The sequence below is a fragment of the Crocodylus siamensis genome, chromosome 1 (genome assembly GCF_052110815.1).
Source record: "Crocodylus siamensis isolate JL-2025a chromosome 1, ASM5211081v1, whole genome shotgun sequence".
NCBI classification, from domain to species: Eukaryota; Metazoa; Chordata; order Crocodylia; family Crocodylidae; genus Crocodylus; species Crocodylus siamensis.
The window spans coordinates 316,984,216-317,114,280 of record NC_143395.1 but is presented as its reverse complement, the minus strand read 5'-3'; the positions used below and the strand labels follow the sequence as shown (position 1 = coordinate 317,114,280).

Genomic DNA, 130,065 nt, shown 5'->3' with positions numbered 1-130,065 from the left:
CCTAGTTACTCCAAGGGGTGCTGGTAAACAGAACATCTCCTATTTCTTGCTGCTCCCTGATTAAATTTGTAAATGGCTACAAGATCCCCTCCCAGCCGTCTCTTACGGAAACTGAAGAGATCCAGGTCCCCCAGTCTCTCCTCATAGGGCCTTACCTGCAGGCCCCTAACCATACTAGTGGCCCTCCTCTGGACATTTTCAAGGTTCTCCACATCTCTTTTGAAGTGCAGCACCCAGAACTGGATGCAGTACTCCAACTGTAGCTTGACCAATGCCACATAGAGGGGAATTATCACCGCCCTGGCCCTGTCCATGATGCACTTGCTAATGGCATGATAAAGCACGGTTACTTTTACTGATTACTTCATCACATTGACAGCTCATATTCATCTTAGAGTCAACTATGACTCCAAAATCCCTTTCTGCTGCTGACCTGCTGAGAAGGTCATCCCGTAGCCTATAGGTGTGTTGGTGATTTCTTCTCCCTAGATGCAGCACTTTGCATCTTTGTTGAACTGCAGTCCTTTGTTGAACTGCAACTGTATTCTTTTCTGCCTTTTCCAACCTGTCCACGTCCACCTGGATTCAATCCCTTCCCATTAGTGTGTTTACTGTACCCCATAATTTCGTGTCACCTGTGAATTTGGACAGAGTGCTCGCTGCGCCCTCATCTAAGTTGCTGATCAAGGTATTGAATAGCACAGGTCCACAGACTGAGCCTTGGGGGACCCCACTGCCCACATCTTTCCAGGTTGATACTGACCCATCCACTCTCTGGGTGCAACCCTTAAGCCAATTTGGCATCCTCCTGACTGTGTAATCATCTATGTCACAGCTGCTCAGTTTGTTTATGAGAATAGCATGAGATCCCATACTGAAGGCCTTCTTAAAATTGAAGTAGATAAACATCTACCTTAACTCCTGCATCTAAGCGTTTTGTGACCTGGTCATAAAATGAAGCAAGGTTAGTCAGGCAGGATCTACCTGCTATGAACCTGTACTGGTTGCCTTTCAGCATTATTTTTCCTGCTGGGCTCCCACAAATGTGATCCTTGATAATTTTTTCAAAGTTTTTCCCAAGGATAGAGGTGAAACTAACTGGCCTATAGCTACCTGGATCCTCCTTCCTCTCTTTCTTGAAAATAGGGACCACTAGCCCTTTTCCAGTCCTCTGGAATCTGACCCGAGCACCAAGAATGCTCAAACAGCCATGCCAGTGGCTCTGCTATGACACTAGCGAATTCCATCAACACGCTTGGATGAAGATCATCCGGGCTTAATGACTAAAACACATTCAGCCCCTCCAAGTGTCCCTTTACTAGGTCAGTGCTGACCTTTGGTGGGCTGGTGTTTCTCCTGTGCCTATCTATAATTGGGAGATTTGTCTTGATCCATATTCAGGAATACAGAAGCAAAAAACTCACTGAAAATTTCAGCTTTGTCCCTCCTATCTGTTACTAATTGTCCTGGACTGTCCTGTAGGAGTCCTATATTACCCTGCACCTTCTTTTTACTCCGTATATAATAAAAAGACATTCTTCAGGTGTCTTTAATTTTTGTCACCAGCCTGAGTTCCATTGCTGCTTTGGCCTTCCTAACCAACTCCCTGCAAGTGCGAGCCAAGAAGCATATTCTTCCTTGGTAGCTACCCCCTCCCCCCTGCTTCCACAGCCTGTGTGCCTCTTTCTTTGCCCCTAGGCTTTCCTGGATTTCCCTGTTCAGCCAAAAGGGTTTCTTGGCCTCTTTGCCTGCTTCTGTGCATAACGGGATCGTCTCCTGTGCCCAAAACATTGCTCCCTTGACGAACCACCACCCTTCCTGGACTCCCATCTCACCAGTGCCTCACTAACTAATCTCCTGAGCACATTGAAGTTAGCCTTTCTGAAGTCTAGCACTTCTGCCCTGCTCATTACTTTTCCTACCCTACACCACATAGTGAATTCAATCAATTGATGGTCACTATCTCCTAGGTTACCTTGTACATGCAGATCCCCCACCAGGTCATCCCCTGTAGCTAGCACCAAATCCAGCAAGGTGTTTCCCCTAGTGGGACTTGTTACGTGTCATCTCTGTGTTCCTGAGGGAGCCCTGGCACCCAGCTTGCTGGACTTACAAAGGACTTTTTCTGTCCCTGCCCCACCCCACCCCCCCTAAGCAGAAAAAAAGTTTAATAGGCATCTTGGGCCATACATTCCCCAGTCCCAGTATGGGAGACCTATTTAAACTGGATTGACTAAATCTCGGTTGCCAGGTTAGGGAATGTGAGGCAAGAGACTGAGTCAGAGGGGGTACGGGCAACATTTGAACAATGGTTAAGTGTTCATCACAACGTCCAGCCCGTTGGAGTCCTGACCACAAATGCTGTAATACTTTTCCCGGGATGACTGGTGGAAGTCCTTCCCACAAAGTTTATGAACACTCCAAGTAATTCCCTTAAGTACGATCTGAAAGTCATGCTAAGCTGAGGCTTATTCACAACAGGTAAAATACAAAACACTGATGCTGACTTCACAGTGCAAGCATAGCTAGGCCATCTGAGATGGAACTGGGACTAGCTTACCAGATCAAGGACAACAAGAAGTCCTTTTTTAAATACATCAGGGGCAAAAAGAAGGTTCCGGGTAACGTGGGGACCTTGCAGGACACACTAGGAAATTTGGTCATCACACCAGATGACAAAGCTAACATATTTAACCATTTCTTTGCCTCCATTTTCCTGAGCAGGGACTGGAACAGCCACCCCTGCTCTGGGCCCTCCTTATACCCCAGGGGAGGCGCACCTAGGCTAAGGGTTAGTGAGGAACTAGTTAGGGAAACTCTGGAGGTACTGGATGTATTCAAATCAGCTGGTCCGGACAATCTCCACCCTCGAGTACTGAGGGAATTGGCTGAGGTCATTGAGGGACCCCTGGCACGGCTTTACGAGCACTCGTGGTGCTCTGGTGTGGTGCCAGAGGACTGGAAGAAGGCCAGCGTAGTTCCCATCTTCAGAAAGGGGAGGAAGGAGGACCGGGGAAACTATAGGCCAGTTAGTCTTACCTTGATCCTGGGCAAGCTTTTTGAGAGAATTATTCTGGCACATGTCCATGAGGGGCCAGCAGGGGAGATTATGCTTCGGGGCAAGCAACAAGGGTTCATTAGAAACTGAGTCCCGCAAGATAGCTCCATTGGGGGTGAGGACTTACAGAAGGGAGAGATACACAAGTAACACAAGCAGCACATTAATAGAATTACAAAGATCCCAGAAACGTACCCCTAATACATGAGTGCAGGTCCTGTTAGACCAACCTGGTGTTGACTAGATCACCAAATCATTAGATGCAGGGGTAGCAGTGGACATAGTCTTCCTGGACTTTTGGAAGGCCTTCAATGCTCTCTCACCCCATTCTCATTAAGAAACTGAGGGACTGTGGTTTCGACACCCACCCAGTCAAGTAGGTCGCCAACTGGCTGGAGGGCCGCACCCAGAGAGTGGTAGTGGATGGGTCTTATTTGACCTGGAGGGATGTGGGCAGTGGGGTCCCCCAGGGTTCAGTCCTTGGGCCCACACTGTTCAACATTTTCATCAGTGACTTGGACGAGGTGGTAAAAAGCACCCTGTTCAAATTTGCTGATGACACTAAGATGTCGGGGGATGTGGGCACACTAGAAGGGAGGAATAGGCTGCAATCAGACCTAGACAGGTCATGGGTGGACGGATGAGAATAGGATGGGTTTCAACACTGACAAGTGCAAGGTGATGCACCTGGGGAGGAGCAATCAGCACCATAGCTACAGGCTGGGGACTCCCTGGGGAACTCCCTTCTTGTCAGTACAGAGGCAGAAAAGGATCTTGGAGTCATCATTGATGACAAGATGAACATGGGCCGGCAGTGTGAGGATGCAGTCAGGAAGGCCAACCGCACCTTGGCCTTGTGATAGAATTTTCCCTGTCAATTATGGCTTCAGACCCCCTTGATTTACACAATTAAAAGACTGCTTTAAACAGGCTGGACTGAAGGTATAAGCAAGCTGTAAAACAGCAAACAGTGTGCTTCAGGAGGGAGAAATCTCCCTAACACCATCCACTGTTGTTCTCGAGAAGCTGAGAGAAACAGGTAGTCTCTTTCAGTCACCTGTTTAACCTTCAACTATCGTGCTGGAAACTTTGCCTGTCAACAAACCATCTAAGTGCCTTGGAATGGTGATCCCAGCTCTCTCTCTCTTCTTCTTTTTCTCTCTAGGCATAGCTTTCTGAACCTGAATTGTATTAGTTAAGCTTGAGCTAGGTTTCCCCAACTACTCAATTGAAACAGGGTAATATTGTAATTGTTTTTGTTTGTTTTCCCTTGCATGTCTATTACTACTAGTACCATCATAAATTTCATATACTTAACAATAAATACTTTTATAGTCAAACTGGTGGTAGTAACCAGGTGATTTTTCCTTCTCTACTTCCCCTTCCCCACTTGCTCTGCAGCAACACTTCTTTTACCTAAGCCAAAGATCCTTGTTAAGCCCAGAAATACTGTGGGGTCTGCTCATCAAGAAGCTACCAGTACTAGGACAGTAAAGGCAAAAGATTGGGACATGCTGAGTTTGAGACATATAAGGGGATCAGCTTATATAGGCTGATTGAGCCAGTTTGGCTGGTTGAACTGAATGCTGGCCCATGAGGGTGTCAGCTGGACACCCAGCCTGATTCAGAGGTATTCTGTTCACCTGTGTGCTTGTGTCTGGCTCCCTTTTATTGTTACCTTAATGAACTGATTCCTGGCATACGAGGGTGTCAGCCTGTACATGCTGAGCAACTCAGCCGGATTAGGTGCGTCATGTTAATCTGTGTGTGTGTAGGTAGATGGATATGGTGGCTGGACAAACCCAGCCCACTGAAACTGAGTCCTGCAAGATAGCTCTATTGGGGGTGAGGACTTACAGAAGGGAGAGATACACAAGTAACACAAGCAGCACATTAATAGAATTACAAAGATCCCAGAAACGTACCCCTAATACATGAGTGCACCCCAAAGTGATGGGCAAATCTGGTAACACTGTATACCTCCTGCATTAGGTGGAGGTCCTGTATGCAGGTTAAGAACCTACATGAGCAGTTAGAGCTGTCTGACTGCTCCCAGCAGATGTCAGGGTAGTTTAGGTTACCCATGACAACCATGTCCCTTGACCATAAGGCCTCTGAGAGCTGCCTTGAGAATTCCAGGCCTCACTCATCCTCCCAGTGTGGCAGTCTGTAGTAAACCCCCACTACCAAGTCCCTTTCCCCCCTGACGCCTTTGTATTCTAACCCACAGTACCTCAATTTGTCTCCCCTCTGATCCCATCTTGATTATAGATGTGTATTGTCCCCTAACATAGAGAGCAATACCCACTTCCCCTTTTTTCCACACTCTGTCACATCTGTACAACTTATAGCCCCCAAAGCTTACTGCCCAATTTCACCAGGTTTCAGTTAGCCCAGGCAGGTCGAATTTACTCCTGTTCCAAGTTTACTCCTAATCCAAGTTCCTCCTGCTTGTTCCCCATGCTCCCAGCATTAGTGTAGAGGCATTTAAGGCCCCCAGCGGGTCCCTTTGGTACCCCTCTGTCCTGATGCCTATGGGCTTCTTAGTACTTACCTGGGCTGATCCAGCACATGGCTTGTGGCTCACTGATCCTAGGTTCTCTTTGTCCTCTGCATCCCCCTCCCCCAACAAACCTAGTTTAAAGCCCTACATAGGAGATCAGCCAACATATAAGAAAACACTCTTAACCTTTTGAAGAGAGATGAAGACCGTCATGTCCCAGGATGCCCCTTTCATGGAAGTGCAGATTGTGTTCGAAGAAGCCAAAACCCGCACGATGGCACCAACTCTGGAGCCACAGGTTGACTGCTCTGATGCAGGCGTCTTGATGCTGATGGCTACCGCTGACTGGAAGGATCGATCAGAAGACCATCTGCACCCCTGACTTCCTAAGCCTGGGCCCCAAAGCCCTGTAGTCATTCGTGATACAGTCTGGACTGCTCCTGGCCACATCATTTGTGCCCACATGGATGAGGACCATGGGATAGTCGTTGGAGGGCCTCTCTTGTTCCTGACTGCTTTTATTTTTTAGGCCCTGTTTAGCTTCAGTCTGACTACTACTACTGCATACAAGAAATTTTTGTATGATCAAAGTGCCTTAGACTGTAAGAACAGGGGAGGCAGGGACTTTGTCTATTTCAGTACATCTCTGTACAGTGCCTAGATATGCAAGACATGTGGTATCGTTTACTATTTTAAACAAAGATAAATCCTACTCACATTATAGCAAAACCAAAATGATTTATTACTTGGCATTTTTACAAATGCGTTTACTTGCTTAGTTGGAGTATACTATTTGTACCCTAGATCATTCATACTTTACATTAAGGAAAACAAAGCTCAGATCTCAGCATCAAACACAAGCTACTGATATCAGTATCCCTGTGAACAGTTTTAAATACAAAAATACGTCTTAATAAGCCCTGAATCATCTATAGTATCATACATTAACACATACCCATGCCACAAAACTGCAATGCATTTTCTGAAAAGAAGTGGCCCTCAATTATGCAATGACCCATGCAGCTACTGATATCTGGTCTTTTAAGAGAAGCAGGTGCACAGCACTTAGGTTTTACACCACAGAAATTTGACTTGAGTTCTCACAGTGGTATCTAGTATTTTCAAATATGTATTAATTACTCTAATAACTTTAGAAATGCAAGCTTTGTTCAGTTGCTGATTAAGTGATTTGTTCAAGTTGGAGAATCCTGTGAATCTACAGGTGCATCTGTACTTGCTGGAAGTTTGATATGCACAAAGGAACTAACATTTAAGTAAAATATTTAGATGCTCAAATTAAAAATGCTTTGTTTTTTAGCCATCAGCTAAAGTTGAGAGCTTAGAATGCCACTAAACAATGTTTAAAATTACCAAATAGTTCATTGAAAGCTTTACAGTTTTCTGCCTAATTTTGTTTTAAAACAATCTTAAAGACAAAAGATGGGGCACAGTAAAATACATCAATCTTAGAAAATATGACCGTTTAACTGACACTACAATAGGCAAATAAATTCAGAAAATAAAACAGCCCAAATTTTGTATTTCTTTCTGCCGCCAAACCTTTGAAGTTAGGATTACTTTATATAAAAGCACCAAAAGCAAACAAAACTAGAAAAAACACAACGTTGTGGACAGACCTACAATGCCTCTAACATTTTTGACACACTAAACACAGGAACTGAGGTGATAAGGTTGCCCCTGGGATTCTGCCTGCTGCTGCTCTCAAGGAGACAGATCTTAGGAGTGAAGGGCCCCAGAGCATTCTCACTGTTTTGTTCTGGGTTTTATGCACATACAGCAGGAGTGGGCTGGGAGGGCTTGCTGTTCAGTAGCAGCTTTCAGAGCACCATGCAGCATTTAGATTCAATGTCTTCATTAGTCTGTCATTATATTATTTCCTCACTCAGTTAGTTACCATCAGACCCTCTCAAGGTGTACCTGTAGCTTCCATCATATCCTACTTGAACTCAGGTCTTTGAGAATTCTTAATAAATAGAGACACACTATTAAAAAAAAAAAACACAGTGTTTCAGGATCCCAAATTCAGGCTCAGGGTACCAGCTTAAGACAACAGAATGAACAGTTAGATCTGAAAAGGCTATAACAAGCAGAGGATTTTCCTGGAAGGACAGAGCAACTGCACATGAAAAAGGGATATGACTTCAATTAATAGATGTGGGTACCTGGGAAGGATGTTATGATATTATTTAAATACTTTCAAGTTTTATTTATTATAATGAACTGCAATAAGTATGTGCTTTCTAAGAGGAAACCTGATATTCAGCATACAAATATTTACTTGACTAGTCATTTTTTGGTATTCTTAAAATACTTACATAGTGGGTTTCATTCTTACACCTTCTATTTAAAAATGTGTCTAACATTTTTATTAATTTCCTCAACTTCTACAAATAGGTTTCCAACTTACATGTTTTAGGGTAAGCCGTGTATCCAACTTACCCTAAAATATTGTAAGCTGAAACCAAAAATTAGCAAAGCACTTCTGGATGTTCTCATAAGTAACTTGTTGAAAATTACAGTAGTTGACAGTAACAACTGAGGGCGGATCCTAGGCTGTCAAACTTGCAGACATACATCAACATTCAGCTTTAAAAACTTCACTGCAAGATCAAGAAGGAAATCACTGGTCAGAAGGAAAAGCAAAAAAAAAGAAATTCTGTATTCATTCTATGTAGAAATTATGGGATAAAATGGAATGTTAAATGGGTCTGCTCTTAGTTCTGAAATTTTCTTTACATTTTTTCTTCTTACAGGGTAACGTTTGCTACTTGACAAAGGAATTACTTTTCAGGTATGAAAAAAAGCAAACAGGTTCATTCATATATATTAAACACAGGACTAATATTTAATAAGTTGCACTCATTAAATAGATAAAGTGAAAGATATGGGATTAGCCATAACAATTTTATTCAGTGATCTTGAAAAACTAATAAAAGTTATATATACAAATTATTTATGCAAATTTAAGTCAAACCTGAATTTAAGATGACCCCAATAATTAGATTCTATACGTGGTAAATTGATAAATTTATTATAACTTGCCAGGTATAGAATCTAATTATCAGAGTGTTGTCTTAAATTTGCCCCCCTCCCACTGCTACAGCATGGAAAACAGTGGCTGGGGGGATGTAGAGGGGAAGGGTCAGGGAGTCCATTTACCCTCTGACTCACCCCCCTCTTCTTCCCCCTGCAGCTTTTCTGCCCCCACCACTGGCACCCCCACCCCTTACAGCCCACAGAATTTCCCCTTCCTCCCACTCCCCAAAAATCTCTGCCTCTTTCCCTCTCTACCCCGCCACACACACACTTGGTGTCAAAAGCCGCTTAGCTCTGTTCCCTCCCCAGAGCACAGAACATGGAAGTGCAGCCCCTAGCCCCTGATGGCCATACAGCAGTGTTGGTGGTGCTGATTCTGGCCAGGCAGAGGACAGCGTTTCCATGTGCTCCAAGCTGGGGAGGGAATCCAGCCAGAGCTGAAGCCAAGCTGTGGCTCCAAAGCTTGGCTTCAGTCAAGGGGTGGGGGGGCAGGAGGGATGAACACTAAGAGGGGAATAGAAGGGGGCCTGGGGGCAGAAGGCAGTTGTGGATCTGACTAGCTCTGACCCACCTGGGAGGGAGCCACCTGCCTCCCCTCCCCTCCAACTTTGTACATGAATGAGGAGCTTTCCCTACCATGCTGGTTGGAGGGAAAAAAAACACCTTCTCTTAGATTCAAGTAAGTAAATCCACACATTTATTTTTCCAAAGTCAGTTGTGCTTCAACATTACACTCTACTATAAGTGTGTTCCTGTTACTACTGTCATGCAAGTATTTATGTTGCATCTCTGTGCTCCTAAATAATGAATTTTAAATTAAAAAAAATAATTAAAACCAATGTTATGTGATGTTACATATCCAGAAAATTAAGTAAAGATCATGATGGTTATACCTGAACAGTAAACCTGCATTTTAAAATGCAAGAGTATAAAACAGGAAATCCAGTTTTTGGCCATACCTTTTCCATTAAAAACACTTAAGTAGGATGTGTTGATATTTGCAGAGGAATATCTGTAATGGCTTTGCTTCTTAATGAACTACAGGGATTGCATGCCTTATATGTAATATTGATCTACTGTATTAATACAAAGCTAACAGTACGTGCCACTAGGAATCATTATATAGGTAAACTGCAAGACAAAAATAATAATTTAAACTTTAACAGCATCAGATACTACAAATATACAAATAATGCTCTGTTTTGTGGATTTTTTCTCTTTTAGAAATTCCTTTCTGTAGCAAATTCAAAATCCTTTATGTTTTAGGGGCTGACACAGCAAAATGCTGTCTACAACCAATGCATCTTAGGCAGAGTATAAAAAGCTTTAAAAGCTCACTGGTTGTGTTAGTTGTGTGAGACACTTTTTCAAGCCAAAAATAAATAGAAGGTAGAGTTTTGTAAATGTATAACATTTACATGACATTCAGAATGGCAAGGTAACATAATAATATCTTGTACTATGATGGACACTTACCTGACATTTTAAACAGATTCACACACACACACACGCACACACACACACACACACACAAACACACACACGGAAGTTGCATGTTAAGGATATTTTCGAATCTCCTATACAATATTATCACACAATGTAGGAAAGCTGCAAATATTGCATGAATCAATTTCTCCATATGGAAAAAAATATAGACTACAGGAGTATGAAGAAAGAGGTAAAGCCTCTCAATTTTCACATCCAATAGACTGTTCCTCCAATGTTAAAAAAATGAGCATTTCCTGATGCAGCAGCATCTTTGCTGTGCTATAAACATCAGCACAAATACTTAACTTCCTCTGTGCTGCCAAATGAAAGTTCAAATTTCAGTATACTCAAGAGAAGTGATGCTATACAAAAATGGTTCTTAATATTGTATTAAATTTGCTCAGTTTGGAACTTAATGTCTATTTCCCTCCTCCCCACCCCACAACTGCCACATCAGCAAACTCACCTAGAGACATGAAGGTGAATCTAGGTTTCCCTTGACTCTTGCATCAATCAGTAGCAAAGGCTTCTACAGGCTAGGATCTGCAGTCACTAACACCTGTGCCCTGGCTTTGTTCCTAGTTTGTCCTTGATACCGGGACTTTAAGTTTCTATTATTTGAATCAGTGGATACTACAATGTCCATAGACAGTGGCGAACCCTTAGCAGAAAGTAAGCTGTGTATATACCACCAACCTAGCACAAAGGTGAAGAAAACCATAACTTTTTGCTAAAGATCTATGTGAATTGTCTGAACAGAGGCTGGCTGAAAGAAGGCTAAATTAAAGCATCTCTCTTGTACTGTGGTCATATTTCTTCCTTAAATCACTACCCTGTTGAGCCAGTGCATTACTTTGGTATGACTTTTCCCCCCCTAAAGCTCCTTCCATTCTATACCTTGACAGAAAGCAGTCATGTGGGACCACTATGCAGATCATTGTCAAACCACGCCCTCATTTACCTATATAAGCCCTATTACCTTCAAAGAGACACAGGTACAGATGAGGGCATAATTTAGCCCAACAATTACAACTTATTTAACAATTCTCTTGATGCATTGGATTAAAATCCAATTTTGCTCTTCTAAAAAGTGTATCACCTCCCAGGTGAAGATAGGAACAAGGAAAAGTAAAAAAAGCCAGAGTCACTGACATGAACAGGTATAACCTTACACATGCAGAGATAAAAATTTTAAATAGGAAATGCCATTTTTTCAGTTACTTTTCAGAGTAAAATTGCATTTTAAGTGTCCACAGTTACTAAAAAGTCAGATAGACTATGCAAGCTACATGTAAAAGTAAACTTTGTTATCGATGTGCTGTGAAGCACAGTTGTGAAATTCCACCCTGCATTAGTATCTTATATCAATGGTTTTAATGGACTGGAAAAACAGTTGAGATTTCAAAAAAAAAAAGAGAGATAAAAGATACCTAAATCTTCAGCTGACATTTTAAGATTCCACAGTTATTTGAAAAAATAAATTTCCAATGCAAGACCATATCAGGCATGTGCATTCAAGTGTGCATTGCTGGTGCTGTCATTATAATTTTTAAGAACAATGACTGAAACCTTCACATGGTTAAGAGTAGCCATGTAGCATGAATGGTATGGAGCATGCACTGACAACCCAGAAAGAAACATCAGACATCGCTTTTCTTTTGCAATTGTTCCAGTTTTCTTTTCAAGAGGTTGTAATTTTCCCTGGTCCCGGGTGCTGTAGGGTCAAGCTTCAGAGAGACTTCGTAGTGTTTCTTGGCTAAGTCAAGATTTCCCCAGCGATGGTAAAGCACAGCTGGAACAGCAATGACGAGTTTTCATTAGCAATATTGTTGAATAATGAGCAATCTTGCCAATCATTTGGAAAACAACATTAAAGCATTTGTTTCCAGTAAAGGTTTCTTTTGCCAGCTGGTGGCATAGTAGCTGCTTGTTCTGCTGCCAGCTGTAAGAGCAGAGCTTGGAAACAGAATTGGCCAGGGAATGAAAGAGGAATGAATTACGTTGTAGCCATTAATTGCTGTTTTTATCTGGTGAGCTCATAGTGGTTTACAAGCAGAGCACAAATGAACCAATTGGGAAGCACTGAAGTGCAACCACCTCTGGACTATGATATGCAGCCTGTTTGAACTGTCATGCTATGTGACAGCTTTTGGTAACCTGTTCTTCATGCAGGTGGTTTTCTAGAAAGTAGACAGAACAGAAAACTCCCCAGGAAGAAGTAGTTTCATTATATATGTGAAAAACAAAAGCAACACAATGAACATGGATTGAACAAATAATGCATTGGATAAAGTTTGCATTACAAGAGTTAGAAAATTCTTACCTAAATTACCGTGGTAACTGGCTGCATTTGGATTGGCTTTAATTGCCTTGAGAAACAAAGCTTCAGATTCCTGAAAATAATTGTAGTCAAAAGATGTAGTCAAACAGATGGGCTACTTTTGTAGTAAACAAAGCAAAATGGACTCACAAATTGCAATATTTTTTCATCTCTACAATACATTTTCTCTATTGTATATGCCAGTTGTTTTAGGCTTTTGCTTTCTGGTATTCACAGTCTCCAAATTATCTACAGTATTTAGGTGAATACCTACATGGTATAATAGTAGTAATATTTTCCACATAAGCCCCAGTTTCACAGGCATCTGCTACTGTAACTCAGAGCTAATAACTACTGTAGACTGTTTGCAAAGCATTTTACATGTTAATTAATTCTTCACTTACTCGTTTCCATAAATTTCAGATTGACGTTTTCTTTGATAATTCAATAGATGTACTTAAAAAAATGTTGATCAGAATTCTTTGGATATTTTTATTAATTTTTCTTTCCATTGCTAAAATAACAACTTATTTTCTTAAATAGTATTACGACAACATTCAAGGTTGATGTCTGACTATAATCCTCATTGAGGAATAGTGACTGTTTGAAAATATAAAAAACCAGGAACAACTGAAACACAATTCACTTCTCCCACAAATGGTCTTTCTAACACACCCCCAGACTATTGATTTTTGGGAAACTTTTTTTTAAAAAAAGCAGAGCTCCCTCATGGTATCAAACAATCTGAGACAAGACTACCAGACTGTTCAGTTACTTTACCACTTCAATTATTTTCCTTTTTCAGACTGAGCTGCCAGGGTAGAAACCTTTCCTCTGTCTGTAGAATTCTTGTTAAAAATTATAATCTTGTAGGTTTGGGTTTGTTTGTTTTTTAGTTCAGATGTTTTAGAAAAGATAACTTAGGTAGTTCCTATGGCACTGTAAATTTTAGATCCCAGGACATCCTCCTGCTCAATTCTGGGGCAGAAGAATCAGTGACACAGGCTGGTTTTAAGTTGTATGTTTCATGTTCTTTTGGCGAGGGACAGACATTCAAAAAGCCTGAGCCTGAATTGATTCAATCTTTGCAGGTTAGTTTAACCTACAGAGCTTGAATTGACTTGCAAGTGGATAGACATTCACTTTTGAATCAGGAAATGCAGACACATGCCTGCAGTGGCTCAGGCTAGAAGTTGGGGGGTGCTAGAGCAGCCCTCCCTTCCCTCCAACAGTGCTGATCTGAGGGGGGGGAGGGAAAGGGGAGTCATGGCCAAGCCCCACCAGGATACAATGATCAGGCAGGGGTTTAAACCCCAACCCTGGCCTGCCGCAGTGTGCCTGGAGGGGGATGGGGAAGCAGCCCTTGCCAGATTTTTACCCCACTTGCTGCTCAAGGTGTGGGAAGTGTTGCCAGATCCTGGCCACTGGCTAGCACTCTGAGGCAAGACGGCGAGAGGGGAGGGAGGACTGCTTGTGTGGACTGCATGCATCTGTTGATATCGAGCTTTTCAGTCTCCCTCTTTCTGCTTCTTCATACTGTGTGCAGCGAACTGATGGCACTCACAGGTCACATACACTGACAGATTGCAGCCAGCAGGTTGCTTATCAGAACACAAAGTTTATCAGCCCATCAAGCCCTACAAAAGAAAACTTTTCTCTCATTAATTCCAAAGTCTTCTTAGCTAGTGGCTTGCAAATGCATCCTGCAGATGTCTGTTCCAATGAAACTGGACACAGACACACACATCTCAGCATTAGCTAGTATGGGGAGGGGCATGGCCAGATGCCAGCTAGGGTCCTACTGCTGGGGTCCCTGCTGTGGGAGAGGGGCAGGAGGGGGGAATCGCTGCTTGAGCAGTGAGTGGCCAGGGTCAGGGGTGAGAAGGGGGGCAGCGGCAGGGGGAAAGTCCCCAACCTCCTTCTCAGCCAGTCAGAGCTTCAACTAGGGAAGAGAGGAGTGGGGCCAACCCTGCTCTCTGGAGCAGACAGCCCAACCCAGCTCAGGGCTGGAAAGCATGCTGGGGGACTCTGATTTAACTTAAACCAGGAAGGGGTCTGGGACAGAAGTTCCATAAACTGGTTTGACCCAAATCAGTTAAGTCTGATGCTACATTCAACCAAGGTTTATCCTAAACCAGCTTCAGTCATTTTGAAACTGGTTTATGTGCAGTGGGCTTCTGTTCTGTTACAAGTTTAAACGAGTTTCTGATCACTTAAACTGGTTCATGTGCAACTTCTGTCCCTAGCCTTTAAGTCTAACAGCTATATTGTTACTCACATATCACATGCTCCACCTCCCCCAATCAGCCCACTAGTATTGGGGTGCATATCTTAATCAGGGAAGCTGATTCTTCACTGGAATAGAATCAAGGTAGAATACTGCAAGCAGATACTATGACTTATGGCTGCTAAAATGGATGCTGCTTAGGCCCTGCTGTTTGCAGTCTTAGGGAGAAGTCTGGTGTTAATCCTCTCCCAGTTGTGGTAAAGCAGTAGCTTCTGGCAGAAGAACCCATGAACTGGCTGACAGCAAGTGAGTTGCTGCACGCAGTCTGTAATATTTTCATGAGGTTTGTGGTGTGGGAAAAACACTTTATTATTTACAGGAACTTACATAAAGAACTATTACATTCTGTACAGTAAACAGTCCTTCTACTGCCCGTGCAAGAGTATGGGGCCTAGCCCTGTTGCTGTCCTGCCACACTGGGAAGTTTCTGCTGCTTCACCCAGAATGTCTCATGAGATATCACACTTCCTAGACATTGTTTTCAGGAGGACTTGCTTTATTACACACGGTCATCCAGGAAAAAGCTTTTTTTCTGCATTCTGCCTTCCCAAAACAAGGCCTGTGTGTTCTATCTGGGGACATTTGGGATGTGAGAAAAATATGGTACTAGCTGTCAGTCATACCTGACAGCTTTTCCTAGATTATTGTTTGGTATTTCTAAAGCAACCAACCATCCTAGATTTTCCAGGACTGTCATCGCTCTCCAAAAAGTCCCTGAAATGGGACTTTTGTTCCAAATCTGAAAAACTGATTCTGGACCAGCACCAGACAGCATCCTGCTGCATCTGCTAGAGAAAAGGCAGAAAAACATTGCCAGGTACCCCCAACACACAAAGCTTCACCCAAGCTAATCAGTTCCACCTCTCAACCAAGCTAATTAGTATAGCTGCATTCACACTCAAGCAAATTAACTCTGCTTACCAGCAGAACTACATAGTCCACCAGCAGCACAGACTAAGGAAGTTACACCTTGAACCCAAAGTGGTGTAGACTACTTCCAGTTCTGGAGGCCAGTGGAGCACATCAAACTGGGTCTCTGATTTTGCTCCCTATTATTTGTCACTGTAGGTGTGGCAGTCCCTCTAACCTGAGGCCCCCAAAGCCAAAAACAGGCTTTCCTATGAGAAAAACCTTGTTATCCAGACTTTTTGGTCCCGTATCTTCTTCCCATGTAAAGGGTATGCCTCCATTATCTTTGGGCTCTCTATAGGGGAAAAAAAGTGGCTGATTTCAAGATCAGCACCTTTTATATGTTGCAAGTGGACTGTATAGACACAAAGCAAAAGCACCCAAGCAATCTTGCTCTAACCTCCGGAAAAGGTGATAGCAAAAAGCACAAACCATTATAATTCTTACAATGTTAGTATCCCCCTATAGCACTTACTGCATTTCACAATATGTTGGCTTTTCTAAGATTTACTTAAAAATGTAAACTTCTATCTTTTTTCCATTGTGAAGATGCAGCCAGAGCAAACAGATGACATGCTGCTGTTCAACTAATCCAGTCCTCTAACTGTGTCACAAGCCACATAGGAGGTAGAGTGCTCTGTCCAAGCATAACAGAATGATGTTACTAGGCATAGTGGTTTCCAGAAAAGCTTAATAAAGTATACATTAGCATTTGACTCCCATTAACATATGCCTTCTGGCACATACCTCTTGAAAAACATTTTATTGCCACTGCTTTGCTCAGCAGTTAGTAGAAGAGTACTGGATGATTATAGGCAATTTAAAACGCATCACACTCATATTATTATAGATGTGTGGACTAAATATACATTTCCGTATACTGTGTTAAATTTCAAATTGCCTGTCAAATCTTTAAATTAAATATTATCAGGAAACTTGCAACACTATTTATAACAAAGCTCTGAGAAAGTACACTGTATTCCATCTGCTACCAGAAGTACAGCAAAAGAATAGTTTGCTTTGTCTCCAATCTGAGAATCACCGAATTCATGAATAGTGCAGAGATATTGCACTTCTTGGAGGGGTAGGTGGTGGGGAGGGAAGAGAACTAGAAATAATTAGAGACCTACTAAAACTGCAGTTACACAGACATTGTAAAATCTGGCCTTGCCCACAAAAAAAGAGAGATAAAATGCTGGCTCCCCAGAGAGAGTCAGCACTCCTCACAGCACTGTGGCCTGGCCACAAATCCTGCTAGGGGAGTACGGACAAGGGAGTACTGTCAGCCCGAAGGGGAGCCCAAGATAGGTGCTGCCTCCACCCCTCACCACTGATTAGCTGAGAGGGCTACCTGTCATTTGGCCCTGCCCCTCCAACCAGCCAGTGGCAAGGAATGGGGCCACCAGGGCCCCTCAGCCAGAGACATGGAGGGACCCCACTGTCATCAGCCTGTTAAAATGGCAGCTAGCTCTGTGATCTCCCCACAAAACTGGCTGGCCACCTCCTCAAATTGTGTAGACCCCTACACATAATCCAGATATATTCCATTATATTTTCAACATGTTACAGATGGTTTTTGAGATCTGTAGACACTCAGTCCATTCCAATAAGGATGTAGTTATTTAAAAGAAGAAAAACTAACTTGATAATATATTTTTTAGTTAAGAAATTCCATTTTTCACAAGGCTGAGGAATTACACTTCTCAAACAAGTTACCCATACTTAGACAAAAATAGAACTCTTAAAGCATTTTGTTTTGCCACTTAAGAGCCTCAACTCTTGCTGGAAAAAATGTGAAGTGAATTCAATACTAAAAGGAACACTGCAGTCATGCTGAAAGAAAATACACATTTCAAGTTGGCAAGACATTTCTTAATCGGTAGAACATATAAAAAAGAAACATGCATGGAAAAACAGGTTTAATCTGTATTTTTCAAGAGCTGAAAAGCTTAGCAACCTTTGTGCAGACACTTAGATAGAAAATCTCTCAGGACAAAAGCTGGATGCCATAACAGCACTCAGTCTTCCCAACTCATTTCAAATCTAGCAGTAGGCAGTGTCCAAATCTTGCCTAATTTTCCTATGAGATCCATCCCCTTTCCTTTGTCCTTACAGCCAGAACTCTGATTAAACTCTTCATTGTCTTCTAAGTTTATTACTGCAACCCTAGGCGATCTAGCTAGTGGCCCATGAAGGGTTAGTTTGCAGCCCCCAGGGTCCCACCTGGCTGCCAGTCCCCTCGTTGCTTCAGCTGCAGCAGCAGCAGCCAGAGGTTTTGGGTTCCCTCTCCCTCTGATTTTTGCTTTCTGCCCCACACCCAGGGGCAGGGGGGAGGCAGCATGGCACAGCCTGTGGTACCAGAGAAACTCACAGCTTGGAGTATCAGTGCAGTTTGGGGCACTGCAGAAGAAGAGCCTGTGCCCAGGGAACTGAAGCTGGGGTAGAGTGCTTGTATACAACAGGGTAGAGAGTGCCCAGTGGAATGAGGGGTAGAGAATGCCTGCGTAGGGAGCAGGAGGGTAGAGTACACCTGGTGCATCCTGTGGGGCATGCAGCAGGGTTACCATATGTCCAGTTTTTCCCAGATGTGTCCTCTTTTTGGGTACTCCAATCTCTGTCCAGGAGTTTCTTTGAAATATGAACAAATGTGAGATTTTGCTCTGCTAGTTCCTTTTCAACATCAGTGCTAGTAGAACTGCATTTCCCAGCTTGCCCTAGCAGCATGTGTGTTTACTAGGGATCCAGGTTTTCTGTTTGCTGAGAAAAACATATATTTTCCTTTTTAAAGGAGGAAGCCATGGGTTTCCCATTGCTGGCTGGCAGCCTTCCAGCCTGCAAGGAGCTGCTTGGGGTGATTGGAGGCAGGGGGTGCCATGTGCACCTGCGGGCATACACTCATGTGGCTGGCATACAGCCAGGCAAGGTGCTGGAAGCAGCCTCTGCAGCTGGATGCAAGGAAGTCTATGGGGAGCAGGGGTTGTGTGTGCTGGGGCAGGGCAGAGTGAGCAAGTGGGGAGTGCCTGCCTCTCCAGCAGGAGACGGGGGTAGGGGGCCCTGCAGGGCCAGCAGGGAGGTGTGTAGTCAGGCCAGCAGCACTGGGCCTAGTGCCCTTGCTCACAGAGGTGGGGCAGCTGAGAGATGCTGGGGGATGGAGACGGGCGGAAGGGACCGTGGCCAGGCTGCCTAGCATGGTGCAGGAGCTCCAGCCCAGGGCAGAGGGTACCACAGATCTTTCCTCCAGCCCATGCTGGGATGGGACTTCCTTTGCTGTCACCCACATGAGTTAGAGCTGCCACAGCTGCTGCACTCCAGCCCAGCCAGGACGAGGGCAGCTGGGGACCTCCTCTGGGGCAGGACTGGGGAAAGCAGGGGGCTGTGGGTCAGGAGTACAGGGCACTGGCAGTACCGGGGAGCTGCAGGTCAGGAGTGAAGGGCAGCATCAGGGATGGGGGACTGTGGGTTGAGAGTGAGGGGCACCCCTGGACAGGTGTCCTCTTTTTTGGAACTGGAAATATGATAACCCTAGTATGCAGTCCCCAGCTGCTAAGAATTTAGACAGTCTTGCTGTAATATACTGCTTTCTCACCTCTGTAACAACTCCATCCCTCCTCAGCAGTACATGCAGAGTGCAGTTGGTAAAATCATTTTTCTTTTTTTACTGAACCACATCAGTCCTCCTTTGAATTATTGCTACACCATGTCAAGATCAAGTCACTTGCTAGTTACTTTGAAGACCAACATACTACCACTACCACTATGGATACTGCCTACACATTCACCTCATTCCCTTCCCACATCCCTCACTCCTTTGGGTCTACTGATGATGCTAACTTAAAAATCTGTTTTCCCCCACAACCATCTCCGATGCTGCCCTCTCCAAAAGGGATGACCTTCTCATGATGGTCAAAGCCACTACCCTATACTTTTTAAATGGTCTCTGAAAGGTCCATTTCCTCTGCAATACCTAGTGCCTACTTACCAGTTAGTCTTCAACTTATTTTCTCCCATTGATCTCAATTACCAAAGCAAAAAAATATTTCCCCCATCATGTTGTGCTTGCTAAATAACCCCACAATCCTACTAATATTTCCCTGTCTTCCTTCACCTTTATATCATGCCCAAAATTAACCTGTTAATCTTGTCTTTTATTGTTTTGGGAGACAATTAGACCCTTTTGGGGCACTGTTAAAACAACTCTTAAAAATACCTTAGGATATATCCTTTCTTATAGAAAAGTCTAAGAGTACAAAGACAAAACAATAATAATTTGCCACATGAGTTAGCAACATAAGAGAGAGCAAACAGTGCTATTATAGGTCAAGGCTTGAAAACATGGCTAGATCTCATCACCCGAGAACAAGCCAGGACTATAGAGATAAATAAAATCTTAGAAATAAATATAACTGGTGAAAAAATTCTAAAAAGTCTTGTGGCCATAACTGCTTTTCATTCTAAATGTCCTCAGGATGCTGTTTCAGTGCCTCTAATGTTATTGCTATGAATCAAAGGACCCAGCTTAGTATAATACATGTTGCCTAATATGAAGAATCCTAAAAGCTTCAGATACTATGCATCTTTCCCTGTTCCATAGGTTTTGGAGCAGATGCTTCAAAGGGCAAGCCAGACAGATGTGCATGCCCTTTGTAGTACTCCATAACTGACCCTGAAAGAAACAGCTACTATTTATGAACACTTCAAAATGAAGTGCTTCCTGTAGCATATGCTCTACAGAGTGTAACACGGAACCATATGGTCCACCAGCACACCAAATACACCATCTCCATGGGGGAGAGCAGGTCACAATGTCAATGAGTGCTCTTCTATGCACTCTGTCTCTACTCTCCAGAGCCCCGCCACCTCCCCAAAATGGGAGGCCATAACTGGAGTGGAGCCAAACAGGAGGTCGCCAGAGCCCCATATTGTGCCCGCTGAATGAAGAACATGCAGCTACATGCAGCTGAAGCAATGCTGAAGTACTCCAGCAAGCGGGTACAGCAGAGGCTGCATGTCTATTCATGGCTGAAATGCTCCAAATGTTATGTCCAACCCCGCCCCTAAACTTCAAATGAGGATGTGTACAGATGCCATGAGGACACCTGAGTGTACTCACAAATAGATAACATATTTTCTGTCAGTAATTCCACAAAATAGAACTGATGTTTGGGCAACTGGCAAGCAAAAACAAATCAAAATACCTTTGTGTGTCTGAAGTAGAGCTGTGTACCTCTGGTGTTGCATCTGCAGTACGACTGCATAGAAGCATGAGTTAACTTCAAGTCCTAGCTTCTGAGTTATCCCATGATAGAATATTAGACTAAACAGGACAGTTGACACCTTTATTTAATTGTCCTCCCATTGCATGGTCTCCATTGGTAATGTGTTTTTCTTCTATTTCATGCTCTAGCAGTGATAGTGAATGCTGATGAAAATACTTAGTCCAAGGAATAGTTCTTTTTACATAGGATCAAACAGTTCCTTTGCAGAGGATCATCTTACTCTTACCAGATAAACTGTGTTTACTGTTTTCTTACAGAGGTTTCCTTTATATCCAGTATCAAATGCTGGTTAGTTGCTTCAGGACTGTCGTGAACACACTATGCAAAGTACTTTAACACAACAAAGAGCAAAATCCAGGCTGGTTCTCCAGGCGCTTCTACCTTAACATAATAACACCTAACATTTAGGTACCTGGCTTTGGGAGGATAATTCAAAGAACCGAGTTGGGAGCCTAGGCTCCCTATCCAGAGAACAGGAGGAAACAGGCCCCCACAAAGGGTAGTTCAAAGAGTCAAGAGGGACCCAAACTGATCTTTAGGGATCCTGGTTTTCTCCAATTAAAACAAAAACAAAAACTCCCCAAGTTTTGGATTAAAAAACTAACCCCAAATCCACATTTTTCCATGATTTGAAACACTACAAATATATAAATATATGTATAGTTGCATTTCATTTTAATCACGGAAAAATGTGGATTTTGGGTTACTTTTTTTAAACTGAAAATTGGGAACTTTTTTTCAATCAGAGATAACCAGGATCCCTGCTGGTCAATAAGAAATATGAGGCAGAGGTATGTCTGAATTCCCATCCTCCAGAGCTGAGGCACCAAATTCAGGTGCATGCAAGGAACCACTGTCTACTCAGGATCCAGAATACCTAATCCTTCTTCTGAGGGGCACTCACCTTTTGCTTATTAGTCTGGTGGCTAGAGAACTTAATCAGGAAACTGTCTCCCTCAACCTGGGAGGTTCAAATCCACATCTCCCACTTCCTAGGAGAGTGAACTAACTACCAGACAATAGCACAAACTAAGTGTTCGCACCTTGCATAGGAAGTGAAAGGAATGCATAAGTCCTAGGGACAGGAGAAGCAGCCTGGGGTAGTTCTGGGTTATGGTCCCCACTCCTAAAACAGTTTATAGATTTTCTGAATTTTATGTTAGACAGTCATTAGTCAAAAAACAGAAATAATATTGCCAGTGGGGACCAGACTTCAAGTGTCCTTACCCCAGCTGAGTGCCCTAGCCACTATGCTACAGCGTCCAGCCCCTCCCTTGTTTACCCTCATCCTAGCCCCCCGACTCTTGAATTGTTGGGAGCACAGTGGTAAGACAGCTTCAATAGGAAGTATGGAGAGGGTCCTTCATCTAGAGTATTTTATAGCATGGTGGCTAAGGAACTCTCCAGGGAAAGTGGGAGATGTGGGTTTGAATTCTCTAGGTTGAAAAGGGTCAAAACCCCAGGTCTCCCACTTATTAGGTCAGGGGTTGACAACCTTGTCACCATTGGGTGCTGCTTGCAATCCAGCCCCAACTGACAGCTGCACCCTACTTGTTTCTGGAGCTCAGCAGATGCTGTGAAGGGAATAGAAAGATAAGATATAGGCACTAGGATCCTGGGGATGCCACCTCTGCTGTAGCAAAAACAATAAACTGAACACGGCAGGCAACAGGACCTGGGCGTGCCTCCTCTGCTGCTGGGACCACAGCATGTTGCCAATTTCCTGAGCTACCGTGGGCTGGATCCATTGTCTTTGTGGGCTGGAACCAACTCACAAAGACACTGGTGAATGCTCTAATCACTAGACTGTTATGTACCCCTATTCCCACCTTACTTGAGTTTGTTTCTGAGTGAAAGTAACTGTGGCATCCTGAACTCAATGCTCTCAGGGTAGAAACAGATGTTACCTTATGTTGCATGTGTGCCACCATAAAAACTTATGCCACACAAACAGCAAGCAAATAGATGTCCCTACCCTTTGTTGCACCACATCACAAAAGGGAGTGTTAAATATTGCTGCTCTAGTGCAGCAGGCATCTATTTGCCGTGGTGGGAAAGTATGGACAGTTCCTGGCTGCCCGCACTCTCTAGCCACCACAGGCAGGTGCTCCAGGGTATTGAGGGGCCCATGAATTCCCATAAGCTTTCCCTGTTTAGAGATAAGCCCTTGGTAATCTTGGGGTGCCTCTCTAAGTGAGAAAAGTCAGGGTTCCCCACTTTAGCAGACCTGCCCCAGGATCTTCAAGGCTATGTCTCTATAATGGGGGGGAAGCCTGTGAGGGTGCTGGCATGGGACCCAGGGACTCCCCAGTACCCCATACCCTCACACCAAGACCCGTGCTGACCCCATACCCTTCATGTGAAGCATGGGTTGGTTTGGGACCCAGTGCAGAGGCACAGGGGACCACGAATTCCTGGCGTGCACCATCTTGTGCCTCCATGCCACAATCTGCACTGACCCATGCCTCCGTGTGAGGCAAGGGCTGGCAAAGCAGCCAGCAATGGGCTTCAGAAAGCAGGTGTGGGCAATGAGGAATGTGGGGAAGCCTTGAGCAAGGGGAACATGTTGCCTGTTGTCCTGTGTCAGATGTTATGCAGGACAACAGGTGACATGTGTTTTGTCCAATAAAATGGTTCAGCTGTGGCAGGAGGTATCTTGCCACAGATCTGCTTTATTTGGGGACATCTCTTTTTACCCTCAGCATATTAAGCACACACAAAGCATGCCTAACAACAGGCTTCTCCAGGGAGCGCAGCAGATTATATATTTCTCCTGCTTCCATTCTAGACTGCAATGGAACTTAGATGCTTAAATCCAGCCTAACTGGTCAAACTGGATTGCTTTTGAACATGTGCAGAAACCCAAGTGTAGGTGCTTAGGGAGCTTTACAATCCAAGAAAAGAGGCACCTAATGGGCATGTCCAGATGTGTGCTGACGTTTGGTTCCCGGGGACAACTAGCAGTGGTGCACCTTGCGCCGCAGCTACTTCTCGCCAGGGAACACCCGCACCACACACGCTTTGGCGCACGGCAAGTTACCCCAGGGGCAGTAGGGGAGGCTGGGGCCAGCACTGTGTTTGCTCCAGCAGCCTTACCTGGCATCCTGGGGGCCTCCCAGGGCTGCAGCCACAGTGATCCTGCTGGGTGGAGCCTGGCCAGCAGCCGTAGTGCAGCTCCAGATGGCCCAGCTCTGCATTTCAGCAGCACATGCTGCCCAAGTGTGCACTGCTTCATTTTTTTCCCATGGTTTTTTTTGACCCCTAGATATCCAGAAACCCCCTGACAAAAAATGGATGGTGCAGACTGTGCAGTATGTGGCACTGCAGATGTGTGTGCCGTGCTACATACTATATGACTGTCCTTGTCTGAATGCACCCAACAAGTTCTGTGACAGTTGCAGTAGGATTATTCTGAATCACTCTTTGGGGACTTACACCAGTTCTACCAAAGCCTTGTTAAAAGCACCTAGCTGACCATGCTAGATCTGGCCCTAAGTAACTTGCCAGACTCTCCAAAAGGTATTAATTCTGAACTCTGCTCTTACACTCCAATGCCTTCCTCCCACTATTTCATTATTAAATGAAAAACAATTAGAAAACCTGCTTTTACATACCTTGTATTTCTGAGATTTCCCCAATACATTTGCCAAAGAAAACATAAGAGAATGATCATTAGGTATCAATTCCAGGGCCTCTCTTCCAACTGCTTCTGCTTGTGCTAAATTGCCTGGGAATACATAGTAGAGGAGGGTGGGGGTGAATGAAAGGAATGGGAGAAGGTAAACAAAGACAGAAGGCCACTTTTAATATTACTTTGGTTCCTTTTGCTACTTTTCATATTGTAAGCACATGTACAGTATAAATAATGCTGAATGTGCAACATTTCCAAAGTGAAGCAGGTGCCGCATTCAGATGTAAAGCCCCATACTATATACTTATTGCTGATAAGATAGTTTGGCATACAGCACGATTTAAAAGAAAACCATTACAGTATTTTCAGTGTGCAACACTTCCACTGAAAGCATACAGCTAATTTCTCCTGTTTAAAGGGGGAGGCTGAATGTCAGCTCTGTATCACAAACAGGTTTATGTAATGACTGTGATTCAAAGGTGGAACAACAATGCAATTTACAGGCTTGATGCTAAGTGGCACCTAATTTATTTTGCAGAAGGAGTAAAACCCCCAATTGCCATCACTATGGTATCAAACTTTAGATGTGTAGGCACCAACTAGATATCTGTGTGCTACCAGCAGATACACATGCAAATGTGTGCCTGCAGGATTAGAGGCCAGGTTGAAAAATGAATATCAAACTAGTATCACACTGTGAAATAGAAAAGTAGGACTAGAAAGGACCTTGGGAGGTCATCTAATCCAATCCCCTGCTCAGGGCAGGATCATCCCTCTCTAAACCATCCTAAACAAGCATGTCTAACCTGTTCCAGAAAACTCCAGAAACGAACCTCATATACAGCTACCAGATCTCATGCCTGAAACATCAAAAACACCATTTGAATTTGCCAAAGGTAAAGCAGGGGAACAAGGAAGTTGCCAATGTCCTGCCATATTTATTTAAATATGCTCAACAGACCCAATGATGGGAAATTTTGCCTTCCTGTGGAAGGCAAAAATCCCCATGGTCCAGGCCAATCTGACCATGGGGTAAAATTTGTTCCTGATCCTAAATGTGCTAATCAGCCTGACCCTGAAGGAAGAAAGAGGATCCTTGAAGCCAGTGATTCCTACAGGGTGTGCTGTGGCACACCAGTTTATTGCAAGAGTGGGGATGATGTGTCACAAAAAATGTTATTTTATGAGCTTTGGCCTGCAGAGCTCCTCACAGGTCTGGAATTTTGGTGGTGGAGGCTGGTGGCAATTAATGCTGCCATCGCTCCTCTGTCACCAAATTTCCAAGCTCCACAAAGCTGAATCAGGCCCCAGCTGGACCCACCTCTGAAGAAGGGATCAGGCTCTGGCTGCACCTGTCCTGCATGGAGGGATGGGCCCTGACTGGGTTAGTAGTGCGTGCAGAATTGGGCCCATGGGTCAAATCTGGCCTGTGGGCTGACCTGGCACCACTCATCTGGCCCACAGGGCCTAAAGTTCAGGCACCACTGTTTAAGTTTTATATTACATACACACACTGCTTGTAGACATTAAAAAACAAACAAACAAACCCCCCAAACTGCACTTTACTTTAAACTCGATGCATTCCCACGTGGAGACCCATGCTTTCCAGAAAGAGGCAGCACCTTAGTTATACCCAGTTCTCCCAACATCTGTATAGGTCGGGCACTTTAGTGGGGTGTTTTTGGTACTTTTATCTAATAGCTGATTGTATCACCTTTAGCTAAAAGTGCCCCAAAGCCCTGATGAAGTGCCCAATCTATACAGATGCTGCAGAGGCAGGTAAAACTAACATGCTGCTTCTTCTGGTAAAGTGTGTGGGGGGGTTGTTTGTTTTTTTTAATGTCTACAAGCAGCCACACACACACATTTTATATGCACACACACACACCCCCTTCTCAGGTATAAGAGTTTGAAGTAGGTTGCAAATTTTTATCCAAAAAAGTGTGTCCCAGGCATCAAAAGTTTGCGAAACACTGCTTTAAGCAGAAACCTCAGGGTTTTATTTTAAGTCCTGACGAAAGCATTAGCACAACCTAGTCAAAATCCCATGCTCTGGCTGCAGTTAATGCTTCTAAAAGGCTAACCCCCTCCCTGACCCAATAGTATCATGAAGAAAAAGAATTCCTACCTGGCTCCGTGACTCTCAAAGCCCAGAAGGATAAAATAACCAGACATCCTCTACTCCACACTGCAACCTAACTGGGAAGCTAGAACTCCCTTTTCTATCATCCTATACTATATGTAAACTTGTTCCAGTTTTTTAATCCATTACATGATCCTCCCCAACTTTCACCTGTTCTGAGCTGCACAGTTGATTCCAACCTGAAGTTAATTCTAAAGTAGAACTACACTTGCATTTTTTCCTTTCTATATTCATTTGTATCTTTCAAAGAGGAGGAACACATTTTTAATGGGAGGAATCCAGAGTTCAGCAGTCTTGGAAAGTAAAGAAGCAATAATATACACCTGCTTCTAAACTGTATGCCAAAGGTATAACTGTAGCCTCAAGATTTGTGCAAAGTGTTAAATGATTCTTTAAAGTTATCCATATACAGTACCTGTATTGTCAAGCAATATGATCATGTTGTTCCAGGCCAAACTGTGTTCTGGTTTCAAAACTGTAGCATTTCTCCATGCATTCAGTGCATCTATGTGGCGATTCAAATCTGCATACTAGGGAAAAAATTACAATAATTACTATCATTTTTTTTTCTATCACACAATTGATGCTAAAAGTATTCTAGAGTTACTCATTAGTCTTATTCAAGACTCCATTGCTCACCAAAAGCATCCGGGAATGTCTCCTTGCTAAAAGGGAGGCGTACACCCAATGGAAAGAAGGGGACATCACCAGTGATGACTATACTGCAGTCGCTCGGGGATGTAGGGGGGCAGTCAGGAAGGCCAAGGCAGAGATGGAATTAGGGCTAGCTTCCCAGATTAAGGATAATAAGAAGTCCTTCTTCAAATACATAGAGGGCACAAAGAAGGTTCCGGGTAATGTGGGGCCCCTGCAGGACGCGTTGGGGAATTTGGTCGTCACACTAGACGACAAAGCTAACATGTTTAACGATTTCTTTGCCTCCGTCTTCCTAAGTAGGGACCAGAACAGTCACCTCCCTGCTGGACCCCTCTCAGGCCCCACAGGAGTCACACCTGGGCCAAGGGTTACTGAGGAACTAGTTAGGGAACTTCTGGAGGGACTGGATGTATTCATGTCAGCCAGTCCGGACGATCTCCACCCTAGAGTACTAAAAGAATTGGCTGAGGTCATTGCAGGAACCCTGGCACGGCTTTACGAGCACTTGTGGTGCTCTGGTGTGGTGCCGGAAGACTGGAAGAGGGCCAACGTGGTTCCCATCTTCAAAAAGGGGAAGAAGGAGGACCCGGGAAACTATAGGCCAGTTAGTCTTACTTCGATCCTAGGCAAGCGGTTTGAGAATATTATTCTGGCACACATCCAGGAGGGGCCAGCAGGGGACTGCGTGCTTAGGGGCAACCAACACGGGTTCATCAGTGGCAGGTCCTGTCAGACCAACCTGGTGGCCTTTTACAATCAGATCACCAAATCATTAGATGTACGGGTAGCAGTGGACGTAGTCTTCCTGAACTTCCGGAAGGCTTTCAACACTGACTCTCACCCCATTCTCATTAAGAAACTGGGGGACTGTGGTGTCGACACCCACACAGTCAAATGGGTCGCCAATTGGCTGGAGGGCCGCACCCAGAGGGTGGTAGTGGATGGGTCCTACTCAACCTGGAAGGACATGGGCATTGGGGTCCCGCAGGGCTCGGTCCTTGGGCCCACACTGATCAACATCTTCATCAGTGATTTGGACGAGGGGGCAAAAAGCACCCTGTTCAAATTTGCTGATGAAACTAAGATGTGGGGGGATGTGGGCACACTAGAAGGAAGCAACAGGCTACAATCGGACCTGGACAGGTTACAAAGGTGAGCGGATGAGAATAGGATGGGATTCATCACAGACAAGTGCAAAGTGATGCACCTGGGGAGGAATAATCAGCACCATACCTACAGGTTGGGGAACTCCCCTCTTGTCAGCACAGAGGCGGAAAAGGATTTTGGAGTCATCATTGACTCCAAGATGAACATGGGCCGGCAGCGTGGGGATGCAGTCAGGAAGGCCAACCGTACCTTGTCATGCATCCACAGATGCATCTCAAGCAGGTCCAAAGGGGTGATCCTCCCCCTCTATGTGGCACTGGTCAGGCCGCAGTTGGAGTACTGTATCCAGTTCTGGGCGCCGCACTTCAAGAGGGATGTCGACAGCATGGAGAGGGTCCAGAGGAGGGCCACTCACATGATCAGGGGACAGCAGGGCAGGCCCTATGAGGAGAGGCTATGTGACCTGAACCTGTTCAGCCTCCAAGAGAGAAGGCTGAGGGGGGATCTAGTGGCCTGTTATAAACTAGTCAGGGGGGATCAGCAGGCATTGGGGGAGTCCCTGCTCCCCCGAGCACTGCCAGGAGTGACCAGGAATAACGGTCACAAGCTGGCAGAGGGTAGATTTAGGCTTGATATCAGGAGGCGCTACTTCACGGTCAGGGCGGCAAGGATCTGGAACCAACTTCCAAGAAAAGTGGTGCAGGCTCCTACCCTGGGGGTTTTTAAGAGGAGCTTAGATGAACACCTTGCTGGGGTCGTTTGACCCCAGTACTCTTTCCTGCCATGGCAGGGGGTTGGACTAGATGATCTACTCAGGTCCCTTCCGACCCTAGAAACTATGAAACTTTCCCTGTCTTCCTTCAATAAAACAAGACTAAAAAACAACCCCTTGATATGAGAATACTATATCAGAGGGTAGGTGAGGTTGCATTAAGGAAGATGATTTTAAAAAAGCAGTTAAGAAATCATTACACATACATATCAATTATACACACACACCTATATGATTTGTGTTACATATAATATGTAAGTACACACACATCATATATAATTATATATTGTATTATATTTAGAGAGATATATGTATATATAATTATGTGTAATACACAATTATATATATAATCTTTGGATGTAAAGAGTATTGGGAAGCAATCAATTTTCTGTTCAGTTTTTGTCCCATTCACGCAAATTTTTAAATATACACATGCTTTTTTCACTGATTTTAAAAGAGAAGGATAGCCACATATATTAGAAACCTAAATTGAATTATTTTCCTGATACGACTCTGTACAAGATTTTGTTGAATATATCAGTTACAACTGAAGCCAAGATTTTGACAAGAGAATAGTAATTATCTCTTCTGGAAGAAGAAAAAAAAGTAGATTTGTAAAAAATTTAGATTTTTCTCCCAATTTTTGTTTATTTTTTTGCATAAACTTAAGCAGTGTGCATTGTTTGCATTTTTTGTAGGAACAAAGTATGCTGGTATAGTGATAAAAGAGCCTTGAGAACATAAATCTTCCCTAATCCACACAGAAGCAAATTGGAATTGTTGTCAAGGTTGAGCAATGAAGCAGAATTTTAATTCAAAATTTAGCTATTACATTATAAGTACTTTTAAGTCATCTGTGCAATTTCCATTTCAATCAAGAATACTTACCAAACGTCCTAAATTGTAGTAACAGTCTGGGTATATTTTCCTGTATTTAATTGCAGTCCAGTAGCTCTGCTCTGCCTCTTCAAATCTTCTTAAACTATTCTGGACTATTCCTAAATTCATCCATGCAGCAGCAAAATCAGGCCTAGGCAAATTTTTAAAATACATTTTAGCATTTGGAATACAAGATCCTATTTTATTGTTTGTGCTTACTTGACAAGCAACAATGCCTGGCATTTTTTTTGACATACTGTATTTGCACAGCTAAGGACAGCAGCTCCTCTGCTTCCTGGAGCTCATTTCTTTCTTTCAAGATGTTTCCAAGGTTGTTCATGGCATGTACATATTTGGGATTCAACCTAGAATACAGAAGATTGTTACTTATAGGGAAATGAGATACTTTTCTGCTAGGTTGTTAGTTATTTAAATAATGCTGCAACATTTTTACACTGCAACACCCACTGTCCTAAACATGATTTCAGTCTTACTAGGCCTGAGAAAATAAAGTATACTCTGGGGCTAGTTTAGCAAAGCTAAATAATACCTTACAGCTTCCCGGTAGTATTTGATAGCAGCTGTTTGATTGCCTTTATCAGCCAAATTCTTGCCAACATTGTAGTGCACCTGGAAAAAAATACAGAATGAAATTTTACCAAATGTTCCATCCATTTAAATAAATCATTTAAATGTGTGGCAAAGTCAGAAGTTTTATTAGCTTTGCTGCACAATGCATTTGGCTGCCAAATAGACAGTGGGCACATCTGTGCACGCCGATTTAAGGCGTGTTAGCCTGATTTAAGGCGCATTAAGAGCACGCACGTGTAGCCACACAATTTTAATGAGCCTTAAAATGAGGTTTTAGGTTATTTGCACCTAAATTTGATACCTGCTTACGCATGAATACCTAAAGCGCATTAACGCACATGTAGACGCATTAACACACATTAATACTTTATGGACCGACTTGGGACTAACTTTAGTCTCATGTTAATCCACTCACATGGTGTTAATACACTTTAATGAGTGCATGTGTAGATGCGAGCCTAAATCACCTTAATGCACATTAAGCTAATAAGCATTAAATTTAGGAGTACCTAAATGCACATGTAGACATACTCTGTGAATCCAAGAGAACAAAACTTCTGGCTACAGAGTAAGTATTACTGGGATCCTTTGACCCTAGATGACTTCCTGCCCTTGGGGCAGCGTGCTGGACTTGATGATCTCCCGAGGTCCCTTCCAGCCCTAATATCTATGAAATCTATTTTTGTCTTTTACTGACAAATCGTTTCATGGCTACCTCTAACACATTTGCCTGTGTTACTGAGCTGGAAGTTGAGGTTAGCTCCTGCAATAGTTTTCTGACAGTGGACAACTTTTGATATTTAACACCAACTATGACTAGGAAGGTTTTTTTCCTTCCTGGCATTGCAAACGCATGTTATATGAAAAAGTCCCTTGTACCATGTGGACAATATGTAATAATGTTAAACCTATATTTTAATATTATTTACAACTAGATTGGACCATACAGGCACAGACTATTACAAGGGACAGACAGACCACCAAAAGGCTTCCAGATGCACACAGATGTGTGAAGTGCAGGTAACGTCTTCCAGGTAGCTGGCTAGCCAGCTTCAGTAGCTACTGAATAGAGAACCTGTGGACTATGCCCCTCCCCAACCCTGTGCATCTCCAAGAAAAGTAGGGACATGGCAATTCTCTCTCTCCACTGAGCACTGGCTTCCAATTCTTCATGACCCTATAAAACTATGTAACTATACATTTTTACATTCTCCCACATCCTGTGCACTCAGGTATGCCGCATAGAACCTGGCCTCTAACAATAAGAAATACTGTAATTTTTTTAATTTGGCCTTCATGAACATTAATGCCTTTGATAGGAATTGTGCATAGCTCCTTGAGGACAGCTGTCTCTTTTTCTGTTTAAAGATTTAAAAGCAGATGTAGTGTTTCATTATTGAGTCAGCATTCAAGGACAATACTAACTGGAAATGAGCTATTACATTGTGCCCACATGCTCCTTCATCAGCCTTAAACAGATAATTATGTTATTATAATAGCTCTAAAAGGAATACTCCTTAGGGCTGTGTAACAACACAGTATTCTTTAAGAACTAGGTGATTAAAAAAGGTAGTGTAAAATGCACTGGAGTACTTTAAAAATACTCTAAGCTGGAGCCTCAGTTAATACAGATCAGCACAGCTCTACTGAAGTTAATGGAGCTATGACAAATTGATACGAGCAAGAGAAGCAGCCCCTGTATACTTGTCTTTACATAAATATGCCAGTGGACTTAAGGAATCAATACAAACTATTTTCAGGCAGGCAGTGAAACTGAATATTGTTCTGTGGTAGGTGGATATACAGTGTTTGAACTGCATATGAGACAGAGAAAAGCAACAGTATTCACCTGGTCCCAGCCTCCCAACTGTACAAGAGCCTTGAAGGCAAGGCTCCAGTGCATTGGGGTAGAGGGGAAAGACCTATATACAGCTGTTTGTCCAGCTCCCAGCCCCCTTACTGCACTGAAGCCTTAAACTGGCCCTGGTGTGGTTCCAGGGCTGAGACCAAAAATCAGCTGATTTTGCGGTCTCAACCCTGGAGCCACACTGGAGCCAGTTCCAGACTTTGGTAGGGTATTATGATCTATATTTAGGTTGTAGCAAGCATTAACAGTGATCCAGATCAGGGACACCAGGGTTTTATAATGTACCCTGGGGCAACCAAAATGGCGCAGCAAATGTAGAAGGGTGGGGCACCTGCCAACACAGTGCCCCATCACAGTGCGCTACAGATGCAAAGGGATGGGGCACAGAGCAGCAGAGTGTCAGGAGTCCCTAAAATACATTATTTGTAAGGGAGAAGAACACTTGTAGGGCCCCAAAAACTTTTCAAGTACAGTCAGGCTCCCTGAGGAACAGCAAAACCTAGAAGAAGAGAGTGGAGGAGAGGTGGGATTGGATATTGAGATAGAAATAGCAGAAGAAACCCCACAGGAGGTTGAAACAGAGAAGGAGCGGGGCAAAATTTCTGTTTGAGGCAGTGCAAGAGGAGATAGGAGATGGAAGGGAAGGCAGGAACAGCAAACAGCTCAGACATGGAGGTGGGCGTGGGGAAGAAAGAAGATAACTTACAGACAACAAAAGTGGAGATAGAGCAAAAGAAAGAACCAGATAGACAAACCACAAAAAGAAAGAAAAAATGCAGGGGCTGAAAACCAGGAAGAAGAAACCTGATAATGAAGGAGGTGAGTCAGAGAAAGAGCTGGAGAGCAGTTTCCTGCTGCTAACACCTCTGGGGTCTTGCCTGAAGTGGAGACCAGAAGGTGGTAAGTAGCAGGGAGGTGGGAATATAGAAGCCTTCCTAAATGCAAAAGTGATCCAACAGCTTGCAAAGGCTATGGGAATGCAAGTGAGGGAAGGAGGCAAACACAGATTTCTCGTTTTACCAGAGAAACCCATGATTTTCGCCATTTTGCACCAGTTTGCAGGGAGCTGGGAGTGGGAAGAAGGTGGGAGACCGGAGTGCCAAGTGCATTAACATGCACATGGCCCCAAGCAGGGCTGGGGCTGCTGCCCAGCCAGGCAGTGCTTGGGGCCTGGGGCTGCAATGCATGATTGCAGGGCCCCAGAGGGGAGCAGGAAGGGGCCAGAAGTGGCTGGTCTGGGGCAGGGAGAGGGCCGGCTCCCCACCACCATGCGTACTCCCAGGGAGCAAATTAAAGGGCATCTAAGCTTTTAAAATCCATACAGGGGCAAGACAAGGGTGCCACCTTTCACCACTACTGCGTGTGTGCAGCACAGAACCATTAGTACAAAGACTAAGAAAAGACAAAGTCATATGTGGTGTAAAGATACCAGGAATGGAAGAGGTAAAATGCATTTATATACAGGGATGATATACATGTAATAATTAGAGATGGACTTTCGATGGAAAGGGTCCCAAAGCATACATCAGAGTATGGAGAAGTGATAGCGGCTAAGCTAAATAGACCAAAAAAGCACCATAATGCGAGTGGGGAACTGGAGAGATTTGGAAAAGTTGGGCCTTCAAGTGAGTGAGAGAGAAATCAGAGTGCTAGGGATCCTGATGGACACCACGGGGAAAAGTAATACAGCATAGGAAAAGCTGATGGCAAGGATATGGCAAGTACTTTGGTTATGGTCAAGAAGGACACTGTCCTTTGCCAGAGAAGTGGTGGTGGTGAAGGCTGCCAATTATTTTATATATGGGAATTGCATTCCTGCTGATGTAGTAGCAGATAGCAAAAGTATAGAAAGAAATATGTACATTCTTTTGGAATGCCAAAAGAGAAAGGTTGGCTAGATCTGAACTGTACAAAGCAAAAGAGTGGGAAATGGGGAGGTGGCCAGACTTGGGATCATTCATCTATGCAAAATACGTAAGTATGGTATGCAAGGTGAAAATGGGGGGAGCAGGGAAAGCAGCGCATATCACCCAATTTCATGCAAGTACAATTTTGAGGAAATGGGGAGTATATTAGACCTCTTTAAAGAATCCATGGGCGTAGTAACTGCTGATTCATCATATCAGGATGGAAGGTTTAATGGAAAGGTATAAAATAGGGAAGGTATGGCTGGAGGTCCTGAAGGATCATAAGAAATTGATGGAAGTGCTAAGGGAGAGAGACAGGATGGCAATGGTAGGAAACTTTACAGCAGGACAAATGAAGGTGGTGTGAGAAGCAATGACAGGTAAACAACTAAAAGGGGAACATGCTGCCGAGTGTGGATGGTTGCAAGAAATATCTTGCCAGTGATATAGGTACAACACAGATGGAGCTTGACAAGCTCATCAAGGTACCCAAGGGAGAGGTGCAAGTAAGAAGTAGTGGTGGGACATGTGTTTTGGAAGTGTACATATGCAAAGGGGATGTGGGAAAGGATCTGCCACTTTGAGTGACACCAAAATAAACCTGTCATTAGCGTGGGAGGTGGTACTACATGCACTCATACCAAAGGGATCAGAGGATTCTATGAAATGCTGTTAAGGACTTTATTAGCATGTGTTAAAACTAGTTTATGGGAAGTAAGGCAAGAAAGAAAGTAAGAAACTTCTGGGTTTTTAAGGGGTTGACTTTCACTGTAAAAGAGTGCCTGAAACTGGTACTACATAAATTGAAATACTACACTGATCGGGACAAGAGAGATCAAGAGGAAGAGGCAGAAAAAGGACCAGATACTAAACCAACAGAGAGCACTGATGAGAGGGATAGAAAATTTCAGGTGGTTACTGAGATAACAGTTTTTCAAGTTCTGTATGAAGAAAAAGATTTATGTAAGTATCTTTTTTTGTGGGAAGTTGACATATGTTGTATAAGGGTTTAATATATGGAGTTGTATGTTTTTGATCTGTAGTTGTTTCTGTGCTATGAATCTTGGTAAAACCAGGATGTTAAAGATGTATAGCTTTGTAAGTGTAGGGTGATATGTGTTTTTAATATAAATTTGTAAAAGGTTCCCATCAGCTTTTTTGGCACCACAGGATGGTGTCAGAGCTTGCTCCAGCTTTCCCAAGTGCTGACCTGGTATTGCAGTACCTCCATGCCTGAAGTTTGTTCTTTCCCAGGAAAGCAACTGCTCCCCCTACTTTTTTTTAAAGTATCTCACACACGGAAAGAAGAAGAAAAAAAGGTTCCCATCAGTATGTTTGCCCAGTATGGGCCACGTGTTTTATAGTCATGCGCAATGTTGGCTGCATTTAATCACCTACATAGCTGGTTTCCATTACTGAGCACATGCTAGTTTGGCAGCAGTTTAAATGACAGACAACATATTTAATGAGGTTTTCTTGTATGTGGGCGTAAGACAAGGAGCTTTTTTCCCCCATGTTGCTTGGAAAAACTCCCTCACCTTATATTTGAGTAAACATGGTAATTATAATACATTTATCATTTTAAATAGTTTTCTAAAGAAATTTCACCCTGTTACTGGATTTAAGAACTACAAATAATTATTTCGGGCATAAGTCTGATCTTTTATTCAGATGTTTTAATCCTACAAAAAGGAAAAAGGGGAAATATTTCCTACCATTTAATGGCTGTGTTATTGCATGTTTTATTTAAATAAATGATTAAAGAAAACTATTCAGAGATAAGAACTGTTTGTGTAATAGCATTGTAGCCTACTGTTTGCTGAGAAGGAAAGAAACAGCTTGTTGTTTTCTAAAGTGGTCACATAACTTCAAATTGTCAGAAATTTGAGCCTTTCCAAAAATTAACTTTTTAAAATCTAAAGAAAAGATAATCTGTTATTCAGATTAAAAAGCTCAGGTGGGGTAGGTTATTAGCCTGATAAAGTAGTGGCAATTCAAACTTTAGAAGCTAATTATCTTACATTATCTGTTACCAATTTTACCACCTCTAGGTGATTGTTACAATCACATGTAATTAATTAGATCATCTGTTACTGCAGTCAAATATTCTGGACCTGATCCAGAACACACTGAAGTCAATGGAAAGACTCTGTTTGACTTTAGAATAGGCCCTGTATGAGCTAGTAGCATCATATTGTTTTAAATCCATTATATATCAGTAGTTAGGTAGTCTTGTTCTATAGGTATGGGATATCTTTATAGAAGTTAATTACATAGATGTATGTATTTTCCAGTTACCCAGAAAAAAGCTGATTCTAGCTGTAATTAGGGCAACTCCACTGAATGCAATGGCATCTCACACCACTTTTATATAGTGCCGAGCAGAATCAGACCCAAAGCTATTAGTTCAGACTAAATATTTTCATATGTTTTTAACATTTCCCTTTTCAGTCTGACAACTGAGTTAACAAACAAAACAGTTACAGGACATAACATACTTAAAAAATAGCACATTCCCTTCTTTCAAAAATCAAATATTTTTGTCTATGTCTTGAATGTTACATAAGGCAGGGAACTGCCAGATCTTTCCCTACTACGATCCCCTTTTTTAAAAGGGCCAAGCCTTTCTAACTTACTATTGATTCTTATTTAATTTACAATTCATTTCATATCACGGGGCCAAGTTTATCAAAGCTAGTGTTGAAGTCGTCTTCTATAGCCAGTGAAATCCATGCTCCAGAGAAGAGATTCATTACTCTGCAGGACAATCTGAATTATTGCAATATCCCATGCACTCTTTTTTTTTTTTTTGTCATGCACAGGTAATCGCAAGGCCTGATCTATTCCAATACTAAGCCTCAAGAAAATCCTGTGACATAGTCCTGGGTTTTCTCTCCCTGGTGTAGCAGGCTGGACAATCCATAGCAGAGGTTCTCAACCACTGGGCCATGGCCTGGTACTGGGCTGTGAAGGGTTGGCTGCCAGGTCGTGGCATGAACCCCCTGTTTGGACCCTGGTCTGTTTGCCCAGGTGGCTTCTGCTGCTGGCAGTCACATGCAGGATTAAAGCTGGGAGGTGGGGCAGCCCCGGTTAGGGAGGCAGCCAGCTCCGTGAGCCCTGTTCCACTCCTGTGCTGGTCCACAGTATTAAAAAGGCTTTGTAGTTGCTAGGGTCGGAAGGGACCTAAGCAGGTCATCAAGTTCAACCCCCTGCCATGGGCAGGAAAGAATGCTGGGGTCAAACGACTCCGGCTAGGTGGTTATCTAGCCTCCTTTTGATGATCCCCAGGGTAGGGGTGAATACCACCTCCCTAGGAAGTTGGTTCCAGATCCTAGCTGCCCTGACAGTGAACTAGTGCCTCCTGATGTCTAGCCTGAACCTATTCTCAGTCAGCTTATGGCCGTTATTCCTTGTTACTCCTGGTAGAGCTCGGGGGAACAGGGACTCTCCCATTGCCTGCTGGTCCCCCTTGGCAAGTTTGTAGCTGGCCACTAGATGCCCTCTCAGCCTGTTGTGTAGGCTGAACAGGTTCAGGTCCCATAGTCTCTCCTCATAGGGCCTACCGTGTATCCCCCTGATCATGCGAGTGGCCCTCCTCTGGACCCTCTCAATGCTATACACATCCCTCCTGAAGTGCAGCGCTCAGAACTGGACGCAGTACTCCACCCGAAGCCTGATGAGTGTTGCATAGAGGGGGAGGATCACCTCCTTGGACCTGCTCATGATGCATCTGTAGATGCACGACAAAGTGCAGTTAGCCTTCCCGACTACACCCCCACATTGGTGGCCCATGTTCATAATGGAATCAATAGCGACTCCAAGATCCTCTTCTGCCTCTGTGCTGACAAGAAGGGAGTTCCCCAGCCTGTAGGTATGCTGCTAGTTTTTCCTCCCCAGGTGCAATACCTTGCACTTGTCTGTATTGAAACCCATCCTATTCTCATCCGCCCACCTCTGTAACCTGTCCAGATCTAGTGGTAGCCTGTCCCGCTCTTCTTGCGTGCTCACTTCTCCCCACATCCTAGTGTCATCTGTGAACTTGAACAAGGTGCTTTTCACCCCCTTGCCCAAATCAGATATTGAACAGTGCGGGCCTGAGGACCGAGCCCTGGGGAACCACACTGCTCACGTCCCTCCAACATGAAAATGACCACTCTTTGGGTGCGGCCCTCCAGGCAGTTTGCAACCCATTTGACTGTGTAGGAGTCGACACCACAGTCGCCTAATTTTTTAATGAGGATGGGGTGAGAGACAGTGTCAAAGGACTTCCTAAAGTCCAGAAAGACTACATCCACCGTGACACCTGCGTCCTGGACTTTTGTGGCCTGGGAGGTTGGGAGCCGCTAATCTATAACAGTCCCCTGAAAGTGTTTTTTATAAGATAAATTAAAAATAATATAAATTTCAGTGGATTTTGGCTTACCTGACAATACATAACACTATATTCTGCTCTCATATTTATAGTCCTTCATGTCACTCAAATTTGGGGCATGAAAACATATGGCTGCATTGTTGAAGTTGTTGTGATGGAAGAAAGTGGCTCTGGCCATTTGTTAAATGGTCAACGGGGTTTCTAGAAGCCAGCTTGGTGTAGAAAGCTGCTTGTGACTGTTATGCCTGGTTCCCATTTTCATGTTTATATTTGTAAGAATATTTGGGTTTTTTGGGAGGTGGGGATGGGGACTGGCAGATCTCAGATGCAGTCACTGTGTAAGGCTGTTTTGGTAGTTTCTTGGTTTTTGGTTTTTCTTTTGTACTTTTCTCAAAAATTGCTGTAATATGTACTTTTTAGTATTCAAAATAAGGAACATGCATCACAAAAGGTGAACATGACTGAGTGGGAGGCAGAGGTAGACTGGACTAGTAAGCATTGAAGATATCTATCTATAGCAATGTCCTTTCCTTATTTTTTACTGACAGTCAAACCGAGGGCCTGATTCTTGATCCAATTACCATACCACTGTGTTTTCAGTGAAATTACTCCCAATGACCAACTGAAATAAGAATCTCCAACACTCTTTTGTAGAGGTCACATTATCACAATCTCCATTTGCTTAAATTAGTGGTTCTCAGCTTTTATACACCCAAGGTACCCCTCATTAGATTCAAGGCATCCCTTCATAACTTTTGTGAAATGAGCAGCACCTCATTTAAAAAAACTAATTTATTTAAGTTTGCCCCTCTCCTTGCAGAGGGGCTTGGCAGTGGGAGCAATGGAGCAACCAGAGAGCCAGGGCCTGCCCTTATTTGCTTATATCCTCGTACTTGGAGCCCTGATCCCACTCTTATCTAGTTGTCTCTCGATACTTCCTGAGGTACCCTTCAACAATTTTGCCACACTCCAAAGTGCCTTGGCACCCTGGTTGAGAATCACTGTCTTACATTATACTACTCCTCATGACACTCTTTTGCAACTGCTAAAAAAAGAGATAGGCTGCACCTGCTCTATTTACAGCATATCTCTGTCATCTAGAATATGAGATATACTAAAGCCATCATTAAACTATAGTTGTTTGCCTACAACTGCCACACAACAGGATCTCATATATAGCTGATTTTTTCATATACCAAGGTAAGATAATTGATCGGGTTAGCTCACATTCTGTTGTTCTGTTTACACCATATATCTGTATTTAATTAGATGCATGGGTGGTTTATTGTTCACTTGAAGTTGAATATTTAAATTTTCTAAAAAAAAAAATTAAAAATTGAATTCTATAAAAACCTGGGGTTCTGAGCCACCTTTTTCTGAAACACTGCTTTAGAGTAGAGGGCATAAGATACCATTCCCTGAAGATGGTGCCATTTTTGCACATTCCCAATTCTGGGCTACTCTGGAGAGGCCTGCAGTACAATTTGAACAATAATAAGGGACTTCTCAGGCTGCACTGCAGCCTAACCCCCTGAAACATTTCTTGTGACCATACCCTTGGAATGCCCCCTACAGTACGCCTGAATCAACTCAGAGATAAGCTTCATCACGGTCTTCAACAACATCTCAGCCAAGGACACCTTCTCTGCATTAAGAAGCAAGCCTGCGGTAAGCATCTCACCAAAAGACTCAGCAATTCTGTTGACAATTCAGTTCCTTTACCCTATAGTCTGCTGGTTCTCCAAAAAGAAAAAAATAATAACATAATAATGACTCTGAAGTGAGCAAATGGGATCCTAATTACATCAAGTCAGTTGAATACACTTCTATAATTTCTGCCTCTGCAGACTGAGATTGTTGCAGCAAAAAGTAATTTATATATGCATCTGTTCCACCAGCTTGTACTTGCAAGTTTTTGGTCTTTTTTGATCCAATTGAACATCTTCACTGAAGTCAATTTATCTTCTTTTTTCACTTTTGAATTACTGTAATGTAATTTGCACTGACTAGTGTGTTGATTATTCTTGCCACTATAATTTGCATGTCCTTTCTGGATGGTATTGTTGTGTCCTTGTACCAGAAGGGGAAAGAACTGTAAATGAGATGCTCTACTGAAACACATTTAGCATGTTGCAATGTTACAGAAACATTGAAAAGCTAAAAAAAAGTGAATGTTCTGACTTACTTTTGCATTGAGAGGACACACGGACAGAGCACTCCTAAAAAGTTGTTCTTCAGATCTCCACTGATTACTGCGGATAATGCAGCGCATCATGTTTATCAACAAGATTCCCAGTATAGCAGCAATAAAAATTTTCTTAAAGATGACACAGGTTTAGAAAAAAAAAAAAAAAAAGAGAGAGAGAGATCTTTCAGTATTAAAGCCCTTCTCCTAGTCTTGACCATCAATTGTACTGACTGTTTTGTTGGTACCTTTTTCTTGGCTTGTTTGCTCAATAAACTAAATCCATATATAAACAGAATGCAATATCCAATACTGGGAAGGTAGATGACTCTCTCTGCAACAACAAATCCTACTCGAAAGAACAGGTTACTTGCAGGAAGGAAAGGGATAATCAGGAATCCCAGTCCCAGCGTAAGAATTCTGGAAAGAAGAAACAGATGCTCATATTAGTAACCAAATACAGAGTAAAACTATTATAAAATTATTATTACTATTTACTGAACTCTGGGGGTTCCAAAGTGCCTTAGTCTGTACATAGATGTTGGAGTATTCAAAGGAACCTCGGCGAGGCTGATGCCCAGCTACCATTGAATTTTAGCGGGGTGTTTGGGTATCTAACGTCTTCTGGTTCCTTTAAAATCCAACCCAGAATTCCCACAAAAGTAAACCAGAGACAAGTTCACATATCCAGGGTAGAGTATGACCTGAACAAACTGGTAATCATTAGTTCTGTTCCTTTCAAATATACAGGCAATAAAATGACTTCAGACATTTAGACAGTTTTCTAAAACTATTAAGTGAGAAATAAAAGGAAAAAAATATTTAAGTGTTTACTGATATTTAAAAAAACAAATCAAAAGTTGAATTTCTAATAAGCTTTGCTTGCAATAATGGTTCTGTTCAGCAGAAAACCTACCAAAGACACCACATTCACTCAAAGCTGATGCATTCTTTATAAAGGGCAAATCTGTATCAAGGTACCTACACATTTAAAAAAAAAAAACAACACAAAAACTGTTGGCTGCTTACAGATGTTAAAAAACCCCAAAATATGGTGCTCTACTTTAAACTCGGTGCACTCCTGTGCTGAGCCCAGCACATTCCCAGAAAACGCATGACATTTGTTGAACCTGGCTCACCCAACATCCATATAGATTGGGCAGTTCAGTGGCGGGGGGGGGGCTGGCACTTTTATCGAATAGCTGATCAGGTTTAAAGGTGCCAAAAAGCCCCACTGAAGTGCCTAATCTATATAGAAACTGCAGAGCCAGGACAAACAAAGGTGTTGCTTCTTCTGGTAAAACAAACAAACAAACTTCTAGGGGTACACTGATAGGGATTTTTTGGGCCGATTCCAATGGATGATTTTTAAGGAGCCATATCGGCCGATACTGATCCAATTCCGACGTGCACCCAGACAGTTTGGAGACCAGCATTGGGCTGGTAAGTGGTGTGAGGGAAGGGGTGGGAGGAAGAAAGAAAGGGGCATGGGGGGGCAGATCAAGGCCCCCGCAGTGAGGGAGGGAGTGGTACTAGGGTAGGTGCTGCTCAGCTGGGACAGGGCACAGGATGCAGCCACAGCTTGTCCAAGGCATGCGAAGGCGGGAGGCATGGCTCCTGCCACTGTGTGCACCCCAGGAGGGCATGGGGGAGTGTGCCCCCAAATCTGCAGGTAGGCCGAGGGCGGGCTGCTGCTGTGGGATGGGGCAGAGGTGGCACCAAGCTCTTCCTGGAGGGTCGGGGAGCTGGGTAAGGCTGCGCTAGGGGCAGGTGGCGGTGGTGCTGGGAGGGGGCTATGGGGAGTCCTGCAGCTACCCCAAAATTCACCCTAGCCCCCCCATAGGCCCCTCTGAACACTGCTGCCCGCCCCAAGTGTGGCCTGGCTCAGCCCCCGCCAGGAAGAGCCAGGTGCAGCCCTGGCCCCAGCCTGCAGCGACAGCCTGCCCTGCCCCACATGCCCCTATGCCCTCCCAGGGTGCACTCAGCAGCGGGAGCCACCTCCCACACCCCACACTCCCCAAACGAGCTGCTTGCAGCTCCATCCCGCTCCTTGCCCTGGCTGTGTAGCACCTGCCCCACTCCCTCCCTCACCACAGGGGCCTCGATCTGCCCCCCATCCCCATGTCCCTTCCCCCACAACAGACTTACCAACCAGACGCTGGTTTCCAAGCTGCCGGACTGCGCTCCTGGCCACATGCATATTGTAGCTGTGCGCACGCACAGGGCACTTCTCAGCCACATCAGGCAAAAAAAGTGGATTTCTGATACTGTCAATTTTCCTTTTATTAGTGCCGATCCTATATGGGACCGATGTACCGCTTCACATCTACAAACTACTTTTTTGCATGGTTTTTTTTTTTTAAACATCTGTAATTATTTTTAATAAGTCTTTTGGAGCTTCAAATTATAACTGTCCCCATCCCCGTCAAAACATGCTGGGCTTCCATGGCATTTTAAAAATTATTTTGATAGCTTGGAAGTGCTCGTGAGTGTTGGCCAGCAGCTTTGTGCACATTTCACAAGTCTGTTTTTAACAGAATTAAAACATGACTGAATCATTTGTGTAGTGAATGCCTTTCAACCCAAAGAAATAAAGGAAGAAGTAAAGGACAGGGAAGCAGATATGAGATTAACATTTTAAGAAATGCACTAAACTGGCAGAGCAAGAGATGGGAGAGGTGGGGGAAACCATACTTTGAGTACTGAATTGTATGTACTCCAATTAAAATCTTTAATTTGCTGCCTCTTTAAAATTATATAACCAGTTCAAGGATGTGCAGTGTGAAACAGATTCTGAAGAAAAGTAGATAAGTAAATATAGATAGATAGATAGATATAAAGTAAATAAATATAATAGATATAAAATAAATAAATAAATATATATATAAAAAATAGAGTCATACTAAGAGCAGTAAGTTGATTTTCCATTCTATAACGTGTGGTTGTTGTTGTTTTCAAGTATTTTCTCAGTAACTCTTCAATGATGAAAGAGTAATCACTTTGGGATAGCATTTTATTTTTTCAATCAGTGGCCAGAATCTCTACATCTTTTATAAAAACCCTTTTTTCATTATTACAAAAGAAAAAAGAAAGAAGAACTGTAAAAAAGAGGAACACAACATACATCAATTACACTCTGCTCTGACCACAAATTACTTTTTACCACCTACAGTGTTAAGGATCTCAAAATGCCATTTCAGGAGGAAAATAAAGCAGCCATCCATACCCCCTCCTACAAGTGTGCTTCCCCACTAGTCAGTGTATAGTGATGGCCCCAAATTGGGATGAAACAGTAATGATAGATATAAATATTTATTTCAACTACATTTGCTAGGTATTGGTTCCACCAAATTGTTAGAATTATCAGTACAGGATTTAACAAAATAATACTGTACCAAGTTAGTGTGGCATTTAAAATTCAACACTGCCTCTTACCTTCTCCTATGGCTGTCTTCTGAGCATAGAGCTTGGCATATCAGGCCAATTAGGCAGAACCAAAGTGCTGCTAGTGCAATTATTCTCCAGTCACTGACTGATTTAATAAGGGGTATGCAGCCCATTGACCAATCAAAACACAGCCACCAGGGACAGAGCAGCAACCATGCATTCAACGAATAGTAGTAATTATAGTTTATAACCTGTCAGTCAAAGGAAAACAAACATTTATTTGATACTAAACTTAAGAGGAAAAAACCAACTTCAGAGTTCTTCTTCACAATCTTCTCTCCCTCCCCACAACAAGTGCATTTTATAAGATACACAAATGCTGATTCTTAGTAAGAATGGGTCCATTCATTTTACATCTATAAAAATATACAAGGATTTCAGCATAAAACAAGCTGTTTTCCATACATAGATAACTGTCCTGTTCAGGATGAGAGATACAGTTATAGACAGTCATCTATACAGGTAGATCTTGGTGGGACACTCTTCCAGAATGCAAGGAAATGTCTAAACCACACACAAAAAAGCAACCCAGGAAAAAAGCAACAAAACTTATTTAGTCAGGACACAAGTAATTTTCTTCAACAGTGAAGAAAGAGAGGTACAGCCAGCTTTCAATATTTGAAAATTAAAAAAAGGGGGGAAAGGATTCTGTCCTTTCTTCCAGGAATAGAGGAAGGGTGGGTGGAAAAGCACATACCAAATTAAACGCAGCGCACACATGAGATTTACTTAAAAAACAAAATCCCTACCTACAGAAAATCATCACAATAGCAAAAATGACAGTGACTCATCATCATACAGCACAAAAATATAAATCTTGCACATTTTATTGTTTTTTTGAAGGACTGAAATATAATTGGATTTTCTTTTCAAAAACCAATTTTTTGAACTTGCAAAAAACGAAGTCTGTGACTTACTCTCATGAATAGGCTGTCTGCAAATGAAGCTGGGTTGTCTACTTCAGTGAACGCTGGTGGTCCTGTGCCCATGATTCTCCACCGTATGTAGAGTATAGTCACCCCTCCAGACAACAGAAGAGTGATCCTGAAGAGAAGTCCCTTTCTAAACAGCCCAACATTCTACAGCAAAAAAAAAAAAAGAAAGAAAAAAGCCAACAAGGCAAGCTATAAACCTTCTTCCACTTTCTTCTTTCTTCATCACCCGGCAGGACAGAAAATGAGAATGAAGACTGTAGTTGGGCATTCTTGCTATTAGAAGAAATAGTCCCCTTTCCTTCCTCCCCCTTCCCCTTTTCCCCCCCTCCCCCCCCAACTCTCACCAAGCAAAATTCTCAGCTACATGGTGTATGGCTTTGGGAAGAACGGCACACATTCATAAATTTGTAACAAACATTATTGGTTACAAATTCAGAATAGAATATGTCAGGAAAGGAACTGTGCCTTCCATTTGTATGGTAACTGGCATATTAAGTCATAGAAAATGAACGAGAATAAAGAAAACAAAAGCCTAAGTCTGAGAATTTTCTCTCCATTTATATTTTTCTGGTCTCTACTGACTGATTTGAAAAAAAATATTGCAAACAATGTTATTGCTAATCGATTTCAATGGAAACAATTTTTCTTTAAGAAGCATCTCTTCTAAAAAAAGTCTTCAGTGAGTTTGTGTGATTTCACAAATCAATTTTTGACAAAGGTTTCAAGGTATAGCTTTTATTATGTATACAGGGGGCTGGGTGGATCAATACTTCCTTTGAAAATGAATGACTATGTCCTGTGAGCATTTAATTATGGTGGGATGCTTTTTATAATTGAATACAGTTAATTTGCTTTCTGTTATTTATATATAAATTGGGCATTCTGTTTTGTGTGTGCGCATGTGTGCAATAAATACACACACACACATTTTTATAAAACAATTCCAGATACAGACAGATGACTCTGTTCCAATAAAAAGAAATTTAATGATTCTTTAAGCTCTTCTAGAAAGATAAAAGTTATGAAATGCTTCAAACTGCCCGTATATGAAGACTTAAAATCTTATGCAGACATTGGAACTAGGGGTGCAACAATAAAGATTTTTTTGGTTGATACTGATGGCCGATTATTAACCAGCCATATCGGCCAATACTGATTTGATAGCCGATATGCCGCCTGGCAGTTTGGACAACAGTGGCTGGCCAGTAAGTCGGGGGAGATGGGGGGCAAATCAAAGCCCCCATGGTGAGGGAGGGAATGGGACAAGCTACAGGACTTAAAGCATGCAAAAAAATCCCTACTAGAGTAGATTTATCTCTTTCTATACCCAATTCAAGGATTTTGCAAAGCACAATACAAATTGCTAAGTGCAATGGAGTCCTAATATCTAGGCCTAGGAACAATGAATGAAAATCCAGGTAATCTACAAACAGTCACTAAGGGGTGAAAAGGTGGCACTAATTCATCCATTACCAGCTCAGTTAGAATCTGACACTTCACCTATGCAAATTCCATAAATAAAAATAATTGGACAAATATTTGACAGCTACTAGATAGTCCCACAGGAAAGGAGAGCTATTAATAACAGATTAATCATCTGCCCCTTCTATGGAGGGTTCAACAAAGCACAAAAGTATTCATCTAACCTTACATAGAGGGGAAACTACAGAGTGCTTCCCTGGGGTTTAGCTTAAGCCTCATGTTGCTCCAGAACTGTAAAGGATGAAGTATGAATAAAAGTTCTTGTGGCGTTTAAGGAGGAAACTCAGTAAGTGGAGATGGACACTGTAAAACTGAAACAGCTGGTTGGACAAAACTAGATGATTGGAAGGGGGTTAGTTTGGGCAACAAAGAGAAATGCTGGGAATTGAGCTCCTACTGACTAATTTAGAAAAACAAGGTGTTTTGAGGCATGCAGGTTGCAAACCTGAAGCTATTTCAGAGGTAAACTTTTTATGAGCAATGTACTAGCTCATAAAATGCTCGGGGGGGGGGGCTGGGCTGGGGATGCGTTTGGGGTGGATAGTAGCAGCACTGGGAGGGGGGCTATGGCAAATTGAGGCGGCTGTAACTCGCCCTCTAGGCTGCCCTCCCAACAGCGCTGCTGTCACCCACCTGCTCCCCCCACCCCCCAAAGCACAGCCTTTCTGCTGGGAAGAGACCAGCACAGCCCCTGGCCCCAAGCCCACAGCGGGCAGACCACCCTCACCCCATGTACAAATGTGGGGAACACGTATCCTCCATGTCTCCCCCCAGGGTGCGCACAGTGATGGGGAAATGCTCCCCTCCCAGATGAGCTGCCCACAACTCCATCCCATGCCCTGCCCTGCCTGAGCAGCGCCTTCCTCTGCCCCAGCCCCATTCCCTCCCCCACTGTGGGGGCCTCGATCTGCGCCCCCCATGCATCCCTCTCCCTCACCCCCAGACTTAACCAGCCAGACACTGCTTTCCAAACTGCCTGACTGCATTCCTGGCTGTACGCATGCTGCAGCTGCACACATGCGGCATTTATCGGTGACGTTATCAGTTACACCAGCCAAAAAAGCCAACTGCCAATAATGCCAATTTTCCTTTTATCAGTACTGATCTGATATGGACCAATATATCATCTCACCTCTAATTGGAACAGATCTCTGGAGGTGGTAAAAGCTAAAAGTTAATCTGACATCAATATTTCTATCCATAGTTCCATGAAAAAGGGGTGGGTATCTGACATTTTCTACAGCAAGCCACAATCTAATGTTGGGAATAAAAAACATAACACTTCAGTTTCTTAGCATGTAAAGAGCATTGCTCATAAAAAGTTTGCCTCTGAAGCATTTCCACCACTTTACCTCTGAAACGTCTTCAGGTTTTCAACCTGCATGTCTCAAAACACCTTGTTTTTCTAAATTAGTCAGCAGGAGCTCAACTCCCAGCATTTCTCTTTCCTGCTCAAACTTACTCCCTTCCAATCAGCTAGTTTTGTTCAAATTAGCTGTTTCAGTTTTACAGTGTCCACCTGCACTTACTGAGTTTCCTCCTTAAACGCCACAAGAACTTTTATTCATACTTCATCCTTTACAGTTCTGGAGCAACATGAGGCTTAAACTAAACCCCAGGGAAGCACTCTGTAGTTTCCCCTCTATGTAAGGTCAGATTATACTTTTTGTGCTTTGTTGAACCCTCCATAGGAGGGGTAGGTGATTAGTTTATTATCCTTTCCTGTGGGACTACCTAGTAGCTGTCAAATATTTGTCCAATTATTTTTATTTATGGAATTTGCATAGGTGAAGTGTCAGATTCTAACTGAGCTGGTAATGGATGAATTAGTGCCACCTTTTCACCCCTTAGTGACTGTTTGTAGATTACCTGGATTTTCATTCATTGTTCCTAGGCCTAGATATTAGGACTCCATTGCACTTAGCAATTTGTATTGTGCTTTGTGAAATTCCTCAGTTGGGTGCAGAAAGAGATAAATCTACTCTAGAAGGGATTTCTGTGCATGTTGTAACTCTTGCTTTCCTACACTCTATTTAAAAGCTGTTTTGTGAACCTGAATAAATAGACCTCTCTTCACTTTGCCAGAGAGATATGTGTTCAACATCAATTTTTGTTTCCTGGTTATTGACTGGAGAGAATGGTCTCATCTCTACTACACACAGTAACCAGGTTTCCCAATACTTAGGCAGCATCTTTTTAAATACTGTTGTAAGAAAAATCTATGGAGTGCAATCACTGCTGTATCCAGCCAAAACCCAAGCACACTACCATTATCACTGCAAAGAGGTTCTGGATCATTGCCTTGTTTTGCTTACCCTAAAGTTGCTTCTAGTTTTTAACTCCCAATTTATGCAAGACTGTAAAATGGCATCCGTCTCTTGTAGGACAGGATTGTCAGGATAGCAAGACTGATCAGAAATGGAGCACACTCACCTCCAGTGACTTGTCCTTATGCAGTACCTTGTGAATAAGCTCCAAAATATCTAGTTTGCTAATCACCACAGCATCAAATACAGCATTCAAACCCTAAATAACCAGGAGGAGGAGGAGAAAGGAGAAATAATTACATTTTTAAACAGTTGTTATAAAATGCTACTTCTACAATGAATCAGTACTCATCTTAATTATGTTTATAAATGGGATACAAACTCTGGATACATTCTGATACAGGCAGTAACATGGCGTCATTGTCAGAGGGGAAGGAAAGAACCCTGCCTCAGAGGAGCAGACTATCATTATGTGGCCTTCAGCCTGCAAGTGGAGCATCTCAACTGCTCCACCATTTCTGGAAGTGTACCAAACACTCCCATGCTATGCCAGCCTGTGCATGTGTGGCAGGAACATAAAAATACTGCCCCACCTCCTCCCTGCCATCCTCACTCTTGTCAGCATGTCTTAGTAGTCTAATAAGGTGGGAGCTGTATGGAGTCAACCACCTTTTTCTTTGCAAAGGTGTACAGATCATCACAGTAAGGCTAGACAGAGTTAGAGAGACTCCAATCTCGATATGGTTTGAAATTCTACCAGTGAAAGTGTCTGAAATTGCAAGGTGCTCAGAACCTCTGGCAAAGTGCTCTATGGCATCTATTTCTAGAAACCTAAAAAAGATTTGAAAGTATTCAACACTTTGCAGGATGAAACCATAAAAATAAAATAATTAAAATCAGGAATAATTCCACTGAAGTCAAAGGACTTCTGATAGCATCATATTCCGAGCTCAGTTTCACCATTGCACATCTGCCTCTAGTGACCTTTTTTTCCCCAACATGCTAACTGAATTGCATATTCCATTTTAAGCAGCCTTCCTACCCTTCCAGAAACATTCAGGAATCTTTACATACCACAGCTATACAGCTAATACCCTAATACCTTCAGGGTTTGCTAGTGTTCTAAGGCCTAAAGGGAGCCAGGAGATAAACAGTTCTAGTAGAGGGGCTCAGTCTCTTTCTAACAGCTAGAGGGAGCAGATGGAAACTGGTGCAGAGCTTGGAGTCACGGGAAGCATAAGGTTGCTGGCTCACTGAGAAAGGAAAGAAGGCAGGAGTCCTGTTGGAAAGGGATATTCTTCATGGGATAATTTCCCTTTTCGTATGCTTTACAAGATCCTTCTTGACCCCTCATTTTTACTCCCTCTGGCCTGTGCTTCTTTTGATTGTTAAACCTGTTTTCCCTCATCCTGAGGCTAAATATATATAAACAGATGCAGCAACAACAACAAAGTTCCTCTCTGAAAAAGATCCCAAGGATGGAGGATACTACAGACCCTTATTTTCAAGTCACTATGAAAAACAGAGATGCTTTTATTTTTTCAGTGATTGCCACATTTAAAACACAGTTCTCTTTGTCTGCCTATACATGTGCTAGTTCATATTTAGAATGTGTCAGAGCAGACATGATTAATCGAGTTTGCTCCATGTTCTAATTAGAATGCTCCAGCATCGCCTCACTGTCATGTGTGGAAGCCCCTGCACATTTTAAAATGGCTGTGGGGCCACTTTATCTAAACCTCATTGACTGAGGTTTAAATAAAGCATCCCACAACCATTTTTTAAATGAATGGGGGCTCAAGATACATGATAGTGAGGCATTTTAATTAGAGCAGGTCTCTGGGAACTGCTTTAATTGAGACAGCCCCTCACCCCTGAGCACGTGTATAGGCAGCTCTCATGCTCTAGGATGTTTTCTGCAATTTGTTTTCTCTTTATAAGCAAGGACATGAGGATATTTGTTGTTTACAAACTCCTGTTTCTGATGCTCTGACCCTTCCAGTTACAGCCAAGGCCATTCCCCAGCTATAGAAGTAAATTCCCAATTGTACATCTCAGGAGTCTGACTGTGTCATTTCAAATAGGATGACTTCAGTTGAGTAAGAAAATGCAGAAGTATATGAATCCCCTTCCCGCCCCACCAGAATGCTGCCATTTACCTAGCTACGTCTTTAAATAAAAAACAAAATGAAAAGAGAATCAACAAACATTATACATAAGCAGAAGAACTATTTATAACCAGGCAGTGTCATAAAGAAAAAAAGAGCAGGTTTCTATAAACTGCTCTTTCAGCTAATTATGTCCTTCATGAACTGCATCACCACTAGTTTTGCAGATCTGCCTGAACAGTGAGCATGAGGGCAGGAAAAAACAAAAACACTTACCCTAGTATAATTTGCACCAATCTTGAGCCCCTGGCTAACATTAAAATAATGGAGTAATTGGGGTGCATGGCAAGATGTGCTGTGTTTGGGATGGGGCATAATATTCCTCAGATCCTGACTGCAACAGCGCTATCCACAGCCCTCAAGGACTGGGCTGAAAGTAGTCTTAAAGCTTGGGTTGTCTGAGGTCAGGGTCAACAAACTAATGACCGTCAGCCCTGGCTCTGGACAGCCCCAGAGCCAGCTGGAGACCTGGCACGATGCATACATCAATATGCACCCATACCTCCAACTGTCAGCCCTGGTTTTAGAAACTGTTAGGCTGAGGAGCTGTGGGGCTAGGAACTTTGAAGTACTGGGCTGAAGCAAGTCTGTGGCTTTGGTGAAACCCGACACTTCAAATGTAGTTTTAAAAAACTGCCAAATGCAAGAGTTGCAAGGTTTCTACTGGGGGAAGCCCTTGGGGCCCTTGGCTCCCCCATCTGGGAACGTGGCAACCCATGCAGACAGCTCATTGTTGGGGTTGGATTGAGGCTGTCCAAAGTCCTAAAATGACCATCAACAACTGTTGGCATCTGGAACTCCCATATGGGTTCCAGACCTCAGACTGCCAGACATTTCCTGTGCAATATCTTGTGGCTGGTTGGCCATTTTATAGCATCATAAATTGGCTGAACATGTGGCATGTTGCATTACATTTATTTATTTACAAATGTAATGCATGCCAGGGACTTTTTACATTGATGTAAGTTACAATGGGAATAGGAATTGTGTGTGTTTGGGGGGTGGGGGGTCATGCCAGACCAGCCCACACAGAAGGTGGCTATTACTGAGCCCCACTGCTAAGTGGGTGGGCACTGCTAGGGATTTGCATGCAGAAAGGGAATATGCAACGAGATGTGGAGAAACTTTCCCCCCTTTCTACGTAAGTAGCTTATGGACATTGAGTCTAGCTTTTATGAGAACCCTTACCAGTACTGTAATTCCTTGTTCTTTGCACAGCATGGCTATTGCACCTAGAAGAACACTCACCAGCACCCAAAATACAGAAAAATGGATTCCTTCTTTATCTGTCAATGTAAAATATGACATAATTTAGGCTATAATATTTTAAATTGGCATTAGAAACAAAAAAATGCAATACTGTTTACTTTCTCTTAAAATCTTCTCTACCCTGCCAAATGAAAGGTGTAGAAGGAATGAACAACAATATGCCGGCATTTGTTCATTGGCCCCAGGGATTTAGTAGTAGACCACAGATGCATTAGGAATCTCCCCCTTTGGTAGACATTGTGTGGCTCCATACAAGTTTCTACAACATATTTCTGCAAAGCCCAATCATTAGACACAAACTTATTATCCTTGGCTACAGGTCAGTTATTAATGGCAACCCTTTCAAGCTACCAGAGAAGAAAGCAAAAATCCTCCTAATGAAAACATGAAGTGTCAGCCATATGATTCCCATTTTAACTGTTGCTTAATCTGCAAAAGCACAAGTTGCTAAAAGCACCTCTAAAACTGCTGAGTTTAGCAGGTATAGCATCACATTTCATTAATACTGCAATGGAATGTGATGGAGCCCATTAATGCCACTTCGGGTGAAGGGCCCATAGTGAAGAAGTTAACATATGCAATCAGGAAGCATGGCTTACAGCCACATGAGAACTCTGGGGTTAGTAAGGTGAGAATGAGGGCGGGAGAGACTGTGAATGGGAGTCCTTAAGGTAGTACAATCATTGACAGCTGATGCAGGACACCACAAGCAGGCATATATTTTATCCCCATCATAGCCAATCAGCATCATAGAAATATATATTTTATGTATTAGATTGATATCATATGGCTTGGACTTCAGAGGTACATTTGATTTTTTTTAATAGAACAAAACATGATTGCTTATAAAATTCAGTGTCATGTCTTCTCATATTCTGTGTCTGAATAAAAATACTTGGGAAACAAATTCAAAATTCAAGTTTTGATTTTGGTTTTTGTTTTGATATGGGTTTTTTTGTGTGGGGGGGGATGGTTCTAAAGGGAAAAGGGATCGATTTGTTTTCTTTTTCCTTTCCCATTTTTTGATATACAAATACAGTTTGATACGACATTTCATCCCACCAGACTCTTCTGCTGAAGTTAATTATGATATTCTACAGCAGGATAGAAACTGTCCATACAAAAAAAACCCTCAATAACAATAACATTCAGCACATATGGTCCCTTGCATAAGTAAGATCCACAAAGCTCTTTATTAACTCAAATGATAGTAACTCATTATAGGCAGAGAATCTGAAAGCCAAACTTTGTATACAAGGATTTTTGAAATTTGTACAATTTATGAGCAACTAATATTAAATTAGGCAAATACATTCTTGAGTTGACATCACTGAACACTTTGTTGAATCTGGCTCTTCCTAGCCAGCTGAAGGGTTATAGTAGTTTGGAACAGAAATATGTACAGAGTGACTAGATTTATCTGATTTACCTAGATTTACTTAGTTTAAAAAGTTTCAACTTGATAGCTCCTTGGTACTTTTCTCCAGCCTTGTTTTCTCCCTATTATGCAGAGGGAAATTCAGCTCAAATTTTTACAACACAAAGTAGATGTTGCCATCTCCCTCATTTGGCATTTGCCACTCTTGGTTTTGTTTTTTTACATGAGACAGAATCACTATCATGTGCACATTTCCAGTTTTCAGAAGAATTGCCTAAGCATGTGAGGTATACATAGGCTTAAGCAGAAGCATCCCAAGGTAGTGAAAATACTCAGCATAAAAAGATAAATAAATATCAAGCTCCTCTCTTACAAAACTAAAATTTTAGTTGCTTTATTTCTTCTTGCGGTCTTTAAAGGACAATGTTGTCAGATACTGAGATGCAATATTATGAAATGTCATTAGTCTGTGATTAAGTTTCATGGAAGGAATCTTCCAATGACAAAGAAAATATTATCTCGTGTTTGTTTTTGGGTTAATATGTGCACATACTTTTTCTTCTGTGCAGAAAAAAAACAGTACTGAGCTAGCCTAGAAAACTAGATACAGAAGACAGGAATTTAGTAATGCCATTAATCAATTAATTTTTGAACAGGGCTTTGAAAATTTAAAGCAGTATATAAGTGCTAATTATTATTATTATAAGATACAGACATGCCAACAGAGGCAATCAGTTTAATGAAGCACATTCCCCTAATACTGAACTGCTTCCCACTAGGAAGATCTTCTGTCAGAAAACGAAACCAATCTTTGGTTGGCACCTGTGCCTAGTTGAAACTAGTACACCATATTGTGAGTGGGCATAGTGCCACCCTAACAGATGGGGAAGATTGTAAGCATGCCAAAGAAGCATAGTGTGTGTTACATTTCTGTTCTGAAAGTTAGAAATCTAGTGTTTCCATATATTTATAAAAGGATCTCCAGGCTGCCCCTTCTTAGAAGTAGGTAAGTCTGAAAGCCCAAGAGATTCAGTGGAAAACCCACAAGGTTTTTTTGGGGTTTTTTAAGACAAACAATGTTGGGGTGGTCATCTATGCAGATTGACAAGCTGACATGCCTAAGTAATTTTGCATACACAGTGTGCCTCATGCTGTGGAATTAATTGATCCTAGGTTTTTCCTATAGTAACTGGACAGTTTTGGATCTAAGGTTGCAACAGCCGTGCTTAGGGGTGGGGGGTGGTCAGGAGCTGTATCTTGGCATTCAGGAAGGTACACTCTTTTCTCTTTGCAGAACTTTACATTTATTTGTGTGCTTCAAAGCAGTTTCACAGTGTCCTGAACTAATAAACCAATTTTTGAAGTGGACAATAAAAGCAGAAAGAAAGTATTGTAAGCACTTATTTAGAGTAAGACACACACACCCCCCTCTTGTGTTTAAGATGGACACACACATCCTCTCTTCTGGTTAAGATAGGTAGATTTTGCCTTTTTTTCTCCCTCAAGCCATGTTCATCTATAAAGCTCCATTACATAACAATCTTATCTAATGGACTTAGCCTTAAACTTTGGTGATCAAACACAAAAACTTCCTACTCTTAAGATACCAGGTAAGTATCTGCAATATCAGTGTAAACTGACTGCTTTTGTAAAATCAAGGCTTCTCAATTCCTCTCCAGATCTCTGAATCCATACAGAACTGCTGTTCAGTTTAACAAATGTTTTCTTTTAGTTGTGTAACTCTGGTAGGAAGTGTGGTTCTCACATTGTCTGTCAAGGTCTCAATAGATCTCTAGATTCCAAGCATCTCAAACTGAAGTATATAATATAAAGTACAATACAAAGTGATAGCTTCATCTACTGCTGAACTACAGCTTTGCTGAAGAGATATGAAACAGTCATTTAATAGTACACATACAAATGACCATTATTTTAGCTGTATAGATTACGAATAAAACAGGGACTAGATTTGCAGAGATAGCCACGCACAAAGGAAATACCCAAGATGAGGGCACATGAACGCACACGTCACTGAAAATCAGCCCCCCAACTGTTTAATAGCCAGGAACAGTTATATTTACCAAAACAAGCAACAGAAATAGCTTCATAAAGGATGCTTCAGTGGTATAATACCAGTAGCATAACTGAGCAGAGGCGACCAGGGCAGCAGGCCTGGGTGATATACTTAAGGGTAGGGAATAAAAATAGCCACTGCCACTATCAGTGGTGCAGCAGCTGTCACTGCCCTGTGTGGAGCTGCTATCCAGGGTGTGAAGATGATCAGTTATGCCTCTATAACACTAATTACTCTCACAGAAAAAGATTCCCACCTTAAAAAAAATGCATGACTGGTAAAACTATGCAAATTTATGTTGCTATACACTGAATATTAGTGCCACATTACTGATAGTAAGAGGTGGGTAGAAAGGAATATTAACCAAAAGCTTTAGGAAAAACAAACAAACCAGAAGAGTACCTTTTAGGAATGTAGGAACCAAAGGACTGATCCCTTGGTTATTACCTTGGTCAAAATTTCACAAGTTAATAATATCATCCTGTATCATGTCATCACAAATCCACAGACTAAACTCATATAACTAGACTGATAACAAGGTGAAGACAAAGCAAAGAAGCATGCACACTACACTAGGCCTTCTTATTAATTCCCAAGTATGGTGCATTAAAGTTCAATGACCTTAAGAAAGTTAATAATTCATTACTGCCTTACAAAATCTAGCCAAATAGTTGTCAGTTCTTGTTTTCTCCAAACACATAGAGCAGATTTTCAGTTCTAGATAAATATATTTGAAAACAGAGGGAGAGAATAAATAAAAACCGAGTAGTAGCCTTTCAAGTAGCCCACTGGTGCCGTTCTGTGAAAGTGTTCTAGTGACATCATACACCATAAAGAGAATAAGAACAAGTGAGAACCAGAATGCATAAGACACTCATAATCCATATCCTGTATTAAATGCTGCTGCATATTTTAAAAATATAATATGGCACATTTCAGTTAAAACAGAAACTATCTGTCCCACAATCCAGCAAAAGTCATAAACGAACCAAAACAGACATACAATATAAATTAAAACTACACAAAAGACATTCCTTCTCTCTTGAAGGACTTCCAAGTTGACAACTTTTTCTGCTTTTCCACCCCTGGAACAGTTTCAATATTACAGCTCCTCCAGGGCAGCTTCAACTCTAACCCAAAACCCTCTCAGTCTCATTTCCCAACTAAAAACAACTTTTTTTAGCTCCTCTATGCAAAACAAACACTGGGTAAGCATGACACACTATCTAGTCTATCCTATATGACTCTTAATAACAAGGGCTCTGTATGTCTGCTTCTTAAGGAAAAAAATTTACTTTCATCTAGGTTCTCTCCAAATCTTCTTACTCCGTGTACATACTAATGCAAAATTACTATAGGCAATATATTTGCACACAAGCTTTGGAAGAGAGAGAAAATACACTGGCACAGATTGGTGGAAGTTAATATTTGCAGAGGATATCAAGTAATACTCCGGCATGGATAGAAACACAAGATTCCCAAAGAGGGAACTAAAAAAAGATGGTTTTGTCTTATTGACAAAGACAATTCTCATGTTGGTTTGATCTAGAAGATGATGTAATGGCAACTGCTAAGTGAGCCTTGAATTGCCAATGTCCATCAGCTATGTCTACAAGGTTTCAATTACGAGACATATTAAAACAGTAACTTTGCAGGTGTCAGGAGAACACTTTGAGTTTAGAGAGATAAAAAGATTATTTCACTGCCTGCTGTAGGAAAATCTTTATTTCAATTATCTGAAGCATAATTCTACTCTGAAAGTAACCATGTAATAATGTTGCCTTTTATTTCATGGGTCTATACTTTGTCACTATTCAGAGGGCATTACAGTGCAACAGTGACGTTGAAACCATGATGGTCCAGAAATTATGTAAGAAGCAAGGATTTGATATCTTTTATTGGGCCAACAATATAGTTGGGATAAAGACAAGTTTTCAAATCCATGCATGACACTTCCTCAGGAAGCTTTTGAATGCATGACATTCAGTCTCAGGTCCTGTGTGCATAGCAGTTAGCAAGACCCAAGGGAAAAAAAAAGTCTTGCATTCAAAAACTTGTCTTTTTTCTCAACTATGTAGCTGGTCCCATTAAATATATCCCCCCTACAGCCTTGCCCCTCACTACACAGAGCCCAATTAGCTAAGTTTCATACTTCAAATCAGCTTTTTACTCCCACAAACTCAGCCGAACCAACACAACTAAGAGAAAGAATTGAACCCGAATTGTGTTTGGACCTCTTTAAGAGAATCTTTTAAAGTTCTAATCAGAACTGTGCAAACCATCTCAGGCAGCAGGTTTGGGCAGATATCACTGAGTGCCTATTTTGGTCAGCAAATTGTTACTATTGGTGCAATAAGGTGCGAGCTAGGTTAGGTCTAAGACTGGAAGCTGAGTTTGCAAGGGCAGTATGCAGGAAAAAGCTTTTTTTGCTTGTTTGGTTTTTTTACTTTCAAATTAATCACATTTGGTCTGGAAAGCATTAGGCCAATCAAAGACCTTACACAATGGCATTTTAAGGTCACTTTTCAAATTAGAAAACACATACTAGAATTTCAGTGCCAGGTTGTAGCAACTTGTATGGAACTTACAGGAAGAAGCAGCCTCTTAAATCACTCAAATGCTGTGAAGATTTCACAGTATTTGACATCATATTTTAAAAATATTCTCCCACCATGGCCTGGATCGCTAGCTAATAAACTAAGGCAGTTACTCATGGGTATGTAGACTAAAGAAACTGAATTCAGAATATCAGTGGGCCAGAAGTACATAACCTAGGTACAAGGCATGTCAAAGGCCACTATGAGTAGGGATCGACCTAATTTGCGACAGCTGCTTCTGGATTTTGCAGTCCTGGTGCTGTCAGGTGTCATTTTCACAGTGGGTCCCCCCATGCCTCTGACCAAGAAGCCCTGGAAATCCCACCTCTCCCTGAAGATAGAGACAAAGCCATCTGTCAATCTCCAGGGAGGAGCAGGACTTCCAGGGCCCTTGGCCAGAGCACTCTGCCACAAAACTCTCCTGCATCTCTCCTTCTCACCCCCCAGCATGCTTCAGGTTGCCAGGGCTTCCCATATCTCTCTTGCAGCTTCTTCCCCTCCCCACCACCTCTTGCTAGTTGTTTTTCATGGAAATCAGACTTTTTCAAGGGGGGCCTACCAAATTTGTGGGTTTTGCGAAAATTGCAAAATGCAAATTTGGTACGTCCCTAACTATGAGCCTTAGGAGAGCTGAATTAAATCTGAAAGGTAAATACTGGCAGAACAGATTATCTTTGATAAACTATCTTAATAAAAACCAACTATATCTGTGCACATCAAGTACTCTTAAGGTCACTAGTATTGATGTAATGTCACGATGATAAACACGCAACATACTACTGTTGCTCAATACTTAGTAGGAATTTGTTCAAACCACACAAGTTCTGCACTTTCAAAGATTAACACCCTGGCCTCTGCAAATGACTGATTCATAAAAAGAGTTCTCAAATTCCATCCCCAAGGAAAAGAGATCAAATTAGTTAAGACTCTACTTCTTTTATAAATTTTTCCCCTGCAATATACTTTTTTCTTCCATTTCAGAAGCACAATGAAAACAGTTGCCTGCAATTCATCAACTTCAATAGCCAGTCTAAGCAGTTCTTGGTATCCTCCCTCCACAATTAAGGTTTCCTGTTGTACATAATGGCCAGAAATTTCAGCCCAAGGTTGCTAATAAAGTGACTCATCCTTCTTAAAGTGGCCAAGCCAACATTTTGTTATTGCAGAAAAATTCCAAATATGTATAACCTAAAATCGCACATAATTTTTAATTGTGTCTGATCTATTCATAATAGTAAAGCCAGTATAATTATGTTATTTTAAAGCCTCTAACAGTCAGGCTGAAAACACATTTGTCCCTATTTTTTCTAAGTGATGGTTTCTTCCTTAATCTGATTTACTACAGAATGAATACAGAAAAATACAATGCATGATTCTTCATGACCCAAATAAGTGAATATAGAAGTAAATACCAACCAACAAGATGGTGTTGGGGCTACTCTTTTTGTGATTATTTTCTGGTTCAGATAAGCTTTTGTTGATACAGAGGCAAGCTAGACAAAACCAAAAAAAAACCCACCTGAGAAGTAAACAGGAACTTTTAAAATGCCATTTAAGTACCCAGTCTTAAATTGGACAATATTTTCACGAGCAATCAATATTACAAAGTTGTTCTATCAAAGCAAGTCACATAACCAGTAAATAGTCCCTACACAAGTTTTCCCACTGAGAGACATATTTAACATGCCAGGTTTGTGATGCTCCATATATACATATAATCTTGCATTCATATATGTGTATAAACATTTGTTAAATAGGGCCCTGAGATATTTTTTTCAAATCAAAATACATGCAACTGCTAAGCTAATTTCAGATTCAACAATACAGCAGAATTCACTTGAAAAAATTGTACATATTAAAATCATGGAGTTGTCATGATCAAAACACTATAGGCCAAGAGAGTTATTAGGGCTGTGCAAAGCTTTGGTCCCCAATTTGATTTGGTGGAGATTCAGCCCGATTCGGTGACTGAATCTCCAAACCTGAATAGAATAAAGAGAACTTTTAATCTCTCTGAATCAAATTGGAACTCTCTAAATTGATTCAGAGAGATTTGACAATTCAGATGTAGACACAGCTTTGAATGTTTTTTCTACATACCTCAAGGTAGCAGGCAGCTCATGAATGCTGCGATGGTGGGGTGGATGGAGCATCCCACTGGAGTGTGGGGGGCTCCCCAGTGCACTTGGCAGCAGACCTGGAAGTGGACCAGAAGCACTTCCACTCCACTTCTGGGTCCCCCAGGGAGCGCACAGCCCCACCCCTCTGACTCAGTGACTGGTGCCTCCGGGCCACTTCCGTGTTCACCGCCGAGAATGCAAGGGCCCCCCCTCGTTCTTGTGGGACACTTCATCCACCCCAGCATCGCAGCATTCATGACCCATACGTGGTATCTCGAGGTATGTAGAAAAAACATTTCAAGCTGTGTCTATGGTTGAATCACCGATTCACGGAATCGGCATCAAATCTTCAGATTCAGATTTGGCCGAATCGAATTTGGGACAGTAATCCAAATCAACAAATCAAGTCACTGTCCCTGATCGGGGCCAAATCCAAATCCAAATCAAATACGGCCCATTTCGCACACCCCTAGTAGTCGTCTGTCTTAGTCCAAAGTGAGGCAGAAACCATGGTAAAAATACACTTTATAGACTAACTGAAGCAGAGACATATAAGCTTTCATAAGCAAGAGCTCACTTCATCAGAAACTAGCTCATGAAAGCTCGTGTCTCTGATTCAGTTAGCCTATAAGGTACATCTCTAGCCTGCCTTCTGTGAGCCAAATTCTACTCACCCTGTACATATGCAAACATTTCCAACTAATTCAGAGGAACTACTCATATGAGTATCGTGAGCCAGACTCAACCATATATTAAAAATACAAATAAGGCTTTCAAAATTCGTTCTTGTTTAAACAATACCAGTATTATGACACACTTGCCCAAAAGAAAGGTTAATCTGTAATTTATATACCAAAGACACCTGTTTAATAGATTGATTCCTTTACATTCATGAAATGGAAACCTATTTAACAAACAGAACAATTATACACCAAATCTTTTCCACAAGATACAGTCTCAAATGTAAAATAAGCCTTCCACATCCTTTAGTGATCTATGCCAGTTAAAACAGATATATATATATATCCTGAGAATTTAAACATCAAACAGATATTGTTTACATCAAGCTGATGTTTTAGTTTATTATATTTTACAAAAGCTGCATACAAAATATGTAACATAATATTAGAGGCAAACATGATGCTTACTTTCTCTAAATGCTTTACAATATCCAAGGAAAGACAACAAAAAGAACAGGGCACATAGTAGGTCTGCGCGGCCAACAATGCCTGCAACCTTTAAACAGAAAAGAAAAGAGAAAGGATTTTTGTTTTTAATTACCAGAAACAATTTTTAGAAAATCTTAGGAAATATAAAGGCATATGAAAATAAATGCATGCATCATTGTTCATCCTGTAAAGTGGTTTACTAAATAATACAAAGCCTTGGGCATTCACCATATTTTGTGATGGAATATTTATCTGGCTTTAAGTCAAACAGGTAAATGGTTTGGATTTAACTCACTGAAAGATTACTAATAGTTTAAAGTGAGAATTGTGAGCCTGACTCAAAGCCTAGTGAAGTAAACAGAAAGTCCCCCATTAATTTCAGTAGGCTTTGAATCACGCTCAATCAGTATAATTCCTGAGGACAACTATGAGGTTGCTCAGACACATGCTGAGCCAATGGCTCAGGCTGAGAGGAATAGCTGGGATCAAATTTTACAGCTAGAGGCTGAGAATGGGAAAGGATCTACAATTTTTCCTTACCTTGCACACACTACTTTTTCTGTCAAATAAATTAGTTCGTCTCACTAATGGTTTTGCTGAGGAAAGAGAAAACCCATGGGCCTGATCCAAAGCTCACTAAAGTCAAAAGGAGTCTCTCTCTACTTTAGTGCTTTTGGATTAGGTCTTTAGACCGCAAAAGGCATACTTAGCTGAAACCCCTGGAGAAGCTGTGGGAAGAGGCTCTTTGGAATTAGGGTAAGAGCACCTAGCTCTCCTTGTCCCACCCTTATAGAGTAGCGACTCAAACACTTGAGGTTCTTAGGCTATGCTACTCCAACATCTTGGAAGAGTGGAAGGAGGATTTCTCCCTCATTTGCCTCCCTGGAATTCCCTCGTATTACCACCTTGTCACAGGGCACAAGATTTACAACAGCAAGTCTGCTGTGTTTAAAGAAAATGGTCTCAGTTCAGGACAGAGGGCTTGATCTAAAACTGACAGAAGTCATTGAAGATGCCCTTTGGCTTCAGTAAGTGTTGATTCTGGCTGCAAGTGGAAAAAAAAAAGTTCTGGATTCTGACTTCACTCTGAAAAAAATCCCTGCATGGCTTTGGACAAGTCATTAACTTCTCTCCTTCCTTCTCCATTTTAAAATGGAAGTTAATAATATTTCCTTGCCTCTCAGGGGTTTTCTGAGGATTAACTCAACAAATGTAAAGTGGTTTGAAGGTGAAAATAATGAAGTGCTATTCTGTTTCATGTATGGTTTTCATCTAATAAGATAAAAGTAAGGGCAAGCTGAAGTTCTGCAAATAAAGGTAAACATACTACAGAAAAGAGATTTTAGAGTCTGGCTCCTTAACACTCGTTGTCTTACTGACTCCAATGTAGAGATCGGCATTTATCTGGGCTGGAAGTCCACTTATGAGGTTTTTGGCAAACTGTTGGGGGCTGGGGGAACAAGGAATGAACAAGGGGCAATTGCCCCATCTGGCCTGCCCATCCACGCTGCATCCACTGCTAGGGACACCTAATGGAGCAGGCAGGCAGGGTCTCCATGGGGACCAGCCCAGGACCCTCACTAGCAGGGCTCATTTGGCTGGTCACATAGGATGGGGCTGTGGGAATACAAGGTCTGGAGTCTGGGAGTGGGATGGGTTAGCAGAGCCACAGCCAGGACCTAGATCATGCAGCAGTGACAGCGTGAGACTGGGGCCCAGGGCAGAGCTGCAATCCACTCTCTGTCAGCAGGGGCATGCAGAGAAAAGATCACAGCTCTGCCCTGGGCTCCAGTCCTGCACTATCACTGCCCCACAATTGTAGCCCTAGCCCTGCTCACCTGTCTCGCTCCCAGACACCACTTCCCCACATACCACAGCCCCATCCCATCTGCTCAGCTCTACCTGTGGGGGTCCAGGCCAGTCTCCATGGAGCCCCTACCCACCTGCTGTCTGGAGCCGTTGGCGGTGGATGTGGGGTGGGTAGGCTGGGGTGCCCAGGCAGCAGGGCCAAGTCTGGTGGCAGCAGCAACACTGGCAGTGTTGGCTAGAAAGAGCTGCCACTGCCAGGATTGCCAGGAAGCCAAGTCCAGCTGCTGCACTGCCCCAGCCGTGCTGCATGCCTGGGGACAACAGGACTGGCTGCATGCGCTATGGCCCAGGCTGCCCCCTGCACCTAATCCAGGGGGACCCACTGTGGGCCAGATAAAATCTCTTGGCAGGCTACATCCAACCCCCGGGCCATATTTTTCCCACCCCTGCTGCAATGGCACAACCTGAGCCAGATGTGCAGGATCAGGCCCATAACTGCTGGTGTAAAGTTCTAATTTTAGATCAGTCTTCCTAACCAAAGTTCTGTGCAGTATTTTATCACTCAGGTCTTATCAGGAAATGCAAACAACTTTATTGTTGTTGTTTTTTCTCTCTCAAGCAGCAAAAGCAAAAACCCACAGTGAAACAACAAATGTTATATTCACAGACACAACTTTTCAATGTCCATTGAGAACTTTTATTTTCTATGTGTTTGTATATAACAGAAAACAAAACAGCAGAGACAGATTCTTCATGATTATATGTCCAATGTGACACCTAATTTCAAAGCCAGGTTGTCATGATTGTAAAAAGGAATGGAGTTTTCAGCATCAAGACAGATGCTGTTTCAGAGGACAAGTGACTCATATTTGCACATCCTGGAAGCACACAATTCAATGGTTTGACTGTTACTAAAAATATTCAGTGCAAAAAGACTTGTTTGCCATTGTTTAACAAGCATCTCTGCCCTGGAAGATCATAGAAGAGCATGCTACATTCTTCTCCACAAAAAATGGCCAGAGCTTGGATGCTGTTAGTTCCCAAACCTGCAAACTTCTCATATCTGCAGAAAGACTTCCAAAGCCCAAGCAGGTTCCTTTGCACTATCAATACCTTATTAACTTTTGATGCCCGGTTGAAACAAACATATATGTTGTACAGAGACACAAAAAGAAGAAAAAATAGAAAAAGCACATTAAGGAGTCAATAATAATTCTATAGTTAAGCTTTTAATTAGATTTGATTATACATGACAGATTCTAAACTTAACTGGGAGGTATGTTCTCTATAACGTCATGCTGGGGGCTACCAGTTGCTATATTAACTTTAGCACAAAAGTTTGCGCTGGCAGCCCCAGTCCTGTAGACACAGTTCTGCAGGACCCTGGCTGCTGGAATGCAGAATACACCAGCCACTCCCCTTAGTCGCAAGGAACAGAAACAGCTGCACTATCTAAGATTTTTCTTAGGTAATGGGCAATCTGATTAGCTATCCACCTCTCCTGTTCATTGCCAGAGTGATGTAAAGGGTCCATAAATGGGGCAAGACTCTGGCTCAAAGCAGTGAAAATAAATCTTTACTATGTATGGACAATAAAATGTGTCATACTTACTACTTTGTTCACTCCCAGAGCAAAGACAAGAGTTAAATTCAAAATTAAACTCTCTGGCTGTTTAACTCAGAAGCAGCTAAAAATATCTCCTTTTGGATTATGATTATTTTTAAAGTTTACATATTTATCCCAGAAGGGATCAAGATTCTTATCGAGTTTAATGTACTGCATGATGCAGGCCTTTGAGTTTCCTGCTCAGGTCCAATAGCTGTGATTGAACTAGGGCAGAAAACATGCAAATCTTAAATTTAAGACTCTACCACACCCTTCCTAAATTGCAGTAATATTTACTCACTGTTACAAATGTATGTTGTAGTCCCAATCTAAATCTGTCTGGCTTCAACTTCCAGCCATTGAATCTTAGCCAGATTGAACAGCTTTTAATTACCAAATTTCTGTTCCTCATGTAGGCACTTATATATTGTGTTCATACAATTCTTTAACATTCCATTTGAGAAGGTAAATAGATAGGGCTTCAGATGTCTTGCACTCTAAAGCACATTTCCAATACTCTGACCATTCTCAAAGCTCCTCTCTCAACCCTCTTCACTTTTTTAGCATCCTTCTTGAAGTGCTAACACCAGAAAGAGAGCCAGTGAACCAGTGGTTTTCAACCTTCTTTCATTTGTGGACCCCTAAAAAATTTCAAATGGAGATGTGGACCCCTTTGAATTTTAAGTATGGGTATTCATCACAGACCACAGGTTGAGAACCACTTCAATAAACCAACAGTGGTCACTCCAGTGCCAAATAGAGAGTTAATTCAATTTCCCTACTCCTACTTGGTATTCCTCTTAGCTTTACATAAATGGGGAAAGCAAAAGTGATCAAACAGTTGTAGTCATCCTATTTTTTCCCCCCACTCTTCTTGCTGTTCATTGGAAGGCATGCCCAGGCATATAATCTTTATTCAGTACTTAGTGACAGATAGTCTTAAAACTATAGTTTCTTTAGCTATCACAATTACACTATTTTCTTTTCTTATATAGGATTCTTCCCTGTAAAGTTACTAACTTACATGCAAACTGTCAAATATTATGGTAACAGTCTCAACACATGGAAAGAAAAGCTGTAATACACAGAATACATAGATCAGGATTAGCTAGTGCTGGTCTATAACTTTGGAGATATACTATATTATAGAAGATCTAAGTAGGACGTACTTACACATTCAGTATGTACTGGATGTACAGCAAATAGTAAAGCTGCTAGTGGAGATGCTCTTGGAGCAAGGTTTAGCCTTCTTCCTTTACTGCTGTACTGCAGCCCACCCAATAATATCGAGAAGACATCAACCATTAACACACAGATAATGGAATGCAGCATTATATTGATGACATGAAAACCAACTGGGTGGAAGCCTCCAGCAAAAAGGTAATTAAGTCTAGGTAAAAAAACAAAAACATTAAGATTAAATGAGTGCCTAGAGATATACATGAGGAAACAGACAACCTGATATAGAAAATAGCATTTTAATACAGCAGGAACATTAATAATGTTGAAAAGATTCACTGCGTAGTTGAAGTCATGGCCAGGCATCACACTGAACCCCCTTGCTGAATCTACAAAGTTATTTTCCAGAGAGATTTTCCTGTGGAATTGGACTTATACCCTTGGACCAATTGTCCTTTGCAAAAGTCACCCTTGAAAGGATTGCTGCCAGATGCCAACTGGGAGCAGCAATGATGGCTGCTTTTTGGTAGCATGTGGAGTGCTATGAAACATGAAACCTTGCGTAACGTTGAAAGTAGGAGCCCTACATGGTAAGCAGCCCAAACAATCTGGAAAGAGCTCATGAGCTTATGAGTGTAGATATATTTGCCCTGTTTCCACAGTGATTTTGGAAGCAATCCTCTCAAGCGTGCCTCAGCCTACTCTCCCCTGCTCCACAGATGTGCAGCATGCAAAAGAGAGGCTGCTCTAGGTTGGGGTGTTGACCGTCACTGCTCTTTAGATGTCTTTCTTTCCTGTGCTTGAAAGTGGCAGCAGGAGACACCCTTGGAACAGACTTAGAATGGGCAGGAGTGGAACAGGGGTATGTGGAAGGAACAGCTTTGAGTGGTGTTTCTGCAGGACCCTTAGGACTCTTAATTGCATACCCTAAGAGCCCATAAAATAGGGGGCCAGAGTTGGAATGATGGAGTAAAGCAAGTGTTCTTTTGACCTGAGAGATAAATCCATCCTGCCTTAACACAGAAGTCCTAACTAATTTGCACAGAGATTAAAGATTTTAATCACCAATGGAATTTGTCATAGCATGCTTAGTCACAATCTGCCTCATTAGTGGTGGCCATCGGGCAGCTAAGTTTTCACTCTACACCTTGGCAGTGGCTGTATATTATTGGTGTTGTGCACACAGAGGTAGTGATGTATTTTGACATCTCTAAAGATGAAAATCATAGAGAAATAGGTCTGGAAGGGATTTCAGGATGTCACCCATTCCAACCTTCTGCTTAGAGCAGAACATTCAGACAAATGTTTGTTTAACCTGCACTTAAAGATATCCAGTGACAAAGATTCCACGATCTCTTCAGATAATCTACTTCCATGCTTAGCCATCCTCAGAGATAAAAAGTTCTTCCTAATATCCAACATAAGTCTTCCTTGCTGCCATTTAAGCCTATTACCACTTGTTCAGTGCCCAGTAATAACTATTATTTAGAGGATGTAGGTGGAAGAAGAATTCTGCTGGGGACAGAAGGTTGTGTGCAAGGAAGTCAGGAAGGACAGCTGGAAAAAGGAATGTGTGGGCCAGAATGTTTAGTTAAAGATTCAGTCCAAGAGCCTATTTTCTATAGGACATTTGAAAAAGAAGGGAGTGGGGAAAGAGTGTCCCATAAATTTCTATAGAATATTAGCAATAGGCTAAAGGCTTCAAAACCTTAATTTGGATAATGAGTTTCACGTATTTTGTGCAGCTGACTTGAGTCTTAATTGAAATCCTGTATGAAGAACATTACATTATAAATGTGTAATGCACACACAGTAAAGGCTTAAGGTAGTTTAGAAGCCAATTTCTTATTTTCTTAGAAGGTGTTATTTCCTCATCTCTACATGATCATCTGTGGTTTCAATTTTTTAAATAATTGTGCCTAAGTTTCTATTTAAGTTACCTAGGGCAAGTGCATACACACATATTTTCTGACAGTTAAACTGACTTAACTGTCAGAGTGTACACACGTATGTGGAGCAGAATCAACTTAAATGCTGCACAGGATAATACACCTCCAAGGTGAGTTGCATTAGTTAAGTCAACTTAGCTCACAAGATGGCTTCCACCATGCCAAAGAGCTCTATGTCTGTATACTCCAACAGCTTAAGTCGACTTAAAGTCATCTTATTTTAAGCCAACTTAGTATGTGTGTATGCACCGGGTCTTACTAGAGACAGAGCAAGCCTCAAGGACTCTAAGGGAAAAGGAAAACATGTGCTTTATGTAATTTGGAAACCTCCGATAGTTTTTTATGCTCCTCACCTATTAATTTTATTTGTATAACACTGGTACCAAAAAGTCCCAACTCAGACTAAACCCCATTGTGCTAGGTGATAGACAAGCACACTGTGCGAGATGATCACTACCATTACATGACCATACCAAAGAGAAAAAAAGAAGTCAAGGTCCCATGTACTCTCCTGCTCAGATTGGACTCTGTCTGCAATAATGAGAGGAAGGGCTCTGAACTACTTTACTACTGACTGGAGTATGTATGCAGCATGGAGAAAGGAGAACCATGGACAGGGTGAAGGAACTCAGGGTTAGGTCCTCAAAAGCACTGCAACACTTGGGTACCTAGATTCCTTCATGCCCTGATGCCTAATAAACCCTCAAGCCCTGAACATCCAGGCTCCTCTCTCAATTGATGGGGCAGATGAGCATTTAAACAGAACCTAGAAATCATAAGAACATCAGAACTGCATTTACTGGTTTGGACCATAGATCCTTCTTGCCCAGTACCCTGTGACACACAATGGCAGAGAGTGGATGCTATAAGGAAGAGTGAACTGGGTATGATCAGGGTTTTTTCCACTGTTCCTCTCTCACTTGCAGCCTCCTATACATTAGCCAGGAAACGAGGCAAAAGAACGGTGCTTAACATGGCCAGCAATAGATGCCCAATTACCTGTTTGTGCTTCAAATCTCAGGTACGAGTCCTCTCTTGCAAGTAGGTACGTAAGCCCTATTTTCCTGGCAGTGAAAAATCACATATACACAGGGAACAGAGCACCCCTGAAGAGCCAATAGCTAAGTGGTTACACTTATTTCCTGATATGTAGGAGAGCTGGTTTCAGATCATGTGTACCCCACCTGTTTGGAGTACAGGTTGAAACCTAGGTCTGCCACATCCAGGTTGAGTGTCATGACCAGCACACTATATTTATTCTCCTGTCAGAGCTGTTCGACTTTGTTTTAAATCAGGTGTCCTGCTTCCCAGGTAAATCCCTTCACAACTGGGATGACAGGAATACACATACACCTGTCTTCCCAGTTTTTTTTGCTTTGGGTATGGCTACAGATGGTAGTGCAACTGAGGGGCTGCAACTAGACTAGCAGTCCTGGGTGCTGCCTTTGGAAATTTGTATGCAAAAATAGCTGCTGCTGCAATGACAACTGACCACACAACCACAATCAGCATGGCAGGAGCTGGTGCTGCCCTGTGTGTTGGTGGCTGCTCAGGTGCATATCTGTCCTGGTATATCACTGGCTACAAGAATAACTTGTGATACAGTTATTGTACCAATAAATGGAGCTTTTAGGATAAAGTCCCTGCCTGTCCCTGGGGTGGTAAAATACAGATCTAAGGCAACTGTAGGGCAAAAAGTGTTTTTCCCCCTCCCTCACCCTCTGGCAAAGAAACACTTAGTTTAGGGCTCTGTTGGCAGTGTCAGGGTATGGCATCTTTGCACATATCCACTTGTAGAAACATAGGTGCATCTAGGGTTAGGCAGAAGCTGAGTGACAGGTTTGAAGATATCTTTGAAACCTAAATACTGGATGTGGCATCCCTTTGAGAACCTAGGTTTTACTCCTTCCCCAGGACAAGTGAGAAGCATGGGAAGAACTAATGTGAGATAACGTAGCCACGTACTACCCCTTACTCTAATGGTAATTTGTATGAACTTTAGCACATTGAGACAGGCCCAGAGCACAAGGATATTGCAATCTAAGTGGGTACAAAATAAGGCACAAAGTGAAGCGACTTCTCCAACGGCATTTTGCAGGCCAGAGACAAAACAAAGAACAGGACCCAGGTGTCCTGGTTCCCCCATCCTGTGTTCTAAACCATTAAAACCATCTACTAACCAGTACAGCTATCATAAGAAAGCATCATATGAACAGCTATCTGACAAAGTACATTTAAACAGAGACATTAAAAAAATCTGTTAAATTGAGATTGGGATAGAGAACAAAATGCAATGGAAACCCAGGATGCCTCCTGCTGCTGTGGGGAAAAGTACCAACTAAAGACACTTTCTCCATGCTGCCCTTGGGAAAACCAGCATTGATGGCTACTGTGCCGTCACTGAGTCTCTGTCCCTGGGTGGCTGGGTCCTGACACCCGCTCACCACACACCCACCTGCCTCTGACCCAAATTGGGTCAATTTGGCTGCTGGGTCAAATGGCTCCACAGGTTGAATCTGGCCTGTGGGCTGCAGACTGCCAATCCTGCTCTACATAAAATTGGTGTAGGATGCTCAGTTGCTAAAATAATTCAAAACAACTCCAACCTGTGAAGTGGGTATACTCTTTTTCCTGTATTAAGCAGGTCCACAGGGCATTCTATAATTAATTAGGCATGTTAATTATGATGATGTTTAATTATTTCATACAACTGGGCTCCATCTCCATTCCTCCTTGTTCACCTTCAGTTTTTGATAAGGCAATGGTTTTCAAATTACCTAGTCACAGAATCCTTTCATATCACTGGTCTGCTGTGGAACCCCTACCCTTATCCTAAGACTGACACAGAGCCACGTAACCTGACACACAATGATGGCGCACCACCTCCCAGCCTGTCCCACCATTACTTCTGTTTCATTGTGGGACCCCTAATGACTTATCGTGGAACCCTAGAGTTCCATGGAAACTAGTTTGAAAACCACTGTGCTAAGGTAAAATTCAGCACTTTGCAGAGAGTGAACACAAGGAATTTAAGTGATACCCTTATTTAGTAGGCTCGTACAAGGGTTGGGTATTAACTTAAATTCCTTCTGCTGGGCTCTATGAATAGGTGGATTTTACCTTAAGGTCTAATCCTGAAATGTACTTGGAAACATGGGAATCCACCTCCCTGGAACTCATTGTAAGATCAGGACTTTGGTGCAAGTTTAACCATCTTCCATACCTCAAACAGAATTCCACCTCCCTCAAAGTCTGTCCCGCACCAAAACCAATTAAAAAAATGAAAACCCCAGACCCAATGCAAAGGGCACTCTCACCTGAAGGTCAGGACAGTAAGTGGTCGATATGATTTGTGGCTGGTATTGCTGCTGAGTTTGCTACCCCAAAAGTCATGATGCCACAGGTCGCCAAGAGGGGTTTCTGCCCTGAGATCCTAAAAGAAGATATTTGTTAACACCAGCACTGTTAACACTCCTGTTTGGTTAGAGGCAGTTGGATTGAGAACAATTACATACAAATGTAAACTGGCACTAACAGGACCACATTTTAAAGCATTTCTATAAAAGTATTGCCTATGTGGTTGACTATGGACAACTAACAGAAATTGGCCTGGAGTCTTTCCCTATACCCCTCTAATTATCACTGAGCTGACCCTTGGATTGCGCAACTTAGCATCACTTTGTGAATTTCAATGGAGTTGTGCTGATTTACACTAGTGGATGACCTAACGATAGGTGTATAGAGCACATTACAAAAATATTAGTTAAAATACCTTTAATTTTAGAAACAGGTATCTTGGGAAATGGGACAAGTGCATGCTGTTTCAAATAGCTATTTTCCATTAGTTTGAGCATCACACCCATTAATAAAAGAAGGATATAAAGCAATGACTAAAGATGGCAACCAGTGATTAGCTCTTTTTAAGCCCTGCTGCATCGCTTGCTTACTTTTCACATAACACCATTCAAATGGTACTCTATTTTTTACAGAGGAATTTGCTTCTTGGATTAACCTATATACTGTTCTAAAAAGAAGGTTAGTGACAGTTGTTAGGAAAGAAATTCATTATAGACCAACACAGAAGGGAAAAATTTATACTTAACCCCACCTACCCCTACAAAGTAGAAGCTTGCAGTTAACTTTTATCTTGAAGACGAGCTTAGAAAGAAGTGATAGAGATTACTTGATCTCGAGATGTTCTCTTAGGAAAGCACATGAAAAGTCTGAAGAACACAAATGAGAACAAGACATACCAAAGGTCCATCCCCATGCAATCATCATGCATTGTGTTCATAAATAACTGAGGTTGGTACGCTGACAAACCCACTCTGCCTGCACCCTGCTCTCCCTTTCTCTCTTCCTAGGTGAAGTTTGAAATTCTGCTCTCCTTTATGTTAGCACTACCCCATGCAGTATAAATGAAGATCTTTAGTAGGATTCAAAAACAAAACTGTACCTGACAGCAAGATAATCTAATGCCCGCAAAAAATCACTTTCATAGGGGAACCTGTACTGTATGTGCAATCATTCATAGTTTATTTCTATTCAACTGACAAGGTGGAGAAACAATAATAACCAGGTAACCAGACACAAAATATCACACATACAGGCACACACCTCAAAACATCACACCCTGACTCACACCTCATAACTACCACCATCACCTGAAACCTAATATTCCTTTTTACGGGTTATCAATCAATAGATAGGATCAAATTTGGCAGAGTTCACTAGAGATGCACAAGATGAAACACTGCCACAAACCTGCATATGAAATAAAGAGAGGGTCTTGTGGCACAGAGATTGGAGAGATCAGACTTCAATGCTAAGCACTCACAGAGAAGCCTCCAAGATCAGGCAAGAGCCATAACATGGAAAGATAAGAAGTCAGGTGTTACAAAGCTTTATTTTTAGGTACGTGGCCCTTGGAGAAGAAGCCAGAATGCTATATTTGGTGCATGGGGTACCTATAAAATTTGTGGGGAGAGCAATGTGCCTCCAAGTGGGACCCAGAAGACAGCTCATTGAACAGGAATCTACCAAAAGTCAGCATGCTAAAGCATGAAGTTGCTTAGAGCTGCTGAAGAAAGCACCTGATTCAGGACTGTAAAAAGTGCCTTGGTCCATCTGGGATCCAACACTCAGGATATTGTGAAAACAGCATAAAACTGCTTTTTTTAAAGCTACTGAGCAGGCTTGATTGCTGTCTTCCAAATCATAGTCAGAAGAGGAGGTAGTTCCCCACACATACATCTACACTCCATTTGTTCAAGAGACTATTGTGGGATAATTTAAGTTCAACTCCCTCCTTTGTTTAAGGGGCTTCAAATCCATATGTCCCACTCAGAAGAGTGCCCAAAATACCAGCCTGGAGATCTTAACCAGTCTCTATTTCTTCTGTTGATGTTATCCCACTGTGCAGAAAATAATTATAAAATTAACTGGGCCTTGTGATTCTTAAGAATGTGCATTTGTAAGAAGGAAGGCCTGGGTTTCAGTTCCTGCTCTCAGGACTCCTTCTGAACTGTACAGTTCAACAGAAAACACAGAAAAAATGTTTAAAGAAGGGATCCAGGTCTACCCCCTCTGGTGACTGCCCTAACCAGTCAGCTAGAATCCCTGGATCCCTTCTCTAAACATGTTTTTCAGCATTTTCTATCCTGCAATGACCAGGGATCCTGGTTTTGTCCAATTTAAAAAAATCCACAATTTTTGGATAAAAAAAGTAATCCCAAATCCACATTTTTCTGTTTTTCTGTGATTAAAATGAAAGGCCACTCATGTATGAAAGGCCATATATGAGTGGCCTTTCATTTTAATCGCGGAAAAATGTGGATTTGGGATTACTTTTTTAAATCTAAAGATTGGGGATTTTTTAAAATTGTACAAAACCAGGATCCCTGGTCATGAAGAAGCTCAGCACCTGAGGCAGTTCTAGATGCAAGCAGAGGTGCATCACTACCCTGATGGGAGTTGAGGTGCACTTAGGGTTAGGCAAGAGCTGTAAAAGAGCTTTTGAGATCAAAGATGACAAAGCTAACATGTTTAACGATTTCTTTGCCTCCATCTTCCTAAGTAGGGACCAGAAGTCACCTCCCTGCTGGGCCCCCCTCGGGCGCCAGGGGAGGCACACCTGGGCCAAGGGTTACTGAGGAACTAGTTAGGGAGCTTCTAGAAGGACCGGACGTATTCAAGTCAGCCAGTCCGGAGAATCTCCACCCTAGAGTTCTAAAGGAATTGGCCGAGGTCATTGCAGGACCCCTGGCATGGTTTTACGAGCACTCGTGGTGCTCTGGTGTGGTGCCGGAGGACTAGAAGAGGGCCAATGTGATTCCCATCTTCAAAAGGGGGAAGAAGGAGGACCCGGGAAACTATAGGCCAGTTAGTCTTGATCCTAGGCAAGCGGTTTGAGAACATTATTCTGGCACACATCCACGAGGGGCCAGCAGGGGACTGCGTGCTTAGGGGCAACCAACACGGGTTCATCAGTGGCAGGTCCTGTCAGACCAACCTGGTGGCTTTTTACGATCAGATCACCAAATCATTAGGGGGTAGCAGTGGACATAGCCTTCCTGGACTTCTGGAAGGCTTCTGACACTGTCTCTCACCCCGTTCTCATTAAGAAACTGGGGGACTGTGGTGTCGACACCCACACAGTCAAATGGGTCACCAACTGGTTGGAGGGCCGCACCCAGAGGGTGGTAGTGGATGGGTCCTACTCAACCTGGAAGGACATGGGCAGTGGGGTCCTGCAGAGCTCGGTCCTTGGGCCCGCACTGTTCAACATCTTCATCAGTGACTTGGACGAGGGGGTAAAAAGCACCCTGTTCAAATTTGCTGATGACACTAAGATGTGGGGGGATGCGGGCACACTAGAAGGAAGCAACAGGCTACAATCAGACCTGGACAGGTTACTAGGGTGGGTGGATGAGAATACGATGGGATTCAACACAGACAAGTGCAAAGTGATGCACCTGGGGAGGAACAACCGGCACCATACCTACAGGCTGGGGAACTCCCCTCTTGTCAGTACAGAGGTGGAAAAGGATTTTGGAGTCATCATTGACTCCAAGATGAACGTGGGCCAGCAGTGTGGGGAGGCAGTCAGGAAGGCCAACCGTACCTTGTCATGAATCCACAGATGCATCTCGAGCAGGTCCAAGGAGGTGATCCTCCCCCTCTATGCGGCACTGGTTAGGCCGCAGTTGGAGTACTGCGTCCAGTTCTGGGTGCCGCACTTCAAGAGGGATGTGGACAGCATGGAGAGGGTCCAGAGGAGGGCCACTTGCATGATCAGGGGACAGCAGGGCAGACCCTATGAGGAGAGGCTATGGGACCTGAACCTGTTCAGCCTCCAAGAGAGAAGGCGGATCTAGTGCCCTGTTATAAACTAGTCAGGGGGGATCAGCAGGCACTGGGGGAGTCCCTGTTCTCCCGAGCACCACCAGGAGTGACCAGGAATAACGGTCACAAGCTGGCAGAGGGTAGATTTAGGCTAGATATCAGGAGGCGCTACTTCACGGTCAGGGCGGCGAGGATCTGGAACCAACTTCCAAGAGAAGTGGTGCAGGCCCCTACCCTGGGAGTTTTTAAGAGGAGCTTAGATGAACACCTTGCTGGGGTCGTTTGACCCCAGTACCCTTTCCTGCCATGACAGGGGGTCGGACTAAATGATCTACTCAGGTCCCTTCCGACCCTAGAAACTATGAAACTATGAATACAGGCACCTAAATTATGCTTACAACCCTCTTTAGGTGTTTATGTTTTTTTGGATCTGGCTCCTAGAGTGCAACTCTGTATTCAGTTGAATTCATTTGCTATGTACGCTGGTGAGGCATATAAAACATAAAAAGGCATTAGATAACCTAAAATATGAAACAGTGCATTATAACTGCTGAATCCTTTATATTCAAAACAGTATCAATAAAAAGTGATACAACAAAAATATTTTTTTGGTATTACACAAGGTTCTACCTTCCCTGGGAAATGGTACCCACAGCTGCTGTATTCATATTGCAAATAGCAACATACCCTAGCACAGTCTCCAAGTGCTAGAGTTACAGTTTGCACAATTTAATCCAGAGTTTAATTTCTGTCTTCAAGAAGAAGAAAGCGGACCCCTTGCAATTAGACTGCACTTACTTATGACCTGAATTCTACAGAGCTCAGAAGTACTAAACTCAATTACTTGAAGGTTTAAGGTTTTCAGAAAGCTACATATAACAGTCTGTACACTTCCATGGGCTTACTCTAAAAGGGGAAGATTGCTTTTCCTTAACCAAATGTAGTTCACATCTATTTGAAAAAGTTATGTACAGTTTTCACCACAGAAGAGAAAGTAGATACCAAGGAATCTCTAAATATTTGATTAGCATCAGCCTACAGAGCATGGCACAGTATTTTAAGAAAGGTCAGTTTTCCTATATAATGGCTTATGGAAAAGATACATTGCAGCTGAAATTCCTGCTAACCCAATGACTTGTCTTACCAAAATAAGTAAATAAAGAGAAATCATTGTTGTGCACCAGTTAAAATGCTGCTCAAAATGACAATGAAGCATCTGCAAAATATCCTTGAAGACCAATAAAATCCAACAATGGAACACTTCACAATATGATAGGCATGAGGCCAACTAACAGCTTATCTTTCATTAAAACAGGAAAGAAAGCAATGAGGGCTAGCAAGTTAACAAAAGGGCCATAGTGTGGTACTCAAGAAATTACCAGCAAGCAGGTCTACAAAACAGCTTCACCTGCTGTATCTCATACTGAATGAGAATAAAACATTCTGTACCTTGTTTAAGAAACCCAGTGTTTACTATGCAGCTCTCCCCCCTGGTGTCTTCATATGTTGATACTGATTTAATATTTCTATATTTTATTCTGATCTCTAATTAGTTTTACTCACCAAAATTCTAGAAAAAACAAAAGATTAAAATGTGAAAATAATTCTTCTGTATTTTCAAATGCAGACCATGCTCGAATGAAGTTATTTAAACAATTGATTTAATTTCATATCCTTGCCTAGAGCTAGTTCAGCTATTTTTTGTGCATGTTGATGAACTGAAATAACAACTTTGCTAGACAAATTTGAGAGAAGTGGAGAAAGATTGCAAGTGTGGAAATTGCAGTAAAACAAACAACTAAATCTACCATTGCCCTGGTATACCTATCAAGCTTTTCTTAAGAAAACAAAAATGCATCATTGTGCCCCAAATAAAATTGTGCGGAATAAGTCTTTTCTAAGAGATGTGCCGTTTTAACAAACACAATGCTTTCTGAAATCACTACAGGTACTTAAAACCATTTGTTGAACTGTCTTAGAAGCTTGAAAATGTATTCCTATTCAGAAGACTTATTTTCTTCCCATTATATCTTATACCGGGTGAGATAGTTTACTCAAACATACTACAAATTGGTTTCAAATAATGATAATTCAGTGAGATTCTAAAAGGTATGTTGTGATAGGCTACCCCCCAATCTTGTTTCGTGTAGAAATTCTGTGAGCTGTATTTTTCCCTAGGGGTATTTGAGCCTCTTTGGTGCTTTTGCTTTTATTCAGCAAAAAAGGACCAATAGAGATGGACTCCTCCTGTACCCATTCTATGTACCCGTCTCCTCCCAACCCCAAAACACCAGATATTATAGGCCAGAGTAGAAACTGTTGACTAAGACCAAGCCCTTGACTAAGTGTCCAATTTGTTATATGCTTATTAATGAGGTGCTTCAGGAACAGAGGATAATCAATACTTTACAGGATCAGGCCCTGGAAACATTGCAAGAGCTTTATTCTTCAAGTAGCTGAAAAAATGACTAAGGGCTATAAACAATGACTGAGTGAATGGTTTTTCAAAAGTTGTTCATTATGTAGACAGTTTTGACAAAGACCATACTTTCTTAATGCTTCTTCTCTATTTAAACAGGTGTTATAAAAGGAACGTTGTGTGATTAATGGAAAGGAAGGGAAGATGATCCATGAGTCACTCTCACTATTAAGCTGTGGTGTTTACTATGAAAAAAAATTAAAACATTCTCACCATTCTGTTCTTGAGTGAAACTCATCATCAGCAAATACTGCAAACATTTCTGCACCAGAGAACTAGGGAATCATATGCTATAGGGCAACTGCTGCCACAGCTGTGCCAGTATAGCTATTACATGTGCGCGAAATGGACCGTATTTGATTTGGATTTGGCTCAATTCGGGGACAGTGATTCGATTCATTGATTCAGACCACTGTCCCGATTCAGTTAGTCTGAATCCGAATCTGAAGATTCAATGCCGATTCAGAGAATCAGCAATTCAGCCACAGGCACAGCTTTAAATGTTTTTTCTACACACCTTGAGAAACCAGGTGCAGCTTGTGAACACTGCAATGCTGGGGTGGATGGTGTCCCCCACAAGAGCACAGGGGGGGACCCTGCACACTCCACGGCAAACCCAGAAGTGGACAGGAAGTAATTCTGGTCCACTTCCGGGTCCGCCATTGAGCATGCAGGAGATCCCGCCCCCCATGGCCCCACAGCCTGGCGACTGGCTGCAGGGGGACCCCAGGAGCTCCCTCCCAGGCCCAGGAGGCACCAGTCGCCAAGCCACACGGAAGGGTGGGGGGGGAGGGGTTGCCCCTCGCATGTTCCACCACCAATCTGGAAGTGGACTGGGAGTGTTTCTGGTCCACTTCTAGGTCCGCCACTGAGTGTGTTGGGGACCCCACCATACTCCTGTGGGACACTCCATCTGCCCCACTATCTCAGCATTCACAAGCTGTCTGGTACCTTGAGGTACGTAGAAAAAACATTTAAAGCTGTGTCTGTGTCCGAATTATCAAACCTCTGAATCAATCTGATGGGTTCCGATTCGATTCAGAGAGATTAAAGGGTCTTCTGATTTAATTCAGATTTGGAGATTTGGCTGTCGAATCGGGCTGAATCTCCACTGAATCAAATCAGGGACCGAAGCTTCGCACAGCCCTAATAGCTATGTCAACACAACCACCTAATGGGGATACAGCGTATTCAAACAGAAGGGGGTTTCCAGCTAGATGAGCTACCCCACCTCCTGAAACAACACAAGGTAATCTAACGAAAACCTTCTCCCATCAGCATAGTTTAGAGTCTACACCAAGGGTTTTGTCAAAAGAGTTTTCACTTAGCTTCCGTTTATCACCTATTCAAGGCAATGGAAAGTTTCCTATTGGCTTGGCACTGTAGTTTGTTCTAAGGGTTTAACTTGCATTCACTGAATTCACTGGCAAAAGCTACCAATAACTTAAAACTGGGAAAACAATTGGGTCCATATGGACATGCATCCATGTATATAATTTTCAAGACTATACCCTAACCCTGGGCAAACTCATTCAAGTTCAGGCACAGAAAAAATAAAGTACAGGCATACCTCATTTTATTGCGCTTTGCTTTATTGCGCTTCACAGATATTGCGTTTTTTACAAATTGAAGTTTTGTGGCAACCCTGCATCGAGCAAGTCTATTGGCGCCATTTTTCCATCGGCGCCATTTTTCCAACAGCATTTGCTCACTTCGTGTCTCTGTGTCACATTTTGGTAATTCTCGCAATATTTCAAACTTTTTCTTTATTATTATATTTGTTATGGTGATCTGTGATCTTTGATGTTACTATTGTAATTGTTTTGGGGCACCACGAACCGTGGCCATATAAGACGGCGAACTTAATCGATAAATGTTGCGTGTGTTCTGACTGCTCCACCGACCGGCCGTTCCCCCGTCTCTCTCACTCTCCTCGGGCCTCCCTATTCCCTGAGACACAACAATATTGAAATTAGGCCAATTAATAACCCTACAATGGCCTCTAAGTGTTCAAGTGAAAGGAAGAGTCACACGTCTCTCACTTTAAATCAAAAGCTAGAAATGATTAAGCTTAGTGAGGAAGGCATGTTGAAAGCTGAGATAGGCCAAAAGCTAGGCCTCTTGCGCCAAACAGTTAGCCAAGTTGTGAATGCAAAGGAAAAGTTCTTGAAGGAAATTAAAAGTGCTACTCCAGTGAACACACGAATGATAAGAAAGCGAAACAGCCCTATTGCTGATATGGAGAAAGTTTTAGTGGTCTGGATAGAAGATCAAACCAGTCACAACACTCCCTTAAGCCAAAGCCTAATCCAGAGCAAGGCCCTAACTCTCTTCAATTCTATGGAGGCTGAGAGAGGTGAGGAAGCTGCAGAAGAAAAGTTTGAAGCTAGCAGAGGTTGGTTCATGAGGTTTAAGGAAAGAAGCCGTCTCCATAACATAAAAGTGCAAGGTGAAGCAGCAAGTGCCGATGTAGAAGCTGCAGCAAATTATCCAGAAGATCTAGCTAAGATAATTGATGAAGGTGGCTACGCTAAACAACAGATTTTCAATGTAGATGAAACAGCCTTATATTGGAAGAAGATGCCATCTAGAACTTTCATAGCTAGAGAGGAGAAGTCAATGCCTGGCTTCAAAGCTTCAAAGGACAGGCTGACTCTCTTGGTAGGGGCTAATGCAGCTGGTGACTTTAAGTTGAAGCCAATGCTCATCTACCATTCCAAAAATCCTAGGGCCCTTAAGAATTATGCTAAATCTACTCTGCCTGTGCTCTATAAATGGAACAACAAAGCCTGGATGACAGCACATCTGTTTACAACATGGTTTACTGAATATTTTAAGCCCACTGTTGAGACCTACTGTTCAGAAAAAAAGATTCCTTTCAAAATATTACTGCTCATTGACAACACAACTGGTCACCCAAGAGTTCCGATGGAGATGTACAACAAGATTAATGTTGTTTTCATGCCTGCTAACACAACATCCATTCTGCAGCCCATGGATCAAGGAGTAATTTCGACTTTCAAGTCTTATTATTTAAGAAATACATTTCGTAAGGCTACAGCTGCCATAGATAGTGATTCCTCTGATGGATCTGGGCAAAGTAAATTGAAAACCTTCTGGAAAGGATTCACCATTCTAGATGCCATTAAGAACATTCGTGATTCATGGGAAGAGGTCAAAATATCAACATTAACAGGAGTTTGGAAGAACTTGATTCCAACCCTCATGGATGACTTTGAGGGGTTCAAGACTTCAGTGGAGGAAGTAACTGCAGATGTGGTGGAAATAGCAAGAGAACTAGAATTAGAAGTGGAGCCTGAAGATGTGACTGAATTGCTGCAATCTCATGATAAAACTTTAACAGATGAGGAGTTGCTTCTTATGGATGAACAAAGAAACTGGTTTCTTGAGATGGAATCTACTCCTGGTGAAGATGCTGTGAACATTGTTGAAATGACAACAAAGGATTTAGAATATTACATAAACTTAGTTGATGAAGCAGCGGCAGGGTTTGAGAGGATTGACTCCAATTTTGAAAGAAGTGCTACTGTGGATAAAATGCTATCAAACAGCATCGCATGCTACAGAGAAATCTTTCGTGAAAGGAAGAGTCAATTGATGCAGCAGACTTCATTGTTGTCTTATTTTAAGAAATTGCCACAGCTACCCCAACCTTCAGCAACCACCACCCTGATCAGTCAGCAGCCATCAACATCGAGGCACGACCCTCCACCAGCAAAAAGATTACAACTCGCTGAAGGCTCAGATGATGGTTAGCAGTTTTTAGCAATAAAGTATTTTTTAATTAAGGTATGTACATTGTTTTTTTAGACATAATCTTATTGCATACTTAATAGACTACAGTATAGTGTAAACATAACTTTTATATGCACTGGGAAACCAAAAAATTCGTGTGACTCGCTTTATTGCGATATTCGCTTTATTGCAGTGGTCTGGAACCGAACTCGCAATATCTCCGAGGTATGCCTGTACATTTAGGCTGCTGACAGATGTGAACACCGCCCCCTGCCCCCCCCAAAAAAACCAAACAAAAACAAGCGCTTTACTAGATGAGGAAGCACATCAGTGTGACCTGGCTCATGCAATGTCTGTATAGATTGCACGCTTCAGTGGGGCTTTTTGACACTTTTATCTAATAGTTGACTCAATCATCTATTAGATAAATACACCAAAAAGCCCTGCTGAAGCGCACAATCTATACAGACGTTGGGCGAGCCAGGTCAAACTGACACGATGCCTCTTCTTGGCAGGCACTGCACTCAGCATCAGGGTGTGCCAAGATGAAAGTAAAGCACCATTTCTTTTTTCACATCTGTAGGCAGCCACTATGAGCCAAAAGGGGCTGCTACTCTATCTTGACAGCCAGCAGTAGTGGTTCTCAAGCAAGGGGCTTGGAGAAAGGGAATTAAAACAGTTGCATTCTGGGTAACTGAGCTAATTAATCTTCTCATTGCTGCATCCTTGTTTGTGCACCAGCATTGAACTAAAGTTGTCAAAACAGCTTTGGGAGTAAGGATTTGTTAGATTATTTCTGCTCCTTCTGCTTGCTCCACAGTAGAGCAATAAAAAAACCAAAAAGCTTTTTATTCAGCTTTTACATAAATAGCTGCTTACTTTTTAGAGCCATTTTCAGAAAGGTGATAATTTTAAGAAAGTGAGGATAATAGGGAAAGACATCTTACAAAATAAGAAAAAAATAGGTAGATCAAACTTGGGCTTAATCAGATTGTCAGTGGGAATGTCTACACATGCATTAATGCGCTATAGTTACGGCACATTAAGTTTAGCACCTTCAATAACAGGTATTAATGCAATGCTCTGTAACCAGAGCTACTATGCAGTAGTGCCAGCTCATGCCTTTAGTAATGCTTTTTAGTAACATTTTTGCCATGACGCACTAATGTGCAGCAGAATTAGTCTAGTGCGCATTTAGTGTCTCGTGTAGCACACCAGTATCAATTTAAATTAACTTCTTTTTCTCCTAAAATTTAAAACTCAGAAAGAGACAAACCTTATTATTGATGATAGCCTCAGAATCATCAAAGACAAAATCTCCATCATAGCTGTTAGCAAAACACAGGAATGAAATAAGCCCCACAACAATTTTAGCCCAGTAAGAAGGTAGAAGGAACCACGATATATCATGGTCGAGATGAAGTTCCAGCTGTGCCATGCTGTGAAATGCTTGTTCCCAGTTTGGAGCTCCAGCATTACGTTGGTTGCAAATCTGAAAGAAATAACATACTGTTATGTTTACAATCTATCAGTTTTGCTTTAAAAAAAAAGTGAAAAAAAATAATGAAAAAGAAAAATCAGACATAACCAGATTTTGCATCTGTTGAGAAATTTCCCATTTGCTACACATAATTATAACCAAAAGAAAACAAAAATCTTAAAAGTATCAGTATTTCTTTGAATATAATTTTGCTTTCTGCACTTGAGAAAGGTGTGGCCTACCATGTTTTGAGCACAGACATGGGAGACAAATAAGCTGAATCATAATCTTGGCATTGCTTTTGAGGTAGGCATAGTCAAATCACTCTACTTTTTTTTTTTTTTTTACCAGTTTTCTCATTTTAAAATAATAATAATAATAATAATAATAATTCATGACTGGTGGCGTTATGAGGATTAGTAAAATGTTGTCAAGCTCTTACAGAATTAAACCTACTGTGTATACCAGGAAAAAACAAATACAGCTGTGTTAATGAATCATTCCTTAGAGTCTCAGAACAGTAGAGACTTCCTATGCCTGAAGAAGGTAATTGCACCCAAAAGCTTGCTAAGAACTTTTTTCCAATTACTTAGTTGGTCTAATAAAAGATATCACATCTACTCAAAGAACCTTTCCTGCCAATAAAACGTGAAGAATTTAATCTGGCAAGTAATTCATGTGTGGAACTCATGTGAACTTTAGAAGATACATTAGAGAATTTAGAGCTGGGGCCTAAATTTCAACATTTAAAATTTTTGAAAGGCTGCCATAAAGATGAAGGAAAACTCTGTTCCTCTGATGCAGAGTGCAAGACTGAAGTAATAGGTTTAATCTAAATCTGTTTTGCAGCACTTTAACTATCAGAAAGATCTTCCTGACTGAGAACAGCAGGACAGTAGAACAAGCTGCCCAGGGAAGTTGTGGAATCTCCTTCACTAGAGTTTTGCAAGAAAAGGCTGGATAAGTATTTGTCTGAGATATTACAGAAATTGCATAGAGGTGCCTCTGAGATCCCTTTCAGCCCTACAATTTTATTATTAAAAAACCATAAGCAGTCAAGAAGTACAAATATAAGACCCCAACAGCTGTGTTCACTAGGTTACAGTGCTTATAAAGTACACATTTTATGCATATTTTATAATATGCGGTTTACTACTAATGCAATGTACTAGTAACATAATAAGATTTGTCTTTAAGAAGAAACAAGAATAGAACCACGTGTGGCAACTTGCCCATGTTGTCAAAAAAAGTTAAGTTTTGTATTTTAGGGCTTTATTATTTCACCTGTGGAATCTTAAGTATATTTGCCTCATAATTTTAATGATTTATTTCAAGTCTGAGTTGATTAGTTTGGGGAATATACAATCTCTGCTGGCTTTGTTTTTATTCAGATTCCAGAGCTTACCAGTGTTACCACCGGCACTGGCAAACTCCTCTATACACGGAAAGTGTATAGAGCAAAAAGTGCTTTTCAGTCCAAGCCGAGTCCACCCCACCTCTCTACTTCTGAAGACAGCCCAGGCTTGGCTCCCCATTCTGCTGAAACGTCATGATGCCTGCCTTCCAGAAAGAAGGGAAGGGCTTTCACAGGCTCTCTAGAGCAGAAGAGGCCAACCATGTAATAAAAAAAAAAAAAAAAAAAAGAGAGAGAAATTTCCCCAAGTCATTCATTTTTGCGCTTTTTTTTAAAATTTCATCATTCATTTTTGCGATTTTTTTTTTTTTTTTAATTTCATCAGAGATTAAAAGCAGGGCTCTTAAGGAGGAGGCGGCAGAAGCACTGCTATTAACAACTTCCAGACTACAGAAAGGGCCAGTAAATACTGCTGGGAAATGGAGCAGGGCAGCTGCTTAGAAATTTGCCTTGCCCAAACAGTTTCTCCATACTCCTGCTCCTTCCCCCCACCCCTGACTCCTTCCCCCCGCCCCAGTTTCTCCTGAGTAGCTGTCCTCCTGATGGCTGTGCCAGGCAAGGAGAGGCCACTAATCACCTCCTCGGGCGTTTTCATGACAAGGAACAGACCTGCAAAGCACCCAAGGTCATTCCTGAGGGGACGGGCACTAAGGGGGTAGGTCTCTGGCACACACATGTGCCATTCAGGTGTGCAGGCGTGTAGAGACAGAACACCTAGGGGGGAGGGGCAGGAAGCAGGAGCTCTCCCCGCCCGGCTGGAGCCTCCCAGCCCCCGAGGGCTCCGTGGCCCCGCGTGCCAGGGGAGCCGGCCGGGCCGCAGAGGGGCCAGGGGCAGCAGGGACACGGCCGGGGGCAGCAGCAGGAAGGCGCCCGCTCGTCTCCAGCCCAATAGGCTGGTGCAGGGCGAGGGGGACAGCCCTGGGGATGCCGCCGCCGGAGCCACGGGGAAACTTAAGCCTAGTTCCCAGCCGGGCTGCAGGCGCAGGGCGGGGAGGGGCTCTGCCAGCCCGCCCCGCCCATTGTCCTGGCAGCGGCCCGCGCCGCCCCCCCGCCGCCCGCGGCGCACGCCCCTGCCCCTGCGCCTGAGCTTTACCTGCAACCCGAAGGCGCCCGAGCGGCATCTCCCCACCGCGGGGGAAACTCTCCCGAGCCCGGGAGCCGGGGCTGGCGGCCGGGGGGGCCGGCGGCTGCTCCGGGAAACCTCCCTCCCCTGCCATTGGCTCCCGCCCGGCCCCACACCGCCCCCGCCCGGCCCCTCCGGAGCGGCCGCCCCTGCCCATTGGCGGCAGCCGCTTTGACGTGCGGAGCCGGGGCAGCGGCAGCGGGGGGGAGAAGGAGAAGCAGCAGCGGCTGCCGGACTCCGCTGTCTGCCAGCTTGCCTGGCGCACAAAGGAGGGCTGCGGGGGGTGGGGAGCGGCAGCGCGCAGGCTCGCGGGGCTGCTGTGAGGGGCGCTCCTCCTCGGGCCCCGCCGCGCAGCGCGCTCCCTTTGTCCCACCGCCCTCCGGCCCTTTGTTCCCCGTCTTCTGCCCCCGCCCCGCCCCGCGGCCCTTCCTGCCTCCGCGCCCCGCGGTGCCGGTGCCGCCCGCCCAGTGCCCGCCTTGCATTCGGGTCCCTCTGAAGTTTCCAACCAGCCGCAGCCCCGTCTCCTTTCAGGGCCCTGCCGCCCGCTCCGGTGAAGAGCCGCGTTGCTGCGAGCGGCAGAGAGGTCGAAGCGCTTTGGAGCAGTCGCGTCTCCAGGTTGTAGCCCTATTGATCTGGAGCAGAGGGTCTCCGGCTGTGATCACCACCGCTCCGCAGAAAGGTTGCGGAACGATCGAGAATCTCTGTACTTGAAGGACTACTGGTGTTAAAATATGAGTTGTGTGCGTTGATTTGTAGAACAAAAAAAAGTGGTCCGCCGAGACCCTCAGCAATTTTCACGTGGTCCGCGGGGGGAGGGGTTGAGAACCACTGCCCTAGTAGAAAAAGCGATCGGGACTCCTGATAGAGGTAATATCTTTTATTAGACCAACTAGATTTTTGCAAAAAAATTTTTTTTTAAATAAATTCTTCCGTTTGCAAACTTTCAGGCACAAACACCCTTTTTCAGGCATCGGAGAAAAGATGGTAAGAGTCCTCCTGGGTCAAAATAAAAGTTCATATTTCAGAGGAAAATTGAAGGTGTGGTATAATCTCCTGTTTGGAACAGTTCATTTTGTATGCAGAGAAAAGTTGGAATAGTTTGTGAAATGAACTGTTCCAAACAGGAGATCATTCCACACCTTCAGCTCTGCTATGAAATATGAACTTTCATTTCAACCCAGGAGGACTCTTACCATCTTTTCTCCGATGCCTGAAAAAGGGTGTCTGTGCCTGAAAGTTTGCAAATTAATTTTTTTTTTTCAAAAAGTCTAGTTGGTCTAATAAAAGATATCACCTCTACAGGGAGTCCTGATTGCTTTTGGAGCAGTCAGGGGTATATAGTTTGTAGCCGTGTTGGTCTAAAAAGTGGAGGCAGATAAAACTCTTGGGCTAAAGGTGATATCTTTTATTGGACAAATAAACTAGCAAAAAAAAAAATCTTTCTTTGCAGGGTTTTGGGCCCAGATACCCTTTGTCAGGCAGAGGAGAGTTCAACAATGGTGAAAGTTCTCCCAGGCAGAAAAAGAAAACTTCATGTTGCACAGGGGAGGTAAAGGATGGTGTGGTTCTCCTGGCTTTCAAAGTGCATTTGTGAAAAAGCTTAGAGCAGTCACAGTCAGTTTGGGCAGCAGGTCTGTGGGGAGTGGTCACACCTAAATGGAGCAGGAGCTTGGTTGTGGGATCAAGAGATAATCCTGCCTGGAGCAGCCTAACTTTGAGCCATATAAGGAGTGCTTTAAGTCACTTGGGCTAAGTAAAGACAGCTGAAGTGATTCAATCTTTGCAAGTTAGTTTAAAGTGTGTAGTCTAAATGAAGAAGCAAGGGAACAGACATTCACTTTTGATTCCAGAAATGGCAGCCACATGCCTGCAGTGGTTCAGGCCAGAAGCTGGGGGACATTAGAGCCCCCCACTGAAGCAGACAACTTGGACAGGGCTAGCTCCCCCACTCTGTGAGGTGGGGTTTACAGGGGAGGTACAAAGCATCCTGGGATGATGGAGGATTGTCAGTTAACTTGAATCTGGAGGGGATCTAGGACAAGTTAAATAAAACTGATTTAGGTTAAATTGGTTTAAGTCTGATACTACATCTGATGCAGAATACTATCTTTGTCTCTCCACAAACTCTGCTAACTGACAGTTTGGTTACCATGGTCACTACAAAGGGCAGACTCCTCTGCCCCATCTCTTCATGTAACCTTGAGTTGTAACCTGAGCTGGATATATTCCTGAGGGAGGGGGGCAACCTGCTCCCTCTGCCTACATGCCAGGCATCACATACCTGGGGGCGGGAGGGGCTTAAGCTCCCTATTGTTCTAAGCAATGCCAGCCTGACTGGGAGGGGGCTAAAGACCCTGCCAGTCTACCTGGCAACCATTGATGCATTTCAGATTGGTTGGCTGGCATCCAACAGTTGCTGGCCTTTATTGGATCAGGTAAATGAGGTCATAAGGTGTATATATAAGTTAAGGACTGCCCAGGAGGAGGGGCAGGAGCCATGATAAAAACTCACAGAGAGAAGCCGGACCATCTGAAACTCATGATCAATGTGCTGCCTGCCTCCATCCAGTTCATTGGATTATACTCGTGAGTAAGTACCTGAGATCTAACTAGTAACTCAGCTGCATGACCAAAGGCTACCATGCCACTTTGCTCTAAGGGATTTATTTGATATTGTTCTACCCTGTACCCTATTCCAAACCTACCCCTTGTAACCAATAAAGTTCTCCTTTGTACCTAGCGTAGAAAACTTATTGGGAGAGGGGCTAGATTATGCCTTGGTTTGGCTGACTAAGGAAGAGCATTATTCTGCTTCAGACTAAAGGAAGCACCCCAAGTTGTTGCAGTGAGTCAAGCACTGTCAAGGACTACTAGGTCTGTGTTTCTCAGATGGTGCAGGTTCCAGATCAGTCCAGACTCTGGGTGGTGGCAGCATTGCCCCCAGGCTAGCGGGTATGTTCCACGATGGGGGTTGGCCAGATGTGAGGCTCTCAGAGCCTAGAAGGTGATCAGGCGCAGTGGGGTGGGTGGTTCAGCACAGGAGCACCCCCTACTGACCCGCCACAACATCCATCCAAGTTTAGCTTAAACCAGTTTTGGCCATTTTGAAAGCTGTTTACGTGCACTGAACTTTTGTTGTGTTATATATTTGAACTGGTTTCTGATCGCTTATAACAATTTATGTGTAGTTTCTGTCCCGAGCATTAAAGGTGTTAATGTTTGGCCAATCTGGGGGTGAAGAGCTCCAGGAACCACCCAAAATTACCCAGTTAGGATTGGAAGGGACCTCAGGAGGCCATCTAGTCTACCCCCCTGCTCCAAGCAGGACCAGCCCCAACTATATCAGTAACTGTGAGGAGAGACTGAGGTAACTGGGTTGTTTAGTCTAGAGAAGAGAACACTGAGGGGAAATTCAATAGCAGCCTTCAGCTACCTCAACAGTGGTTCCAAAGAGGATGGAACTAGACGAGGGGTGGGCAACTATTTTGGCTAAAGGGCCACTTAATTAGTTGTGGCGAGCTGTCAAGTGCTGCAAGGGTAACCCTGCTCCTTGACAGGTGCCCCACCCCCAGTCACCTTCTTGGGACCAGAAGTCCCACCTCCTAACCCCTGACCTTTGCCACCAGAAGTCCTCCCCTCATCCTGGAAGTACTCAGTTCAGGAAGGGAGTTTCCCCATCTTGGAACTGGAAAAAAACAAAACAAATTATATATTAAAATATGTAATTGTTGATGTTTGGTTTTTAATTTCATTAAAAAAAAATTTTGTCCTGATTCCTGTTTGCATTGTGTATATAGAGGTGATTGCATAATAGCTGAAAATGAAATCTTACTCTTGTATATTGTGGGGGCTTGGAGGGGTGGATGTGGATGTGTGTGTCTGGATGTGTATGTGGGGTGTAGGGAAGGGTAGAGGCATGTGTGGATGTGGGTGGGTGGTGGGTATGGTGGGTTTGTGGGAAAGTGGATGTGTACAGGGTTTATGGGATGTGTGGAGAGCGGGTGGCTAGGAATGTGTGTGGGATGGTTGTGGGCTCTGTGTGTGGGTGGGTATGGGGTATGTGGGGTGTGTGAAGAGGGTGGCTGGGAGTGGGGGGGATATGGGTGCATGTAGCAGTGAGTGGGCCCTCCTCTGGAGGTGCGCAAGGGGTATGTGATTGCGTGTGGGGGAGGGTGTGCGGGTATGGTGGGGTGTGCATGGGAACCCCCCTGCACATACCCCCTTGAGCTGGTCAGTACCCGCCCCTGCCCCAATGGCATAATAGCCCAGAGCCCTCATGCCCTGTGGTGTGTCCCTCCCACTGCTAACAGCATGCAGCCCCAGTCCCACCCCATGACCTCTCCAGACACATTGGCAGGAGCGGACCAGCTGGAACCTACACCACAGACTTGACTCCGGCCTGCCCTGCACCTCCTCTGTGCCACCTGCCCATGATGCATCCTGTTGCCCCTGGGCATGCAGCAGGGCTGGGGCAGCTCTGCACCTGGACTGCCTTTCTAGGCAGACAAGGTGGTGGCAGCACCTTCTTTCAGGTGCTGCTGCCGCTGGCCTCAGCCCTATGGTACTGATGGGGGTCTGCACCACAGCCCTGACCTGGCGCACCTGTTCTGGACTCGCCTACTCACACTTAACAGTGGCAGCAGCAGCGCCAGCTGGGCAGAAACTGCTGCTCAGCACAGGGGAAAAGCAGCCCCTCCCCCTCACTGCTGCCAAGTGCTTCCTGCTACAGCTGCTCGAAGCCCATGCTGGGCTTCCCTGTGGCCCTACTACTGTCACTGCTGACCCAGGGGGCAGCCTGGAGGTGGCGGTGGCAGCACAGAAGAGTTTCTGTCTGACTGGTACTGCTGCTGCCACTGTTTTGCGTGCGCAGGTGACTCCAGAGCAAATGCAGGGCACAATGGATCAGGGCTATGGTGCAGGTCCCCACTGGTATTGTGGGGCTGAGGCCAGTGGCAGCAGCAGATGGAAGAAGCTGCCACCTCCTGGTCTGCCTAGAAAGGCAGTCCAACTGTGGAGCTGTCCCAGGCCCACTGTGTGCTCAGGCAGCAGGAGGATGCCCCATGACCAGACAGAGCCTGGGCCAGGCAGGATTGAGGGACTCGCCATGGGGTGGACAAGGCCCTGCTGTGGACCAGATCCAGCCTGTAGGCCGTATTTTGCCCACCCCTGACCTAGACTGTTCTCAGTAGTGGCAGATGACAGAACAAGGAGCAATGGCCTCAAGTTGCAGCAAGGGAAGTTTATATTAGATATTAGTGATAACTTTATCACTAGGAGGGTAGTAAAGCAGTGGAACAGGCTACCCAGAGAAGAGGTTGGGGAATCTCCATGCTTGGAGGTTTTTAAGGCCTAGCTAGACAAATCCTTCGCTGGGATGATCTAGTTGGGGATGGTCCTGCTTTGAGCAAGGGGTTGTTGAATTAAAAAAATCGTGGTTCGTTTCTCGGGAGGTGGAAAAAAACTTTCAGCTTCAGACACACTTTATTAGCAATACAAAAGGTATATATTTGCAAATAGGGTCAGAGGGAGAAGACAAAAGATCAAATCCCTCTGCCCCCGAGCATAATCATTAGCAGGCTTTTATCCCCTCTCTCCTGACCACGTGTGCAGAAGGAGGAATTTTTACAACTCATTTCCGGTTCATACAAACATATATGTAAACATGTCGCTTCATACGTCCCATGTGCATTATAATTAACTACTTAAGTATGCGGGGCGGGTAGGCTTAATATGCATTAGGTTATCACGCGTGCGTGGATGGGACTCAAGATTACTCAAGGTTCAACCTGAAGGCAAAAATGGCATTTGCTCTTATCTTAGCCTTAGGAATGTGGGGTCATAAAAGAAAGTGTGATTTAATGTGACAAAGAGATAGTAAATTTGCAGGACAGAGAGGGAGTGATGCCTTAGTACAAAGGGCCTTTTGGTGGCTTTTCCCTTCAATTTCCACCCCCCCCCTTCCCTCTCCCATTAAGGAGACAAGGATGGGTAGCAGCTGTGGTTTTTTTTTTTTCTAAATCTGCTATTGATAATGCATTTTTAATAATATTTCTAACAATATCCCCCCTCGAGATGCTTTCTGATCTTTACTTCATTCGGGCATATCAAGATAATTACGAGGAATTTTTCTGAGGACCATGACCTTTGCAGCAGTCTGTGCTTTTAGAGGGACTGCTGCGACCTGCATTCCTTCCACTGTGGTGGTTATCAATCTAGTGAGACAAGGAATAAGGCAAGGGATAAAAATCAAACCAGTTAGAGCACACAAAAGCACAAACCCTACCTTTTTCCACCAGGGTCCTCCAAATAATTGAAACCACCAGTCCTTATTCCATGTGGTTTCCCACGTTTGTATTGGTACATGGGCTATTTTTCTAATCTCTTTGGCAATCTCTAAGACTGCTTTCCCGTTGTCATCTATTTGGAGGCAACAGTTAGAAAGGTTGAGCTTTCCGCAGACTCCGCCTTCCTCTGCAAGTAAATAGTCTAAGGCCATCCGATTTTGGTATATGGCTGCTCTCATCTGAGAACTTTGTCGGGCCAATAACTCGAGAGCAGTGGCGGTCTGGTTAGTAATTACTTCCAAGACTGCCTGCAACCGGATGATTCTATTCAGCATATATATTGGTGTCCGGTATCCCCAACTCCCATCATTAGCCCATGTAGCTGGTCCATAATACTCAATAATCCTCTGAGGGGGCCACTCATCCTTCTTCCACTTTTGGGAGCTACCCTGTGTCAAACTTACATCAATACTTCTCTTGGCCCTTTTCCAATCATCATACAAAGAGACTCCTAGCTTATTTCCAACCTCAGACGGTAACAAAAAGAAAGCTGGTACAATTACTCCCATATAGCAAGTTCCCGTCCACCCCTGTGGTAGTATTGTATAGGCCCGTCGTCCGCAAATCCAATAGTATCCTCTTAAGGCCCTATTTTCTCTATTGGTGGCATTTGGAGGGGCCCAACCATAGGGCATCTCGGGAAACCCCAAGCCTCCTTCTGGACCCAAAGGACCAGCAACTGCGTAGCCTCCTTTCATGGAACATTCCCATAGCCCATCCTGGTTCTTGTCTGTACAATCTGTCCGATCATCACTTTGATTTGTGGCACTCCAATATTTATTAAACCACACAATTGTTCCATTGGGATGCTGCCACACTAGCCGATTATACCCTGGGCTATTAGGATAATAAAGCCGTTCTAATCTTGTAAGGTTCATCCACCTTACTTTTAAAGTCCATATGCAACGGCTGTGTCCCAACCTTTTTCCTGTACCATTATTACTGATGCAATACTCTCCTAACGCCACTTGGGAAAGTTCCCAACTGTGGTTCTCATCCCATTTTTGACTAGTACTCTTAACATCTGCCTTACTACTTACTAGCCATTTCGGGGCCAAAGGAAAAGCCCTCCAAGGCCACTGGCCTCTGGCCTCCCGAAGCCCCCCACAGGCCCAGCAGTTGGTAAGATTAAAAGTACCTGCAATTCTTTCCATCATATCAACATACAAATTTGTCCCTGGGGGAGCAATTTGGGAAAGCGAGGGTGTGAGCCAGCGGTTAAGGCTGCTCAATTCTGCTTCTTTCATTATGCAGATAACAACAAGGCACATTAAGATTCCCACCATATTTTCCCTTTTACTTTCTTGTCTAATTTTCTGAGCTTTGATTAAGCCGTCTCAGGCGCACTTGGAGATCACCAGTAGGTTCACAGCTCCACTTGCTGGCTTCTTGTTCCGAAGACGACTCAGCTTCCGGAGTGAGTTCGTCTTGGGAGATGTTGTCCTCTGACGCTTGTGGATGTCGTTTCACACGGGTATGGTGTATCCAACGATCATGGCCAGTAATCTTTACAGCGGTGTGGGTTGTTAGAAGTACCTGGAAAGGGCCACTCCACCTCTCAGTCAAAGGCTCCTTTTTCCACCGCTGCACCAAGACCCAGTCTCCCGGGGAGAAGTCATGTACCGGTACATCTAAAGGCAGACGCTGAAAGGAGGCTGCATACCTGTGAAGAGAAAACAAGACAGACTGCAAGGCAATAACATATGTATGAAGTTCACTATTACCTAATTCAAAAGTTACATTTTCTCGCATCCCAGGAGGTAAGACTCGAGGTGGCTTGCCAAACATAATTTCATATGGGGTCAATTTGAGGCCCCGTCGGGGAGTGTTTCGAATGCAAGTAAGAGCTAGCGGCAATGCTTGAGGCCACTTAAGGCGTGTTTCAATACAGATTTTGGTGAGCAAAGTCTTTAAAGTTCTATTCATGCGTTCCACTTGTCCTGAACTCTGTGGTCTCCATGGTGTGTGTAGTTTCCAAGTAACCTTGAGAGCTTGTGCGACTTCTTGAACCACTCTTCCCACAAAGTGTTGTCCTTGATCCGACTCGATGGACTCAGGCAGGGAATACCGGGGAATGATCTCCTGTAACAAATACTTCACTACTGCAGCTGCAGTGGCAGTCCTGGTGGGCCAAGCCTCGACCCAACCAGAGAGCTGGTCTACCATGACAAGTAAAAACCCGTGATGTCCGGATCGTGGGAGCTCGGCAAAATCAATCTGCCATGCTTGTCCAGGGTACGCTGCCCAGGGTCTACCTCCCATTGGCACAGGGGGTTTCCTTCGAGGGTTTACTTTCTGGCATGTAATGCACCTGGTAGCAATGCGCTGAGCTTCTACATATAGCCCTGGGGCTACTGCTTGGCGGATCATTAGATCACCCATGGCCAAACCTCCCATATGGGTTCTTGCATGGAGCTGTTGCAGCACCTCCCGAAGCAATGGCCTGGGTATCATGACTTTCCCTCCTGGTACTATCTACCACCCCTGGGAGTTCTTTTCTGCACAAGCTTTCTGTGCAAATTTATCTTCTTCAGGGGAATACTGTGGGACTAAATCCTGAACGTATGGCCATATGGCATGGGACATAGCCTGCTTGGATACCTCTTCCGCTTCTCCCCCAATAAATGCAGCTTCCTTTGCTGCTGCATCAGCCTTTGCATTTCCAAGCTTATGCTTTTTCTCAGCAGCCTTCCCATGGGCCCGCACATGAATGACTGCTACCTCTTTAGGCTGGTGGAGTGCCTCTAGTAGTTTGATAATCTGGGGGCCATTAGCAATCTTATTCCCAGAGGCAGTAATGAAACCCCTTTTTTTCCACAATAGTCCGTGCGCATGGACTGTAGAAAAAGCATAGCGAGAGTCAGTGTATATATTAACTCGCTGGTCTGTCCCCAGCTGTAATGCTCGGGTGAGCGCAGTGAGTTCTGCGGCCTGTGCCGACCATGAGCTCGGCAATGACTCCCTCCATACTACCTTATCCAAGGTTACCACTGCACATCCTGTTCGTCTTTTTCCATCGATGACAGAGCTGGAGCCATCCACAAAGTATTCAACATCTGGGTCTTCAATTGGGTCCTCAGCAAGATCAGGTCGCACCTGCGTGGTCTGATTCAGGACCTCAAGGCAGTCATGCGTCGGTTGCCCTGGCTCTGGCAGCAAGGTTGCAGGGTTTAAGGCTGTAGTATGTTTGAAAGTAAGTCCTGGATTAGAGAGCAAAAATATCTCATACCGTGATTGTCTGGAGGGGTTAAGAAATTTCCCTCCCTCAGTCCCTAGGATCTGGGGAACTCCATGAGGAGTGAGTATTTCCATATCCGCACCCATGACTATCTTCTGGGCTTCTTCAACAACCACTGCTGTGGCTGCCACAGCCCGAAGACAGGCTGGCCACCCGAGTGCAACTGGATCTAGAACCTTTGAATAATATCCCACGGGTCTCCAGGTCGGGCCCGATGGCTGTGTCAGCACCCCTGATGCAATCCCTCGATTCTCATGAACATACAGTCGATATGGCTTTTTACTGTTTGGGATGGCTAAGGCTGGGGGCTGGGTTAATGCTGCCTTCAGCAGATCAAAAGCATGCTGCATTTCTTTATTCCATTTCCATTTAGTGAGACTCTCCTTAGTCAGGGATTCATACAGTGGTCTAGCCTTCCCACCGTAATCTGGTATCCATAGTCGACAGAACCCAGTTAGCCCTAGGAATGCTCGCAGCTCCTTGGGTGACTTAGGTGGGGTTAGACCTTGAATCGCCTGTATGCGATCTGCACTCAGGGCTCTGACTCCTTTTGAGAGCTTATATCCCAAAAATGTGACTTCAGGCTGACATATTTGGGCTTTCTCTCTAGAGACTTTATATCCTTTTTTTCCCAGAGTGTTTAGGAGTGACTTGGTGGCTTCCTCGCAGAGCTGCAAGTTTGGGCTTGCAACTAGCAGGTCATCCACATACTGGAGGAGAGTCACTGCGGGGTGTGATCCCTTCCATTCCCCCAAGTCCTTCTGAAGGGCAAGTCCAAAAATATGGGGGGCTGCTATAAATCCTTGTGGAAGAACTGTCCACATGAGTTGGGCTTTATGGAAAGTATCTGGATCCTCCCATTCAAAAGCAAACAATTTTTGACTCTCTCGGTGAAGAGGAATAGAGAAGAAAGCATCTTTCAAATCTAGCACTGAAAATATTTCAGCTTCCCCCGGTACTTGTGTCAAAATCGTGTGAGGGTTCGGGACTACAGGATGGTCTGAAAGGACCTTCTTATTTACTGCCCGTAAGTCTTGGACCAGTCTGTATGAGACCCCATCTGCCTTTGGCACTCCAAGAATGGGGGTGTTATAGGGTGAAGACCCTTCCACTAGCCATCCGTACCTCTTGTATTTCTCTATTAACGGCTTGAGTCCAGCTCTGGCCGCTCGGCTGAGTGGGTACTGCTTTACCCGAACGGGCCCCTCCCCATCCTTGAGTACGATCCTTACCGGGGAGACGAACTTAGCTCGCGCAGGGGTTCCATCAGCCCATACTGAGGGGTCTACTCCGATCATGTGATCTTCTGGACTTACTGCAGGGCGTCGGTCCTCCAGGAGAGCCATCTGATAGTTCGAGCTCTGCTTGACAGGTAGCTGGACCACCATCTGGTCGTCTCTGAAAAAGATCTCAGCTTGCAATTTTGTGAGTAAGTCCCGCCCAAGGAGTGCAACCGGGCAACTTGGAGAATACACAAAGGAGTGCTCGAGCAAATGGTCTCCCACCTTGGTGAGGAGTGGTTTACAAACAGGGAGTCGAGTCTGCATTCCCTCAATCCCTTCTACAAGTACATGCTGTTCACTAGTTCCTGCACAGGGGGGTTTTTCTGGAATCATTGAAAATGTAGCCCCAGTATCCACCAAGGCTTCAAAGTTTTTGCCACCAACCCTAATAGTTACCATGGGATCTTCTCGGGCTCCAACCCGAAGGGTAGTGGTCTTAGATCCCTGTCCCCTTCATTCTGAATCCTCACCCTTGTCTTCTGCCCGCATGAGGTGACCTCTCGGTTCCCCCTCTCTCTTCTCCTTCAACTTCGGGCATTCCCTCTTCCAGTGTCCTTTCTCCTTGCAATAAGCACAAACATCTGCTCCCACTCTTTCTCCCTTCCTCTTCTGTATCCCAGCCTTTCCAGGGTTCCCTCCAGTTATAGCAGCTGCTAGTGCTGCCATCTGTCGCTGAGCCTTTTTATCCTCCTTGCGCTCCTGCACTTGCTCACGATTCCCATACACCTTATATGCAATTTCCACCAGCTCTGAAATCGGTTTCCCAGCACCTCCCTCAGTTTTCTGTAACTTCTTACGGATATCAGCAGCAGATTGACCAATAAACATAAGATTTACCATGCGCTGGTTATCTGGGGCTTCTGGATCCAGATCCGAAAACCTGCGAAACGCCTCATACAGCCTCCCAAGGAAAGCTGAGGGATCCTCCTCTCTTCCCTGTCTCACCTCATACAATTTAGACAGATTGGTAATCCGAGGCACTGCCTTTCCCATTGCTTCCACTATAATTCCCAAATACCGTGCACTCAGCTCTCTGCCCTCTGCAGTATGATTGTCCCATCCCGGCTCTTCTACCGGGTAGGTATCACGCAGAGTACGACCAGCAGCACCCTCTGACTCAACTCTGGCTGCCGCAATACGCTCTGCTGTACCTAACACTAATCTCCTCTCCTCCGGGGTTAGGAGAGTCTGGAGCATCATCTGGACATCAGCCCAAGTGGGTCGATGAGTCTGCCCAATAGATCGAAACAAATCCCTCATCTTTTCAGGATCTTCACGAAAAGAGGGGCTCTGATTTTTCCAGTTAAATAAATCTGAAGTGCTAAATGGGGTGTAGACAAAAGTTGCAGTGCCTCCTTCCCCAATAACCTCTCGCATCGGACAGTTCAACACCGGCTGTGACTCTACAGGCTTGCGCAAATAATAACCCTTATTTCCTGATTCAGATGAGGCACTTGGCTGAGGCTCACGCTCTAACTCATTAGGTATGCATTGGTACGTCGGTGGTGGTCTCTCTAAGGGAGGGGGCGGTGGTGCAGAAGAACTGGATGCCGAGGAGGCGTCTGACTCATCTTCGCTACCCGACAGGGCAACCGGAGCACGGGTCCGGTACTCAGCCAATTCAGAATCTCCCCCCTCATTAGACTCAGGAAGTACAGGCGGCCCCCCCCGAGCCTTTTTCTTAACAAGCATCACATGAGACTTTGCTAAGTAATTCTTAATCCAAGGTGGCTGATTTTGAACCACCCACAACCAACAATCAATATAAGGAAACTGATTCCAATACCCATTTTGCATAACAATTTCATGGATAGCTATCACTTCTTTTAGCACAAAGGATCCTTTCGGGGTCCAGTGGACCCCAAATGTTGGCCACTCGAGTTGACAAAACTTAATTAAATCATCTTTTTTCATTTTTATTCCATAATCGGCCGGCCTTGCAAATTTATTAAAATGACGTAATAAGACTTTTAGAGGGGTATCAATATTGTTTTCTACACGAGAGCTACTCGTACCCATTTGCCCACAAAAATGCGCCCAATGCACACCAAATACCAAAAAGATCTCAACAACAGATGATTTACAATGAGAGCTAAGCCTAGAATTTCTCAGCAAACTTACACATCCTTTGTTTTAGATCCGTACACCAGATTAGGCAAAGGGAATTCGTATACTCACTCAGATACCCCAGAGATCTCGATCCAAATTCCAAAGTGTGTCTGCCTCTCCAGAAACTCAGAATTTACATAGGATACTTCCTTTAACTTCCCGGATATTTGGACTTAAACCTCAAATACCAGGGTGAGTCCAAAGTCGGCTCGGTGTGCACAAATCCCTGGTACTGGAGGTGCTCTGTCACTGAATTCCGGGGTAGTCCTCGAGAAGCCCCACGTTGGGCGCCAATTGTTGAATTAAAAAAATCGTGGTTCGTTTCTCGGGAGGTGGAAAAAAACTTTCAGCTTCAGACACACTTTATTAGCAATACAAAAGGTATATATTTGCAAATAGGGTCAGAGGGAGAAGACAAAAGATCAAATCCCTCTGCCCCCGAGCATAATCATTAGCAGGCTTTTATCCCCTCTCTCCTGACCACGTGTGCAGAAGGAGGAATTTTTACAACTCATTTCCGGTTCATACAAACATATATGTAAACATGTCGCTTCATACGTCCCATGTGCATTATAATTAACTACTTAAGTATGCGGGGCGGGTAGGCTTAATATGCATTAGGTTATCACGCGTGCGTGGATGGGACTCAAGATTACTCAAGGTTCAACCTGAAGGCAAAAATGGCATTTGCTCTTATCTTAGCCTTAGGAATGTGGGGTCATAAAAGAAAGTGTGATTTAGTGTGACAAAGAGATAGTAAATTTGCAGGACAGAGAGGGAGTGATGCCTTAGTACAAAGGGCCTTTTGGTGGCTTTTCCCTTCAATTTCCACCCCCCCCCTTCCCTCTCCCATTAAGGAGACAAGGATGGGTAGCAGCTGTGTTTTTTTTTTTTTCTAAATCTGCTATTGATAATGCATTTTTAATAATATTTCTAACAGGGTTGGACTGGATAACATTCTGTAGTTCTTCCAACTCTAATTTTCTGTGATTCTATGGCTTCATGGCTCATTATCATCTACAACCTTTGGGTCAGGTCTGCTACAAATTAGCCTTGCTTCCATAAGCTGATCTAGGATTTTGAAATTGGGGGGTGAAGAGGGTGTGGTGCATCACCACAAATAACACAACTCAATTTTATGAAGTTAAATAAAAATAGAAACTTTATTAACATGGTAGGGGCCTAACACTACAATAATTTAGTTTAAGATCAAAGAAAAAATATAACTTCATAGGAAGACACACACTTTTGCTAGGTTATATAAACAGTTAAAATAAACAAACTAGGCAAAAATAGTCAAAAGAAATGGGTTTATTAGTCCTGTAGTCATTATAGTTACAAGTACATTTTAGCTGTGTGGAGGGGAGGAGAGGGTCCAGATAGCGGCATCAGTGGGCATCCTCCTCCTATCAGCACTTGCTCCCAGACTGCAGGGGCAGGCAGGAAGCTGGAACACCTGGAAGAGGGGATGACCCATTGATGCCACGGTTCTGGTACTGTCCAGTCCTCTATGTAGCTCTTCCCTGCAGCTGTATCTCTTGGGTCAGTGTAAGAAACATACTGGAAGGGGAGGGAGTAGGGACTAGGCATCTCACCCTGTGCACCCATTCCACACAAGCCTTGGCTGGAGCAGGGCAGGAGTGGTCCTGGGTCTGCCTCTGCCCGAGGTCAGTTGTAGACATCAGTGCTAGCATGCTTCCAGGCACTTCCTGCCTTCCCCCTGAGTGTCTCCCACAGTCTGGGAGCAGGCACTGGAAATGGAGACCCACCTGCTGCTCTCACTGTCGTCAGCCAAGCCCATCACCTCAGGCTGCTGCTTACTGATGCTCCTAGCTGGAGCCGGGCAGAAGCAGACCTGCTCTCCCACTGCTGGGTCAGCTGTGGAAAGCAGTGGCAGTAGCCAGGTCCCTGCTTCTGGCACTCAGAAGCAACCCCTACTGCAGGGAGTGGGAGGGGTGGGGGTGCTAACACAGACTATTCCAACTTTTCTTTGGGCCTGATCTGCATACAAAATGAACTGCTCCAAACAGGAGATTTTACCACACTTTCAACACTCCAATGAAATATGAACTTTCATTTCTACCCAGAAGAACTTTAACAATCTTTTCTTCTATGCCTGAAGAAGGGTGCTTGTGCCCGAAAGCTTGCAATGTTGGGGTACCAGGGGTGACCGTGATGCCTCCTGGTGGCTCTGCAACTGTGCCCACTCCACCCCTAGGGCACCCTTTTGTCTCACCTGCCACATCTTGATGGAAATAAAATAGGGAGGTTATCCACAGACCTTTACATAGCTCTGGTTCCACCAAGACTCCACTAGGGACCCTGGCACCCTACTAGTCCTCACTGGTCCCAGGCCCCTGGCTGGGCCTCTGTGCTCAGCTGTGTCCGGCAGGGCACCCAGAGTCTTAAGGACTAATTGCAGGGCTCCATATCCTTCCCTTTACCATGCCCCATGCCTCACGGGGATTACAGGTATGTCATTCCCTCTGTTGGGGTTTTGGCCTCCCCTTTAATCTTGTTCCTTGAGGAGATGATACTCAGAGCCCAAGGGGTGACAACCCCAACAAGAAGCAAGGGGAGCAAGAGTGCCCAAAGGCCCCCCTGGCTCACCAAGGGCATTCGTGAATGCTTGATTGCCAAAAAGGGGGTGTACACCCAGTGGAAGGGAGGGGCTATCACCAAAGAGGAGTATACTTCCACCGCTTGGGTCTGTAGGGGGGTTGTTAGAAAAGCTAAGGCAGAGCTAGGGCTAGCGTCAAGGATCAAAGATAATAAAAAGTCCTTTTTTAAATATATAGGGAGACTGAAGAAGGCACCAGGTAATGTGGAGCCCCTGCAGGATATGCTTGGCAATCTGGTGGTTGTACCAGACTCTTTAACAAATTCTTTGCCTCCATGTTTTTGTGCAGGGACCGGGACTCCCTGACCAAGATTCCAGACAGACTCAGGAGAAATGTCGCCAGGCCTAAGGTCAGGGAGGACCGGGTTAGAGAGCTTCTGGAGGGGCTGGACATGTTCAAATCAGCAGGTCCAGATGCTCTCCACCCCAGAGAATTAGCAGGGGTTATTGCAGGGCCCCTGGCATGGCTTCACAAGGACTTGTGGTGCTCTGTCCAGGTGCCAGATGACTGGAAGAGGGCCAGTGTGGCTCCCATCTTTAAAAGAGGGAAGAGGGAGGACCCAGGCAACTATAGGCCCGTTAGTCCTACTTCAATCCTCGGGAAACTCTTTGAGAAGATTATCAAGGAGCATATCTGTGATGGGCCAGCAGCAGGGATGATGCTCAAGGGCAACCAGCAAGGTTTCATTAGGGGCAGGCCCCATCAGACCAGCCTGATTACCTTCTACGATCAGGTCACAAAATCATCGGACACAGGTGTCGCGGTGAATGTAGTCTTTCTGGACTTCAAGAAGGCCTTTGACAGTGCTCCCACCCCATTCTCATTAAAAAGCTAGGTGATTGTGGCATTGATGCCCACACAGTCAGATGGATTGCAAATTGGCTGAGGGGTTGTACTCAGAGGGTGGTGGTGGAAAGGTCATTTTCAGCCTGGAGAGAAGTGGGCAGTGGGGTCCCCCAGGGCTCAGTCCTTGGGCCTGCACTGTTCAATTTCTTTATTAGTAACTTGGACGATGGGGTGAAGAGCAGCCTGTTTAAATTTGATGATGATACCAAGATTTGGGGTGAGGTGGGCATGTTAGTAGAGAAAGACAGATTACAGCAGAACCTGGACAGGTTACAGGGGTGGGCTAACAAAAACAGGATGGGTTTCAATACTGACAAGTGCGGGGTGTTGCCTTTGGGCAGTAGGAACCAGCAGCACACTTATAAGATAGGAAACTCCCTTCTCAAGAGCACGCTGGCAGAAAGAGATCTTGGAGTCATTATTGACTCCAAGATGAACATGGGCCGACAGTGCGAGGTCACAGTCAGGAAGGCCAACTGTACCTTGTCATGCATCCACAGATGGATCTCAAGCAGGGCCAAGGAGGTGATCCTCCCCCACTATGTGACACAGGTCAGGCTGCAGTTGGAGTACTGTGTCCAGTTCTGTGCACTGCACTTCAGGAGGGATGTGGACAACATGGAGAGGGTCCAAAGGAGGGCCACCTGCACGATCCCGGGACAGCATGGCAGACCCTACGAAGAGAGGCTACAGGACCTTAACCTGTTTAGCCTTTGTAAGAGAAGGCTGAGGGGGGACCTGGTGGTTGTCTATAAAACTCACTAGGGGGAACCAGCAGGGTTTGGGAGAGACCTTGTTCCCCCTAGCACCCCCCGGGGCAACAAGGAATAACAGCCACAAGTTGTTAGAGAGTAGGTTTAGACTAGACATCCAAAGGCACTACTTCACAGTCAGGGCGGCTAGGATCTGGAACCAACTTCCAAGGGAAGTGGTGATGGCTCCTACCCTGGGGGGTTTTAAGAGGAGGCTTGATGTCTACCTTGCTTTGGTCATTTGAGCCCGGTTTTTCTTTCCTGTCCAGGGCAGGGGGTTGGACCTGATGATCTACAAGGTCCCTTCCGACTCTACTTCTGTGAATCTCAGTAGCCCTTCTAGCCCATTCCCACTGAAATCGAACCTGGCTTTGAAGCACTAGCTTCATTTGTCCCTTCCAGTCACTGGGCCCCTGGCCCCTGTGTGGCTGCGCCCGCTCTGGTGCTAGGCCCCTGTGTGGCTGTGCCCTCTCTCTCTGCCCACTCTGGGCTCAGTAAGTGCTGAAGCCCTAAGCCTGCCCCTGGCAGGGCTCAAGGCAGTTGAGTGCCGCCTGGGCACTAATGAGGCCTCTGTAATGAGCCCTTCCAGCCTCATCCCAAACCACCAGTAGAAACAGTAATGTAAATCATAAGCCCCTGGGCTGTAACAAACAACAATGGAAACAGCTCTCTGTCCCTTTAGGAGGGCAAACCTTTACCCCATGTATAGCATACCCCTTAGCCAGGGTACCTTGCAGGTTCCCTGAGCCTCCCTGTTCGTTTAAGCAACAAAACAGTCAGCCCAGCATCCCTGGGTGGCTCCCCTGGGCAGGAGCTCCTTCCCTTGTAGCAGCCAGGGAGACACTCCCCTGCCAGGCCCAGCCTTGGGCTTATATGCTTCCACAGCCCTGCCTACATCCGGTCAGGTGACTGCCTAGGCTGGCTGCTAATCACTTCACTAGCCCAGTTGACCCAGGAACCAGCAGCTGCTGCCCCCTGCCTAGCATGCAGAGCTCCCTAGCTGGGCTGTGCTTCCTTTTAAAGCAGGGGCAGGAAATTATTTCGGGGGGAGGGCCACTCACTGAGTTTTGGCAAGCTGTTGAGGGCCGCATGGGTAGCCCCGCCTCTTGACAGGTGCCGTGCCCCCGGTGGCCATTTTGTGACCAGAAGTCTCTTCCCTTGCCACCATAAATACTCCTTTCAGCAACGGGTTGTGCCATCTCAGAACCAGAAAAATACTAAATTATATTCTAAAAAAAAATCAAATATGTACAACATTCATTAATTTGACTGCAAAAAAATATTTTTGTCTTGATTTACATGCATTTGTGTAGCGTACATAGAAGGAATTGCACAATGGCTTAAAATGAAGTCTTACTCTTATATAGTGTGGTGGGGTGGGAGACATGGGGATAGGTTTGTGGGGACACGTTAGTGTGTGGGTATGTGGGGTGTTTGTGAAAACTGAGGTGAAAAAGGCATCAAGTACTTCAGCATTTTCTGCATCCTCTGTCAAAAGGTTGCCTCCCCCATTCAGTAAAGGACCCACACTTTCCTTGATCTTCCTCTTGTTTGACTTACTTGTAGAAAGCCTGCAGCTCTGAATTTTGCTTTGGCCTTCTTGACTTCATCCCTGCATGCCCAAGCAATACTCTTATACTCCTCCCTGGTTGTTTGTCCAAGTTTCCATTTCTTATAAGCTTCCTTTTTGTGATTTAGTTTACTGAAGAGTTCCCTGCTAAGCCAAGCTGGTCTTGCGCTTCTTCCTGCTTTACTTGCTCTTCTTCCTGCACATTTACATGGTTTGTTCCTGTACTTTCAGTAAGGTCCCTTTAAAGTACAGCCACCTCTCCTGGACTCCTCTCCCTCTCAGACTGGCTTCCCAGGAGATCCTGCCCATGAGTTCCCTGAGCAAGTCAAAGTCTGCTTTTCTGAAGTCCACAGTCCTTACTCTGCTGCTCTCCATCCTTCCTTTCCTCAGGATCCTGAACTCAATCATCCTGTGGTCACTGCTGCCCAAGTTGCTATCCACTACTGCATTCCCCAGTACTTTGTCCCTGCTTGTGAGCAGCAGGTCAAGAGGAGCATGGCTCCTAGTTGGCTGCTCCAGCACTTGTACTTGGAAGTTGTCCCCAACACTTTCCAAAACTTTCTGGATTGCCTGAACACTGCTGTATTGCCCTCCCAGCAGATGTCAGGGTGATTGAACCAGGGTCTGTGATCAAGAAACTTCCACTAGTTGTTTGAAGAAAGCCTCATCCACCACTTCCTCCTGGTCTGATGGTCTATAGCAACCCCCACCTTTGTTGCTCTCTCCTTTGACCCTAACCAAGAGACTTTCAGCAGGCCTATCTCCAGTTTTATATTGGAGCTCTGAGCAATCAAATGGCTATTTTACATAAAGTTCAACTCCTCCTCCACTCCTGTGCCTGTCCTTCCTGAACAGTTTATACCCATCCATGACAATGCTCCAGTCATGAGAACTGTCCCACAAAGTCTCAGTAATTTTGAAGCCACACAAGACACACACGTGTTCAACACCAGCTGAAGTGATGCTGGGGCCCCAATTCAGCAAAATGTCTATTTTCTAGGAAGGTTATTAAAGCACATGTTTAACATTCAACATAAACTTGAATTCTTTTGAAGTCAATGGAACTTAAACATGTGCTTAAGTATTTTCCCAGTATGAACTTAATCAGTGCTGGCCTTAGGGGTAGGTGACATGGGTGACCACCCAAGGTGCCAAGGGTGGGGGGTGCCAAACATACACGCACATGCACACATGGGTGAGCAGTTCATGTTCACAACAATGCTCCCCTGCTCCCTGCCCCATCCCAGCTGATCCCTGCTCCAGGGAGGAATAGCAGTGCCCAGTTTAGTCCACCACCTCCCCCAACTCCAGCCACTGTTCAGGAGGAGATGAGCTGGGCACATATGGGTGGGGTGGTTCCTGTTCTGCTCTGCCCACCTTGCTTCTGCACAGCAGCAGCAGTGTCTGCCTACCTGCCTGACTTGTACACCATATTGCTCTGCCTCCCTGCCAGACTGTTCCTGGCCCACCTGCCTCTCTGCCTGTAGCAGCACTGCTGACTGTGGGGAGGGATGTGCCAAAATAGAAGTTTGCCCAGGGCGAGCTTCTATTTTCCCTAAGGCTGGCTGAAATTAATTATGTGGGAAAGAGATTTCTTGAAACAGAGCTTGGGTTTGCCCCAGTGGATAAACTCTGGCAATTGGCAGATTGTGCTACTGAATCATACTGGCCTTGATGTATTTTGCTGTAAAAAGGATTTGATACTATTATATTTGCTGATGTATTTACTTCTGCTAATGGGCCATTCACATCACACATGTATTGTGATAAGCAGTTTTGCTCATAGCTCATACAGCTGTGCATCCTTGATCTTTGCTTTAGAAATGGAATTTCATTTGTTCAATCTAAGTCTGCTCATATAATCAGTTCTGATCATATTTATACCCACCCACACAAGGCAATCAGTAAATCAGTTTATCTCCAGTTACAGTGGCAAAGATAGGCTGATCCCTTTAGCAATTGACCAATACATTTTAGTGTTTCTTCTTGTCATTTTCAGATTATTTTAATCAATATATTTCCTTAGTTCTATTATTTCACCATCTCTAACATGCCACCTTGTCGCATTGACCTTCTGTTCTGTTTCAATTAATCTGAGGAGTCTCAGAGTAAATACTATTTTTAGGAAGGCTCCTAAAATACTAATTTTACGAAGGCTCCTTCAAAATCGGGTTAAAATCAGTTAGAGCTGCATAATTTGTCTTCAGTTCATAGCCTTCACAGCAGTGTTATTGCATTGCTTCATTTTAAAACACTTTCCTAAATGGAACACTATTTTTTTTAAACTGCAGTTTCTGGGAGAGACTTTAGGAAGTGAGCATCTACCTGCTCTGTAGTTTTCTCAGCATGTTAAAATGAGTTACCTCAATCACTTCTGTGAGAAGCCTAGCAGGAGTGGCATGAAGAAAGGTCACTCTTTACTTTTGCAAGAAAGAAATGTGCAAGCCATATGATATTTTAAAGGACAGGCATTATGTTACCAGTATTGAAGTGACTACGCATATGAGAGGATGAAATCTTGATACAGGAGTGGTTGTGTTAATGATGTCTTGAGCTGCTGACTGAGCATGCCCCCATGTGACAATCATTTTCAAAAGCTTGAAGAAACTTTGAACTAGGTACTTATGTTGTTAAAAACACAATTCTCTCTCATTCCCCTGGATCTGCCTCCTGGACATTTTCTAAACATGACAAAAGGAAGCCATAAAAGATACTTTGTCATTTTGGCTGCTTGCAGATGTTAAAAAAAATAGAACTTTAAATGCAGCAGGTTCCTCTGCCACACCCAGTGCATGCTCAGAAGAGGCAGTGCGTTAGTTGGACCTGGCTCACCCAACATCGGTATAGACTGGGTGCTTTAGTGAAGCTTTTTTGGCACTTCTATTTAACAGCTGATTGATTCAGCTATTAGATAAAAATGCCAACGAGTCCCACTGAAGCGCCTGATCTATACAGATGCTGCAGAGCTGGGTTGAAGTAACACGCTGCTCTTTCTGGTAAAGTGTGGTTCTGTTTTTTTAACATCTGCAAGCAGCCTTTATGTGCCCTATTATGTTGTCAGAGCTGTGTTTGGAGAGCAGTTAAAGGGTTTCATACTGTTCTAGAGGTATGAGTTTGATCTTTGTTCTAGACTTGTGCCAAAGGCTGCCCTTACTGTAAATGGATACCAAAACATGTATCCACTAGGGAGTCTGTGACAAGGGCGCCTTCCCAGCCTGATGTTAGCTCTGGCACACCCCTGTCTCTGAGCAAACCGCCCACCTGCTACACCTTGTTGTTAAATAATCAAGATGTTAAATAGGCGGGAGGCTGCTCTTTGAGAGTCCCAGTTGTAATGGGGCCATGTTTACACGCTTCAACCACCCCTCACATGTCCCATGCCTTGCAGAAGTCTCCACTGGTGGTTTGCACTGGGTCTTTCTTTATACACACACACATACACACAAACACATACTGGGCTCTAAGCCCTCAGCCCCCTGAGGCTCCACATTGGGGTCTTCCACCCCTTGGGGCTCAGGTGGTAGCAAACCTGCCTGGCCCTAGGGTCTCACACCCAACACTGTCCCCTCACTGGGGTCTGCCACCCTTTGGGGCTCAGGTGGTCACGGCTGTGCCCGGCCCTTGGGTCTTAAACCCCCAAACCATCCCCTCACTGGGGCTCCACTAGGACCTGCCACCCCATCTGGCTGAGGTGGCCATAGCCCTGCCTGGCCCTCTACCCTGGGGTAGTGCACCCTGTGAGGCTTAGGTGGCTACAGCTGTGTCTGGCCCCCTCTCAGGGCCTCTGCAGCCACAGGGCTCACAAAGAGCCTGGGCACTGCTCCAGGTCCCTCCACCAACCTGGGCCCACCCTCAGGACTCCCATGAGCCTGGGCTCCCCCTGTGCAGACTGAACCTGCCTTGGATGCGGGGACTGGGGTTTTGAGGCACCCCTCCTCACCCTTCACCAGGGAGGTAACTGGCCTGGCATTTCTGGGGAGCTACCCTACCACAGGTAGCTCCACCTGGCCACCCTTCCCTGGCAGGGTGCAGTTTCAGGTCATGCCCAGGACCAATGAGGCCTCCTCCTTCCCTATAGCCTCACCCCTTACCTATGAATGTTCCAGAAGCAACTCAGCCTGATGTTACCTCCTTGGCTGCTGAGCCCAGACTGCTGCTTTTCTGGACTAAGTAAAAATGGCCACTGCAATCAGCCACCTGGCTGTTGCCTGCTCTAGCTTGTGATGGAGGACTAAAGCTGCTCCATCACAAAGTCAAAGACAGCTGGATGCTAACCACATCACTCCCTTTTGTGCCATTGGCTACAAAAACTGGTGTACCAGAGCCAAGCTATCCTGATAGACCACCTAGGCTTGGGCAGATCCTTGGCCTTTTAAGTTGCAATCTTGATTGATCAGCAGTAAATTAGAAAGACAACACTTAAAGGAAAACAGTAGCTTAAAATGGTTGTCAAGTATTACATCCTTCTGTTGAAAACAGTTACATCCTTACTTATCATTCTGCAAATGAACAGCCATTGAAGGCATGTCATTACTCAGTTGTAAACTTTAGTGTGTGTTCAAAGAACTGGGGCTATTTGATCTACATTGATTAAAAATTAGAGATTAACCAAATATTTATAACAAAATATTAGAAGGAATGCACTGTTATTCATGAAACAGTACAATGTTATAGTGAAAATATTACACCATATCAAAACATTTTCCTGGAAATCAGGAGTGTAGATTTTGCAGTTCAATAGTACTGTGATCCATTGAGCCCCTCATCCATCTTCCCTTCATTCCCATTACTTAGAAATAGCCTAAATAGCTTTGTCAGAATAAAAAAAGCTGATGTCTTCCCATCTATAGTGAAGCTAAACTTTGCAGGAAGATTACAGATGTGAAGTTATACCAACTAATTAAAAATCCAGATCTAGGCATTAACAATTTTTTGATGCAACTATGTAGCTCTAGTTACATTAGAGAAAGTATGCAGTTTTTACTTTACTATGTTATATTTATCTTATAACATTGCACCATTTTTGCCAGTACTAAAGTGAAAGTAACTCTCAGTGTTTGACACCAAGCAGTAGATGATGGAAAAGAAAATGTAAATGGAAAATAGAACTCTAACCATTTTCAAAGGCCAAGATTTTCTTCCTAAAATGGTTTCAAGTGATAAGAGGAAGAGATCTGAGCCATCCACATTCTCAGAACAACCAAATATGCCAACATTACATGATTATTTTCTAAACCTTAAATTTTGAGGAACTGCATTATTCTTAATCAAAAACCTACAAGGGTTTCAGTGCTGTCAGAAATATTTTGCATTTTATTTGTTCCAGCTTAACAGTCTTTTTTATAGAGCAAATTTTAAAGACTGCTTTCAATTTTAGTGTTGCATTGATTGAAAGTTTATTGCATAACAGTTGTATTGAGTAACACACTAGAAGATGAGGGAAAGAAAGGGACAGAAGGCAATTAATTGGCAACCCAAACAACATCTAAACCTGCCTTTGCTGAAAGAAACTGCGATCCTGAAGAGAGAATAAAGAAATCCATTTGGTGTTGGGGAAACAAAACTGGAGTGTCTGGGCCTGATTCCCCATCATTGTGCATCCTGATTAATCCAGTTCCAGTTCTGTCCCAGCAACATATTATTCTCATTGGACACTTGCCTTTCATGAGTGCAGATGACTTAATCAGGACATGTTATCTTTATTGCAGTTGTATAGCCATGTACATAAACACAAGTTGGATGATAAATGTTATAAACTAAAATGACGACACTTTGTTATATGGGTCAAAATCACGCTGTGCCAAAGCTGGACCTCAGGGCTTCTCAGTGGGCTGGATCTCCAGAGCCAGTAGCAGTGGTAGCAACTGCAGTGGTGGCAGCACCAGTGGGGCAAATGGCTATGTGTCAAGATGCCTTAGGGCAAGCGGGGCTGTGTTGGCACCGTCCTCATTCACTCCCTGCTGCCAAGGGCCGCTTCAACCAGGACTCTAGAGCCCTGGGTTCTATGGCAAGCCCTGCCTCATTTTAGCCATGTTGCCAAATCCATTGGCCCACCTGTAGCCCAGCAGACCATATGTTTGGCACCCGTAAGGCAAATAGTTATAAAACGGGGAAACTAGCAGTGAATTGGGACCTATACATTTTCCTGTACATATGCTCTTTATTCATCTTGTTGGGTGGGTACTATAGTCTGAAATGAGGGTCTAGTCTCCCCTCTTTTACTTTCTGGTTGCTTCTTGTACATTTCAACAGGATGCCACACAGGTACAGAAGTCTACTCACATGGAACAAACTCACATATCAGCCAAAACTGAAAAGGGAAAAAACAAAATTGTCTTCAGCTTGAGAAAGGCAACTTGAGAAATACTCAGAATGAAAGACCCACAAAACAGTAAAATAATAAATAGAAGCACAAACTTTTAAATTCATACAAACACAGTACAAGATCATCAGAACTGAGTTAGATACTCACAAATCAAAATATAAGCATTTAAAAGGATGCTCCAAAGAGCAGAAGGAACCTTTCACTGTCTGAAATACAGTATTACCTAAGGCAAACTGGTGAGAGGGACCTGTAGAAAAGACAGTGAAAGCTTCTAAAAAGCAGATAGAGGGATTTTAAGCCTCTTTCCTTGTCATTAGCATTTGTGTCATAGTCTTGCTATTTTAATTGAAATTATTGTGCTGCATGGATATTTTGCAATATACCCAGAGAATTAGATAGTCACAGTTATAAATTTAAGTGTCTAAATTAAATAAATAAATTTTAGAGCCAGTTCATGTCAATGGTAGCAAATTTAAAGTATATGAGTTATTGTGCAGTGTAATTAAAGTGACTACTTTTAGATATTTTCTAGCTGCTACTTGTAAGTACCACTGTTCTTTTGCTGTTTTTTTTTTGCTCAAGGGTAATTATGGCTTCTATACAACATTTGCTAAAAAGTAGAAATAGCTCTTTTTATCCAGAGATCTCCAAATGCTTGGCAATAGATGATACTTACTTACCATTGTTCTTGGTTTACAGATGGAGAGACTGAGGAATAGACGGGTGAAGTGACTTCCCTCTGACTACACAGCAATTCAGTTGTGGTGCGGCAAATAGAGCACAATGAAATGGGATAGAAAATGACATTCCCACCCTCTAGAAAAAAAATGGAGGCATGGGAAAAGCAACTGCCTTGATCCAGACAAACAAAACAAAACAACCAATCCCATCTCCTCCCCTCCGGCCCCCCCGCCCACGCCCAAACACCTCAGCATGATTAATGGGAGAGAAATTAAAAAGAAATCTATTTCTGGAGAACCAAAAAGGATTTTCCAGCTTGCTAGGTGCCTGCCTCAAAGACACCTGTCAATTTTACTTTCCTTTGGAAAGTGAAATTGATAGGAGCCTTTTAGGCAGGCTGCCACAGACCAAGCGCTCCAGCTCTCCATCTTCCCAGATGTCAGATATCTTGCTTCCCCTTGAAAATCCCTGGTTACCTACCTGAAAGGCTCTTTTCAATCATTTTGATGGTTTCCTGTCAGAAAATCTTGACAGACATTTCCAAAACAACTTTAGAACCTTCTGACTTGTATGCCAGCATCTGGTCCCCAGGTAATTTTGAGAAGCGTTTACTCTTTTGAAGATATAACTTCATATTAAGGATTATAATTTATCTGTATAGTGGTATGATTGGACCTACAGGGTGGGTTCCTTTGCAGTAGGTCCCGTACACATATTTAACAAAAAGTCGAACTTTGTCCCTCAGTCTTTATTACAAATTACAATTCCACAATAGTGGCAACCACCAGTTAAGGTTTCTTGACATCACAGATAAATGGAGTGTAGCACTAATTTAAGGCATACTAGGAGCTCTGACCTCTGGACATTATGAAAATCCATGTCTGAAATGATGAGGATCCTGGTACATGAACTGAGGAGAACTATGTGTGTGTCCTTTATCTTACAGCAGTGGTTCTCAACCTTTTTTATACCAGGACCCATTTGTAAATATCAATGGCCAGTCTCAACCCAGTTGCTAGGATTGTTAACCCTCCTGGATTGACCGGGAGTTTACTGGAATCGGCATCGATCTCCCAGTGACTATTAAAAGCAATCCAAGAGATTGATATTGTGAACGGGTTGAACAGTACAATTAATGACACTATGTCATGTTCACAAAAAAATATCTCCTGGATTAGCAACCCTACCCAGTGCCCCTCACTCCTGACCCACTGCCCTATGCCCTTAGGCCCCAGCCCCCAAGTGTATGGGACAGAAGGTACATATGTGGGGTAGGGGGATGTATGTAGGGCATGGGGGGCCCCAAGCAGTCCCTTGCAGGCTGGAACTCTGACAGCCTGCAAGAGAAAACCCATGGTTTCCCACATTTTTCTCCTTTAAAGGTGAATCCACTTTTAAAGTTTGTTCACGACTCTTACATAGTCTTGCTACCCATAGGTTGAGCAATGCTGTCTTAGGGGTCCAGCCTGGTAGACTGGTTCAGATCTTGTCATAAGTTAGAGCAGCCTTGAGCAATGGTTGTGACTCAGTCTCCGCATCTGCCAAGTGGGGATAACAACACATACCCATCTTTGTCAAGTCTATTGCACTTTGAAATGTAGATATTGAAAAGTTTCATGAACTTTTTATTCTGGCACATTGTCTTTACTTCACACTTATTTTTCATAAGTTATTAATTCACTTCTCTATCACTTGGGCTCACTTTCCATTGCAATAACTACAAGAAAGTTCCAAGGTTAAAAATAGGTTTGCTACAACACTGGTCACTAGATGACACTTCAACACATGGTGTTGAGTGCTGCAGTTCACATCAGCTTTCATCCTATCTTATTTGCATTCTGAGCCCTCTGACTCTGCTGCCAAGAAATCATCTCTGGAATTGTTGGATTGTTATAGATTCCTGAAACAGGCTTGTGAAATGAAACATATCTATATATATAATATTATATAGATATGTATTTATATGGGGGTTTTTATAACAGAAAAAGCCCATTGTTGGTTCTGAGTTCCCAGACAATTTTTCTAAACACATCAAAGAATAAGTTAATTAATGTCAACAACAGAAAAAGAAAAAGCTTCAATCTACAAGCTAGAAATAGATAGAACAAAAATTCATTCCAAACCTACCCCCTTAGGCAAATATACGGAAGAGTTTTCAGCAAGTCCATCTCTTTAAACTTTTTGCAGAAGCCTTCAGGGAGAATCTATGACTGTTAGAGGGTTCTCATCTGAATCTGCATATCTTGTGTGTTTTACAATTTTGTAATATTTACCTTCCAAGCAAAATAAGGATTTTAGGCAATTCTCTCACATCTGGGCAACCATCAAGATGACTTTCCCAGTAGTAGGAATAGGTACGTGTAGCCACAATTTAATCTTGTTTTTTAGGCCCACAGTTAGCAAACTTTGTGATTCATTTTTCTCTGCAATGTAATTTTAGTGCCCCGGGTAGATACAGCTGTTTTATAACATAATGCTGTACCCCTAAATGACCTCTGCCAACCTCACTTTCTCCTCTACACAGTTGTGCATTTTCTACCTGAAACCAAAGGCCCAGTTCTGAAAGGTGCTAAGCACTTTCAGCCACTCTTGTCTTCAATGATAATCAAAGGCCAACAGCATTTGTAGGAGCATTCAGTGCCAGGTAGAATTGTGCTCCAAATTACCTTTCTGTTTACCTTCACATTTTCTCTTAAAGCCTTCTTTTTTCCAGCATGATTCATTTTGAATTCAGTCTTTTAAGATGCTAGTTACCTCTGAGCAGATATGTTGCTATTCATAAGATCAAGCTTATAATAATATGACAATCTAGTATCTGTGACCTCATCACTGTGGCAGCAGTTTTGAGGTTAAAGACACAGAATCATAGACTCAACAGGACAATTTTTTTCCTGGTATAACCCAACAGAGTACTGTCCATGGAGAATTTTTCCTAATGAAATCATCTTAAAGAACAGACCACTTAGGATAAGATGTCTATTTATGCATGACTATCTATGATCAATAATAACAGGGAAGGAGGTCCTGAACAATGCATAATCTGAGACTTTGGTAATATATGCACAGAATATTACAGAAAATATTGCAGGTGTTTAGTTACATGACTGCCATTAAACAAAGCTAAAATTAATAGAAACTGAGTCCAAATCCTATAGAACCCTGAGAACATTATTATATTTTCATAGTATATGTATTAGTACACTGCATGTTATTCAGTACTTTACATATATAGTGCAGAGCAAAACCAATGTAAATCAACCAACATCCAGTCTTGTCGACAAACACATATCCCATTAGTTTGAAATAAAGGGAGAAAACAAAAAACATTCAGTTGCTCAGAGCACACACCCAAGCACACAAACCCGCCAAACAACTCTCAGCAAACCAAGCACAACCCTGGCTCAGTTATTGTCCCAAAGCAGGATCTGGTACCCGGTGCCTGGTTTCTCTTCCTCTTCCTACTCTTGCTCCCAGCAAACTGCTTGCAAACTGTCCTGTTTGCTGCTCCAGTACTCTAAAAATACTCTAAAATACCTGTGTTACTCCTTTAATGCTCTAAAAATTAGACAAAGATTAGGATTCCGTAATAAGATTTGGTGAACCTAAACATAAAATAATGGCTCCTGAAGGAATTATAAAATCAGTAGGATGAAGGTGATTGAGTTTTACAAAGATTTTTATTGCTGCAGTCAAGAACTATTATATTTTTCCATATATTTAAAGAGCCACAACTAGACTAAGGCGAATTAGTATGTTTAAAAATACACTTTATGGAACATACTGGAATAATATAATTAACATATTTTTCTGTTGTAAGTACTACCTTGAGTATTATTTTTTTCTTCTTACCTTCAATGTTTTTTGTTTTCTCCCTTTATTTCAAACTAATGGGATATGTGTTGTACGCATTCCTTCACTGTAAGCTTGCTGAGAGGAAAAAGGTTTCAGGAAAAACGGAACCCTTCAGATCAAGGAACAGCAAACAAACCAGCTATGGACGAGTGTGCTAGGGATGGTCTGCTTGGAAAGAGAGGCACAAAGTGAGAGGCAGCAGACTAGAAGACCCAGAGACATGTCTGGAGGACGTTTCAATCCCCAAGTCACTGCTACTTCCAGCTTTTCCTCTATTTCCATCCATGAGACATCTATCCAGGCAGGACCACATACTGTTGAGGCTTCCACCCAGGTTCTGGTTTAGTGCTGTGCAGATTGCGGCTTGCAAATTCCTTCCAGTGTCAGACAGGTGGGGCAGTGCCTGCAATGTGAGTGGTCCCTTCTGGTGGTGTCCCTCAAGGAGAAGGCAAGAGAGGTACAGGAGTAGTTAGTAAGGCTCTGAAGCATCCTCCACCATGAGGTCTTCCTTGCTTCTATGCTGGAAGAAACCTCCAGGACTGTGGAGGAAGGGCTGCCAGAGGTTCTGCTAGAAGAGAAAAAGGGCATGGACTCCCAGGAAGGTGGAAGCTGGAAGCTTGTATCTCCTGGTAGCAAGAAGAAGTCATCATCCCCATGTGCAGCGGTTTGCCTGGAGAACAGATATGGAATGCTAGCAACAGAGAAGGAGGAGTGCATCCCACTGGTGGAAGAGGCCAGGCCAGAAATCCCCAAGGTGGGGATGATGGAGACCACTGCCATGAAGAGCAAGCCATGGGTGGTGGTGGTTGGAGACTGCCATCTGTGGGGGATGGAAGGATCCATCTGCAGGCCTGACCTGTTGTCCTGGTAGGTGCAGAAACAAACCAACCTGATGTGCAGGAAATATAGTAAATATGGAAGGCAACCAGGTTGGTTTAGTAGAGAAAACTCTTCAGTGAACAACAGAAAAAAGGAAGCTTACAAGAAGTGGAAGCTTGGACAAATGGCTAGGGAGGAGTATAACTATTTCTTTGGCATGCAGGGATGAAACCAAGAAGGCCAAAGTGCAATTGGAATTGCAGCTAGCAAGGGATGTGAAGGGTAACAAGGAGAGTTTCCACAAGTATGTTAGCAACAAGAGGATGGTCAAGGAAAGTGTGGACCCCTTACTGAATGGAGGAGGCAACCCAGTGACAGATGATGAGAAAAAGGCTGAAGTACTCAATGCCTTTTTTAACTTGGTCTTCACAGGCAAGGATAGCTTCAAGACTACTGCACCAGGCAGCACAGTTTGGGGAGAAGGTGAGCAGCCCTCAGTGATGAAAGAACAGGTTAGGGACTATTTAGAAAAGCTGGACATACACAAGACCATGGGGCCAGATGCAATGAATTTGAGGACGCTGAGAAAGTTGGCTGATGTGATTGCAGAGCTGCTGTTCATTATCTTTGAAAATTCATGGCAATCGTAGGAGGTCCTGGACTTTTGGAAAAGGGTGAATGTAATGTCTATATTTAAGGAAGGGAAGAAGGAGGATTCAGGAAACTACAGACCAATCAGCATCACCTCAGTCCCCAGAAAAATCATGGAGTAGGTCCTCAAGGAATCCATTTCTAAGCACTTGCAGGAAAAGAAACATATCAGTCAGCATGGATTCACCAACAGGAAGTCATGCCTGACCAACCTGGTTGCCTTCTATGACAAGATGACTGGCTCTGTGGATGCAGGGAAAGCACTGGACATGATATACCTTGACTTTAACAAGGCTGTTGATATGGTCCCCACAGCATTTTTGCAAGCAAGTTAAAGAATTATGGGTTGGATGAATGGTGAATAGAAAACTGGCTGGATTGTCAGGCTTAACAGGTAGTGATCAATGGCTCAATGTCTAGTTGGCAGCTGGTATCAAGTCGAGGACCCCAGGTGCAAGTCCTGGGGCCAGTTTTGTTCAATATCTTCATTAATGATCTATAAGATGTGATAGATGGGATAGAGTGCACCCCAGCAAGTTCGTAGATGACACCAAGCTGCAGGGAGTAGTACATAGGCTGGAGGGCTAGGTATCTAGGGTAGCTGCTGCATGGCCATGGCCTGCATCTGCCTGACATCTTTCCAGAGTAAGCCATTGGGGCACACCACCATCCTCCACTGTTCTTTTCTCACCTGACACATCTTGATGTTCTTTTAACTATTGGGCTGGCAGGGATCCTGGTTGGTCCTCTCAGAAGGTTTTCTTTGTGGGGCTCTGCCTCCCCTCACAGCCTACTCTTAGCACTTCCTGGATGACACACGTCAAGATCTGGATCTTTATCACTCCTGATGCTGGTGGCAGCTAAACACTGGCTTACCAGTCTAGGGGTTTAAATACATTCATCCAAGCTCCCTGAGGCCATCTTTAAATCAATCACTCCTTGGTTCATAAGTCCATCAACTAAGATCAGTCTGCCTAAAATCCATAAGGCAAATGACCTTAAATCAATCCTTCCCAGGTTCCTTGATTAATCAGTCTGGGTCAGTCCCTTAAGAACCCAATCAGATAATGAAGTAGATCATCAAAATGAAATCAATGCATCCCAGGTTTCTGGCTTAATCAGTCTGGGTCAGTCTTTTAAGGCTGCATCAGTTGATCAAAACAAGTTAAATCAATTCATGAGTCAGGACTGATGGGCACCTTCAAGGAGGGGGGCTATCCTTACTGCCATGTTCCCTGGCACAGTGGGAGGGGAGCACAATCCTGCCCCCCCAATAAAAAAAAACAACAACAGAAAGAAGAAAGCAAAAGGAAGCAAAGGGGGAAGTGCCCCTGAAAACTCACGGACCGACTCTTGGTGACTCCACTGCTTTCAACTTCATCCAGAGGTCTTTGAGTAATTTCCTGGCTCGATGTGTCCAAAAGCTTGTCAGTTGTCCTCCAACCACTCTGACCAGTGGGCCCACCTTTCTCACTCACTGTTGGCTACAGGACACTGTCAGCAGGGGAAACTTCAGGTGTTGCCTCAGTCCACTGGCTGTGGTCCTTACCTGGCTGCCCCTCTCCAGATCTGGAAATATCCTCCTGCATGTTCCTTCCACTAATCCACAGGAAGCATATGCTGCAGAAATGCAGCAGCATGCCCTCTACTCCAGCTGTGTGTCTCTCTATACCTGGGGCTAGTGTCCCTTGTCAGGTCTTCTGGGGCTTTCCTCTTGCCCCGCTCTTTCTCCTCTCACTATAGGATTCAGAGTGACCTAGACAAATTGGAGGATCAGAACAAAAGAAATCTCATGAGGTTCAACAAGGATAAGTGCAAAGTCCTGCAGTTAGGTTGGAACAATCCCATGCACTGCTACAGGCTTGAGACCAACTGGCTAAGCAGCAGCTCTGCAGAAAAGGACCTGGGAGTTACAGTGGACAATAAGATGGATATGAGTCAACACGGTGCTTTTGTTGCCAAGAAAGCTAACAGCATATTGGGCTTCATTAGTAGGAGCATTGCTAGCAAGTCAATGGAAGTAATCATCCCCCTCTATTCAGCACTGGTGAGGGCACATCTGGAGTACTGCATCCAGTTTTGGGCCCTCCACTACACAAAGGATGTGGACAAGGTGGAGAGAGCCCATCAGAGGGCAACAAAAATGGTGAGGGGGCTGGGGCACTTATGAGTTATGAGGAAAGACTTAGGGAACTGGATTTATTTTGTCTGCAGAAGAGAAGACTGAGGGGGGATTTGATAACAGACTTCAACTACCCGGAGGGTGATTCCAAAGAGGATGGAGCTAGACTCTTCTCAGTGGTGGCAGATTACAGAACAAGGAGCAATGGTCTCAGTTGCAGTAAGGGAGGTTTAGGTTGGGTATGAGGAAAAACTTTCTCACTAGGAAGGTGCTGAAGCACTGGAACGAGTTACCTAGGGAGGTGGTAGAATCTCCATCCTTGGAGGTTTTTAAGGCCTGGGTTGACAAAGCCCTGGCTGGAATGATCTGGTTGGGGATGGTCCTGCTTTGAGCAGGGGGTTGGACTAAATCAGTGTTTCCCAACCCGTGGGTTGTGACCCAGAAGCGGGTTGCAAGAAGAGTTCCAGCCTGCAAGGGGCTGCTTCACCTCCCCCACCCCGCCATCCCATACACCCACCTCCTACCCCACAAACTGGGGGGCTGAGGGTGGCAGGCAGTGGGTTGGGAGTTAGGGGCATTGGGTCCTGGTATAAAAAAGATTGAGAACCACTGGACTATTTCTGATTCCTATTTCCCCCTCAGGCACTTAAACAGCACTTACACAGCCAGGTAAATGCCATTTTCAGTACTTTATAGTGAGTTTTGGAGCTGTGCTCCTCAACTGGCATGTTCAGACTGTGTATGTGCCTGGGGTGGGGGCAGGGAATAGAACTGCCTACTGCCCAGGCTCATACACAATGCTAGGCATGTCCTAAAACTTTATCCACAAAAAGACCACGGCTTGTAGCAGGTTGCACCATCCTTTAGTTTAATAGCTTAGTTATTAGGACATTTGCTTCTGGAACAGATTTGGCTTCTAGGCCTTTTTACCCAGAGGGGTTTAAGTCAGTGTTTCCTATTTCTCAGAAAAGTACTCTAGCCATTAGACCACAGTTCAAATATTTTCCAGCACACGTGGCATCCCACTATTGAACCTGGCATCCCAATATTGAAGGTGGCCCACTAGGCAATGAAGAAGGGATTATTTGTGGGTCAAGGAGAAAAATAAGCCAGAAAAAGTATGCTGTGGTGAGAGGAGATATTGCCCTCGAAGGGAGGTAGCTGTTCATTTTAGTTTGGGCCTAAACTCCCAATGGAGCAGAAGTGATTGTGAAGTCCTTTATCTTATTTTACTCTGAATATTACAGGGAAGGTGCCAGCTTCAAGGGAAAGGCTGAATACTTTGTGTAATGTATAATTCATAACCTGCAGGATAGAGCAATTTTGCTGGGTAATAGAACAAAGGTTCTACTCCTTCTGGGTATGGAGGGCCTAAATTTAATTCTCCTGCTCCTTGGACAAGTGCCCTAACCACTAGGCTACTAGTTTAAAACGTGGAAGGGTTATGATTGTCTTCCATTTTACTTCTCACAGGTGCGCGGAATGATTCTGTTTCTGTTTCATTTTCCTTCTTCTCCATTTTACTTCTGTTAAGTATGTGTTCAGGGCCTTCCTATTTTACCATATTCCTAACAAAATCACACACTCTGCATAAGCTCCATACATTACCGTTATGTGGCTATATATACATATCACTTAGGCACTTGAAAAGTAAATAGGATTAAATCCTGAGATTACTCTGAAAGAACAGACCACTTAGAGATAATAAGATGTCTATTTATGCATGATTATCTATAATCAATAATTTCAGGAGAGGAGGTCCTGAACAATACATAATCTGAGAACACAGGGAAACTGGATTCTTCATCTGAAAGTGCTGAGAGTACTGTGTATAAAATAGGGATGATAACTCTGATCAACCTTAACAAAGCTCATTTAGACCTCTTGATGAAAAAGATTATATAAATGCTCTATATTACCATTCTTATCTTAGCTTTAGTGATCTTTTTACATGACAGGATTCTGGAATGCAGTGCTGGGACCTACCACTAGTTTTATGCACTAATTCTTGAACTCTGATGCTTCCCAGCTAAGGGTATTTCTGATTCCTCAACAATCTGTAGAGTGGAAACTCTTCCAGGGAGGGATTGTGTCTGCACATATGTTAGTGCAATACAATGGGGCCTCTTGACTGAGGGCTGAGTAGTATTATAATGTAAGGGAGAAACAACAACAATAGTAGCCAAATATAATTAGTTTAAAATATGTATGCATGCATTATAGCATCAGACCCAATCCTAAATGTTAGATGATTGCAGACATCTCTGGGTGTGATGTAAAATCCACTGTGGTCAATAAAGACATTCTTATTGACTTAAAAGGGTTTTGGATTTGCCTGGCACCTTTCAGAGCATGAAATGAGTCATGAACTCTCTTCTCTCAGTTGTTTTCCACTGCCAACCTCAGCTGCATTCGGTGTTGTCTAGTTCCCCTCTTGCACTTGATCACACAGGAAGAAAAACAGGCACAGGAAGTGTATGATGAAGAACTGACACACATTGAATACCACAAATATTGCACTTGTGGGGCACTTTGTTCTTATGTTTGTCCCGGTTTGTTTTCCTTCCCAAGAAGCACTGAGATCTTGCATTATGCTATCTGTTGAATTTAGACTGTGAACTTCTTATGGAAGTTCTTCTCTTCTTATACATCTGTAAAGTTCCCATGACACCTATGGAATTATAAAAAGAGTAATAATAGTAATCTCTCATTTTTTCTCTCAGCTTCCCAGATCAGAATTTTAAGAAGTTTCAATACTGCTTCTTCAGCTGGAAGATTTGGAATTACATGAAGCAAGGTAAATTGTTATCTCACCTTTCATTAAGTATTAGAGCCTGACCATATTCCACCCTTAAAACTCCCACCTTCTGTAGTCCCAGATATTTTTAAATCATAATCAGGAGTTAAATCTCTGTCCCATATGGCAATGCAGAATACAGCACTGCCATTAACCACTACCCTCTCTCTCTAATTTCCCTTATAAAAAATTCCGTAGAGTGATGCCAAATTGGAATTCTCACGATAAAGTTAAATCCATCATGATGTGTGTGGAGGTTCTCGTTGTTGTTCGCTTGAGAAACAAAACTCTGATATTATAAAAATATTGTTAATGGAATGAACAAGCCTGGATTACTGTCTGATCCACTGGAACTAAATATTCTACCTTTGACTTAGCATTTGCTTCCAGAAAATGCTTCTGTTTTATCTTCCAGCAAAAGTTTGTTACCTAGTTATCATAATGCAAAGCTCTGTTAGAATTATTGCTTAATTGGTGTCTAATAGTTTTTACTCCCACCTCTTCAAAGTGAAGTTGAAATTAAGAAAAAAAAAGTTGCACTAATATAAAGTCAAGTGTCTGTAGCTGTAAGACATGATACGCTTGCTACAACTGACATAAGAGCAATTGCTGGTTTAGTGCAGTGATAAGGCTTACCATTTTTCTTTAAATTTATATGCAACAATAATAGACATGGTATATAAATGCCTGTACAGAGACCTGGAATTATAACATTCCAGGCTCATCCTTAGAGTGTCTCATTCACATTTCACACATTTGACTTTGAGAGGAATCTGGAGTTCCAAAATCTCAGAAGTATTTGCCTATCTAGATATTTATACCAAACTCATCAGTGTTGCTACTGAGTTCTAGATCTGGGGGATAGAAAGCTGCATCAGCACACAGAGTTAGGCCTAATCACTGTAAATTCATTCAGTTTTACTGAGGACTGTGTGCTGCTAAAGATAATGAAGTCATGTGTCAGCAAGAAGAATATAATCATAGGAGTTCCCTGTGGACCACTTGGCATGGTGCTCACAAACTCTCAGGAGAAAGCCTATTGAGATCAGTTTCAATACTTGTGTGAGAAAAGTCTCGTCAATATGAATACTTTTTCCAGAAACAGGACTGTGGGATTTAAACGCTGTTTAAATGTGCTGTTAAAATGCAGTACTACAATCACATCTCTATCCCCTAAATTTCACTGCTTCCTTGATTTGTATGTACCATATTCCAAAATGACAGATTCATTTTTTTTACAAGCTAGTCTCTGGAAAGTTTGTAGACAAGCACCTCATGTATTTTATGATTTAGAGCACTGGCCAATGATGAAATCAATTTCCTCATTGCTGAAATCACCCTGCTACTTTCCTCATCAAGTTTATCATGTGAAGCCCAGTTCACTACTGATAAGCAATGAACCAAATCAACAAAGACTGCAAACATAAAAAATGCCACTGGGAAAACTGACATTTTAGTGGTAAAGGGCTAAATTCATATAAGCAATTTATAAGTGTAAAAAAACCCAGCTAATTCTTGAGTGCACTACAAATGCATCTTTTCCACAAAGGCTAGCAAGGGAATGAGAAGACAATGTCCGTGTACAATGTGACAGCTCAAACTGTAAAAAATCCTATGGTGTAAGGCAGTGGCTTTCAACCTTTTTTATTTTCAGACCCTGAAAAAATTTTAAATGGAAGTGTGGACCCCTTTGGAAATTTTGAATGGAGGTACAGACTCTTTTGAATTGTAAGCATGGGTATTCATTTACTTCTGACTGATCATAGTCATCTTTCAAAGACCCCTTAGATATAGTTTGTGGACCCCCAAGGGTCTGCAGACCACAGATTGAAAACCACTGGTGTAAGGTGAGGTGAAAAATAAATTAATGGAGAGCCAGTGAAATAGATATAACTGTGTTGGAGTTTATATCCTACTGACATTGTGGCAAAAAGTCATGGATGGTTAAAAGATTCTATCTGGAAACCTATAGATTTGTTGTTGTTGGTAGTGGATCATACTATAGCAGCCTTGGATCTATATGCCTCTAAAACAGTAGTTCTCAACCTTTCTAGATTCAGGGTACCCGTGTTAGACTCAAGCCATACCTTGGAAAATGCCAGCTCTTAGCTTTCACTTGTTTTTTGATAATGGAAGAATAATAGAGCAATTCTTCTATTGCAAAGAACTCCAAAGGACCACAACAGGTCAGAAAGTTTTTGATAGTATGGCATCCTACTTGAAATTCCTGGATTTATCTTGTGAAATGTGCAGGTGCTTGCCCACCTAATAGTGCTAATATTGCATACCCCCCTGTAACACCCTTAAGAGGATCTCAAGGCATGCACCCTGTTAAGAATCACTGCTCTAGACCTTGTTGTATACAATCTGTGGGGTGTGGACTGTCTGTGGTTGCAATGAAGTGGGGAATTTGAGATGGGCTGGGCAGCAGAATGTGGTAAAATGAACAGGTAGTCCAGTGGTATCTACAGAAAGATTGTGGAGGAGAGCAGCAACAGTGGAAGGCAGGTCAAAAGCACAAGGTTTCCATGTAGATAGTTTTGGCTTCTGTAAGATTCTTTGCTATTCATGTGGTTAACAAGAGATTAATCACTACTTGTCAAAGCTGTTACCTAGTTTGTAATCTCTGAAGGAAACTTTCCCACATGATTGCAGTTATTGTCATTATGAGAAGCTCCTTTACCCAGCTATTATCCATATTGGGCAAAACCTTCAGTCCTCAATCAGCTTTTCTTCCTGAAGGCCTTAGGAGGTTTTGCTTGATTTTAGACTGAGATAAAAGCAAGTAAGGGACCCTTAAATTTGGCCACCAATTTTTAATCCATCCCTTTTATGAGCAAATTACCTTTACCAAACTCTGAATTACAGAATAAAGTGCCAGTGCAGAAAAGGAGAAAAAAATAGACAAGAACATGCATTTTGGTCCTTACTAGAGGCAGAAATTGGGATCCATTAAGGACAATGAGATAATACACCTGGCTCTTGAGTAGGTTATAATTTCAGTGGCAGCTTTGACAAAGCATGCACCTCATAAGGATTCAACATTTGACCCACCTTGAGTAAACAGAAGTCTGGTGTCTGTCTTCTTTTTTAAAAGGCGAATGAAAGAATGAAAAGAAGCCCAACAGTTCCATTGCATGCTTGCAGTTCACAGTGAAACAATGAAAACAAGTAGAAAAGTACAGAGCTGTTTCTAGCTTTCTCCTTATTTTTAATTGATGAAATGAAATGGTAACACAGAGACCATGCTTTTAGCAATGCATTTGTGATGCAAATATGCTGCATATCTTATATTATTGAGTCAGTTAGTACAGCTATGTACTAATGGTAAAAATGATTATTCCAATATTCTAAACTTGCAAAGTTTTTCTGTGTTTTTTGACAAATGATAGACCAGTAATTTATTGTGATAAATAAACTGCCCAGCCACCCACTAGATGGTGGCAAGGAATGTATGTTAGGAAAAGTGTTGGTTACAATAATATACCTCCCATCATTTTAACAACAGATTGTCTTCCACAGAAAAAAGGGAAGTATTAAAGTTATACCTGTTCTACACCTGAGGAGAGTCTTTGTGTTGGTCATGCAGGACACTAGAAGTACCCAGTTAGCAATACTATATAGGAGCAGAAGAGACAGGGACTGAAGAGAGTGAAGACTTAGATGTACCTGTATAAACATGTTTCTGCTCTTCAGCTGGGAGAGTGAAAATGTCTACAGCTCAATATTCTGTGGTAGAATAACATGAGATAGACCAGTGACCCCATTTCTGAGGGGTGCAGTGATATCTGACTTCCAAGAAGGGGAACACCTCAATAGCATGTTATACGTTATACTTAATGGGTGCATCCACACAAACATGCGTGTGCCTCTTGCAGCATCTCAAACCCCTTCAAGATGCTGCAAGACTCACATGTGGGAACAAAAAAACATTTCCTGTGCTGCATATTTGTAGTGTGGGGGTACAATCTGATACCTGGAGATCCAGATGCCAGAAAATACTCCAGGGCAAAAAAGCAGGGCAGGGCACTGTCCTGGACCATGGCCTGAGGCAACTGGAGGTTCAGGTCCTCCACAGAGCCACTTTGGTAGCAGCCAGAATATCTCTATGGCTGGCCCTTGTCCCGGTGCTGAAGCATGCAGGGCAAAAAGCAATTTGGTCCGAAGGGACATGGATCTGGCTTTGTGCCAGGTAAGTAGGGGGTGGGGAGCTTGAGGAGGGGGAAGAAGCCCTGTCTGGCCCCCAGGCCCCCCACTCACTCCCCCAACACCTATCCACAGACTGACCCACATCCCTCTTCACCCACTGCATCCCCCACCCCGCTCCTGCAAACCCACCCCCATCACATACCCATCGTGTGATCAGAGAGCAAAAAGCAAACATCAAAACATATATTTAGAATTTATTTTATTATGATTATAGTGACACTTGTAGGCTTCCAAGCTGCGTTAACATTGTAAATATAGCAATAAAACATAGCCCAACTGATCTCTCTCTCTCTCTCATAATTTATATAGTGGTCTTTTGTGCTAATTATGGAAGAACATGGATTTTGGGGTGTTTTAAAGAGTTAATTTGGGATGCTGCTTTAGCAGTCCAGCTGCTGCAAAGTAATTGTCCCCAGATCTGACGGGCCAGGCCTCAGAAGCTCGTGAGAGCAAGTGGGCCTAAGCTGCTTGACAGGGTAGCTTTTTATACTGCTGGGGCCAGGACAGGTGCCGGCCTCAGGCTCTAGCTCCCCCTGGCTGCAGATTCAGGAGAAGCCAGGCAGAGTTATTTCGCTCCAAGTGGCACAATTAGCCCCCCCACCAAAGTGCATGTCTGGGCTTGTGCATGGAGGCAAAAAGCCCCAGCTCAATTTTTTGCTGCTTCGATTTGAGTTGCTGCAAGTGCATGTGCTTGCATATGTGGATGCTCCCAGTGAGGTCATTATGATAAACTACCTGTGGCAGATGGGGCTGTGTAATTTTCTGTTGCCTCCTAGTTGCCCTTGTGTAGGCATTTCAGTGTTACACCTTGTGCTTTCTCTGGGGAAGGGAGGAGAGAGGCCATGACAACCTATGCTACTTCTTCAAATCTCTTTCAAAACCTTAGCTTTTGTCATGTCACCTCTGAGGGGTGAACTAAAGAAGGATAAGAATGGAACAGCAAGCTCTGTATGTGCTTGTCTGTATGGCCATGCTGTTCAAAGCATTACCCTTCTTTCCCTTTTTCCCTTCATGCATGATCCTTACCTTTTTTATCCTATCTCCCTTTAGACTATGTGCTCTACAAAGAAAGAACTATGCCTTTACTTGCATCCAGCATGCTTCCATAACAGTACATGCTTTTAGTGAGCAGCCTGGGGAAAATCCTGGGGTCTCTGCTATGTTTCTATCACTAGTGTGGCCTATTATGTGCACTTCAGCTTATCGCCACTGTTTGACATATGTGTTTTGGAGCTGGCAGCTGGCTTGGTTCCCAGCGGGCTGCAGTATTCTTCATCCTTACTGTTTACTCAGCTGAAGAATATACTCTCCTTCTATACCACCTCCCCTGTTATTCCAGGTTCTGCTGCTATCTATAGGAGGAAGAAACTGTTGACACAGTCCGGCTGGAAAACAGGTACGAAGCCTTGGCAGCCCTCGAGCAGGAGGAAGGAGAGGACGAAACTGGGGAGGAGGCAACTCCATGCTGCCCCATGAGCAGGCTGAAGCAGACAAGCAGGCCAGGAGGAGAAAGCGTCATGTGATCGTCATTGTCGACTCCATCCTGAGAGGTATGGAGGGCCCCATCTGTCGCCAGGACCCCTCAGCACGCGAGGTCTACTGCCTACCTGGAGTGAGGATTCGGGACATGAAAGGGATGCTCCAAACCGTAATCCAGCCCACCAATTATTACCCCATGGTCCTAGTCCATGTGGGCACTAATGATGCGGCCAGGAGATGCCCTGATCACCTGATGGAGGACTACCATGCTCTGGGGTGCGTGCTGAAGGAGATGGGTGCACAGGTGGTTTTCTCTTCTATCCTGCCAGTGAGTAGATGAGGCAGATGGCATGAAATGCGCATCGTGGAGACCAACTGGCAACTACAGGAATGGTGCTTCGAGGCGGGCTTTGGCTTCCTCAGCCATGACTGGCACATCATGACGAGAGACATGCTTGGATGGGATGGGTTCCACCTTTCCCCTAAAGGTAAGCGTGTGTTCTCTTCTACGTTGGCGGACCTCCTCTGGCGGGCTTTAAACGGCTCATCGGGGGAAGGGGAAGTTGAGGGTGGAGGAAACATCGGACTGCCAGACCAAGCAACACCCACAAGTACAGCCCAGCCTAGACCAACAAGCGAAACGAATAAACAGGTAAGCAACAGGGGCCAGGGCAAAGCTGGGACTAGGGGTCAGTACACACATCCACAGGAGGCCTCAAATGCCTCTACACAAACGTTCGTAGTATGGGAAACAAGCAGGAGGAACTCACCTTCCTGCTAGCTGATACCAGCCCGGACATAGTGAGGATCACTGACACGTGGTGGGACTCAACGCATGACTGGGCGGTGAATGTCAAGGGCTATAGGCTGTACAGGAGGGACAGGATAGGAAGGAGAGGTGGGGGCGTAGCACTCTATATTAAGGAGGAATACACATCCTTGTCAATTAGCAAGGAGTCAGAGGGAGGTCACTCTGAAGTGCTTTGGGTTAGAGTACAAGGCAGTCGAGGGGAAAGAGACTTAATAATAGGGGTCTACAACAGACCTCCCAACCAGGGGGAAGAGCTTGACCAGGAATTCTTAGGTCAGCTCACAGAGGTAGTGAAGGCTAAGGATGTGGTAGTCATGGGGGACCGGAACTTCCCGGACATCTGCTGGGAAGAGCAGTCAGCCAGGTCTGAACACTCACGTAGGTTCTTGGCCAGAGTGCAGGACCTCCATCTAACCCAGGAGGTGCACAGCCCCACCATGGGAGACGCCTTGTTGGACCTAGTGCTGGCCACGGGTGATGACCTGGTGAGGAGACTGCAGGTGCTCAACCACCTGGGCGACAGTGATCATCGCCTGCTGGAATTCACCATCCAGCGCAAGGTGGCAAAGGCATGCAGTAAGGCAGTGGCCCTAGATTCAGGAGGGCAAACTTCAACGAGCTGAGGAGGATAGTTGGGGAAGCGCTGAGGCCCGGAGGGGAGGGGAGCTAGATGTCCAAGGAGAGTGGTCGCTCCTTAAGGAGATGATCCTCCAAGCCCAAAGGAAGGTAATCCTAATGAGGATCAAAGGGAGCAGGAGGGCACACAGGCCTCCATGGCTCACCAAAAGCATCCGGGAATGTCTCCTTGCTAAAAGGGAGGCATACACCCAATGGAAAGAAGGGGACATCACCAGGGATGACTATACTGCAGTCGCTCGGGGATGTAGGGGGGCAGTCAGGAAGGCCAAGGCAGAGATGGAATTAGGGCTAGCTTCCCAGATTAAGGACAAGAAGAAGTCCTTCTTTAAATACATAGGGGGTAAAAAGAAGGTTCTGGGTAATGTGGGGCCCCTGCAGGACGCGTTGGGAAATTTGGTCATCACACTGGATGACAAAGCTAACATGTTTAATGATTTCTTTGCCTCCGTCTCCCTAAGTAGGGACCAGAACAGTCACCTCCCTGCTGGGCCCCTCTCGGGCCCCGGGAAGTCACACCTGGGCCAAGGGTTACTGAGGAACTAGTTAGGGAACTCCTGGAGGGACTGGACGTATTCAAGTCAGCTGGTCCGGACGATCTCCACCCTAGAGTTCTAAAGGAATTGGCCGAGGTCATTGCAGGACCCCTGGCATGGCTTTACAAGCACTCGTGGTGCTCTGGTGTGGTGCTGGAGGACTGGAAGAGGGTCATCGTAGTTCCCATCTTCAAAAAGGGGAAGAAGGAGGACCCGGGAACTATAGGCCAGCTAGTCTTACCTCAATCCTAGGTAAGCTGTTTGAGAAAATTATTCTGGCACACATCCACGAGGGGCCAGCAGGGGACTGCATGCTTAGGGGCAACCAAC

The 130,065-nt window shown here is 43.7% G+C and overlaps 2 protein-coding genes across 5 annotated transcripts; both read right to left on the bottom strand.

Moving 5' to 3' along the window:
• Positions 1–10,537: 10,537 nt before the first annotated feature.
• TMTC4 (transmembrane O-mannosyltransferase targeting cadherins 4) lies at positions 10,538–86,906 on the bottom strand. 4 transcript variants are annotated; one of them, XM_090022680.1, is made up of 19 exons: positions 86,530–86,906; positions 85,014–85,112; positions 83,314–83,529; positions 71,776–71,891; positions 66,504–66,720; positions 61,895–61,982; positions 52,497–52,594; positions 49,307–49,399; positions 45,374–45,535; positions 44,445–44,647; positions 41,258–41,429; positions 41,010–41,141; positions 30,638–30,717; positions 30,345–30,452; positions 30,097–30,238; positions 27,088–27,202; positions 24,513–24,625; positions 12,430–12,499; positions 10,538–11,898 (listed from the first exon to the last, which is right to left on the bottom strand). In XM_090022680.1, exons 2-19 carry the CDS (start codon positions 85,050–85,052, stop codon positions 11,747–11,749), a joined length of 2,316 nt encoding a protein of 771 aa, XP_089878806.1. In that variant the 5' UTR covers positions 85,053–85,112; positions 86,530–86,906; the 3' UTR covers positions 10,538–11,746. The 4 variants fall into 4 exon arrangements, with proteins under 4 accessions (XP_089878806.1, XP_089878823.1, XP_089878833.1 ...); XM_090022697.1 differs by lacking the exon at positions 85,014–85,112; XM_090022707.1 differs by lacking the exons at positions 85,014–85,112; positions 86,530–86,906 and adding an exon at positions 86,025–86,505.
• Positions 86,907–93,698: 6,792 nt separating this feature from the next.
• Positions 93,699–96,982, bottom strand: LOC149874786 (uncharacterized). Its single transcript, XM_090047946.1, has 2 exons — positions 95,372–96,982; positions 93,699–94,480 (listed from the first exon to the last, which is right to left on the bottom strand). The coding sequence occupies exons 1-2, from the start codon at positions 96,980–96,982 to the stop codon at positions 93,707–93,709; spliced, it is 2,385 nt and encodes a 794-aa protein (XP_089904072.1). The 3' UTR covers positions 93,699–93,706.
• Between the last annotated feature and the right edge of the window lie 33,083 nt (positions 96,983–130,065).

What these genes read in the sequence shown, in the direction of transcription:
- TMTC4 (XM_090022680.1), bottom strand. Translation starts at nt 85,052, where the DNA reads ATGGGGAGCCAAGCCTGGGCTGTCTTCAGAAGTAGAGAG. An exon ending in GAAGACAGCCATAGGAGAAG is followed by an intron (nt 41,430 to 44,444) that starts GTAAGAGGCAGT and finishes TCTTCTTTCCAG; the next exon opens with AATTCTTACGCTGGGACTGG. An exon ending in GCAAACAAGCCAAGAAAAAG is followed by an intron (nt 41,142 to 41,257) that starts GTACCAACAAAA and finishes GTCATCTTTAAG; the next exon opens with AAAATTTTTATTGCTGCTAT.
- LOC149874786 (XM_090047946.1), bottom strand. Translation starts at nt 96,982, where the DNA reads ATGGCTCTCCTGGAGGACCGACGCCCTGCAGTAAGTCCAGAAGATCAC. An exon ending in CAGTGGTAACCTTGGATAAG is followed by an intron (nt 94,481 to 95,371) that starts GTAGTATGGAGG and finishes TATTTGTTACAG; the next exon opens with GAGATCATTCCCCGGTATTC.